Source organism: Eschrichtius robustus, chromosome 18 (genome assembly GCF_028021215.1).
Source record: "Eschrichtius robustus isolate mEscRob2 chromosome 18, mEscRob2.pri, whole genome shotgun sequence".
Classification (NCBI taxonomy): domain Eukaryota; kingdom Metazoa; phylum Chordata; class Mammalia; order Artiodactyla; family Eschrichtiidae; genus Eschrichtius; species Eschrichtius robustus.
Genome location: NC_090841.1, coordinates 16,079,925 through 16,224,103, shown reverse-complemented (window position 1 = coordinate 16,224,103; position 144,179 = coordinate 16,079,925). Strand labels below are relative to the sequence as shown.

At 40.5% G+C, this 144,179-nt stretch overlaps 2 protein-coding genes and 1 pseudogene across 5 annotated transcripts; 1 reads left to right on the top strand and 2 right to left on the bottom strand.

Moving 5' to 3' along the window:
* The first annotated feature begins 38,696 nt into the window (after window positions 1–38,696).
* Window positions 38,697–91,195, top strand: LOC137752247 (phosphatidylinositol 3,4,5-trisphosphate 3-phosphatase TPTE2-like). 3 transcript variants are annotated; one of them, XM_068527020.1, is made up of 17 exons: window positions 38,697–38,705; window positions 41,190–41,242; window positions 42,417–42,578; window positions 44,099–44,218; window positions 45,712–45,811; window positions 45,956–46,019; window positions 46,792–46,856; window positions 52,948–53,008; window positions 53,779–53,860; window positions 53,965–54,053; window positions 61,464–61,525; window positions 63,221–63,301; window positions 66,588–66,693; window positions 72,889–72,980; window positions 85,683–85,778; window positions 87,077–87,147; window positions 90,886–90,994. In XM_068527020.1, exons 3-17 carry the CDS (start codon window positions 42,490–42,492, stop codon window positions 90,992–90,994), a joined length of 1,287 nt encoding a protein of 428 aa, XP_068383121.1. In that variant the 5' UTR covers window positions 38,697–38,705; window positions 41,190–41,242; window positions 42,417–42,489. The 3 variants fall into 3 exon arrangements, with proteins under 3 accessions (XP_068383121.1, XP_068383119.1, XP_068383120.1); XM_068527018.1 differs by lacking the exons at window positions 38,697–38,705; window positions 41,190–41,242 and having other exon boundaries at window positions 42,532–42,578; window positions 72,901–72,980; window positions 90,886–91,195; XM_068527019.1 differs by lacking the exons at window positions 38,697–38,705; window positions 41,190–41,242; window positions 44,099–44,218 and having other exon boundaries at window positions 42,532–42,578; window positions 72,901–72,980; window positions 90,886–91,195.
* LOC137752251 (serine/threonine-protein phosphatase 4 regulatory subunit 2 pseudogene) lies at window positions 50,227–50,931 on the bottom strand (annotated as a pseudogene).
* Window positions 91,196–92,703: 1,508 nt separating the features above from the next.
* SLC25A15 (solute carrier family 25 member 15) lies at window positions 92,704–123,545 on the bottom strand. 2 transcript variants are annotated; one of them, XM_068527016.1, is made up of 7 exons: window positions 123,428–123,545; window positions 120,345–120,517; window positions 117,104–117,362; window positions 107,583–107,720; window positions 105,229–105,398; window positions 96,984–97,142; window positions 92,704–95,281 (listed from the first exon to the last, which is right to left on the bottom strand). In XM_068527016.1, exons 2-7 carry the CDS (start codon window positions 120,445–120,447, stop codon window positions 95,157–95,159), a joined length of 954 nt encoding a protein of 317 aa, XP_068383117.1. In that variant the 5' UTR covers window positions 120,448–120,517; window positions 123,428–123,545; the 3' UTR covers window positions 92,704–95,156. The 2 variants fall into 2 exon arrangements, with proteins under 2 accessions (XP_068383117.1, XP_068383118.1); XM_068527017.1 differs by having other exon boundaries at window positions 120,393–120,517.
* Between the last annotated feature and the right edge of the window lie 20,634 nt (window positions 123,546–144,179).

Genomic DNA, 144,179 nt, shown 5'->3' with positions numbered 1-144,179 from the left:
TGCAGAAATGTCAGTCAGATGATTTCCTTTAGCTTCCAGAAAGTCAAGTTTAGAATGCCCTGGAATCTTAATGATAGCCAAAGCAAGCAAGTAAAATTATTGCACCCAATAATTCCTAAACATAGGGGGCTTTTATTTGCACTGGAATTAAGGAAGTCACATTGCTTATACAACATTCCAAAATCATGAGCTGTTCTGAAAGCATATTTACTATCAGTATAAATATTGGCAGTTTTGCTCTTGGCTAAAGTGCAGGCCTGTGTAAGAGCAAATAGTTCAGCCTGTTGGGTCAAAGTAGCCATAGGTAAGTATGCTGCCTCAACAGTATCAAAAGGAGTTGCAATAGCATACTCAGCACAGTATTTGCCATTGTCACCGTTTAAATAAGAACCATCAGTGAGCCATGAGAAGTCAGTGTTACCCAAAGGAATTGCCTGCAGATCATCACGAGGAGTCAGGAGGTGATCCATCAGCGTTAAGCAGTCAGGAGGGACTTTGTCGGGGACAGAGGGGAGAACAGCAGCAGGGTTAAGGTTATTGCAGTGTAAAGGTGTCATGTGAGGAGAGTTCACTTCATAGGAAGTGAGCGACTGACTGAGAAATGTTGAGTATGATGAGAATTCAGGAGGGCTTTTACCGCATGAGGTGCAAAAGTGGTTAAAGGGGATCCCACAATGATATTCTCAGTGGTCTTAACCAAAAGGGCAGTGGCTATAAGGCAAGAGGGGGTATCCCAGTGTCACAGGGTCCAGTTGCTGGCTATAATAGCCTATGGGTCAATGGTGGGCCCTGGGTTTTTGAGTGAGTACCCCAAGGGCATTACATTACTTTTCTTATACGAAAAAGGAAAAAGGGAATCTGAAAATTGGGATGCCCAAGGGCAGATGGGTTCATCAAACTCTCCTATAAGGCCTTAAAGGCTATGTTATATGGTTTTTCCCATAAAATTGGGTCAGGGTTGTTATTATTTAGTAAAACATACTAAAGAGGTTAGGCTATAAGAAGGAAATTCAGAATCTAATTTTAGCAATAACCAACTAGCTTTGGTGCTTTTAGTTTGGGGTTTTAGGAAACTTAGGACATCATGAAATCTATCTGGATCTGGGTGTAGCCCTTGTTCTGATAGCAGATGCCCTAAATATCTAAACTGGGTTTGGGCAAACTGTAATTTTTCCTTGCTGACCTTATGTCCCTTTAAGGCTAAAAGCTTTAGCAGGTGGCTGCTATCTTCCTGTGAAGGGGCTTGAGAAGGAGAGCAGAGAAGCAGATCATCCACATATTGCAACAAAGTGGAACCTCTAGGGAATTTTTTATCCTCAAGATCAGCCTTCAGGATTTGTAAGAAGTAAGTAGAGCTCTCAGTAAACTCTGAAATACTACTGTGCAGGTGAATTTTTTTTCTTCCCAAGTGAGGGGAAAAAGGTATTGGCTAGTTTCATCAATACTGGAATACTAAAGAATGCATTGCATAAATCAATTTCAGTAAAGAATGTGCTTCCTGTAGGAATGGATGTTAGCAATATATGAGGGTTAAGAACAACAGGATGTTTAGGCATAACAATGTTGTTTCTTGTTCAGAAGTCCTAGACAAACTCTCACCCTGGCCCTTAGGTTTTCTCACAGGGGCAATAGGAGTATTACAGGGATTAGTAAAAGGGATAATGAGACCTTGAGCCTGTAATCTTCTATTATGGGCTTTATGCCTTGAAGGGCTTCTTATAGGCTCTTGATTAATTCTGGGAAGAGGTTTTGAGGGATCTATCTGAATCTTGATGGGAGATGCACTGTGAATTTTGCCAGTATCAGTGGAGATTTTGCCTGTAAGGAGGGTGGTAGCTGATTCAATAGGGACAAATGATTAGTGTTTCCAGGATCAGCTCTAGACAGAGCAAATAAAAGATGTCACAGGGTCATTTAATTCATTTGATTGGCTGCTTTGATGACTACTGTTAAATTCTAGAATTATTCCCCCCAGAATTCCCTGGTGGTCCTGTGGTTAAGACTCGGGCTTTCCCTGCTGTGGACCTGGGTTTGATCCCTGGTTGGGGAACTCAGATCCCATCAGCCGCAGTGTGGCCAAAAAAAAAAAGAATTATTCCCCCCTTTTGAGAGAAGGAAATTCTGGTATGATACTTCTTTAAGGAGTTACAGCCTTACAAATGCATAGGGGTGAAGGAACTAAGGAGAAAAAGGTGTGTGTCTCTCAAAGGGCCTAAACAAAAGGAAATAGGTTCAGAGACAGAAGCATCTTGAGGTTCAATAGAGGTCCCTACTGTTTGAACTGTTCTAGTACTCCAAGGCAGGGACTGCTTTATAGTAGTGGGGTTGATAACCAAGAGTGTGAATCTGATGTCAGTCAGGACTGGAAGAGATTCAGCCCCAATCTGGAGAAATGTTTCTCCAAGCCAGTTAGAGAGAGGATTGGGAAAAGCCCCTGTAGTTCCTCAGAGCCCCCTCATTGAGAATTGAGAGTCTGTTCAAAGGCTGGTTAGAGGGCTGCTGGTGCCCGAAGAGCTTAAATTTGTAAGTCTCTTTTCCAATGTTTCTGCAATAATAGCAGAAACTAGGAGGGTTTTGCTTTTCAATTGCTGGAGCTGCAGATTAAGCATTTCGGTGGTCTTCCTTTTAGGCGACTCATCTAGCATTCAAGAGAGCTGGTTTGCCAGATTAACTAATTTTGGAGTGGACATAGTTTCCCATTTCATCCTGGTCCTTTTTACTAGAAGGGAAAGGTCCTGGTTTAGCCTGTAAATAAATATAGAGTTAAAAGCTACGTGAGTGGAATCAACATCTGAAGGAAGATCAGAATTTTCATTTAAAATAATCTGAAATTGACCGTAATAGTCATGAACAGGCTTATCAGATTTTTGTGTGCAAGGCTGAATTGTGTTCCAATCAACAGGCTTTGGAAAAGCCCTAGAAATTGCCCTATGAAGCCACCTAGCGATTGTTGAGCCTGATCAAATAAATTATCAGGCTGGTTTTGAAACTGAAGGTAATCATCAGTTAGATCCATTACACCTGTAATGATCAAGCTCCCTTTAATTGATTTTACAAAAACGTGCAGGTCCTCGAGTAGCCTAAACAATAAGAGGTTTGCCTGGGTTGTTTTTCAGGAGCTTGGAGTCAGCTGTGTCCAGTTTGAGCTCCAGCTGGTTAAGACTGGTTAAGACTGGTTAAGACCACCGACCCTCCAACTGAGCATGCTCGGTGTCCTTTTGACATCAGAAGGCAGGAAAACTCCATCCTCAGAGATGCTAATACCACTATTTTCTGAGCATGCGTACTGGGAAGAAGCTGGTAGCTTAGGTGTATCTACGCAGAAAGAAGATCACCTCACCTTTTTCTTATCTCCAATTAGCTTTGCCCATGCTCCCCACACCTTAGTTTTATCCCATAAATACCCCTAGCTCCCGGGTCTTTGGGGAGGTGGATTTCGGACCTGGTCTCCTGTCTTCTTGCTTTGGCTGCCTTGCGAATAAACCCCTTCGCTGCTGCAAACTTTGGCGTCTCAGCATTTGGCTTGCTGCGTGTTGGGCAAACAAACCTGGTTCGGTAACGCTTTTCCAGTTGTATTTCTAGGTACCTTTCAGGATTTTCCCAGTTAGCGGTCTTTATTCAGTGTTGGGACTGGCCTTTGCCGACCAGCATATAGACTAGCTGATACAAGTCAGAGTAAAGCAGGCTGATAAGTTGAGTAACAATATTAAATTCCTCAGCAAATCTGTGAGGCTCTTCGATTACTTTGGGAAAAATCTATGACTATGGCTCAAAGTTCAGAGAATATCTTTAGCTCCGAGACTAGAAGAAATGAAGGGTTTAGTCTCTGGATCTTCAGTAGGCTTAATTTTAAAGGGACAGGTTCTGAAATGTTCAGAGGAAAAGGGGAGGGGGGAGAGTTTAAGAGAAAAAGGGAAGTTAGCCAAGAGAGTTAGTGTGGGGGAAGTGAGGGTATAGAGGAGGGGTAGATGGCAGAGAAGGGAAAAGAGGGCAGCGGAGGCCTGAGCACGAGGAGACAATGGAGAGAGACGAGACGGCGCCAGAAGCCATTTTCTCTTTCTTGCATGGTAACCCCTGGGCGACTTACTGGTTCCGGGCACCTGAGCGACTCTCTAATTACTAGCTGACCCTTACGCTGACCAAGCTGACTTCAGTAGTCATGCTGTACAAAGAATAGAGTTCAGAAAGGTCACTTAACAAACAAAAAACAACAGTAGACCCTGGAGAAAGGGTAAAATCTGATGTCTAGTTGTTACATTATTTTCAAAGTCCAGTTTTCAACAAAAATTTAAAACATATAAAGAAACAAGGGCTGTGATCTTCTGAAGAGTTTCTTAGTCTTTTTTCCGTCCTCTTATCTGAGACAGGAAGGCTGGAAGGGGCTGGGGTTATCTTACTGCCCTTCCCCAAGGTCAGAAAAGGCTCTGGTAAACTAGGTTTCTTTAGGGCAGGTCTTTCTCACAGAAAGTAGGATGCTCTGGGCATATCTCAGAATGGTCTGGCCTTGAGGTCATCAACCTGACACTGAAGTCAGTGACCATGTTTTATTCATTTTTGTAACTTGCAAAGTGCATTACAGACATAATACTAAGTAAATATAGCTTTAATCTCTTTTTTCCATGTCTTCACCTGACCATTTATTCAGCTTCATAACATGTACCAACACAGACGTCAAACTGATATTTTATTCCTCTTTTGGGGGTAATTTTTATATTGTAGTTTCCATATAAAAATTCTAGTGTTTCACTTATGTTTTAAAAACTTTTTTGGGGGAATTCCCCAATGGTCCAGTGGTTAGGACTCAGCGCTTCAATGCCGTGGCCGGGGTTCAATCCTTGGTCGGGGAACTAAGATCCCACAAGCCACGGTGCGGCAAAAAAAAAAAAAAAGTTGAAATTTAAAAACTTTTTTTTCCATATTTGTTTTCATTTGTTTGGTATTAGTTTACACCTTTCAGGTTTACTCAGGAAAACGGGTGTATTTTTAATTTACAACTAATACTTGATTATTTCTTGCTCAATCCTATGACTTGATACCTTGAGTAAAATGATTTTCTTTCCTCCTCGTTCCTGTATCAACCTTGCTTATTTTACTTAAAGTTAATATTAGCCAGAAAATATTCAGCCCTCTGGGTCATTCTCTCCAGCCTATAGGGGAAGCCAAAAGCTCAGTGTAACCTTTTTTAGAATCAGAATATGTAACAAGCATCCCCTCCATTAGATGCAAAAGAAAAAGTAACAAGGGAGACAGTCTGCCCTGGGATGATTATCCTGGGCTCTTTGATCTTCATACCCTACCCCTGTCCTTTAGGAGAACAGCGTCTGTTTTTAAGTCCCTGCAGCCTGGAACCAAGTTCATTGTACTCCCCACTCTGGCACATCTCAGGACCACCTGGAATCTGTTGTTTAGTGTTGCTATGGACACGGAGTTCTTATTCTAATACTGGCTTGTTAGCAGCACCAGGTAAAGGCCTAGGGTGGAGGCCTCTGGCCAAGGACGTCCCATCCCATCCTCTGCCCTTTATGTCGGCCCATGTTGCCCTTTCACCCTCACAGAGTGAGAAGAGGATAACGTTTTAGAGGGACAGCCGGAGGGTGTGGGGAGGAGGAAGGATGGGGAGAAGGGACAGGAAGGGGGTCTTCGGACCCCGTAGACAGGAAGGTTGCCTTGTGCCCAGCTGTGGGGAGCCCTAATTAACGCTCCTCTCCCCTCCCGCTGATTCTGCAGAGCCCCGTCACCATCAGGGCATGGGGACATGGGACATGGAGGGGGAGGGGGCACTAGGCCGAGGTAGGACCAACTAGCGGTAACTTTGTGGCTGGCCAGGAACTGGGCCGAGATTTCACTTAACGGACTTGATTTGGGGAAATTAAAAATAAGAAAGAATGGAAAAGAAAGAAGGAAAAAGGCATTATCCTGAAAGGCAGCGGCAGAGAAAATGGCTGCCAGGATCTTGAGGACAGTTTGCTCCCGCTTAGGAAAGGTTGTACCCGAGTCACAAAATGCGCCCCACTGCCCCGCAATCCCCTTCCGAGAGGCAGCGCCTCTGCCTCTGCTAAAGCAGCCTTGCCTGCAGATAAGTGGGTCCAGGGCTTGCAGGGAGGGGGCCCAAGAACCCGGCTGTGCCGTGGCCGCCCTGGGTCTCGGGTCCACCTCGCCTCTGGAACACAGGCGGTACCTCCGAGCTTTGGGCTTCCTACTCCCACTGTGCATGAGCTGGTATGCCTCAAAGGTATGGAATTCACAGGTGACTGGGCCCCACGCCCTAAACTCAGAATCAACATTTATGCCCAAATTGGTCTGTTTTTGAAAAAAAAAAAATTGTTTTCTATTTCTTTTCAAATTTCTCTCCTTGCCCGGAATTTAGGGGCTGGTGGCACATTTCTGCCTGCCTCATGTGGACGTAGTATTACCGCTTGTTAACTTGGCAATCTACTTGGCAATGTGTTACTCTCCAGTGACTTCCAGTTTTCGTCCACGAAATCTGCTCTATGAAATGCTGAGGGTCACATCTCTTAGCTTTCCCAATTCTTTGATTTATTCTGCAGAGAATACTTCAGGATGGAAATATCATGTCACTATGATGATGTAAAATTGGTTTGAAACGGGTTTTATTTCACTACCTGGGTCCTGTCCAGCAAGTGGGTAATCTTTAGAGAGTCCTGTGCTTGAGCTAAACTAAAATTTTATTGAACACACAAAAAATGTTTTTCTCTATTTCTTGAGCTAACATGCATGTTTCACAGGCTTGATAAAATTGCACAGTATTGCAGATTTTATGTTTGTGGATTCGAGACTTTGGAAATACTGATCCATATGTGTGACTTTCTCATTGGGGGGATATCATATGTGTTTTAAACATATCGAATACATAATGCATACATGCTTTTCCTTTTCTTAGATTAATTGTAGATTAAATTCGACCACAAAACAAACCATGCAGAGATTAAAGAAGAATTCTTTATATGCCTGGTTCATGCATCAAAAAAATAAGTAAGTGATAAGATTCAAATTTACTGAATTTTAAGCATAATTCTCAGCCTTGGTTAATAGAATGGGGAATACATGTGTACCTTCTTTCATAATAAATGTAAGCTGTATGCAAAGGAAATGAGCAAACTCAAAATTTAAAGACCTTGCTTTATGCCTGTAATTTCCTTAAATACCACGGGTTAGGCAGTATGTCAGTAATAGTATGCATGTGCCAGTCATGGTCTCTTTAAACTTGTCCTTTAGCTGTGGCTGGTTGCCCTAATGGAGGATGTGCTGTCCATGGGTGGTGACCATTTTCCAGGGACGGCCACTACAAGGGCTTCAGTTGTCACATCTCCGTCAACACCTGAAATGTTGCTAATTACCACAGTGAAGGTCACAAATGCATTTTTATTAGTGAGATTAGTGGTTTACAAATCGGCATGATGGATATTAGAAATACACAAATATTCAAGATCTGTGAACTGGTGAAAATAAATAATAGTAACTATCTCAAGGAATGTAATGAGGACCAATTGAAGTAGTATCTGTGAAGCATCAGCACAATGCCTGGCCCTTAGTAAAGACCATTTAAATATTTATAAGGTGAAAGATCACTTTGTGATATTTCTTTAATTTTAGAAAATTTATCCTTATTTTTTTTCAGCTTTTTCTTTTCCATTTTTTTCTCATTTATTCTCAGATGTCTATAATCCAGATGTTAGATATGATTTTATGCTCCATATCAATTGGCTTTTCTTTTGTATGTTCTCCCTCTATATTCTTTTTTTTAATAAATTTAGTTTTGGCTGTGTTGGGTCTTCGTTGCTGCACGCGGGCTTTCTCTAGTTGTGGCGACCAGGGGCTACTCTTTGTTGCGGTGTGTGGGCTTCTCATTGTGGTGGCGTCTCTTGTTGCGGAGCACAGGCTCTAGGCGCGTGGGCTTCAGTAGTTGTGGCACGTGGGCTCAGTAGTTGTGGCTCATGGGCTCTAGAGTGCAGGCTCAGTAGTTGTGGCACACAGGCTTAGTTGCTCTGCAACATGTGGGATCTTCCTGGACCAGGGCTCGACCCGTGTCCCCTGCATTGGCAGGCGGATTCTTAACCTCTGTGCCACCAGGGAAGCCCTCTCTATTCTTCTCTACTATTTTCTGGGAGAGTTTCTCAATCTCATCTTCCAACTCTAATTTGCTTTTCACATGTACCCAAACTACTCTTTATCCCATGAATGGATTCTTTATTTCAACAATTATACATTTACACTTAAGATTTCCTCTTGGGTTTTTTCCTTATGGTTTCTTATTCTCTTTTCATGTTACTAACATCTTCTCATGTATCATTAAGTGTGCTTCTCATGTGTATTTAAAAATCTTACTACAGTAATCAAGACAGTATGGTACTGACACAAAAACAGAAATATAGATCAATGGAACAGGATAGAAAGCCCAGAGATAAACCCATGCACCTATGGTCAACTAATCTATGACAAAGGAGGCTAGAATATACAATGGAGCAAAGACAGCCTCTTCAATAAGTGGTGCTGGGAAAACTGGACAGCTACATGTAAAAGAATGAAATTAGAACACTCCCTAACACCATACACAAAAAAACCCTCAAAATGGATTAGAGACCTTAAATGTAAGGCCAGGCACTATAAAACTCTTAGAGGAAAACATAGGAAGAACACACTTTGACATAAATCACAGCAAGATCCTTTTTGACTCACCTCCTAAAGTAATGAGCATAAAAACCAAAATAAACAAATGGGACCTAATGAAACTTCAAAGCTTTTGCACAGCAAAGAAAACCATAAACAGAACAAAAAGACAACCCTCAGAATGGGAGAAAATATTGCAAATGAAGCAAACAACAAAGGATTAATCTCCAAAATATACAAGCGACTCATGAAGCTCAATATCAAAAACAAACAAACAACCCAATCCAAAAATGGGCAGAAGACCTAAACAGACATTTCTCTAAAGAAGACATACAGATGTTTTGTTCATCTCTGTTTGTTTGTTCTTTATTCTTCTAGGTGTTTGTTCTTTAATTCTTCTTGGTCTTTGTTAAACGTTTCTTGCACCTTCTCGATCTTTGCCTCCATTCTTTTTCCGAGGTCCTGGATCATCTTCACTATCATTATTCTGAATTCTTTTTCTGGGAGGTTGCCTATCTCCACTTCATTTACTTGTTTTGCTGGGTTTTATCTTGTTCCTTCATCTGGTACACAGTCGTCTGCCTTTTCATTTTGTCTATCTTTCTGTGAACGTGGTTTTCATTCCTCAGGCTGCAGGACTGTAGTTCTTCTTGCTTCTGCTGTCTGCCTTCTAGTGGATGAGGCTATCTAAGAGACTTGTGCAAGCTTCCTAATGGGAGGGACTGGTGGTGGGTAGAGCTGGGTGTTGCTCTGGTGGGTAGAGCTCAGTAAAACTTTACTCTGCTTGTCTGCTGATAGGTGGGGCTGAGTTCCCTCCCTGTTGATTGTTTGGCCTGAGGCGATCCAGCACTGGAGGCTACAGGCTCTTTGGTGGGGCTAATGGTGGGCTCCAGGAGGGCTCATGCTAAGGAGTGCTTCCCAGAACTTCTGCTGCCAGTGTCCTTGTCCCCGCGGTGAGCCACAGCCACCCCCTGCCTCTGCAGGAGACCCTCCAACACTAGCAGGTAGGTCTGGTTCTGTCTCTATGGGGTCACTGTTCCTTCCCCTGGGTCCCGACGTGCACACTACTTTGTGTGTGGCTTCCAAGAGTGGAGTCTCTGTTTCCCTCAGTCCTGTCGAAGTCCTGCAGTCAAATCCCACTAGCCTTCAAAGTCTGATTCTCTAGGAATTCCTCTTCCCATTGCCGGACCCCCAGGTTTGGAAGCCTGAGGTGGGGCTCAGAACCTTCACTCCAGTGGGTGGACTTCTGTGGTGTAAGTGTTCTCCAGTTTGTGAGTCACCCACCCAGCAGTTATGGGATTTCATTTTATTGTGATTGCACCCTTCCTACCATCTCATTGTGGCTTCTCCTTTGTCTTTGGATGTGGGGTATCTTTTTTGGTGAGTTCCAGTGTCTTCCTGTGGATGATTGTTCAGCAGTTAGTTGTGATTCTGGTGTTCTCGCAAGAGGGAGTCATTTTGTTTACTTTTGATTCAGTGATTAGTCAGGAATCGACATTTCTCTAAAGAAGACATAGATGGCCAAGAGGCACATGAAAAGCTACTCAACATCACTAATTATTAGAGAAATGCAAATCAAAACCACAGTGAGGTATCACACCGGTCAGAATGGCCATCATCAAAAAATCTACAAACAATAAATGCTGGAGAGGGTGTGGAGAAAAGGGAACCCTCTCGCACTGTTGGTGGGAATGTAAATTGATACAGCCACTATGGAGAACAGTATGGAGATTCCTTAAAAAACTAAAAATAGAACTACCATATGACCCAGCAATTCCACTACTGGGCATATACCCTGAGAGAACCATAATTCAGAAAGACACATGCACCCCAATGTTCATTGCAGCACTATTTATAATAGCCAGGATATGGAAGCAACCTAAATGTCCATCAGCAGAGTAATGGATAAAGAAGATGTGGAACATATATGCAGTGGAATATTACTCAGCCATGAAAAGGAATGAAATTGGGCCATTTGTAGAGACATAGATGGACCTAGAAACTGTCATACAGATTGAAGTAAGTCAGAAGGAGAAAAACAAATATTGTATATTAACACATACATGTGAAATCTGAAAAAATTGGTGTAGACAATCTTATTACAAAGCAGAAATAGAGACACAGACGTAGAGAAAAACGTATGGATACCAAGGGGGAAAGCGGGGATGGGATGAATTGGGAGATTGGATTGACATATATACACTATTGATACTATGTACAAAGAAGATAACTAACAAGAACCTACTGTATAGCCCTGGGAACTCTACTCAGTGCTCTGTGGTGACCTAAATGAGAAGGAAATCCAAAAAAGAGGGGCTATATGTATACATATAGCTGATTCACTTTGCTGTACAGTAGAAACTAACACAATATTGTAAAGCAACTATACTCCAATAAAAATTTTTTTTTAATTAGAAAAAAAATCTTAGTCATTATGTTGCAGTGGTTCTGGTTCAGACGGTATATGATGTTCAGTTTGTTGTATTTTTCAGGAGTCGTACTCCTCAGGTATCTATTTTGACTTGTGAGTTCACATTCCTTGTGCCCATTGGCCCCTCTGTCTGGTAACTTGTATTAGGAAAGGGCTGAAGGTTGGGGACCGTCTCAGCATAATTATTAATAGCGCATTCTTGTCACTTTCAGAAGTATCCTGGCTTGGATGACGTATTATAATGTCACTCTTGTTGAAAGCTAAGATCCAGGGTGTGTTTTCCTCAGTAAGTTTAACGTGAGTGGAGGTGATGAGCCTGGGCACAGAGAGTGTCAGGAACCATGAAACACTGTGACCAGGCAAATCCTCTGATCAGGGTATGTCACCTTTCAGCTCCTGGGCAAGGCAGCACTGGGGGAGGCAGTCACCCTAGGTTGTCACCTGGGGCTTTGGAGGTGGGGCGTGGATGAGTGAAGGCCCAAGGATTGTTCTTCAGCCCTTTCCTGTTTTCATCAGCTAACCTAATCCTACCCTAATTTTATCCTAACTACATTTGGGTAGTTTCTACTGGGTTCTACTGAGTGGGCGCTTATTGTCTCCAAACAACTCAAGGGAAGGCAAGAACCGAACTTAAAATTTCCCCTCCCACTGAGTCCCTCCAGGCTGCCCTTGGCAGCTCTTTTCCTCAGTCTGTCCACCAGTTAAGGGTGGACTCTTTAGAGTCTTCCAGTTTTGTGTTATTTCTTGGAATCCATACTTCCATTCGTCCTTTATAGTTTTGGGAGGAAGGCTATTTCTCATCTTGGGTAGGAACCCAAGATTTCCCAGGGAATTACTCTGAGAATCTTGAAGTGTTTTTGAAATTTAAAATATGTATCAGTTTATATTGTTTTCCTGTACTGATTTTTTGAGGCATAACATTTGATGAAGAAGGCAGGCTGCCTAAAAACCAATAATACTTGTGAAATGGTGAATATTCAGCGTGATCTTATGAAGTTGACAGATGCAATGTGCATTTTTATGTGTCTTATTTTACAGATGAGGAAATTGAGTTGTAGAGAGATTAAATTATCCAAGCCAGTGATTTGGTGGTGGGAAGTCTTGGTTTTAGATAATATAACCAAATATCTTTTTGAAATAAATTCAGAGAAAAATAAAAAGGAATCATTCTAAACATGTTTTACTTCTAGCTCAGAAAAAAAATTTAAAATATTGTATAGGCCATCCTTGATCTACCTACCTGTTTCTTCTCTATGGAATGATGACCAGTCACTAGTCCTTGGCACTGGAATATTCGTTGTTCTGGCATTTTCTTTTTTTTTTTTTTCCTGTAACCCTTCATTAGTTATTCCCTGGATCCACCTCCTCGTCCCTATACTCTCTGCTCTTTCATGTTTCCCAAATTGATTCCAGAGTGTGTGCATGGTTGGCAAAATACAAGGGAAAGGAGGTTTAATAATGAATGCTACACCTCCTTTGCTTCTTTCCCTCGCTTTCCAGTGGATTCACAAACACATGCACAGCCCAGAGGCCGTCTCAGAGAGCCCAGTGCTGTACTCTGAAACTGTTTGTTTAGTTTTTTCCATATTCATGATTTTACTTTTCATGTCTTGAAATTCTATCGGGAAAAAGAAACTAATTGCCTTCCAAACTGTCTGACGTATTTTTTGTATGATTTTTACTCTTTGGCAGAGTTATGGATGCCTCTTTAGGCTCCTCTGACAACGTTGACAAGGGGTGAGTTGACTGATGTGGGTGATGAAAGGTATTGGGAGTGCTGACCGCAAAGGGAGGTCTCTTTCCATAAGAGACTGGAAGCTTCTATAGGTAACTTTCTTTTGGGGTCTAGATGGAAAAAAGAAGAGGTCATAAGTGGGAGAATCCTTACTCATAGTCTCTTTGTGACCTTTAGTAACTAGTAGCCAAAACTCTTAGGAAACTGTCAGAATGTCTGTGTGTGTGTCTCTGCTAGCATGGGCCAGGAAAGGAGGAAGGATGGGGCAGAAAAGAGCAGCCCTACTCCATCTCGGCTCTGGCCCTCACCCTCCAGAGCTCTGCTACCATCTAAAGCTGGTGTCCCAACTGTAAACCCACCATCATATTGAAGAGAGCCCCTGCCTCGGGCTTGTTCTTTGAACCAAACTCAGGAACAGCAAAGGAGTACACGGTACAAGAAAAGTAGGGCTGCAGGGGAGGGAAGGATAATCAGGAAGTTAGAAGGGGCTGGAAGTTTGTAGATCTACAGGCTGAAGTTGAATTTTGAAGTAAATGCAACCTCAATGCAGTTACACATGAGAGTTAGGTGTAGAAATCAAGAATTGTACTTTTCTGGATTTGTCAGTCTTCTTGGACAGGCCTAAGGTCTTCATTACAACTAATAAAGCCCTATTTCTTGGGAAAATTGAAATACTGATTGCCAAATAAGTAACTTCCATGTAGATTTTTAGAGTTCAACCAGTTTACAAATTGAAGACTACTTGTAACTAATTAACTCTATGAAGTCATTTGGAGTTTGATCGTGTGTTTTTAATTCCTTAGAAATGACGCATATGAATTGACATCAGGAATCTATGATGGAGCCACCTATGAAAGGTGAGGTATATATTGAGGGGTGGGGGGCCAGGGGAAGTGAAGTGGAGAAATTTAGTCTCGGGATTATCCATGGCAATGCAGAATTTTCTGGACAATGATCTAAAATTCTTTCTAAAAACATAGGAATTGCAGTGAGTTGTTATGTTTACTATATTTTTTAGATTCAAGGAATCGTTATTGTTCAGATAAATTCATTATATCACTATTCCATATAGAATATCACTAATGATAAATTTCTGCATACTAGTGAAGTAAAATAGAACAATTCTTGAGGGTCGATGATGGTAATAAAGATGTTAACTTTGGTAATTCATATGAATAAGTCAGTGTGAAGTTTGAAAGGAGGGAACTGTTGGTGGATCTCTTATCATCGGGAAGATAGGGTTTATACTGACGCATGAAGAAAAGGGAAAACTATGGAAAGTAAAGATATAGTGGCACTGAACAGCACCTTCAATCAACTGGACCTAATTGACATTTATAGAAGAGCTCATTTAACAAGAGTGGAATATATATCCTTCTCAAGCTCACATGAAACATTCACCAGTATAGATCACATTCTGGGACATAAAACACATCTTAGCAAATTTAAAAGAATAGAAATCATACAAAATTTGCTGTCAGACCACAATGGAGTTAAACTAGAAGTCCGTAACAGAAAGATAGCTCCAAAGTCCCCAAATACTTGAAGGTTAAATGGTGTACTTCTCAATAACACATGGGTCAAAGTAGAAGTCTCAAGAGAAATTTTAAAGTCTTTTGAACTAAATGAGAATGGAAATACAAACTATCAAAATTTGTAGGATGCAGCAAAAGCAGTGCTTAGAGGGGAATTTACAGCCTTGAATGCATATATTAAAGAAAGATCTAAAATCAATAAGCTTCCAGCTTAGGAAACAAAAGGGAAAAAAGACCAATATAAACCTAAAAAAAGCAGAAGAAAAGAGATAATAAAAGTTAGAGCAGAAATCAATGAAATTGAAGGCAAGAAAACAATAGAGAAAATCAACAAAGCCAAAAGCTTGTTCTTTGAAAAGATCAATAAAATTGATATCTCTTTGGCCAGGCTAACAGGAACAAGAGACAGAGGACACAAATTGCTAATGTCAGAAATGAAATGGGGGTTATCATGACTGATCATATGGACATTGAAAGGATAATAAAGGAATTTTATGAACAACTCCAAGCCCACAAAGTTGATAGCTTACATGAAATGGAGTAATGCTTTAAAAGATACTACCAAAACTCATACAAGGAGGAATAGATCATCTGAATAGACCATTATCTGTTAAAGAAATGGAATCAATAATTAAACCTTCCAAAACAGACACTAGGCGTAGATGGTTTCACTGGTCAATGGTCAACGTTCCACCAAACATTTAAGGAAGAAATGATGTCAGTTTTCTAAACTGTTCCAGAGAATAAAAGCAGAGAGAACACTTTCTAACTCATTCTCTGAAGTCAGCATTACCATAAACCAGACAAAAACGTTACAAAAAAAAATTAAAAGCACAGAACATAGAGGCAAACATTCTAAACAAAATATTGGCAAATTGAATCCTACAATGTATGTAAAAAATCATATACCCAGACCAAGTGGGATTTATCTCAGATAGGCAAGGCCAGTTCAATATTTGAAAATCAGTCAGTGTAATCCATCACATCAACAGGCTAAAGAAGAAAAATTGATTGATGCAGAAAAAGCATTTGGCAAAATCTAACATTCATTCGTGATTAAAAAAAAAAAAAAAAACTCTTAGCAAACTAGGAATAGAGGGCAACGTTCTCAACTTGATAAAGAACAGCCATAAAACCCATCTAGCATCATACTTGATGGTGAGGAACTTGAAGCTCTTCTGTGAAGACCAGGTACAAGGCAAGGATGTCCCCCCAATATCACTCCTTTTCAACATCATACAGTAAATCCTAAGAAGGATTATAGTAATGAGCAATGAGAAGGAAATAAAAGTATGCAGATTGGAATGGAAACAATTAAATGTCTTTGTTCATATATGACATGATTGTCTATGAAGAAAATCCAAAAGAATCAATTAAAAAAAAAAACTGGGCCTAATAAGCTTATGTCCTGTAACCTTGTATAACTGCTTAATATACAAAAGCTGATCACTTTCCCATACACCAATAATGAACAGGAGGAATTTGAAATTAGAAGGACAACACCATTTAAATTAGGACCCCCAAAATAGATTTATACCTAAGTATTTATCCAACAAAATGTACAAGATCTATATGAGGAAAACTAAAAAATTCTTATGAATGAAATTAATGAACTAAATAAATGGCAGAGACTTTGTGTTCATGTGTAGGAAACCTCAATATTGTAAATATGTTGATTCTTTCAAATTGTAGATTCAATGCAATCTGAATCAAAATCCCAGAAAATTATGTTTGGGATATTGACAAACTGATTCTAAAGTTTATATGGGAAGGCAAAAGACCCAGAATAGCCAACACACTGTTGAGGAAGAGTAAAATCAGAGGACTGACAATACCCAACTTAAGTCTTAGTGTAAAGCTACAGTAATCAAGACGTGGTGATGGTTAAAGAATAAACAAATAGATCAAAGGAATAGAATAGAGAGCCCAGAAACTGGCCCACACAAATATAGACAACTGGTCTTTGATGAAGGAGCAAAGGTACGACAGTGGAGAAAGGATAGTTTTTCAACAAATCATGCTGGAACAACTGGACATACACATGCAAAAAATAATCTAGACACAGATCTTACATGCTTCACAAAAATTAAATCATATCACAGACCTAAACATAAAATGCAAATCTCTGAAACTCCTAGAAGGTAACACAGGAGAAAAGCTGGATGACCTTTAGTTTAGTAATGACTTTTAGATACAACACCAAAATCAAGATTATGAAAGAAAAAATGTGATCACTTGAACTTCATTTGAATTAAAAACTTCTGCTTTGTGAAAGACCTTGTTAAGAGAATGAGAAGACAAGTCAGCCACAGACTAGTAGAAATTATTTGCGAAAGACACATCTGATAAAGGACTGCTATCCAAATTAAAGAACTCTTAAAAGTCATCAGGAAATGAATTATCCAATTAAAAAAAATGGGCAAAAGATTTGAACAAACACCTCACCAAAGAAAATACACAGGTGGCAAATAAGCATATGAGAAGATGCTCAACATCACGTCACTCAGGAATTGCAAATTAAAACAAATTTCGTTGCATGCCTCTTAAAATGGTCAAAATCTGGGACACTGACCACACCAAATGATGGTCAGGATGTGGAGCAACAGGAAATTTCATTCATTGCTGGTGGCAATGCAAAATGGTGTAGCCACTTTGGAAGGCGGTTTGGCAATTTCTTACAAAGCAAAATATAGTCTTGCTATATGATTCAGAAATTATGCTCCAAATGCGTTGGAAACTTTTGTCTACACAAAAACCTGCACACAAATATTTTAGCAGCTTTACTGATAATTGCCAAAAACTGGAAGCAACCAAGATGTCATAGATGAATAGAAAAACAAACTGTGATAGCTATATATAGTGGAAAATTATTCCACAATTAAAAGAAATGAGCTATCAAGCCATACAGAGAAACAGAGGAACCTTAAATGCATAAGTGCTAAGTGAAAGAAATCAGTCTGAAAAGACTACATACTATGTGATTCCAACTATATGACACTGTGGCAAAGGTAAAACTATAGAGACAGTAAAAATATCAGGAGTCGGGATTGGGGGGGCAGAGGGATGAATAGGCAGAGCACAGGCGATGTTTAGGGCAGTGCAACAATTCAGTATGGTGCTGTAATGGTGGATACATGGCATTATGCATTTGGCAAAATCAGTAGACCTGTACAACACAAAGGGTGAACACCAGTTTCAACTATGGACATTAGTTAACAATAACGTATCAATATTGGTTCATCAGTTGTAACAGATGTACCAGACGAATGCAAGATATTAGTAATAGGAGAAACCGTTAGGGAGAAGGAGGTATATGGAACTCTCTCTATTTCCTGCTTAATTTTTCTATAAACCTAAACTTGTTCTAAAAAATAAATTATTTTAAAAAATTTACAACCACAAAGGAATATCACCTCATGCCTGTTAGAATGGCATCGTTGGGCTTCCCTGGTGGCACAGTGGTTAAGAAATCCGCCTGCCAATGCAGGGGACACAGGTTCAAGCCCTGGTCCAGGACGATCCCACATGCTGTGGAGCAACTAAGCCCATGCGCCACAACTACTGAGCCCGTGTGCCACAACTACTGAAGCCCACATGCCTAGAGCCCGTGCTCCTCAACAAGAGAAGCCACTGCAATGAGAAGCCCGTGCACTGCAACAAAGAGTAGCCCCCGCTCACCGCAACTAGAGAAAACCCGAGTGCAGCAACAAAGACCTAACACGGCCAAAAAAATAAATATAAATAAAATAAATTAAAAAAATATGTATGTATAGAATGGCATTGTCAGAAAGATAAAAAATAACAAGTGTTGACAAGGATGTGGAGAAAAGGGAACGCTTGTGCACTGTTGGTAGGAATGTAAATTGTTACAGCCACTATGAAAAACACTATGGAAGTTTCTCAAAAAATTAAAAATAGAATTGTCATATGATCCAGCAATTCCACTTCTGGGTATTTATCTGAAAAAAATGAGAACACTAACTTGAAAAGACATTTGCACCCTCGTGTTCATTGCATTATTTACAGTAGCCAAGACATGGCAACAACGTGTCCGTTGACCAATGAATGGATAAAGAAGTTGTGGTATATATGTATACAATGGAACATATTCAGCCATAAAAAAAAGAATGAAATCTTGCTATTTGCAACAGCATGGGTAGAACTTGTGGACATTTACGCTAAATGAAATAAGTTAGAGAAAGATAAATATCATATGATCTCACTTGTATGTGGAATCTTAAAAGAAAAAAAAGCTCATAAATAAGAGAAAAGATTGGTGGTTTCCAGAAATGGGGGGTGAGGGCTGCGTAGGGGGTGGGTGAAATGGGTGAGGGAAGTCAAAAGGTACAAACTTCCAGTTATAAAATAAGTCACCCTGGGGATGTAATGTACAGCATGGTGACTATAGTGAATAACACTAATAATACTGTACGAGGGATGGTACCTGCAAACTACAGTTGAATTTGAAATAATTGCAAACACAAAAACCGGTTACACCTTGGGATTAGGTTCAGAAGTAAAGAAATGGTTTTAAATCTTGATCCATTAAGGATTCTTTTACAGGCCTAGGAATTTCATTGCCACCATGTAAAGCCGCATTTCTAGGGTAAAATGAAATACTTATTTCCAAATAACCAAATTACACATGAATTTGTAATTTTCAATTCATAATTGAAAATTTGTTTATCTCTCTACAACTTAGCTAATTTGAATGAAAAAGTAAGTCTGTGAAATCACATGATGTTTCTGTACATTTTAATCCTTAAGCTATGAGCAGAATGAATTGATATCTGTAACCAATAAGGAAGCCATCACTGAAAGGTGAGATTATATATAGATAGATAGATATGTAAAGATGCACACACAGAGATATGTAATACCAAGTTTCTTGTATGCTTTTTCTAAAATGTTGGCATGTTCTGTATGTAACATTCTGTTTCTGATCTAGTTGGATAAAAGAGAAACAGATCAGAAGAGGGAGATTTACTCCCATCTGAGTGACTAGTAGCCAAAACTCTTAGAAACCTGTCACATTGCCTGTGTGAGACTCTGCTAGAATGGGTTGTATTAGTTTGCTAGGGCTGCTGTAACAAAATATCGCAAATCGAGTGGTTTAAACAACAAAAATTTGTCTCAATCCTCAAGGCTAGAAGCTGGTATCAGTATGTTGGCAGGGTTGGTTTCTTCTGAGAGCTGTGAGGAAGAATCTCTTCCATGCCTCTCTCCTAGCTTCTGGCGGCTGCTGTCAATCGCTCCAATCTCTGCCTTCATCTTCACATGGCATTCTTTCCTTTTGTATAAGGACATCAGTCATATTGGATTAGGAACCCACCCTAACCAGTAGGACCACATCTTGACTAATTACTTCTGCAACAGTGCTACTTTCAATAAGGTCACATTCTGAGTTAAAGGGGATAAGACTTCAACATACGAATTTTAGTGGGACAGTATTCAGCCTACAATGTGGGACAAATGAGGAGAGATTCATATTTGGAAACAAGGGGAAGGCTAGCAGTGGCCTGGGAAGAGATGAGCCCTCAGCAGAAGAGAATGGGGCTAACAGACCCTAGATCTGTCCCACACCCTCCAGAGCTCTGCCACTACATAAGGGTCCTCAAACCCAAACCCGTGATGGCAGTGGAAGTGGCTGGAGCCATCACTGCCTCAGGCCTGCAGTTGTTGACCCTGTGTGAGGGGCAGGAAAGATGACCAGGAGGGGTGAAAATAAGGAAGTGATGGAACTTGAGAGTCAGGAATTTAGATGCAGTAAGAGGGATGCGTACCTACAAACTGAAGTTAAATTGAAATAAATGCCATCACAAAAGGCTGTGACCATTGGGATTAAAGGAATAGAAAAGAACTTGAGGCATTACTATTTTTACAGGCCTAAGATATCAATTAGTGCCTTGTAAAGTCTCATGTTTAATGAAAATGACATACCAGGTTCAATTTAGTGTTATATACATGAGTTTTTTAAAGATCAAGTTCATAAGTATATAGTAATTGTAGCCATTTAAATGACAAAAATCAAGTCATTCAATTACATGTGATGTCTGACCATGTACCTTTTAAACTCTTTAGCCCATACCTGAATGAATTGATTGATATCAGAAACATGAGGAAGCCACCAGCAAAATATGAGATATAAAAGAATAAAGATATATATATATATAATTAATATATTATACATATGCATATACATATTTCTGTCAACACAAGCACACACATGCTCACACACAGACAATATAAAGAGAGAGAGATTGAAATTTGTGAAATTTACTCTAAGGAGTATTCATGGCAATAAGAGTGTTTGACACTGTTTCTAAGTCGAGTCACAGTAGGATCTGTAGATAACTGTCTGCTATGGGTCCAGTTGGAAAAAAGAGGAGCAAGTCATAAAAGGGATGCTTCTTTCTCTAAGTGTGCTACCACTACTTACAGGCCTAAGATAATCATTACCACCTTATATAAGGCCTCATTTCTAGTAAAAATGACATAGCAGGCTCAGTTTTGTGATATATACATGAATTTTTAAAGATCAACCAGATCAAAAGTTGTAGAGTAACTGTAGCTATTTGAATGAAAAAAAGTAAGTCTAGAATTACGTGTGGTGTGTGAACCATGTATCTTCTCAATCTTTTAGCACTGCCCTGAATGAATTGACATCAGAAACCTATAAGGATGGCAACAATGAAACGTGAGATATAAATATTAAAGATAAATATGTTTTATATGTACATGTATGCACATATATTTATATACTCTTATCAATATGAACTCTTATCAATATGAACACACAAACACATACATAAACATAAATACCATGGAAGAAAAAGAGGTGCAATTTTCAAATTCATTCTTAGGAGTATCCATGACAATACAGTGTCTTTGACATTCTTATTAAATCTTCTCACTGTAACACCTGTTAGTAACTTTCTATCTTTTTTGGATCTAGTTGGATTAAAGAGGAACAGGTCATGAGAGGAATCCTTCCTCCTCCTAATAACTACTGGCCAGTTCCTGAGTCATGAACTTTTCTGATAGGTCAAAACATTTATTACAAATGTATATAGAATCATTTCTGGGAAAAATGAGATATCAGATTCCAAATAACTGATTTACATGTGAATTTTCTAAGAGCCAACCAGTTTATAAGTTCAAGGGTAATTATAGCCCACCTGAACTAAAAAAGTAAAAGTCTAGAAGTCTTGTGGTATCTTATTTTGTCTGTTTTTAATCCTTTAGCACTGCCCCGAGTGAATGGACAGCAGCGTCCTCTGAAGGACTGTCCAATGCAAAGTGAGCTATGATGAATAAATATGTATGTAATATGTACACACACACATATGTGCATAATATACATATACAGAGAGATTGAGATTTGGATGTTCACCTTTAGGAACAGCCATGGGAATACAGAATTCCCTCGATACTGTTTCTAAAGTCCTCTCCTGGTAAGGTTTCTATATGTAACATTCTTTGTCTTTTGAACTGAGGTAGAAAAAGGATGAACAGGCCATAAAGGAGGTCTTCTTAATCCTAGTATTTGTCACCTTTGGTTGCTGTGAGTGACACTCTGCTAGGCTGGGTAAGGGAGGAGAGAAGCTTTTTTGGAGCAAGGAGGAATTGGCCATGGGCAGGGAGCAGAGGAGGCTTCAGCCAAAGGATGGAGCTCGTAGAACCCAGATCATCCATGACCCTCCAGAGCTTTTCACCATGTGAAGCTGGTACCACAAACCCTCATCACATGGAGGGGCCCTGACTCAGGCCTGCAGTTACTCTACAGTGTCTGAGGGTCAGGAAAGACAACCATGATAGGGTGGGAGTCCGAGGATGATGAAGGGACTTGAGAAGCAGGAAGTTATGTGGGGGAAGAGGGATGTATACTTGCAAATTGAAGTTGAACTTGAAATGAATGCCACGCCAGAAGGCTGCTCTACATTGGGTCAGATTCAGTAGTAAAGAACTGTACTTAACTCTTGAGTCATTAACTTTTTTTTTAAAATTTAATTTTATTTATTTTTTTACACAACAGGTTCTTATTAGTCATCCATTTTATACGCATCAGTGTATACATGTCAATCCCAATCGCCCAGTTCATCACACCACCATCCCCACACCCCCCGGCCACTTTGCCCCCTTGGTGTCCATACGTTTGTTCTCTACATACATCTGTGTCTCTATTTCTGCCCTGCAAACCGGTTCATCTGTACCATTTCTCTAGGTTCCACATATATGCGTTAATATACGATATTTGTTTTTCTCTTTCTGACTTACTTCACTCTGTATGACAGTCTCTAGATTCATCCACGTCTCTACAAGTGACCCAATTTCGTTCCTTTTTATGGCTGAGTAATATTCCATTGTATATATGTACCACAACTTCTTTATCCATTCATCTGTCGATGGGCATTTAGGTTGCTTCCATGACCTGGATATTGTAAATAGTGCTGCAGTGAACATTGGGGTGCATGTGTCTTTTTGAATTATGGTTTTCTCTGGGTATATGCCCAGTAGTGGGATTGCTGGGTCATATGGTAATTCTATTTTTAGTTTTTTCAGGAACCTCCATACTGTTCTCCATAGTGGCTGTATCAATTTACATTCCCACCAACAGTGCAAGAGGGTTCCCTTTTCTCCACACCCTCTCCAGCATTTGTTGTTTGTAGATTTTCTGATGATGCCCATTCTAACCAGTGTGAGGTGATACCTCATTGTAGTTTTGATTTGCATTTCTCTAATAACTAGTGATGTTGAGCAGCTTTTCATGTGCTTCTTGCCCATCTGTATGTCCTCTTTGGAGAAATGTCTATTTAGGTCTTCTGCCCATTTTTGGATTGGGTTGTTTGTTTTTTTAGTATTGAGCTGCATGAGCTGTTTATATATTTTGGAGATTTAATCCTTTGTCCACTGATTCATTTGCACATATTTTTTTCCCATTCTGAGGGTTGTCTTTTCCTCTTGTTTGTAGTTTCCTTTGCTTTGCAAAAGATTTTAAGTTTCATTAGGTCCCATTTGTTTATTTTTGTTTTTATTTCCATTACTCTAGGAGGTGGATCAAAAAAGGTCTTGCTGTGATTTATGTCTAAGAGTGTTCTTCCTCTGTTTTCCTCTAAGAGTTTTATAGTGTCTGGTCTTACATTTAGGTCTCTAATCCATTTTGAGTTTATTTTTGTGTGTGGTGTTAGGGAGTGTTCTAATTTCATTCTTTTACATGTAGCTGTCCAGTTCTCCTAGCACCACTTATTGAAGAGACTGTCTTTTCTCCATTGTATATCCTTGCCTCCTTTGTCATAGATTAGTTGACCATAGGTGCATGGGTTTATCTCTGGGCTTTCTATCTTGTTCCATTTATCTATGTTTCTGTTTTTGTGCCAGTACCATGTTGTCTTGATTACTGTAGCTTTGTAGTATAGTCTGAAGTTAGAGAATCTGATTCCTCCAGCTCCGTTTATTTCCCTCAAGACTGCTTTGGCTATTCGGGGTCTTTTGTGTCTCCATACAAATTTTAAGATTTTTTTGTTCTAGTTCTGTAAAAAATGCCATTGGTAATTTGATAGGGATTTCATTGAATCTGTAGATTGCTTTGGGTATTATAGTCATTTTCACAATATTCATTCTTCCAATCCAAGAACATTGTATATCTCTCCACCTGTTGGTATCATCTTTAATGTCTTTCATCAGTGTCTTATAGTTTTCTGCATACAGGTCTTTTGTCTCCCTAGGTATTTTATTCTTTTTGTTGCAGTGGTAAATGGGAGTGTTTCCTTAATTTCTCCTTCAGATTTTTCATCATTAGTGTATAGGAATGCAAGAGATTTCTGTGCATTAATTTTGTATCCTGCAACTTTGCCAAATTCATTGTTTAGCTCTAGTAGTTTTCTGGTGGCATCTTTAGGATTCTCTATGTATAGTATCATGTCATCTGCAAACAGTGACAGTTTTACTTCTTCTTTTCCAATTTGGATTCCTTTTATTTCTTTTTCTTCTCTGATGGCTGTGGCTAGGACTTCCAAAACTATGTTGAATTATAGTGGCGAGAGTGGACATCCTTGTCTTATTCCTGATCTGAGAGGAAATGCTTTCAGTTTTTCACCATTGAGCATGATGTTTGCTGTGGGTTTGTCATATATGGCCCTTATTATGTTGAGGTAGGTTCCCTCTATGCCCACTTTCTGGAGAGTTTTTATCATAAATGGGTGTGGAATTTTGTCAAAAGCTTTTTCTGCATCTATTTAGATTATCATATGGTTTTTATCCTTCAGTTTGTTAATATGGTGTATCACATTGATTGATTTGCGTATATTGAAGAATCCTTGCATCCCTGGGATAAATCCCACTTGATCATGGTGTATGATCCTTTTAATGTGTTGTTGGATTCTGTTTGCTAGTATTTTGTTGAGGAGTTTTGCATCTATATTCATCAGTGATATGGTCTGTAATTTTCTTTTTTTGTAGTATCTTTGTCTGGTTTTGGTATCAGGGTGATGGTGGCCTCATAGAATGAGTTTGGGAGTGTTCCTTCCTCTGCAATTTTTTGGAAGAGTTTGAGAAGGATAGGTGTTAGCTCTTCTCTAAATGTTTGATAGAATTCACCTGTGAAGCCATCTGGTCCTGGACTTTTGTTTGTTGGAAGATTTTTAATCACAGTTTCAATTTCATTGCTTGTGATTGGTCTGTTCATATTTTCTGTTTCTTCCTGGTTCAGTCTTGGAAGGTTATACCTTTCTAAGAATTTGTCCATTTCTTCCAGGTTGTCCATTTTATTGGCATAGAGTTGCTTGTAGTAGTCTCTTAGGATGCTTTTGTATTTCTGCGTTGTCTGTTGTAACTTCTCCTTTTTCATTTCTAATTTTATTGATTTGAGTCCTCTCCCTCTTTTTCTTGATGAGTCTGGCTAATGTTTTATCAATTTTGTTTATCTTCTCAAAGAACCATCTTTTAGTTTTATTGATCTTTGCTATTGTTTTCTTTGTTTCTATTTCTGCTCTGATCTTTATGATTTCTTTCCTTCTGCTAACTTTGGGTTTTGTTTGTTCTTCTTTCTCTAGTTCCTTTAGGTGTAAGGTTAGATTGTTTATTTGAGATTTTTCTTGTTTCTTGAGGTAGGCTTGTATAGCTATAAACTTCCCTCTTAGAACTGCTTTTGCTGCATCCCATAGGTTTTGGATCATCGTGTTTTCATTGTCATTTGTCTCTAGGTATTTTTTGATTTCCTCTTTGATTTCTTCAGTGATCTCTTGGTTATTTAGTAACATATTGTTTAGCCTCCATGTGTTTGTGCTTTTTACGTTTTTCTCCCCCATAATTAATTTCTAATCTCCTAGCGTTATGGTCAGGAAAGATGCTTGATATGATTTCAATTTTCTTAAATTTACTGAGGCTTGATTTGTGACCCAAGATGTGATGTATCCTGGAGAATGTTCCGTGCGCACTTGAGAAGAAAGTGTAATTTGCTGTTTTTGGATGGAATGTCCTATAAATATCGATTAAATCTGTCTGGTCTGTTGTGTCATTGAAAGCTTGTGTTTCCTTGCTAATTTTCTGTTTGGATGATCTGTCCATTGGTGTAAGTGAGGTGTTAAGGTCCCCCACTATTACTGTGTTCCTGTCAATTTCCTCTTTTATAGCTGTTAGTAGTTGCCTTATGTATTGAGGTGCTCCTGTGTTGGGTGCATATATATTTATAATTGCTATATCTTACTCTTGGATTGATCCCTTGATCATTATGTAGTGTCCTTCCTTGTCTCTTGTAATATTCTTTATTTTAAAGTCTATTTTATCTGATATGAGTATAGCTACTCCAGCTTTCTTTTGATTCCCATTTGCATGGAATATCTTTTTCCGTCCCCTCACTTTCAGTCTGAATGTGTCCCTAGGTCTGAAGTGGATCTCTTGTAGACAGCATATATATGGATCTTGTTTTTGTATCCATTCAGCGAGACTGTGTCTTTTGGTTGGAGCATTTAATCCATTCACGCTTAAGGTAATTATCGATATGTATGTTCCTATGACCATTTTCTTAATTGTTTTGGGTTTGTTTTTGTAGATCCTTTTCTTCTCTTGTTTTTTCCCAGTTAGAGAAGTTCCTTTAGCATTTGTTGTAGAGCTGGTTTGCTGGTGCTGAATTCTCTTAGCTTTTGCTTGTCTGTAAAGCTTTGGATTTCTCCATTGAATCTGAATGAGATCCTTGCTGGGTAGAGTAATCTTGGTTGTAGGTTCTTCCGTTTCATCACTTTAAGTATATCATGCCACTCCCTTCTGGCTTGTAGAGTTTCTTCTGAGAAAACAGCTGTTAACCTTATGGGAGTTCCCTTGTATGTTATTTGTCGTTTTTCCCTTGCTGCTTTCAGTAAATTTTCTTTGTCTTTAATTTTTGTCAATTTGATTACTACATGTCTCAGCGTGTTTCTCCTTGGGTTTATCCTGTATGGGACTCTCTGCGCTTCCTGGACTTGGGTGGCTATTTCCTTTCCCATGTTAGGGAAGTTTTCGACTATAATCTCTTCAAATATTTTCTCGGGTCCTTTCTCTCTCTCTTCTTCTTCTGGGACCTCTATAATGCTAATGTTGTTGTGTTTATTGTTGTCCCAGAGGTCTCTTAGGCTGTCTTCATTTTTTTTTCATTCTTTTTTCTTTATTCTGTTCTGCAGCAGTGAATTCCACCATTCTGTCTTCCAGGTCACTTATCCGTTCTTCTGCCTCAGTTATTCTGCTATTGATTCCTTCTAGTGTAGTTTTCATTTCAGTTATTGTGTTGTTCATCTCTGTTTGTTTGTTCTTTAATTCTTCTAGATCTTTGTTAAACATTTCTTGCATCTTCTCGATCTTTGCCTCCATTCTTTTTCCGAGGTCCTGGATCATCTTCACTATCATTATTCTGAATTCTTTTTCTGGGAGGTTGCCTATCTCCACTTCATTTAGTTGTTTTTCTGGGGTTTTATCTTGTTCCTTCATCTGGTACGTAGCCCTCTGCCTTTTCATCTTGTCTATCTTTCTGTGAATGTGGTTTTTGTCCACAGGCTGCAGTATTGTCGTTCTTCTTACTTCTGCTGTCTGCCCTCTGGTGGATGAGGCTATCTAAGAGGCTTGTGCAAGTTTCCTGATGGGAGGGACTGGTGGTAGGTAGAGCTGGCTTTTGCTTTCTGGGCAGAGCTCAGTAAAACTTTAATCCACTTGTCTGCTGATGGGTGGGGCTGGGTGGGGCTGGGTTCTCTCCCTGTTGGTTGTTTGGCCTCAGGCGACCCAAAACTGGAACCTACCTGGGCTCTTTGATGGGGCTAATGGCAGACTCTGGGAGGGCTTATGCCTAGGAGTGCTTCCCAGAACTTCTGCTGCCAGTGTCCTTGTCCTCACGGTGACACACAGCCACCCACCACCTCTGCAGGAGACCCTCCAACACTAGCAGGTATGTCTGCTTCAGTCTCCTATGGGGTCACTGCTCCTTCTCCTGAGTCCCAATGAGCACACTACTTTGTGTGTGCCCTCCAAGAGTGGAGTCTCTGTTTCCCCGAATCCTGTCAAAGTCCTGCAATCAAATCCCGGTAGCCTTCAAAGTCTGATTCTCTAGGAATTCCTCTTCCCGTTGCCAGACCCCCAGATTGGGAAGCCTGACGTGGGGCTCAGAACCTTCACTCCAGTGGGTGGACTTCTCTGATATAAGTGTTCTCCAGTTTGTGAGTCACCCACCCAGCAGTTATGGGATTTGATTTTATTGTGATTGCACCCCTCCTACCATCTCATTGTGGCTTCTCCTTTGTCTTTGGATGTGGGGTATCTTTTTTGGTGAGTTCCAGTGTCTTCCTTTCGAAGAAGTTAGTTAGTTAGTTCAGCAGTTAGTTGTGATTCTGGTGTTCAGCAGTTAGTTGTGATTCTGGTGTTCTCGCAAGAGGGAGTGAGAGCACATCCTTCTACTCCACCATCTTGAACCAATCTTGAGTCATTAACTTTTTTGGTGGGTCAAAAATATTCATTACAATGTATGTAGAATCATTTCTAGGAAAAATGAGATATCAGGTTCCAGATAACTGATTTACATGTGAATTTCCTAAGAGCCAACCAGTTTATAAGCTTAAGCGTAATAGTAACAGGGAATTCTCTGGCGGTCCAGTGGTTACGACAGCACGCTCTCACTGCTGAGGGCCTGGGTTCAATCCCTGTTTGGGGAACTAAGATCCCACAGGATGCGCAGTGCAGCCAAAAAAAAAAAAAAGAGTAATTATAGCTAATTTGAACTAAAAATGTAAAAGTCTAGCAGTCATGTGGTAACTTAATATGTCTATCTTTAATACCATAGCACTGCCCTGAGTGAATTGGCAGGAGGATTCTTCATGGCAAAGTGAGATATGATAACTAAATACATGTATAATATGTACACACGTACAAACATACATACAAAACATACATAGAGAAATTAAGATTTGGGATGTTCACCCTTAGGGGCACCCATGGGAATATAGAGTTCCCTTGATACTGTTTCTAACGTCCTCTCGTGGTAAGATTCTATGTGGAATAGTTTTTGTCTTATGAATTGAGGTAGAAAAAGAGGCACAAGACATAGAGGGAGTCTTCTTACTCCCAGTCTTGACTCTCAGTTACTGGCAGCCAAACTCTCGGGAAACTGTCAGATTGCCTGTGTATGAGACTCTCCTGGAGTGGATGTGCGGAAGATGAAAGCCGTCTGGAGCAAGGAGAATAATAATAAATTGTATCAGCTACCATGTGAGGCCAATAACCCAAATCCAGACCCATGTTCACATCAGATGGAGCCCCTGACTCAGGCTTGAGTTACTTGACCCTATGTCAGGGGCAGGAAAGACGAGCATGCTTCCTGTGGAGCACAGACGTGGTCCGGAAGTTAGATTGGTCAAGAAAGTTGGGTACCTACAACCTGAAGTTGAATTTGAAATAAATTCTACCCCAAAAGGTTGTTACACATTGGCTCAGATTCAGTAGTAAAGAACTGTACGTCAATCTTGAGTCATTACCTTTTTGACAAGTGTAAGATATTCACTACAAATACATAAAGCCTCATTTCTGGGGAAAATGACCTACCAGGTTTCAAGCAATCGATTTACATGTCAGTTTTTAAAGGGTCATCTAGTTTATAAGTGAAAGCATTAATTTAAACTAATTTGAACCAAAAAGTTTAACTGAGAAAATTATAGGGTGTCTGACTCTGTGCCTTTTTAATCCTTTAGCACTGCTTTGAGTGAATTGACAACAGGAAGACCTGATGGACCCACCACTAATACGTGAGATAGAAATAAAGATAGAGAGATGTCAACAACGACAAAATATATGTATATAAATGCAGAGAGAGAGAGCATGCGAGAGTGAGAGAGAGAGAGGAAAGGGGAGAGAGGTTGATTATATTTGGGAGGGTCATTTTTAGGAGTATTCATGACATAACAGAGTGTCTTTGACATTGTTTCTAAATCTTTTTACTGTAGCCTATGTAAGTATGTTTCTTTCTTTCTTTCTTTTTGTATCTAGGTGGATAGAACAGAAACAGGTCATAAGAGGGAGGGACGCTTCTTACTCATCTGTTTATCACTCTTAGATGCAGCCGAAACCCCTAGGGAAACTATCCAAATGGTTGTGGATGAGGCTCTACTAAAATGGGCCAAGAAAGGAGAGAAACTTATTTTGCAAGGAGAAAGTTGTACTCCTGAAGGGGTTCAGGAGTCAAGAAATGTCTATAAACTTGATTCATGACTTTTTTCCACCCCCAGGACTAAGATTTTCATTACAAATGTATAAAGCCTCACTTACAGGGGAAAATGAAATACCGGGTTTTAAATAACTGATTAGAATGTTATTTTTAGGACAACTAGGTTATAAATTGTAGAGCAATTGTAGCTAATGTGCATTTAAAAATAAGTCTAGGGAGATGTGAAGTCTTACCATGCGCATTTATAATCCTTTAGCTATGACCAGAGCCAGGTGGAAAAAGTAACTTGTATTGAACCCTTCGATGAAAGGTGAGATATAAATATATATAGATAGTGTAAGGGGGGATATTGAGATTTGTGAAATTTATTCTGGGGAACATCTATGGCAATACAGAGTTTCTTTGATGCTTTATCTAAGGGTTTTGTTTGTTTGTTTGTTTTGCCAGCCTCAATATGTTACTTTCTTTCTTTTTTGGATCTATTTGGGGGAAAAAAAAGAACAGGTCATAAAAGGGAGTGTTCTTACCCCTAGTCTGTTTGTTACCCTTAGTTAGGAGCAGCCACTATCTGATACTTTCCCTTAGGAAGGTATCAGATTGCCCATGCATGGGCCAAGAGAGGACAGAATCATATTAGGAGTTAAGAGAAGGTCTCAGTGGCTAGAGAGCAGAGGGGAACCCTCAGCAGAAAAAAATGGATCTGATAGACCCTGGATGTGTCCCTCACCTTCCAGAGCTCTGCCACCATGTGAGGCTGGTGCCCCAAACCCAAACCCACTATCACATTGGAGGGAGCCCCTGCCTTGTCTTGACCCTGTCTGAAGGGCAGGAAAGACATCTATGATTCGTGAAGGGTTACTAGGTGGTGTAGGGACTTGAGAAGGCAGAAAATTATAGGACAAGTGAGATGAGTACCTACAAACTCAAGCTGAATTTGAAGTAAATTTTATCACAAAATGGTGTTACACTTGGGGATTAGGTTCAGGAGTAAAGAAATGTACATAAATTTGATTTATTAAGTTTTCCCACAGGACTAAGATTTTTATTACCAACATATAAAGTTCATTTCTACAGAAAAATTAAATACCAGGTTTTAAATAACTGATTAGAATGTTATTTTTAGGGCAACTAAATTATAAATTGCAGAATAATTATAGCTAAATTGCATTGTAAAATAAATCTGTAGGACATATGGAGTCTTACTATGTACATTTTACTCCTTTAGCCCTGACTCATGTGAATTGAGAGGCAGAGATGAAAGGTGAGATATAAATAGAGAGAGAAGGGAAAAGGGAGGATTATTGATATTTGTGAAATCCAATTAGTTATGGAGTCCTTGTCTCAGGCTGTTATTTGAAACCTATTCAAGGAGAAAACAAGATATCCATAATATGTGAAAAGTAGGTGGTGCAGGGACCCAGGTTCCAAATAACTAATTGACGTATAATTTTTTTTAGAGTTCAACCAGTTTGTAAGTTCTAGAGCAAGTGTATCCAATTTCAGCCAAAAAAAGTGAAGTCATTTCGTGCTATGTACATTTTTAATCCTTCACAATGACCCAAATAAATTGACATCAAAGGTCTTTGACTACTTTGATATATCTTGCCTTTTAATTATGGTGCCTTCCAAGGCTGCTGATATAATTTACTTGCATCAGTGCTATCTGTGTATTATTAATCTCTATCTTTATAGAGAGAGTGAGGCAGAGAGAGAGAAGCAGACACAGAGACAGAGACATAGGGAGAAACACAGAGAGAGAAAGATTTGCAAAATTCAGTCTTGGAAGTATCCATAGGAATACAGAGTTTTCTAGACAATGATTCTAAATTTCTTTCTATAAGATTGGGTCATCCAGTGAGCTAAGTCGTGGTTCCTTTAGATTTAAGGAATTCTTTTTCTTCAAATAAGTTTTTCACATCACTGTTCCATGTAGCAAATCTCTAATATATTTTTGCATTTGTTGGTGGTTAAAGTATGATGGAACAGCTGTCCAAGATCGATGATGGTGATGAAGACATTGACTCTCTCAATTCACATTAGTAAGTCAGTTTGAAGTTCGGAGGGAGGGAGCTGTTGATGGATTTCTTATCTTTTAGAAGATGGGGCTCATGCTGAGGTGAAAAAAAAGAGCTATGGAAAGATAGCAAAATGTTTGGGAGGGAGGGTATACAATGATTCTATTTGAATTTGCATATAAGTACCATACTTGAAAAAATATTTCCACATATTCACAAGTAAATGTTCTTCTAGTTTGAAAATGTGAAAATATCCTTAGTAGAGACTAATTTTATTACAAAGTTTCTTTCTAAACAGAGGATTGCAGAATGCTGCTTGCTCTTCTCTTGTGTTCCTTTCTCATTTTTCTTGCATATGTTCCGATTCCTAGTTTTGTTGATTTTATCTATGAGCAAATGGGACTGAGAGCAAAAGCAAACATGTTTTGCTGATTAAAGACCTCTTAATGTCTGTTGGGATTTTATTAATTTTGACTTGTTTCTGAGTAATCTCACGAGAGTACTTCCTATTGCACTGATCTGAAGGCATTTTTACCTGTACTCAATGACAAGGACACGATACATTCTTAAAATCACACACGTCTGACTCTCCCTCCCCCAAACTACTATGTATAAAATAAGCATCAAGGATATATTGTACAGCACAGGGAAATATAGCCATTATTTTGTAATAACTTTAAATAGAATATAATCTATAAAATTATTGAATTGCTATGTTGTACACCCGAAACTAATATAATATTGTAAATCAATTGTACTTCAAAAAAAATCCCATGTGTCTGGACTGCAGAATTATTCATGCAATTTTTCTTCTGCTACTCTCTTGGCCAGTTACTTAACCATTCACCAACTTGAATTAACGTTGGGGAGTGAGTATTGCTAAAGAGGCAATGAATTGGTTACTGTTGTAATCTGTTGGTGTCTAGACAAAAACAACATGAAAAATAAAGGGGCGACTAATGAATACAAATAGCTCTTCAAATTACCCATGAATTTCCATTTTCTGTTTTTTCATCATGGGCCATCAATGAAGAGTTCACTCTGCTACTTCATTAAATGATATGTCTGCATATTAACTATATATTTTCTGCAATGAGGCTGCCCAGGGCAGGGGCAAAATTTGAATAGACTGAGCAAGGCAAGAATTTCCTTCTTACAAAGAAGAAGTGTTAGTTTAGTTTTGTTTTTTAAATTACAAATGCTTATGGTATAGATTTGGGTGGCATTTCAGTAGTCCCTGTGTGAGAGACACTGGTGTTTCGGACCAGGGGATGGTATTAGATTTGGAGTAAGACCTGGAATCAGTGCTTGGCTTTGGCATCTAATATGCACTAGACACTTGGCAAAATACTAAACTACTTTAAATTTTAGGTCTTTTATCTGTAAACTGGTAATAATGCTATCTACAATATCTATCTACTGGGTGCTGGGTGTAGTATAATGAAAAACTAAAAATAAATGTGGAGTAATATGTACACACATATTAGTGTGATTTTAAAACTCTAAAGCACCATAAATAAAATTTGTACTTAAAACCAAAAATAAAGCAACAAAATTTCACTATTAGGAGAATCAGAAAATACAAACAAGCAATAAATCCTCCCATTAATAGGCATTCCTAATGTTTAATAGATGCCCTTCAAGGTTCTTTAGGCTTATACATTTTTTGTTTATGGATATGGTATCATACATTGTTTAAAAAATAACCTTATTACTTAGTGACATATCATGACTATATTTCCATGCATTTACATTTGCATTTACAACATTATATATTTTTTAATTTCAGATTTTTTATTGTTGCCTGAAGTTCTGCCTATATTTGACTTTATTGATTTTAAAATTTGCAACATTCCTTTTGACAGCTGTATAATATTTCATGGTATAGATGTTTAAATTGTCATTCATTTAAATTGTCAGATATTTCTGGACATTTAAGCTGTGACTTATTACAAAAAATGATGAATAACTTTGAGACCAAACCTCTGTATATTTTATTTCTTTATAATAAAAATTCTCAGAGGTGTAAATTCTGTGTCAAAAGGAACGTTTGTGAGGCTATTGATTTTGATACTCTCCACACCAAGATGCAGTGTACATTTCTTCCCCTTTCGCTCTAGCCATTGCTCATCTTTTCAATGTTAGTAAATGTTTGTTCTAATGCACATTTGACATTGTTTTTGTTTATACTTTTTTCCATAGAACTTGTATTTCATTGTTTGCAAACTACCTTTGCCCGTTTAAAATTGGGGTGTTTATCACTGCCACTGGATAGAAAAGTTAAATATATCCTTTTTATATCATAGATAGGGCAAGTATTTTTTCCCAGGTTGCCTAGCTTTTCACTATATAGAAGTTTATAATCCTCATACAGTTGAGTACATCTGTCCTTTTCTTTATCATTTATGCCTTTAGTGTCAGAAAGTCTTTCTCTACCTAAGATTTTAATATATTCACCAAAATTCATCTATGTTTTGAATATATTTTCTACATTTAAATAAAACATCAGGATTTATTTTGTATTAAGATATAAAATGCAGGACTCTACTTTTCTCGCAGGTGACTACTTAGTTTTCCCAGCATCAAAGTTGCATCCCCCTCCATTGTCCTTACCCTAATTTAATGATCCTTATTGCATTTATCACCTTATAACTTACTACCTTATTTACTTATTTATTATATTTATGGTCTGCACGAGACAGAATTTAAACATCATGACGGAAGAAAATTTTGTCCATTTTTTTAACTGCTGTATCTCCAGTGCCTCAAACAGTGCCATGGCACATAGTAGGCACTCAGTGAGTTTGGTTGAATGAATGAACCCATTATTGAAAACATTTATATCTTGTTCAAAGATTTTAAAATCCACTTCTGTTATGTTATGAATCTTTATAGACTGGGTCTTTCCAGAATCTATTTTATTTAATAATTTTTCTAGCCTTTTGATTTCAGCATGCTTTTCACCCATTATGATATAATTTATAGTGAACTAAAACATTTTTTAAAAACATAAGTTCCATCCTTTTCCTCTTCCCCTTTTGTTTTTGTAGTCTCAAATTACCCGTTTTTGTTTAGTGAGTTTGTTACCAAACTATAGATAGCTATAGTTATTTTTCTGCTTTCTTTTTTTCTCTCCCTTTAACCTTTGTACTATAATAAAGTATTTAAAAACCTATCTTGGTAAAGAGTGGTAATTTTCTGGTTCTATTTATCACCTTGCTCAAAGTTTTGTGTATTTTTGTCCTTTTGTTTCTGATAGAAGAGTTCCTTTCAACATCTCTTGTAAGGCAGGTCTAGTGTTGATGAACTCCAGCTTTTGTTTGTCTGGGAAAGCATTTATTTCTCCTTCATATCTGAATGATAACTGTGTTATATAGAGTATTCTTGGGTGACAGTTTTTATCTTTCAGTATTTTGAGAATGTCATTCCACTCCCTCTTGGCCTGTAGGGTTTCTGCTGAGAAATCTACTGATAGCCTAAAAGTGGGGGTTCCCTGGTAGGTTACCATCTTTTTTGCCCTAGCTGATTTTAAAATTCTTTGTCATTCACTTTTAACAATTTTAATATTATGTGTCTTGGAGAAGGTCTTTTTGCATTGACGTAATTAGGTGTTCTCTTAGCGTAATGGACTTGTATCTCCAGTTCCTTCCCCAAGTTTGGGATGTTCTCAGCTATTGTTTCTTTAACTAAACTCTCTGCTCTCTTTTCCCTCTCTTCTCCTTCTGGGATATGCACTATCCTAATGTTGCCCTTCCTGAAAGAGTCAGATAACTCTCTCAGGATTTCTTCCTTTTAAAACTCTTATTTCTCTTTCCTCTTCTACTTGTATCATTTCTAGATTGCTATCTTCCAGCTTGCTAATTCTCTCTTCCATATTGTCTGCTCTGTTTCCAGTGCTTCTAATGTGTGTTCTTCATCTCATTTATTAAGTTCTTCAGCTCCAGAGTTTCTTTTTGTTTCCTTTTTATTTATTTTAATTATTTTTTATTGATGTATAGTTGATTTACAATATTGTGTTAGTTTCTGCTGTACAGCAAAATGAATCAGTTATACCTATACATATATAACCACTCTATTGAGTAGAGTTCCCTGTACTACACAGTAGGTTCTTATTAGTTATCTATTTTATATATAGTAGTGTGTATATGTCAATCCCAATCTCTCAATTGTTTCTTTTTAGAGTTTTAGTCTCTTTGGTAAAATATTCTTTCTGTTCATTCATCTTTATTCCTGGGCTCATTAAACTGCCTTTCTGAGTTTTCTTGTATCTCATTGAGTTCATGGGCTGTGCCACTGCAGGTGGGGGAGTGGCAGTGAGGTTGTGGTCACCTCGGTGGCTGGAGGGACAGGATCCCAGGCCCCACTGTTGGTCAGTTACATGTAGCCATGGGTGCTGGTGTGGTCTGGAGCCTGGAGTCATGTGTGCTGCTTCCCCTGCTGCTACTGTGTTCTCTGAAGCTGTGGGCACAGCTGCTGTGGTCAGAGGGCCAGGATTGCAGGCACTGATTCCAGTGTTCCCTCGTTCCATCTCTTCTAAGTGTTCCAATCCACCTGCCTTTAGATGTACAGATGTGTGGAGTCCTCTGGCAAACTGTTGTGGTGGACAGTGGCACCTTTGTTGAGTTGTGGATGTTTTATTGGTTGTAGATTGAAGGGGAGAGACAAAGGTAGTTTTTCACTCTGTCATGTTTCTGACATCACTGTGAATGTACCATATTTTCTTATCCATTCACCCATTGATGGACATTTGGATTATTTCCAGTTTTGGCCTGTTATGAGTAATGTGGCTATGAACATTTGTGTACAAGTTTTTTGTGTGGACACAACTTTCATTTATCTTTGGTTAGTGCCAAGGAATAGGATTGCTGATACTTATGGTAAAGTGTATGTTTAATTGTATAAGAAATAGTTTCCAAAATGGCAGTACAATTTCACATCTCTTCTTATCTTTAGGTTTTCATTTTCTTTCATCAAGTTTTGTAATTTTCAGCATACAGATCCTGCACATATTTTGTTACTTTATAAAAAAGTATTTCATGGGTTTTGGTGCTAATATAAATGGTTCAGTTGCTTAAATTTCTACTTTTCAATCATTCATTGCTAGTATATAGAAATATAATTGAATTTTGTATATTGACCTTTTATACAATAACTATTAAACTCACTTATTAGTTCTGTTAGCTTTTTTGTAGATTCCTTGGGATTTTCTAGGTAGGCAAGCATCTCATCTACAAATAGAGGGGTTTTTTTTGTTTTTTTTTTAAAAATGTGTTTAAGATTTATTTATTTTTTATTTTTTTATTTTTTTAATTAATTAATTTATTTATTTTTGGCTGTGTTGGGTCTTCGTTTCTGTGCAAGGGCTTTCTCTAGTTGTGGCAAGCGGGGGCCACTCTTCATCGCGGTGCACGGGCCTCAATAGTGAGAGTTTTATTTCTTCCTTTTCAATCTATAGGCCTTTTATTTCCATTTCTTGCTTTATTACATTGACTCCAATATAATTTTGAGTGGAAGAAGTGTGAACTGACATCCTAGATGCCTAATCATTGGAAGAAAACATTCAGTCTCACCATTAAGATTGATATCAGCCATAGGTTTTTTTGTTTGTTTGTTTGTTTTGGGGGGGTGTAAATGCCCCTTGTCAGGTTAAGGAAGTTCCCTTTTTTCCTAGTTCACTGAAAGTTTTTATCATAAATGGATGTTAAATTCTGTTTAAAAAATTTTTTGACTCTATTGAGATTATCATATGTTTTATTTTCCTTAGTTTATTGACATGGCGAATTACGTTATTTTTAGAATGTTGAACCATCCTTGAATTCCTGGAACAAACACTAAGTGGTCATGAATTTAAAATATATATATATACTGCTGGATTCAATTTATTAATGTTTTGTTAAGGATTTTTGTAAATATATTTATGAGGGATATTGGTAATTTTCTTGTCAGGTAATGTCTTTACTGGTTTTGGTATCAGGGTAATGCTAATCTGCTAAAATGAGTTTGGAAGTAGTCCCTATTCTTCTGTTTTATGGAAGAATTTGTTTAGATTTATATCTTCCTTGAAGAATTAAGTAGAATTCTCCAGTGAAGTCACTTGGGCTTGGACTTTTTTGTTGTTGTTGGAAAGTTTTAAACTACAAGTTCAATTTCTCTACAAGATATATTACCTTTTCAACTATTCAGGTTATCTATTTTTTGTTGAGCACATTTTAGTAGTTTGTGTCTTTCAAACAATATCTCCATTTAATCTAAGTTGTCATATGTGGCACCTTTAAAATTTCTATAGTGATGAAATGCAATTAAATATCTTGTATATTAGTACTCTCCCACTTCACTGGTTTTATTAAATCATGGTCAGAAAATGTTGTCTGAATAATTTTTATATTTTAGAGTACCATTAAAGTTTTTTTATCTTCTTGTAGGATAAATTTCTTTTAAAATTTCATAGAAATGCTTTAAATATGTTTTCTCTGCACAATAGAAACTATATATATATATATATATATATATGTAGTTTTAAAATATATATATATATATTTTTAAATGGATAGTATTTGACCAGGGACACTCAGATCTTATCCTTGCTACCAACACCCCACTCCAAAGGGAAGTATATCCCTGAGGACCAAGCCGGGCAAAGGACACTCCTGGGTACTTTGGAGGTTTCTCTCTAAGTCCCAGTAGAGAATCCTAATGAGCGAACTTAGGTTGGATTCAGATCTAAAGCCTGACTCTGCTCTCTTCATCCTGAGTTTAATCTAGGAATATAGCCTTGTCTGTTATGGATAGTTTGGTTGGGGGGACCCAGAGCCCTGGAGTGAGAGTAGGAAAACCAAAGAATCATCCCAGTGCCTTTAATGCTTTGAGTATGACCACATGCCTCCCTCCACCATCTGTGCAGATAAATAAGTGTCCAACGGGAAAGATAGGACCTGCCCCCAATGCAGATCCCACCGCTGTTCAACATGGTCTTAATAGTATCTTATAGAGTCTGCCTTCTATCAGTATAAAATAAGTCTTGGTCATAGTTAATATTTTTGCTTTGAATTCAACTTTGATATTAATATTACAACTTTTAATGTTTTGAGATTTCACATTTGCATCTGATATCTTTGTCCATCTCTTTATTTTCAAACTATCATTTTAACTTAGTTTTTGTTCTTGTATACAGCATATAGTGCATTTAGTTTTTAAACTTATCTAAAAGTATTTGTCAGTATTTGATATGAGAGTAATGTGTTTGTATTTATTATCATTTCAGGTATGTTCGGTTTTATTTGCTATCATTTTACTTTGTTTTCTGTATTAAACACTTCCTTGATATTTTTTCTTTAAATTTTTTTAACATTATGCTATTAGTTGATTTGTTTTTATTCAAGTTTTAATAATATGAAAGTTATAAACCTATTTTTAGAAAACATAATTGTACCTTTGTTTCTCCATCAGTATCCAGTTTAAAACTGGACTTGTACCTGGGAAGATAGAAATGCAACATGCTTTTACTTCTCTCTTCTGAGAAACCTAAATTAATGTGGAAAAAACCTGCAAATTTAAATCCATACTATTATCGAGAATTTTGTTATTTATCTTTGCTTTTAGAATCACTTGTTTACATTTCCACGTGCTACATTAACAATGATGATTTGGACTTAGTTCTGAATTTTAAGATTTTGTTTCTTGACACCTTTTCTCTATAAGCTGTCTTCCTTATTCCTGCCTTCTTCAGTTTTATTCCTTGCTCAGTTGGCTCAAGCACTTCTCTGAGTAATCATTTTTAGGAAGGTTACATGGTCGCACTGGGTGTTGGAGAGTGTATGTCTGTTGCTCCCACATATGAATAGTACTTTTTCTAAATGTATAATTATTGAGTTACTGTCCTTTCCCAGCAAACTCCACACACATTGTTTGAAGCTGCATTTATATAGCACACTCTTTGTTAAAAAAAATCTCAATTCTAAATTTACTTGGGGTAGTTTTGGGAGGCACTGAAAGTGATAGTAGAGCCTAAAGCCACCCCCAAGCCATCCTTTTGTGCCCCAATGATTCTGTCGGGCATGGTTCTGGAAATTCACTTTGTCAAGTAAGTTCTGATTTGTTGTAACATTTCTTTGCTACCCAGAGATCTGATAGTCTGTCTGGGATCAGAAAGGGCTTGTATTAAGAGAATGGCAACCTCAGGGGAGGTTCACCTCTTTTGGCCAATCAGTTCCCCATCCGCATCAACCTTTGCTCACTAAGCCTGGGCATAGGTAGTGGGTGCAGATGGAGAAGGGAGAAATTAGAGGGGGTGGGGAGCTCTTATAGCTCAGCTTAGCCCAACAGTATCCATCTGTGGCCTGTTCCATTTGGCAGTGCCCCAGTTCTATTAGGCATCTGTCCTCCCTCTTCTCCAGTCTTGGGCACAGTCTGTGAGCATTGCTTTGGGATCAAATCCCACTTGGGGTGGAATTTGGGTCACGTGTTGGAGGCTTCAGCAGGGCAAGAAATTGCTCCTCAATGACTACCTTGTCTCCAGCCATAGGGTAAAATGAGGCACAACTGCTGGCGCTATAAAACCGTCTCCTCCTACTACTAATGGGAGGAGCCCAGCCTCCAGGGTGTTTCTCCTTTGAAATGTATCTTACTAACATTCCTCACCCCCAAAGTGCACTTCCCACCCCAGCTGTGAGTCTCATTAATGTTTAACTGTCTTATTCATGGGGTGACTTGTTTCAAGAAATGAATATTACAAGACAAGAGCTTCCCTGAAGGTCCCTTATTCTATTGTTGTAGAACAGGTTTGGCCATAGTTTGATGACTTGCCCAGGACCCCACAGCTCACTCATGGGAGAGCTGGAACACACATCTCTTCTACCATTCCCTTCTGTCTCCACGCTCTGTTGCTTTAGTTGATGACCCCAAGCTTAATCTTACCATTAAGTTGGGATTAGGGCTTTACAGTCAAGGGAAAGGTTAGTGTTTTTTTCACATATATTCTACATAGGAAAGAAAGAAAGAAAAAAGAATCAGGTGAAATTTTTACAGTTATTAGTAAAAAGCATTTTGTTAGGCAACTTCTGGAGACTTTAAAAATTATATTTATAAAGGCCTTTGTTGGTTAAATTCATACTATATGTTAGGAAAAATCTGATACACTTGAAAGCTCTGAAGTTTTATTTTTACTTCTTTTTGCAGCAGCAAGATTAAGAGAATTGTGTACTTGATTGTATCATCCTTCACTTTCAGGTATGTGAGACTCTAGAAAAGGAGGTAATTAAGTATGTATTAATTTAATATCAATATTTTTTAATGGCAAAGGATCTGGGAGGGAACAAAAAGCATTTCCACTGTCAGTATGTCGCTAAATAACCTTTGTACCCTGTTTAATGCAATCTAATTTATCTTGGAATTTTAATTGAAGCTGAACATTAAGAATTGCAAAGAAATGGCATGTACCGAGTCTAATAGCAACATATTAACATGCTTTTTTTTTTTACCTGTAAAAGTAAAAATAATGAAACATGCATTTCAAAATTCTATAGCTATAAGGAAAGTGTTTTAGTAAATACCTTATTCACCTAGAATTATTCCTTAATTCTGGAAACATTTTACTTAGATCTTTCTTCTCTACATGATAGTAAGATTTCATACTATGTTACAGATTCACATAATATACTTGCTTCCTTTTAAATTGATAATATTTTAATTTGCATTGCAATTGTGAAAAAGTGCTTTAAGATTAATTTATCTTCATAGATTATACAAATAGTATAATCAACTTATAGAGAATGTGTTTAGCATATATAGGAAGACGGCTTAAGAGTTACTTTAGAGTTCAATTATGTATGTATTCATGGAATTGAATTCCTTCTTATGTGCCCAGAACTGTGCCAGAACCATCCATTGATATGTAATCTTATATTTGTTGATAATCTCACTGATAAGAAGCCTTACTGGTCAAAGTAGTCTTTTAAGGGCTTATGTTAGTCATGCTTTCACTTGGTTTTTATTACTAAATTCTTTAAAAATATCAAGATTAATGAGGTTTAATTTATTGTGGGAAATTGATAGAAGACCCTTCTAAAATTCTTAAATTTTAAGAAGAGTTTACAAGTGGAAACATGTAATTTTAATGTAGTTTGCCTATTCTGTCTTGGAGCGTTGGTCTGATGTGTCTTAATATAAAAGGGCATGATATCATGAAGTGGTTTAGTCGGAAATTTATTTCCCTAACAACTGCTTCTATTGGGTGAAAGCAGAGTAATTTATGTTCAGATTCTAAGAGCAGTTCTCCCTACCACTGAACAGTTTAATCCAAAATAATGACATTTTGATATCAGATCATTGGGCTGAAGTTAGTCTACCTATAGGGGTGAAAACCACTTTATCCTTATTTGGTTTATTTATTTGTTTGTTGTAGAATATTTGGAATTTTGCTGATCTTTGTGGATGTGTCCCTCATCATTACAGACATAGTTGTCTCTGATAGCACGATGTATATTCCTTTGGAATATCATTCAGTTTCTTTAGCTATTGCTTTATTTTTTTTCATGGATGTTTTTCTTCGAGTATTTATAGAAGGGTAAGTTTGATTAATTTTTTAAAAGCACATAGAACTATTTCGTACTGCTATGAGAAGCATCCCAAGTAATTACCAGGTCAACCCAACTAAATATGCCCCTCTTTATCAGAATAATTCTCCTCGAAGGCATACTCCACAAGAGAAACAACAATCCAAATCCCAATTTCTATCAGATTGAGCTTTAGTATTACTATTGCAACTGGCACTCTAGCCTCCAAACCATGTATTCTAGATGGTTCCTTCAACAGATAAAGCTTAAAGGGTTTGCAAAATGGGGCCAGGCAGCTAATATGTCTACATGCACATTATTAAGAGGAATATGTATGTGAAGTATAAATATTGATATTTTTATTGAGTTCAATGTAAATAAAAGCTGACAGTATATTAAATACTAGATAATAGGTCATGAGCAAACCCTACCTCAGTTAAAATAAAAATTTGTGGTACTTCCCTGGTGGTCCAATGGTTAGGACTCCATGCCTCCACTGCAGGGGGCGTGGGTTCGATCCCTGGTTGGGGAACTAAAATCCTGCAAGCTGCAAGGCCAAAAAATTTTTTAAAAATGAGAAATTTAAAAATAAATGAACAAAAACTTGTGTTAAGCTCTATGGGAGAGCGAGTCAGGGACTAAATTCCCCAGCCTCACTTCATCCAGAGCATTTCGGAACATGCTTGTCTCCTTTCTGGCTGAATCTCTGTCCTCATGCCTCCGAGCTAAGGACAGTTGTCCACTCCCAGGTTACTCAGAGCCTAAAGGGACTACCCCAGGATTAGAAGAAGTTTTCCCCGGAGCCCCAGTGCCCGTGGCTGAAGGAGCTAGTGTTGAGGAGGAGGTGCCGGGGCTGAAAGTTCAGCTTTGCACAGAGGAGGCCACACCAGGTCACTGGGGTTCCACTGTGGGTGCAAAACCAGGTGATGAGTTTGCAGGCCAAAGTAGTGGACCCGTCTTGCTCTCACAAGCTCCTTTCATGCACTTCTCACAGCCCGTTTCTCTAGGGCTGTGACATGTTCAGCTTCCATTGTCTGATAGCATGGCTCACCATCCCATCTCTCTCTCCCACCTGTGTGAAGGCAATGCTTGCCTCTTGTTCAATGGTTTGGTTATACCTCTTACTATACTTGTGGTTATACTTGCCATATTGATGCTTTTGTCCTATATAAGTATAAAATGAGTATGTATATTTTTTTCCTTAATCTAGTCTAGTAAATGCACTTTAAATCATTCATCAAAGCAGAATTCCTTTTTTAAAAAAATATTTATTTATTTTGGCTGCGCTGGTTCTTAGTTGCGGCATGCGGACTCTTAGTTGCGGCATGCACGCGGGATCTAGTTCCCCGACCAGGGATCTAACCCCGGGCTCCCTACATCGGGAGCGCAGAGTCTTACCCACTGGACCACCAGGGAAGTCCCAAACCAGAAATCTTAAGGGGGATGAGTCAAATAATTTGTGCTCTTAAAATATCCCTATCTCTTCTTTGGGGAAGCATAAACTTATATATTTTTTTGTTTTTTATTACAGGGTACGACCGTATTTTTCTGATATAGTTAACTCCTTAGATGCTGCCATTATTGTGGTGACTCTACTGGTCAATATCGCTTATATTTTCTATGACTTTAAGGTTCTTAAAGATTTCCCCGAGTAAGAAACATATGCTTCCCTTCTCTTAAAGTTTTTCTTTCTTAAAAAATATTTTCTGTGGCTTTCATTTTGTGTAATCTTTTTAACTCTGAATGTGCTAATTCTGTGCTAAATAAGCTGCTTGAAAATGAAACGTTGAGATAAATTTCCACATATCTGGAAACTAAAGGATGGTGGTGTTTAGAGACCAGTGAAGGGTGTCCACGCTGAGTACCTTTAGTTGAATGAAGAAGATGGCGCCCCCAAAGAAGAAACTGGGGACTTGCCTCTTGTCCTAACTTGAACTTCTCTACATTTTGAAATTCCCACTAAATTCCCACTTGCGCTTCAACCACAAATTTCTTACACGTGAAATTCCTGGGTTTTTCCTATAACCAAGAGAGTACTGGTTTGAGTTGATGAAAAATTTGAGTGACTCCAATGATGATTCTCTAAAAAGGAACAAATGGAAGAGAAAACGAGGTGACATGGGTAGAAACACAGAGGTAGAATTTTTGCAGTATAGTTAACATGATGAAAGCTGAGGCAAAGTTAGAACTGTTAGGGATCAAACAAAAATGTGTATGAGAGACCGATGGCTTCTTTTCTTTCTCCTCCTCTTTCTACTGTGGCAGTGAGAAAAAGAAGAGCGGAAGTGTTCTAGGATGTAGCTGCTGGGTGGCTCACTAGGCTTATTCCTTAGTCAGACAGCTTGCCGCTTCCTGCACCCCAGCTTCTCAGGACTTTCACTCAGGTCCCAACAAAACTTGATGTGATAAGCTTTTGGAGTTTTTGAAAATAACCAGAACCAGTATGGTCTTCAGACAGGCAACCTTAGCATCACCGAAGAGCTTGTCAGAAATACAAGAAGAAAAGGTAGAAGTAGGTCTAGGCCCACTCTAGACCTACTGAATCGGTATGCACACTCAAGCTAGAGAAGCACTAGCCCAAACCATCAGTTCTTTGCCATCGTGTTTCTTCCTGATGGTAGGAGACACACTTGGGAAGAAACTCATATGCTACCTGCCTGATGTGTGTTCACAGCTCTAGTGAACCCCTGTTACTCACGGGAGTTAACAGAGGGGAATAAGAATTCTGTTTTGATGAGAAGAAGATTGAAAAATGCTTGTCTTAAACCACAGAAGTTAAATCCACAAATTCTGAGAGTCTACCATATGACTTTTTCTTTAAACCAGAGTTTCTCAACACCAGCGCTACTGATATTTTGGACCAGATAGATTTTTAGTAAGGGAGCTGTCCTGTGCATCGGTACTGAGCAGCACCCCTCTACCCACTAGATGCAAGTAGCAGCCCCTCACAGGCAGTTGTGACAACCAAAAATGTCCCTGGACATTGCCAAGTATGCCCGGGGTGGGTGGGGTGGGTGGGAGGCTTGGGCCAGGGGGGCGTGTACAAAATTGCCCCTGGTTAAGAACCACTGCTCTAAACTTAGTCCATACTGACAAAATCCTCTGTTTCTAAAGCAAAAATGAATCTTTTAAATTTATTGTTAGATTGACAATGATTTTACGACCTCTACGACTTATCATTCTGATAAGAGTTTTTCATCTGGCTCATCAAAAAAGACATCTTGAAATGCTGACCAGGAGGATGGTAAGTGGGCAAAATATGTTTTATGATTCAGAAAAAAATGTTTGTGTTTCAGGAAATAATGGCAAGGGTTGTAGATATCTATATATTGTTCTTTTTTTATGTTGATTTATGTTTTACAAATGAATGACTGTTTTAAACCCTCAGGTTTCAGGAAACAAACGGCGATACAGGAAGGACGGATTTGACTTAGACCTCACTTACGTTACAGGTTTGTGAAGTTTATCTCTTGATTTGCCTATATTAACATCACATTTTTCTTGTGTGTGAGTAAGTAATTATATGCTGATTTTGTTCTTTCCCTGTCTGAGGCATGTTCTTTCAAAGCATTTTTTATCCATGAAGACATATGCCACTATGATAGTGTGACATATTTGGAGTTTAACCCTGAAAATGGAAAAATCTTAATTTTCATCTCAATTCAGGGCTACTTGCTTATAGTATAGGAAGTTGAATGGATTTTCAGCCGACTCCATTCGTTTGGTTTAGAATTTATTGAGTTCTAGTAGGTATCCTCGGTCCCAAGGATTTCAGAGAGACCTGTTCTCTTCCTAGAACCCTAGAGATGAGGTCATTGCTTTGTAGGTCTCAGGTTTCTGAGTCAGGGGTGACACTGGAAAGCACCCTAGGAGTTCCCAACATTGCTGGAGCCCAGATCTCTCATTTTTCTTTGGTGTTTAAATAAGAAATAAATTCCCACCACAGGGGGCCCTCCAGATTAAAGTCAACGCAAATCTGTTGCATAAGGCTGGAACCAGTTGAGACTTGGGAACACTGAATGTAATGGTCAAAATAGTGGATACTTTAATATCCAGTATTGGATATTAAAGTTGATTATCCTGAGGGTTAGTTAGCTTTTTTCCTGTCATTCTCAATCCTGAAAGTTCTTTTCTATGAAAACAGTCTGATTATATGTAAGTCGAGTTCTCATATATTGTTTCACATCTGTAACATTTGTTAATAGTGGTTGTTTTGACTTCCAGAGCGTATTATTGCCATGTCATTCCCATCTTCTGGAAAGCAGTCTTTCTATAGGAATCCCATTAAGGTAAGAGTTTTTATCTAACAAATGCTCACATTTCTCAGTAAACATAGACTGTGGAATTGTACGATAATGTTGGCCCAGAGATGACAGTGTTCTCCTAAAAATTTACTCTTTCAGGTAAAAAATTATCATGGATTGCTGTAATTAGCTTTCGCTCTCTGATGAACCACCCGCACACTTAAATGACTTGTAACAGCAGACATTTACTTTGCTCGTGATAATGTGGTTTGTGAATTTGAATTGGGCTTAACTGATCAGGGACACGCTTAGCTAATTTCAGCAGAGGTAACTCATGCATCTGTGGGCAGCAACTGGGCATCTGAGGGTTGGCTAGTCTAAAATGGCATTGCTGGATGGCTCCAAGTGATGTCTCATTCTGTAACAGGCTAGCTCAGGCTTGTTCACATAAGGCAGTGGCAGGGACCTCACTAGCATCAAGCAGAAGAATGCAGAGGCCCTGGCTCTCAACTAGTATAATGTGGCTTCTACCTCATTCTATTGGACAAGCAAACTACAAACCCAGTTCAGATTCAAGCAGACAACAGATGCCGTCTCTGGAAGGCAGGAATTGTGGTGAATTGTGGCTGTTTTTCATGGTCTATCATAGGGAAGAAGATTGAGAATTCTTTAACTAAAATGTGTATTCTTAGATTGAGATCCTAAATTACAGTTGATACATACTGCTTTAGGTTCCGTAGATTAAATAAAGTTCAAACATCAAGTGATGCTACTATGAAATGCCGGTTAAAAGTCATTGTTTAAGAAGTTTGCATATGTGTGCGGGTGTGTATACATTAGTGCAATTTACAGTATTTGTTCTATCTCAATAAAACTGTAATTATGTATGTATATGTGTGTGTGTCTATATATAAGTATGTGTATATATAATTATACTTTGAGGCATAAAAATTACTGTACATTGTGCTAATCTCACGTATATCTTGATAAAATTATATATAGGTATATATACAGCCAACACCCCTATCAAAATATAGAACATTTCTTGCTCTTTTTCAGTCAATACCCCAACACACTGGAGGTAATTACTATTCTCACTTGTGTCACAACAGATTAGTTCTACTTTTTCTTGAATTTCACATAAATGGAATCATAGACTACATCTTCTGTGTCCAGCTTTTTATGCTTAAAATGAATTCTGTGGGATTTATACAATATTGTTGGGTGTACAGTAGTTCTTTCTAAATAGTATAAAATAATATTTACTGCTTCTAGAATACTGATTGAAAGCTCAAGCATTCAGTTTACTTACAGAAATTATACAATTATACATTGCTTCACAAAGGCAGCAAACACATTACACTCTAAAAAGTCTACTTTACAGAAAATTAAAAATTCTAAATATCAAAAGGTACATCTGAAGAAACAAGTATAAATTTGGCAGCCAGTAATTTTGACAGGAAGTTGTACAGCTTGCATGACTTTAATCTGTGAATATGACCTTCAGTCATTTAGCTCAAGTTCATCATTAATTTATTAATTTTTCCACTATAATTGCGTTTCATACCATTGACATTTGCATACTCTAGAATATGTTAGAAAGAAATGTGTAGTATTCACAAATGTTCAGAAAAGCAAGCAAAAGTTCTGTGAATCTGCCCAGTTCTTCTGAGGTGGTCTCACATCAGCTTCATAAGCATATTCAATCCTACAAAATAGTAAGCTAATGTTTGAACACAATTTCCAAGATAAAGCACATTTTCTCACAAATGTGGAGTCTTTTTCTCAAGCACCACAAAAGTATACAAAAGAATTTTAGTTTGAACAGATCTCTCAGAACGTGTTTAACCTGATATTTCAACAGACTTAAAGTTTCCATGGTTTCACAAGGACCAGATTTTTAATTACTTAGAGGAGAAAGAAATGGCCTTGAAAGATGCGGACTCGATCATTACCAATAGAAAAAGTATCCAATGCATATCTTATAGAAACAGAAAAATAGAACATTTCCCCTCTCAGAATAATGTGTATATAATTACATGTAATATATATTATATATACTATACTATATAGCATATATTAGATAATATATAGTTGTGCATGTAATTATATAATAATACATTTCCCTCTTAAAATAGTGTATATTTAAATTGTATATTATAGTATATATTAAATATATATTAATATATAATGTATACTATATAAAATTAGTATATAGTAAATGTAATATATATCATATGTTATATATAATTATATGTTATATATAACTGCATATAAATTTTATATAGTATAACTATATATTATTCTATTTATAAATATATATTACATATATATCTATCTCTTATAGAAACAGAAAAATATAACATTTCCACCTTAGAATAATACATGTATACTTATATATAATATATATTATACAGAATAATATATAATTACATGTATAAATTATATATTATATGTATATGTCTTATATAACATGTAAATATATTATTCCATTTATAAATATATAATATAAACTCATCTCTTATAGAAACAGAAAAATATAACATTTCCCCCTTTATAATATATTTACATATAATTATGTTATTATATATAATTATATAATGTATAAATTATATAACTATATTACATATCATATAATTTTATAACAATATATAAGTATGCATATATTATGAATATATTAACATCATAAATATATAATACTGTAAGTATATAGATATGTAACATATAAATTTATAATTTATATATTATATAATTATATAATTTATATTTTGTATGAATGATATGTAAATTACAATTTATATATCATTTATACAGTATATAATTCTGTTATATTATTTGTATATAATGTTATATATGTTATATTACTTTATTTTATATTATATGATATGTATTATATTACATATGTTATATCATATAACATATATAACATATTATAAAATATGTTACACATAAATATACAAATATTATTCTAAGGGAGCAAATTTTTAATTTTTCTGTTCCTGTAAAAGATGAACATATATGTAATTTATATTTATAAATATAAATAATATAACTACCATGAAACCCTTTAATTCATATGGTAAATGTTGAAACTATGACCAAAATATGAAAACTGCCAGAGCTGTTAGAAAAAGACTAGAAGCCTTTTCACATATGTATAATCTAAGCATGATACTCTCCAAAAAAAGAAAAGGAATTGTCATTATTACCTTCCAGTTTGAAAACTTTAATTCTAAATTAAAAAAAAAAATCTATACACAAGCCACTGATTTAACCAGATCCTCCCCCGCCCCCCCAAAAAAGTGTTTAGTAAGCAGGACCCAGAAGAGCTGATATTCACAGTTCCTACAAGAAAAACTCTTTCAGGGTTTATCCCATGAAGTACTTTATTTTACAACCTTCTTCTCGTGCAAAACTAAAGGTCCATTTGATTACACAGAAATTTCATACAGTGTAAAACTAGAACTGAGTGTGAAATACTGCATGTAAGTATTTCTAAATAGTCTTGTTCCATCGGTTCATCATTGACTTCTGTGGCTTTATAGTCATTTTCTGTGGAAGATTCTGAGAGAATCTCTCCAGTTCTACTGGAATTGGAGCCTCCTAATTCTTCTGTTTCATGGCAGTCGGAATCCTACTTGCAGGGCCTCTGTTTTCACTATCTTCAGAATGTAAATCTTTTTCATCCAGAGACAGATGAGATTCCTCTATTTGATTATTTTCCACAGAATTCTCTTCATTTATAGTTAAGGCATCATCAGATTCTTTCTCTTGAATTTTTTTTTTCTGGAATCATTTCTGTTGTTAAAGACACTTTTCCTCTTCATTCTCTTCTCTTTGTCTTTATTCTTAGATGAAGCTGGTTCTTCTGTTTCTTCTGTCATAACTGAAGAAATGTGACTAGAAGTTGTTTGGTCATCTCTGACTTCACCTTCTTTGTCAAACTTGAGTTTTTTAACCTCATGTCCCTCAGCTCCCAGAGCATATTCATTTGGATGTTTATTTTCTATACGGCTCACTGAGGAACTCCTGATCCAGATGTCAGAGTCACTGTGAATTTTGTCCTCATCATGCTGTAAGTTTGTAAAGACTCTTTGCTCACTGTGCTCTGAGGCAAACCATTCCTTCCTTCCTTCCTTCCTTCCTTCCTTCCTTCCTTCCTTCCTTCCTTCCTTCCTTCCTCCCTCCCTCCCTCCCTCCCTTCCTCCCTCCCTCCCTCCCTTCTTTTCTTCTTTCCTTCCTTGTTCTCTCCCTTCCTCACTCTCTCCCACCCCCCCATTCTCTCTCTCTCTTTCTTATTGTATAAGTTGCAGGAGTACAGCATTAAAATTCAACAAATGTATACACTACAAAGTGATCACCAGCACAAGTCTAGCTGCCGTCTATCACCATACAGTTGACCCTCTACCTATTTCAGCCACACCCCAAACCCCTTCCCCTCTGGTAACCAGTAATCTGTTCTCTGTATCTGTGTTTGGTTTTGTTCGCTTTTGTTTGTTCATTTATATTTTTAGATTTCACATATGAGTGAAATTGTACGGTGTTTGTCTTTCTCTGCCTGACAATTTCACTTAGCATAATATTCTCAAGGTCCATCCATGTTGTTGCAAATGGCAGGACTTCATTCTTTTATGGTTGAGTAGTATTCATTGTGTGTGTGTGTGTGTGTGTGTGTGTGCATGTGTGTGCATGTGTGTGCACGCATATTTATCACATCTTTATTCATTCATCAGTGGACATTTGGGTTGTTTCCATATCTTGGCTGTTGTTAATAATGCTGCAGTGAATATAGGGGTGCATATATCTTTTGGAATTGTAGTGTTTTTTTGTGTTCTTTGGCTAAATAGCCAGAAGTGGAATAGCTGGGATCATATGGTAGTTCTAGTCTTAATTTTGGGGGTAATTTCCATGCTGTTTTCCATAGTGGCTGCTCCAATTTACAGTCTCACCAACAGTGTTTGAGGGTTCCCTTTTCTCCACATCCTCTCCAACATTTGTTATTTCTTACCTTTTTGATAATAGCCATTCTAATAGGCGTGAAGTGATATCTTACTGTGGTTTTGATGTGCATTTTTCCTTAATGATTAGTGTTGCTGAACATCTTTTCTTGTGCCCATTTGCCATCTGTGTATCTTCTTTGGAAAGTTGTCTATTCAGGTCCTCTACCCATTTTTTAATTGGGTTGTTTTTAAGTTGTATAGTTCATGTATTTTGGATATTAACCCCTTATTGGATATATAAATTGCAAATATTTTCACCCATTCACTAGGTTGCCTTTTCGTTTTGATCATGGTTTTTATCACCATGCAGAAGCTTTTTAGTTTGATGTAGTCCCATTTGTTTACATTGGCTTTTGTTTCCCTTGCCTTTGGAGTCAGATCCACAAAAACATCGCTAAGACCAATGTCAATGAAATTACCAGCTATGTTTTCTTCTAGGAATTTTATGTTTTCACATCTTACATTCAAGTCTTTAATCCTTTTTGAGTTAATTTTTGTGTATGGAGTGACATAGTGGTATAGTTTCATTCTTTTGCATGTGGCTGTCCAGTTTTCCCAATACCATATATTAAAGAGACTATCCTTTCTGTATGTTCTTTTCTCCTTTATCATAAATTAATTATCCATATATGTGTGGGTTTTTTTCTGGGCCCTCAGTTCTGTTCCATTGATCTATGTGTTTGTTTTTGTGCCCGTACCCTACTGTTCTGATGACTTCAGCTTTGTATCAATAGTATAGTTTAAAATCAGGGAGCATGATAACTCCAGCTTTGTTCTTTCTGAAGATTGGCTATTCAGGATCTTTTGTGGTTCCATGCAAATTTTAGAACAAATTACAATTTTCTTAAAGCTTGTTAACCACCTAACTTCCTTCTCTGGTAGCTTTAAACAATGTGTATTTACAGTAGAGGATAATCAGAGTAGTCATTCACAACTTTTGTGTGCTATTTGAAAACCATCAGTGGGTTAGTTATGACTTGGAATGTATGTACCTTTTTATTCCCTGAATCTCCCCTAAAAGGTGCTAAGTGACGGACCAGTGAATAAAAGGGTGATAATCATTTTAGGTTAGTCCTAGGAAAAGGCTTATGTTGGTGCCATGTGGAATATGTAAGGTATGTGTCCATCTTTTTTAGGAAGTTGTACGGTTCCTGGATACCAAGCATCAAAACCACTACAGAGTCTACAATCTCTGCAGTATGTACATGACTCGATATTTTGCTAGTATAGATAGAAAACAGGTCACTCACTGCATGTAAGAAGATGATTCAGTTTTTACATTTCATTTAATCATAGGTATTTGGTGGTGGTGGGAAGTGAGTTTTAAAAAGTCTCCATCTTGTGCTGGCTCTATTTGGTAGGAAAAGAAAGTGCAACAGCACACAGTGCCCTGTGAGGGAGGCAAGAGACTAGGGGCAGAGCCATTTTAGGAGAGTCAGGTCTAGTGGTAGTAAGTTTTGGAAAATATTTGTTTTTTCCTGCCAGCTTGTGTTTTGAAGACAATTCAACAAATGCACGCTCTAACCCACTAGGAATGAGGTGTGAGGAGACCAGGGCCCTGCATGGGAAAAAACCCCAAAACCCTATAGCAAACAAATTATAGCCCAGCTGACCCTCTTCCTGTATATTAAATGGACATTTTCAGGAGGCAGGTATTTTGGTTGGCCGCATTGGCTTCTGGTCTGTGTAACCTTCCGATAACGTAGTGAGTAGCCTGCTAGAAAAGTACAAGTAAGGCCTATTAAACCAAAATAACTTGGGCTTATGTTACTCAAGATGGACAAAACACTACTCTACTTTTATTTTTGAGACCCTTACGTTTGTTTTAGAGCAGCAGGAGCCAGACAGAAAGCTCCTTTTAAAGGTAGAGGAGGAATTTCTAATAGAAAAGTATAACTTATTTACACCTTGACCGTTTACTGTGTTTATTAGGGTTAGAGATATGACCCGTGCATCATTTATTTCAGGTGAAAGAGCTTATGATGCTAAGTACTTCCATGATAGGGTCCGTCGATACATGATTGACGATCACAATGTCCCCTCTTTGAGGTAAGTTTGATGCCACGCTGGCTGTCAGAAGAGGGCTAAATACACAGGGCTTGATTTTTTGGGAAGTATTTTCATTCAACTAAAAATCTTTCACTTGGAATTAGTGAGATGGTGGCGTTCTCCAAGGAAGTAAAAGAGTGGATGGCTCAAGACGAGGAAAACATCGCAGTGATTCACTGTAAGGGGGGCAAAGGTAAAAAACGTTTTTCTTTTTCGTTCTCTTTTTCTAAAGAAATTTGAAAAATATATTAAAGTACACCAACAAGATACGTTCTGCTATTAACCGGTATTAATCATTGTTAACATTTTTTAATATTAGCTTCAAGACTGAAGGAAGGGAAGGAAAGAGGGAGGAAGGGGAGAGGAAAGGAAGAAAGAGTAAAGAAGAGAAGAAAGCAGGAATAGAAGAACTGAGGAAGGTTAAGTGTGTTTTCCCTTGTTTATTGACTATTTGGGTTTCTTCATTTTTGATTTGCCAAAATATCTGTCAAAATACAAACACTGTTTAACTTTAGAAACCATCAGAGCACTTTTCATTTTATTTAAGGTTGTTCTTAAACTTTGTGAGGATGTTTTAAAGTTAAGAGTGTCAACAGCCATGCCATTTCAAAGACCAAAAATTATACTGGAATTTTTATAGTGTAATGATACATAGAAGTTGATTTTGGTGGGGGGAAAATGGGGGTGGTGGGAAAGCCAGTTGTAAATTCAACCAATTTAACTTGAGTCAGATTTTCTCTCATTCAGATTTAGGCTTTTAATAATCATCTAGGCATATTTCACAGTTTTTGACAAATAAGGAATTACGGTTTCGTTGGGCTGTGAAACAGTTTTTTATATTAAATTCCAGGAAAACACACTTTAAAACTGCCTTCTGTAATTGAGTAGAATAAAGTTTTAGTCTTATTTGAAAAGTAGTTTCAAGCTCATGAGTTAGTAGGTAAGTTCTATCTTTAGTTCCACAGGTCGAAATATTCTGTATGTATGGCAATTTACAATATTGTGCCTAAATGAAGAATACAGAGGTTGAACCACATGGAATTGCCTTTCTTTGGACCATCTTTTACTTTAAAAAAAGGCCATTTAATATGGCTCAACCAAAATATTATAATCTAAGAGTTGGCTTTAGTTTTCTTTTAATCAGGTTAATTCCCTGCTTAAAGGAAAACCTTCATTTCAAATTTAATTTTTTTTTCTGAGAGCAGACTTACATTATTCTGTGTTCATGTGTGTTTCATTGCTTTCCCTTTAGGATTGTTTCGAAGGCTAGTATTCAGTTGGTCTGTACCAGAGCAGCACCTTTTTTCAAATTTTCATTCATCTTGGTTTTGCTTCTTTTTGTTGGTTGATGCCTGCACATTACCAGTAATATCATGATAGCCCAAATACTTTGTGATTGATCTATAGGACTTCTTTAAATAATCTGGGTGCTAATTTTTTGTTAGCAGTTTATATTGCAAATATCTTCTTCCACTGTGTTGTCTTTTAAGTTTGATTGTGATTTATTTTGTCATATAGAAGTTTTAAATGTTTAATGTAGTGAAGTTTATCAGTCTTTTGTGTGTGTGTGGTTCGTGCATTTTGGTCACGTTTAAGAAATCCACCCATACACTGAGGTGGTGAAGATATTCTCCTTATAAAATAGTAAAGCTTTGCTTTTTATATTTAGGTCTTTAATCTAATTGGAATTTGGGGAGGGAGATTTCTTTTCCATATGGATGGACAATCGTTCTAAAACCATCTATGACATGCTCATGTAGTCCCCATCAACATGTAGTCCCTTCTCAGTCATATACCAAGTTTCCATACGTATTTGGGACTGTCTGTGAATTTTCTATACCACACTATTGTAATTTTTATAGCTTTATAATATATATTGATAAAGACAGAAATCTCTTGACTCTTCTTACATTTAATTTTAGAATTATTTTATCAAGTTCTACAAGAAAATATATTTGGGATTTTTATTGGAACTGCATTGAATCTATAGATTAATTCAGAAGCATTGAGAACTTTGCAATATTGAGCTGTACATGAATAGTTTTCTATTTATTTGAATCATCTGATCTTTCAATAATATTTTATACTTCTCTTCATGATGGTCTCGTATATCTTTTGTTAAATTCATCCCAAGACATATTGCTACTGCAAAAGGAAGCTTTTTTCTATTACATTTGGATTGGTTCCAATTTTTGCTATTGTAATACTGCTATGAAATACATTTTTCTTGTTGCACATGTGCCCACATTTCTGTTGAGTGTACACCTTGGACTAAAATTGTTTTGTCTTAGGATAATGAATCTCAAACTTTAATAGATGATGTCATCTGTTTTCCAAAACAGTTGACAATTTACACTCCACTGGCATTGCATGAAAGTTCCAAGTGTTCCACGTCCTTACCAACACTTGGATTTCTCAGTCATTTTATTTTTAGCTATTGGGTGGGTGTGTAGTTGTATCTCGTTATGGCTTTCATTTGCATTTCTATGGTTACTAATAAGATGGAGAAAGTTTTCATAGGTGTATTATGATATCCTTGGATATTCTTTTTTGTGAAGTATCCGTTTAATTTCCTTGTCTATTTTTATCCTGGATTGTTTGTTTTTTTCCAATTGACTTGTAGGAATTCATTATATATTCTCAATTTCAACTCTGTTGTTTGTTATATGTATTATACAGTATTACAAGATACCTTTTCTGCTCTGTGATTTGCCATTTCTCTCTGAGTATCTTTTGGTTAACAGCACTTCTTTTCTAACATAGTGTACATTGTTCTTTCTCTTCTTTTTTTTTTTTTTTATTATTTTATTTATTTATCTATTTTTTAGAATTTTATTTATTTTTTTATACAGCAGGTTCTTATTAGTCATCCATTTTATACATATTAGTGTATAAATATCAATCCCAATCTCCCAATTCATCACACCACCACCATCCCCCTGTGGCTTTCCCCCCCTTGGTGTCCATACATTTGTTCTCTACATCTGTGTCTCTATTTCTGCCCTGAAAACTGGTTCATCTCTACCATTTTTCTAGGTTCCACATATACACATTAATATACGATATTTGTTTTTCTCTTTCTGACTTCACTCTGTATGACAGTCTCTAGATCCAGCCACGTCTCTACAAATGACCCAATTTCGTTCCTTTTTATGGCTGAGTAATGTTCTTTCTCTTCTTAAGGTTAGTGTTCTGTGTCCTAATTAAGAAATCTTTCCCTGAGTTTAAAAAGACATAGTCCTATATTATCTTATGTAAGTTTTATTTCGTTTGGAATTGATTTATGTGTGTGGTGTGAGGAAGGGGTCAAGTTTTATCATTTTCCATATGGCTGTCTAATTGTTTCAGCACACTGATTTCATTTCCTTGCTGTTCTGCAGGACATGGGTCTGTTTCTGAACTTTCTAATCTGTTCGTTGCTTTTTCATCTATCTGTGTGCTAGTAGCACAACTCACTTACTTGCCTTAGCTTTCTAATAAGTCCTGATTTCCTTTCAAGGGAGTCCACTCATCTTGTTCTTCACAATTGTTTGGGTTTTTTAGGCCATCTACATTTCCATATACATTTTGGAATCAGCTAGTCAAGTTACACACACACACACACAGCACACAGCCCTGATGGAACTTTGGAATTTCATTGAATCTGTAGATAGAGGGGAATTGAAATGTTTACAATACTGAGTTTTCCAATCCATGAATGGAAATATCCACTCATCTAGTTAAGTCTTCTTCAATCTCTCTTTATAATGCCTTTTCATTTTCTGCATAGAAAGCTTGTATATGTGTGGTTAGATTTATTCCTAGATATTTGATATTTTGGTACTATTATAAATTATATCCATTGGAAATTTTTATGTCCTAAATTTTTTTTTGTTGATGCTCTAAATGCAGTTGATTTTACTAACCTTGCAATCAGCAAACTTAACTAAATTCATTCATTAATTCTATTAACTTGTCTGTAAATTCTTTTGGATTTTATGGCACATGATTATATCGTATGAAATAATGAACTAAATTTTTCCTTTCCAATCCTTTTTTCCCCTAGCACTCGCTAGAACCTTTGGTACAGTGTTGAATTATACGTGATGATTGCAGGAATCCTTGTTCTCCTGCTCTCAAAGGAAAAGCTTTCAGCATCTCATCAATTAGGGTGTGTGTGTGTGTGTGTGTGTGTGTGTGTGTGTTAGATATTCTTTATCAGATTACGACATTCCTTTAATTTGCTAAGAGTTTTTATAATGAATGAATGTTGAATTTTATCGGAAGCTTTTTCTATGTCTTTAAAATAATATGATTTCTTACCTTTATTCTATTAATCTGGTTGATTACATTGATTACAAAGTAGTAAACTAACCTTGAATTCCTGGAGTAAACACAATTTTGTTGTGCTGTATTATTTTTTAATAAATTGCTGGATTCTGTTTGCTAATATTTTCTTAAGGATTTTTGTATCTATGTCATGAGTAAGAGTGGCTACAGTTTTCAAATTTTGGTTTCATAAACCAAAATTAAGTTGTACTTTTTTTTTTAAAGTCTCTGGATGAGTTTGTATAAGTTGACATTTTTTTCCCTTACATGTAAAGTATAATTCAGTAGTAAAGCCACATTGGCCTCAGTGGGGGAATTGGCCTTAGTTTCTCTGTGGGGGAAGTTTTTAAAGTATGGTTCAATTTCTTTATTAGATATGGGATTATTTATAATTTTATTTCTTCTGCGCATTTTGGGTATTTTTCCAAGCATTTGTTCATTTAATCTAAATTTTCAAATGCCTTGGCATCAAATTGTCTTAAAATATCTAATTCTAATGTCTACAGTGGTGTTGCCTTTTTCATTCCTTACATTGCTATTTTTGGTGCCTTCTCTCTTTTTTCTTTTGATTAGTCTCACCAGGAATTTATTAATTTTATTAGTCCTTTCAAAGTACCAAGTGTTTTGGCCTTACTGATCTTCCCTATTATTTGTTTTTTATTTCATCAATTACTTTAGTGTTTCCTTTCTTCCACTTTCTTTGGTTTAATTTGCTGTTTTTTTCCTAACTTCTTGAGATGGATGCTTAACTCATAGATTTTCAGCCTTTCTCTTTTCTAGTTAGTGTTTAAGTCTATAAATTTCCCTCTAAGAATAGATTTAGCTTCATCACACAAGTTTTTGTGTATATTCATTATTATTTAGTTCAGAATATTTTCTAATTTCCATTGTGCTTTTTTCTTAGACTCATGGGTTATTTAGAAATATACTGTCTTATTTTCAAACATGAGGATTTTGTAATTATCTTCTAGTTATTCATTTCTGGTTGTATTGCATTGTGGTCAGAGAACATATGTAGTTTTTTGGTTCTTTGAAACGTATTTAGACTTGCTTTATTGCCCAGAATTTGGTCAATTTTATCAAATGTTTTCTGTGCACTTGAAAATAAAGTGTATTATGCAATGTCCTGAACAGTGTTCTATATGTGCCCATTAGGTCGTTTGTTAATTGTTTTATTCAAATCTTCTATATCCTTAACTGATATTTTATTTTGGTTTGCTTGAATTCTTTGCAGCATAATTCCTTCCTCCCACCCCCACCATTTGCTTGGAAGTCATATACTCTTTTTATATTCCTTAGTAATTACTCTAAAGATTTCAACTGACATCCCTTATTTAGCTATCGGTTTTTGCTTTTATCTTAGTGTTGACCTTGTATCTTCCTGAACTCTTTCATTAGTTTTAGGGGTTAGCCTAGATTTACTTGGATTTTTCTTTTCTTTTTTTTTTTTAAAGAATAGCTATTAAATCTTTTTTTTTTTTTTAATTTTTATTTATTTATTTATTTATGGCTGTGTTAGGTCTTCGTTTCTGTGCGAGGGCTTTCTCTAGTTGTGGCAAGCGGGGGCCACTCTTCATCGCGGTGCGCGGGCCTCTCACTATCGTGGCCTCTCTTGTTGCGGAGCACAGGCTCCAGATGCGCAGGCTCAGTAATTGTGGCTCACGGGCCCAGCTGCTCCGCGGCATGTGGGATCTTCCCAGACCAGGGCTCGAACCCGTGTCCCCTGCATTGGCAGGCAGATTCTCAACCACTGCACCACCAGGGAAGCCCTACTTGGATTTTTCTAGTCTGCAAATAATGAGAGTTTGTTTCTTCTGTTTTTATCCCTATACATTTTGTTTCTTTTTCTTATCTTACAATACTGGCTAAGCCATGTAGTAAATAGAAGCAGTGAATAGTGGACATTTTGTTTAGTTCCTGGCTTTAAGAGGAATGTTATCATCATTTCATCATTAATATGATATACCTGGTAGGTATTTTGGTAGATTCCTTTCATCATAGTTAAAAACTTAAAACCTTTGTCCAATAGCAAAAGTTTAGTGAATGAATATACGTTTATGTTTTAAGTTAAAATACTGAAGACAAGTGTAAATCATTTTAATGATTCCTTGCATACCTGACTTGACTGGATGAGAGGGCATCTACTTTGTCTGTGGTTGTGCTTATCCATAGCCACTGGGACATGAATCTGCAAGTTTGTTTTCAAATGGGAATATATAAGGGCTGTAAAGACTCAGAGATGTCCTCCAGAATTGAAATGTTAACCATCCATGCTAGAGAGCTAGAGAGCTAGATTGTTAATGGTCAGTAGCCTCCTTTAGCAAGAAGCTTTTACTTACCAGAGCACAGGGCGGTACAAAGTCCTCTTTGGAAGTACTTGGCTTAGAATATTGTTTTTCAAACTATGGGTTGCAAAATAAATTTAGTGGTTCATTTTTTCAAAAGGATAGAATAGAAAATAGAGTGCATCTTAAGGTAAAAGGATAAGTTTGGAATTACATAAAATAAGTTCAGCATATACTGGCTAAGACAAAAGTTACAGATCACTGTAGAAAGAATAGATGCAATGTACTTTTTAACTCACATTTTGTATGGCAGGACAAAAATATAAATTGGAAAGAAAAACATGAGACTTTGAGGATAAAATGACATGAAATCAAGGATTTGCTTTAACATGCTGGTGGGGGGGCGGCTGGGGCACGTGTACAGAGGGGGAGGGAAAGAAGGATGAGGGAAGAAAAGGAAAAAACAAGTATAACAATATGATAATTATCGAATCTGGGGAACAGGTATATGGGGGCTCATTATTCTGTTTCTACTTTAATATATGTCTTGTAACACACAAAAAACTCTAACTGAAATGGAAGGAATGATAGGTATGGCAAATGCTAGGTGGTGTTTTGGGTTCTGTCCACATTTTATCTTTTATAGTTTCTTTTATTTACATTAGTAGAAAAACAGGGTGTGTAATTAGCTCTTAATTGGTAGGCATCTCTTTAGCTTTAGAGTCCTAGAGCAGAGCTCATTGCCCCTGCCTGTTACTGCAGTCTCCAGGGGTCATGATTCAAGAACAACATACACATGCACATTCATGCACACAATTAGCACAGAACTCCAGGTAGAACCTCAGAGCAAGCAGTGTAAGGGCTTTGTCTATCTCTGAATTGAAATATTTTGAACCAGCACTTTCAGAGTGGAAGAAAATCAATCCAAAATGAACTCTAAATACTTCTGAGAGTAGTTTTATACCAAGTGCTGCCATGAGCAATGGTTCATGAACTAACTTCTTTTCTAGGAAGAACTGGAACCATGATCTGTGCCTACCTTCTTGCCAGTGAAATATTTGCAACTGCAGAGGTATGAAAGATGCTCCTACCAACGCTGTCTTAGGCTGATTGAATTTGCTAGCTCTGAAACCCCACTGGTGGGAATGTTAACATGATTCCTGAGTCATGGTACTTAATGGAGTTGTGATTGGAGAGGTGATTATTAGAAAGCCTGGTTTGGATACTTTCTCATTTAACTGGCACTAGTTAGTAACTGACCTCAGGGCCTCTTTCTTTGGGACGGGATGAGGGTGAGGTCAGTGAGACGCTCACCTTGGACACGAAATTTAAGGGAATGCCAAAAATCTCAGTAATTAAGATAAATAATATTCTAGTGCAGCATTTAAAAAATCTAAGTTAATGCCAAAAAATCCATCGTGGATACAATATGAATATTTTAAATAAAGACAAGACACAATAGAGTCCAGATTAATGTGAAATGAGTAAGTTCAAGTTGTGAAAGTGCAAAAAACCCTCAGCAATACAGAAGCTTGACTTGCCTCCCCCAGACCCAGAACTGCTCTGACATAATCCCACCAGCTCCAGGCCTTCCTCCTTTCTCACGAGAATAATAAGAAGATGGGTTAGGGAAATTTTCTAAAGGACCTTGAACATCCTTGCAAGTGCTAGGTAGGTAAAAGGCACCGTTTTCCAACTCAGAACAAAGTCTCTCCTGGACGTTATTATCTTTGCACGTCTGTGGGGCCTGTGCCCTCTGGAAATTTCTGAGAAGACAGGATGGGCTGTTGCTATGTCTAAAGCAGGGTTCCCACTCTTTTCCTGCCATGATCTTGCTGAAAAGTCACCTCTTACAGGGCATGCTCCCAGCAGCTCTGCTTCTCTCTCAGCCTGCAGCCCAGATAAGAGAAGCTGGGGGTTATGATCGGGGCCCAGCACCCTGATTCCACCGTCTTCTTTATTTCAAGTTTGAGACACACAGGTTAAGAAAATGGATGCTCTAGGACAGTGTTTTTCACAGTGTGGCTCACAGTTTATCAGTGAGTTGTGAAATCAACTTATTGGGTTGTCACTCGCATTTTTTAAATAAAATGGAATCGATTAGAATAGGAAATATCAAAAGGTAAGTATTGTTTGTGAAACTTTTGTTACAGTTCTGTGTGTGTGTGAGAGAGAGAGTGCGTGTGTATGTGTGTGTGTGTGTATCTCCCAGGTTTATGAATGTGGATTGTAGCTTTAAAAATAAAAAGTTTGAGGGACTTCTCTGGAGGTCCAGTGGTTAGGACTCCACGCTTTCACTGCCGAGGGTTGAGTCCCTGGTCAGGGAACTAAGATCCCATAAGCCGCGTGGCGTGGCCAAAATAAGTAAATAAATAAATACAGAGTTTGAAAGCTGTTGGTCTGGAGCCCTAGACAGAGCCAGAGGCCGGTGCTCAGGCCTGTGCTGTCTCTGACTGGCTGCATGCATCTCCATGGCAGGTCACTTGGTTTTCTTTTGGTCCTAATCCTCTCCATTTGTAAAACAGAAAGATAGGAAGAAGGACCAGATTATCTCTGAAGTCTTCCAGCTCTAAAATTGCCTATCTTTATGAATCTTTGAGTGAGAGTAGGCCTTGATGTGGCTTTGTTAATTCTGTTGTTTCGGGTATAGCCTCTGCCCAAACACCGCTGGCTTAAGGAAATCATGTGCCCTTAGAAACTTCAGAATGCCTTATACAGGAAAGGACGTGCAGATGACTCATGATTGGACTGTTCCCCTTTTTTATAGGACAGCCTTTATTATTTTGGAGAACGACGAACAGATAAATCCACCAGCAGTAAATTTCAGGGAATAGAAACTCCTTCTCAGGTAAGTGTTCTTTCTTTAAAAGGGATCACTCTGGGTAATTAGGTTAAGATTGGCATCTATTACCTGGTTTCATTTTAGACTCTCTTCCTTGGGTGATTCCTTAGGTCATCTTCTCCTTGGGTGATCTTTTCTCCTTGGGTGATCTTCTCCTTGGGTGCCCCGTGGCAGGCCTTGACCCCTTCCAAAGGCCAGGAGCCCTGCCTCAGGTGTTGCTTGGCTTTGCGAGCACTGAGTTCTCCCCAGAGCACCCTGCTTTCCATTTTAATTGGTTATTGTTTACAGAGTTCAGGAGTTGATTCCCTTCCCAAAGTAGGAAGGTCCAATTCCTAAGGTTTCAGAACCCTGAAGATTATCTTAAGTCACTAGCCTTTTATTTCCATGTAAAGAGGAACTGAGTCTTTCACAAACCCCTATTAGGGCAATTCAGCCCTAGAACATTGTGTGTGTGTGTGTGCACGCATGGGCGTGCACATGTGTAAGGGAGAGAGACAGACAGTGACAGGAAAAGACAGAGACAGAGTCGGTGGGAGGGGGGCTGCACTTCAAAAGAGAAAGGAAAGGGAACAGTAACATTTTTCAAAAACCTATTTTATACTAGACACTACTGTACTTTTACATATATTGTCTCATTTAATACTCAGACAACCCATGTGACCCATATGTTATTATCTTATATTTTTTTCCTTTTAAAACGTTTTATCATGGACTTTTTCATAAAAAGTCAAGACAGTCATACAGTAAATCCCCTTATATTCATCACACTGCTTCAGCAATCATTTTGTCACGTGGCCAACCATTCATTCCCTCCCCACTCTACACACACACACACACACACGCTTGACTTTCACACTAATCTTGGATTATTTTGAAGGAAATCCCAGACATCAGATCATCTTATCCCCTAAGCATTTTAGTATGACATCTAACATAAAGACTCTTAAAAAAAACCAAAAACCTTAAAACCATTGACATATCTAACAATATTATACCTTAATAGTATCAAATGTCTAGTCCTCGTTTAAATTTCCATAATTATCTTAAAATCTTTTTAAAACTTTGAATCGGGATCCAAACAAGGGCACACATTTCATTTGGTTGCTATGTCTCCTTAAGTCTCTTTTAGTTTATAGGTTTCCCACCTCTCTTTTTTTTCCTTGTAAATTGTTTATTGCAGAAACCAGGACGTTTATCCTATAGAGTTTACAACATTCTGGACTTTGTTGAATCCTGCTAAGGGTTTTGCATTCATTATCTAGTATAATATTCTCAATAACTCAATGAGTGGGCACCATTATGATTCCCATTTTATAGACTGGGAAATCGAGGTTCAGGGAAACTAACTTTTTGAAGTACGAACTCAAATCCAGATCTTTCAGACTCCAAAGCCTATTATTTCCCATCCTGTGTACAGCTTCTCATCTGGATTGCCTTTTCTATATGGCCCCTGAAACCCAAGTGAGAGATGGTTGGGAATTCTTAAGTAAATGCGGATGTGGCCATGAAGGAGACTTTTCTTTGAGTGAAGTGATGAAAACTGATACCCTTGGCCTAGTTAGCAGAACACTGTAACTGCTGGCTCTAGACATTTCATTTGGGATCAAAGAGCTCACCCTTATCCATTCATACTTTTCTGCCAAACTCAAGCAACACAAGAAAAAAAAAAAAAGATAGCCATAGGCTATAAGTAATACATCAACTTATTGAAGCCCAGCTCGAATCATGCCATTTCACGCTCAAAATCCATAATGGCTTCTGACTGCCAATGGCAACAAATATGTTTTAACCTGGCACTCCCAATCTAGATTTGATTTTTCCAACCGCTTCTTCCACTATGTGCATTCACACGCTCTAACGCGTTTGGATTGTTTGCCGTTTCCCAGCCTGCTTATACTTTACACCCACGTGCTCACGAGGGCCCCTTGTCCTGGAGTCCCTTTGCCCTCCCAGCCTGAAGTAGTCTCCTGGTTTTTCAGGAGTTCTTATAGCCCTTTGTGTTCCTTTTAGGGACTAAGTTGCTTTACATTATTTTCCAGCTATTCGAAGTTGTGTCTTCTCTACCCTTTTTGCAGGCCCATGTCTTGCCCATCTTTCCACCCTGGCAGCCCGAAGTGCCTCATATAGTATCTCCTTTGTCTGTAGTGAGTGCTTACTAAATATATGTTGGTTTTATTAACTTCTGCTACATGCGCCTGTTGTTTTGGGCTGTAGGGGAAAGAAGAGTGAGAGCAAAACCAGCTACAGGGCCATGGTAGGTTACAAGCCTTCAGTGGAAGGTCAAGGATCTGGTGGCAGGAGCCAAGGGGATGGTAGATGTAGCTCCTTCAGGCACATCTTCCCTTCCTCATTTCCTCTGCAGTCACGTGCAGTGTCTCTAACTTACTCCAGAACTGGCACACCCTAGGCTGCAGCTGAGTCTCTTCTGATTCACTGGGCTAGCAGTGCAGGGACCCGGCCTCAGGCTTGAGGGCTGTGTTGGCAAGGCCCCAGGACAGAGTTCCCTGTGTGCGGCAGTAATTCTCAGACACCATCCCCTCCTGACCCTGCAGTGTGGCCATTCAATGCACTGCATACATTTCATCCACCCCGGAGTGAAGAGCTTGACTGGTCCTTTCCAATGCAGAGGATGGTGGTTAATTTTATTAACACTTCCCAACGGGTGGGGAAGAGTCTATGAACTTTTCAGTCTGGTTGATTCTGTACCAGAACTGTTCCTAACTTCTAGAAGAAAGGAGAGCCCTTGTGAACGGCTTGCCACAGGAGATGGGACTAGGCTAAGAGAATCCCCAGGCTTCCTTGCAGAAATGGCGCTGGGGACATGGGAAGTGGAGAGATGCTCACTGGCTGGGACTGGAGAAGGATGTGAATGTGCTGCTGGCCCATGGAGCTCTCCCCCTGAGCTTTTACCTCTTCCCTGCTCTCATGCCAAGGAGGCTGCTCCTCCCCAAAGCACAGACCTTCCTTTAACTCAGACACAATGAAGCTTCTACCCCAGACCCGCCTCTCCCACATTTGCAGTTGATGGCATCTTGCTGTGATGTTGTCCTAGCTGTCCTGTTGGCTCTGGTCTCAGTCCCAGCAGCCCCTAAGCAACACCTGGCTCCTTTCCTGTTCCTTCCCTGTTGCTCTTCATTCAGTATTTTTTTCTAAGGTAGATATTTAGTCATGAGGCAACAAATGCCTAGTTACATAATGGCACCCGATCAATGTTTCCTTCATCTATTATTTTCCTTAAAAAAATCAGGACTTTTTTACCTCCACTTAAATCGAGACTTCTGTTGTTTTGCAGAACAGATTTGTTGGATATTTTGCAATGGTGAAAAATACCTACAACTTGACTCTTCCTCCAATGAAAAAACTCACGATTAAAAATATCGTTATTTATTCAATTCATGGTAAGTGCTTTATGTATAATTGGAGAATTGGCGGGAGGGCCAATGTTCTTACTATTCGGGAGGGTTTTCTCATGGTTATATACAGAGACAGTCCCAACGTATAGCTGTCTTTTTGTGTAGCCTCAGGTATAAACCCCTCCCCCTGGAATTGCCCATCAGTCCAGCGCTGCTGTGGCCACATTACCACTGCTTAGGTGTCCTGTCCTTTCCTTTCCCATCACCAATTTGGGGGGCTCCATCTCCCCTTCCCTTTCTCCTGTTCTCATTGCTGCTCTGGCCTCAGCCCAGGGTGTCCTTTTCAGAGTAGAACCTCTGAGATTAAAGGGAGGAAGGTCCCATGAGACCTGGAGACCACTTCTTTCTCACGCCCATCTCTGGTTCAGCGTTTGTCTTGGGAGATGCATCCCTGTATCATTTTCTCTCCTACTCCTCTCAGAAACCTTTTTCTTTTGTCTTATCCCCTGGTCTCTCCCTTTCCCCGCCCTCCTCCCCCATAGCCCCCTCTCCCCCAGCAACTCCCATCAGGATGTCTTAAATACCCGAACAGCAAATGAATTTTGTTGCCACAAATTCTTTTTGCAAGTGACTGCTGAGAACTGCTTTGGGCCAGGCCCCCTGCTCGTGTTTCTTTGCCCTTCAGGAGCCCCTGAGCGTAAGCAGAGGAGAGGAAGGTACACAGATGACGAGCTGACCACAGTGTTGGACAGCTTCCTAGGGGAACAGCACTTAGGTCTTCCCTGCCTGAACCTACGGGAACACAAAAAAGGGTTGGGAGAAACCTGGCCTCTGGGAGGGCTCTCTCAGCCCCCTAGCTGTTACCAGTTCTTACCAAGAGTAAAAATCCTTATAAACTTCAAAAGAGCTGACGATGCCTGCTTCAGGAGTGTAAGGAGAGAGAGGGGACCTGCCATCGCCCCGAGAGGCAGAGATATTGGTCAGATCGTCCACCTCTGGGACTTGAAAGAAAAGGAAGGAGGGGAGAGGAATGGGCCTCAAGGCCATGTCTTTATTTCTCTGTCACCCGCCTAGCTTCCCTGTACAGCTCACCCTCAGGGAGGTGGAAACAGGGACCCCTCAGTGTGGAGGGGATGGGGCCTCACTCACTGCCAGAGGTGCAGCAGGAGGTGATGCTTCTGACCCCCTAAAGCAACAGCCAGCTTGTGCAGCACGAGGCGGCGCTGAGTGCCGGGCCTCTCCCGGGCCCGGCTGTGGGGCGAGGGCGCTGGTGTCCACCCAGGCAGCCCATTGTTTTTAGCCCTCTGGGGAGTCACACAAAATAAGATCTAGACGTGTATTTTTTAACGCTTCGTCCAATTATTCAGAAATAAGAGAACCCTTTAGAATATATGTAAACACTGCAGAGTCAAAAAAAAATTACAATTGTTAGTTAAAATATAAAATGCTTTTTCCAAATTATTTACATATTTCTCCCTTCTTCTCCACACGCCCGCATGGCCGCCACTTCTTGGCAGGGGTGAGGAATTGTGAAAGTTACCACGAGCAGATTGCATGGGTTTCTGGCTTCTGGAAACGAACTTCAGCCCAGCAGCATGGTTTCTGCGGGAGATTTTGGTCTAGATTTCCAAACAAGCGTTGTGCAGGCAGACCCTGGAAACACAGCCCGTCCCAGCAGGAGGCTGCCTGTGTGTATAAAGGAGCGACTGTTTGTGCGGAGGCTTCGTGGGCTGCAGAGCTCTCTATGAGGTCCATTCTCACTGTGATGTGCGTGTGTCACGTATGAGGGACGGGGCTGGAGTGGAGCGTCGCTCAGAACACCACCTGCCTTCAGACGGCCCCGGGGCAGAGCCAGGCTTGTCCGTCAGCTGGTGGGTGGGAAATGACAGCAGTGCCTTGCTCCCCATCCTTTCCTGCAGGAAGTGCGGTGTGAGAGGCAACCCAGGTGGCTGTCAGAGCAGTGTCTTTCTCTAGGAAATTGAAACTCAGCTCTAAAACCAAGTTGGTGGCGTGAGAGCCTGTTTCGTACCTGAGTGTATCCTCTCCCTCAGGGTCCTCTTGGTTAACAGTGGGAATCCAGGCATCCCTCGTTTTATTGCTCTTGGCTTTATTGCGCTTCACAGATGTTGCACTTGTTCAAAAAATTAAAGGTTTGTGACAATTCTGAGTTGTCAGATGATGGTGAGCAATTTTTTTTTTTTCAGCAATGTGGCAATCAAGTTTTTTTATTTAATGGTTTGTGTTAGAATTTTATGTATCTATTTATTGGCTGCATTGGGTTTTCGTTGCTGCTCGCAGGCTTTCTCTAGTTGCTACTCTTTGTTGCGGTGCGCGGGCTTCTCATTGCAGTGGCTTCTCTTGTTGCGGAGCACGGGCTCTAGGTGCGCAGGCTCAGTAGTTGTGGCACGTGGGCTCAGTAGTTGTGGCTCGCGGGCTCTAGGTGCGCAGGCTCAGTAGTTGCGGCGCATGGGCTTAGTTGCTCCGTGGCATGTGGGCTCTTCCTGGGCCAGGGGTCGAACTCGTGTCCCCTGCACTGGCAGGTGGATTCTTAACCACTGCACCACCAGGGAAGTCCCAATCAAGTATTTTTTAATGAAGGTATGTACATTGTTTTTTTTAGACATAATGCTATTGCACACTAAATAGACTACAGTATAGTGTAAACATAACTTTTTATATGCACTGGGAAACCAAAAAAGTTCGTGTGACTCACTTTATTGCGATATTCGCTGTATTGCAGTGGCATGGAACTGAACCCACAGTATCTCCGAGGTAACCCTATAACAGTATCTATACAAACCTCTGTATTAAACTATTCCAAACAGGCAAATAGGCATTTAGTCTGAGGGAGTTTTGATGCATTTCTCTAACATGAACGATGAAAACAGGAATAGTTTCTCAAACTTCTAAGCTTAAAAATGGTCTTAATAAGTTCTAGCATTTCATATATTGTCCCAGTCTGATATCATATCCTAAGACTGTGACTTCTCTCTTCATATTTTGAATTTTACTTAACCTCTGTGGAGATATTGTTTAGTTAAAACTGTAAAGTGCAGATGTAGAGAACAGAGGAACTAACACAAATTTATAAGTACTGCAGGTGAAAACTGGTGGAGAGTTTTATGGGTTTGATTTCCTCGTCTCAGGCTAACATAAAACAGAGGATTTTAAAAGTCTAATTTGAGATCCCTCATAAAGGCTTCCAGACAGAAAGTTGTGCCCTTTGCAGCTGTTCTTACGGTGTGGGCCTCGGCTGGCAGAACCAACTTACGAAGGCCTGCCTGGTACGCTAAAATTCTTGCTGCACCCGCGTAAATAAGCAGGCCAAACCCAATGACAGCAGCCTTCTTTTGGAATAAGAATTATCCCCTTTGAGGGAGATCAAGGTGGTGGAGTAGGAGAACGCTGAGCTTACCTCCCCCCACGAACACATCAAAAATACAACTACTTGTGGAGCTACCTGGAGGCTGGCGGAAAGGCCCCTCTAAGGCCGAGGCTGTAAAGAAAAATCCACATGGAGGCTGGTAGGAAGGGAGGAGAAGTGATCTGGTCGAGACCTGCACCCTTGGTGGGGGACAGAGACGTGGAGGGGGGTGTCGCGGGCTTGGGGAGCCTCCCTGGGGAGCAAGGGGCTTGAGCCACACATTTGGCACTCCAGCCCTGGGGTCTGACACCAGAAGGATGAGTCCCCTTAGCTGCGTTGAAAGCCAGTGGGGCTCATGGGAGGCTGTGAAACACTGAGACCTCACTCAGCGGTTGCTTATACCCCCGTCCTGGCAGACGCAGCAGCCTGAGAACTCTGACCAGGGGGAAAGCAGCCTTGGCCGGTGCTCGGTCACTGCCCACATGTAGGAGGAGTGAAACTACGCCAGGGCAGGGGCTGACATTGCCAGCAGGAAAGAAAGCAGCTCGGTAGTGAGGCACCAACCCCTCCGGCCCTGACCCAGCCTCTAACCAAGGGTGCGCAGCGGGGAAAATGTAAAACCAGCACAGAAGTGCAGCCCCAAACCCTTGAGCCCCTGCTGCATCCCAAACCCAGGTGGAGACTGCCGTCTCTCTCACACACAGGGTCGCACCTGGCTCCGGCTCTAGCCCCTCCATCTCTAGCCCCGCTTCCCACCAGGGTGGCGGCTGCCACCGCACCCCAGGGGCAGATGGGACCTGTGCTCACTTCTCCCACCAAAGCCGCTGAGCATACGCGGAGCGCATAGTCCTGCACAAGGGCACGCCTTCACGACTGGGATGGGTGACTGATCCACTTAACTTCACAGAGACAGAGAAAGGTCAACAAAATGAGAAGACAAAGGAGTATGTTTCAAATGAAAGAACAGCAAAGAAAAAAAAAAAACCCCTAAAGAACAATCTTCCTTTGAGATTATGATCACAACAGACTGTCAGGAAAAAGCGTGATAGATTCTGAAATGGGCAGTATCTTCTCTAGGCCCACCTCCAGGGTTACCTTCACCTCTCACGGTCTTTAAGCTATTTTACAACTCTAAGTTGTAGAAAACTGATAATAATGCAAATAATTTTTGTACATAAAAATGCAAATTAGCTGTCTAGCAGAATGCAACTGATTATTGACCTGTTTTGTATTTATGTGTAAATTCATTTCATCATTCCTTATCTGCCCATAAATGTGCAGTACTTTGAAACAGCTGTAGCATTTTACTGGTTCCTTAGTAATAAGTTAACATTTTTGACGTGTTAAAAAATGCATGTACAGGACAGTGCTATGGCATGCAACAATTTCTGTAAAACAGAAGGAGAATATATTTGTTCATGTGTATATACATATATAAAACCTCTGGGAGAATATATATTCATATTTGACTATACATGCATAAAGAACTAACTAGTAATAGGGGTTATCTGGGGCTGGAGAACTGAACAGGTGGGAGATAAGGAAAATGGAGACTTCACTTCATGCCTTTTATACCTTTTATTTATTTTTTTTAAAAGATTTTTTATTTTATTTATTTATTTATTTATTTATTTATTTATTTATTTATTTATTTTACGGCTGTGTTGGGTCTTCATTTCTGTGCGAGGGCTTTCTCCAGTTGCGGCAAGTGGGGGCCACTCTTCATCACGGTGCACGGGCCTCTCACTATCGTGGCCTCTCTTGTTGCGGAGCACAGGCTCCAGACGCGCAGGCTCAGTAGTTGTGGCTCACGGGCCTAGCCTCTCCGCGGCATGTGGGATCTTCCCAGACCAGGGCTCGAACCCGTGTCCCCTGCATTGGCAGGCAGACTCTCAACCACTGCGCCACCAGGGAAGCCCCCTTTTATTTTTAAATCATGCAGATATACTTAAATTATTTTTAAAAATTTTAAATTGTGTGGGAATTAATTTAAGCTCATAAAGCAATGCCCTTTTCCTGTCATGTGGTAAGTGTTTGACTTCGTTTAGCTCTACATTTCACTGACTTCTGGTTGACATCAGTAGAAGGAAGTTCTGCAGGTGGATGGGACAGAGGGAACTGAGGCAAAGAAACCATGATTCCTCATGACAAATTAATTGTGTTAGTGAGAACAAAATTAAATGAACACAAAACAAACTTAATATAACAATTAAGAATGATGGATATATGACTTTATTAGAGTATTTGTTTTAGTTCTGTACCTTTAGTTCTGTGCATATTTAAGTGAAACATGCAGGGTGGAAAGGAAAGCCGGAAAAATTAATTGGAGGCTTGAGAAACCAGCCCTTTGATGAAATGCTGAAGTAAGTGGGTCAATTAAATTGAAAAAAAAAAAGGGGGAAGAAACCATTTGTCTGTAAATATATGCTGAACATAGCAGGAATGTTTGGGTATAGCTCTCCTGTATTTTCCATAAACTGGATTTAAACTAGGGCAAGAGGAATTTAGACTATTTATTATTAAGAAACATCACAATTAGAAGTCTGAAGAAAGCAACACATCAACAAGAAAGGTTGCACGTCCCCTTCCCTAATTTTTTTTTTTTTTTCTATGAAGGTGAAGTGATGAGATTCTAAACCTTAGATGAACAATGTCTGTTTTTTTTTTTTTTCCTCCAGCCTTATAAATTCTGCCTTAGGGGACAGAACTGAACTTGAAGCCTTGTCTCTCAAAGACAAAATCCATGCAAGAGCCAAATGATTCAATATTGACACATTGTTAGCTGGGATAATTTTTTCTCTTTTTAATCCGTATTGTTAATTGGTGAGACATTTTGATCTTTGCTCTAACCAGCCTAACTTTTTAATTTCATTCAGGTGTCGGAAAAGGCAATGGAAATGATCTAAAAGTACAAATAATAATGCAGCGAAAGCCTGTCTTTTTCTGTTCTGCTTCCAAAAACTGTGGGGTAAGAGAAAGCATGGAAACTGAAAATTCTAGTGTTTGTTTTAAATCTCAGTGTCAAATCAGCATGTTGCCCTCCCCACACCATCACTCACCACAGGGAGAGGCTGTGTTGCTTTCTGGTTGCCATCCAACTTGGTGTCCCTGGGTTTGGATTTGAGTCAAGAGTTAAATTTATTTGTTCAAAATAGTTTTCAGGGGAAATAGTTTTCCAGAATATATTTTCAGTTCAGAGTGGTGCTTTGCCTTTCACTTTTCCACAAATGCCAAGCATGTTCCCAGGAATCTATCAGAGTTTTAAATTCATGTATCTGGTCACTTTTAGCCATATTCTCTTCTTCTTGGTCATTTTTATTATATGGCACTGATTCGGAAATTTTAACGTGCATGAAAATCACCTAGAGACCGGTAAAGATGCAGATTCCTAAGTTATACCCCTAAAGTGTGATTCAGGAAATCTGGAAAGGGGCCCAGGAATCTCTAGACTTCGCAATGTCTCAGGTGATTCTAACTCAGATATCCTGTGGGACTGCACTGTGAGAGACAACGCAGGGGTGTATGGATTGGGGAGGAATCTCTTTGGGACCAAATAGTCAGTTTTCTTAAATGCTGAAGAAATGGTTAACACTACAAACCTTTCCTGGAGCAACAGGAAAGCTTCCTTCATGGGTGTAAGAAATATAAACTTTTAAGATTCTTTCTCAGGCTTTGGTCTCTAGTTCTCCTATTACCTCTCCTCTTCCTTCTTTTTACTCCCCTGACCCCCAGGAGGGGGCACTCCCCCCAGGCCTCATCCCTGGCTTTCTGTTCTTATCTCCACACATACTCTATTCTTGGTTCTGCACATCCATTCCCCTACTTTAAACTATAATATCTTCTTTCATTCACTTGACACATATTTATGAGCCCCATACACGTGGTAGACGCAGGAGCTGCAATGTGGGCATTCCTTTTACCCCAGCAATTCAAGCACAGTTGTCAATCCAATTTTATCCAATGAACTTTTCATCTGCTTCTGCAAATGGCACCAGCATTCTCTTACTCAGGCTTTCAAATTTGGTATCATCTTTCTCTCTTTGCCCGTGGCCCCCTAAATCCAGTTAGTCACCAATTCCTGCTGATGATAGCACTGGAATCTCTCTTCACTCGCTCCCTTCCTGTCTGTTCCCATTGCCACTACCTGGTCCAGGACCTCATTTGCTCATGCCTAGACTTCTACAATGGTCTCCTTACCTCTTCTGTCTCCTTATACAGGGCAGTATATAGGGTCCTGCAATATGCATCCTGAAATACTGCTCTCATTGTAAAAAGCTGTAGCTAGACCAGAAGACACACTGTGTACCCACGGTCAAAGCTAGTTAATATCTCTGGCTCAATATTCTTTTTTTTTTCTGGCTGTGAGGCATGCGGGATCTTAGTTTCCCAACCAGGGATTGGACCCATGCCCCCTGCAGTGGAAGCGTGGAGTCTTAACCACTGGACTGCCAGGGAAGTCCTTTTGGCTCAATATTCTTATCTGTAAAATAAAGGTTACATCTCAAGTGTTGTGAGGATTGAATTAGATAATATATGTGAAGTTGCTTTGTGAGTTATACATCACTAAATAAATGTTAGATGTGATAATTACCAGGCCAACTTTATCACCTAGGAAATGCTCCACTATAATCTTCAACAACTTCCTTCTTATTTTCCTGGGTCTTGAATTCTCAAGATATAGCCCTATCATACCTGAGCTTATTCGCATTAGTAACACGGCCTGCTGTCTCCATGCCAGGTAGACTGGGTCCCCTGTGGCCCTTGGAACACAGCACTCTGATTTCTGCTTCCTGTTTTTGCTGGTCTTTCCCCTCCTCCAGCCCTGCCCTGTCAGTCCCCTGTCTGAACTGGATTCTCTTTACAGAGCTCCTCTTTTTTAAAAATTGAAGTATAATTGACATACAATATTATATTAGTTTCAGGTGTACAACATAGTGATTTGACGTTTATATACATTGTGAGATGATCACCGTAAGTTTAGTTACCATTTGTCACCATTTAAAGTTATTACAACGTTATTGACTATATTCCCTATTCTGTATATTACATCCCCATGACTTATTTATTTTATAACTGGAAGTTTGTGCCTCTTAATCCCCTTCACCTATTTCACCCATCCTCCTATCCCCTGCCAACCACCAGTTTGTTCTTTGTATCTATGAGTCTGCTTCTGTTTTGTTATGTTCATTTGTTTTTTAGATTCCACATGTAAGTGAAATCATGCAGTATTTGTCTTTCTTTGACTTAATTCACTTAGCATAATACCTTCTAAGTCCATCCATGTTGTCACAAATGAAAGATTTCATTCTTGTTATGGATAATATTCATATATACATACATGTGCATATATATATGTATACCTCACACTTTCTTTATTGATGGATACTTAGGTTGCTTCCATATCTTGGCTATTGTAAATAATGCTACAGTGAACATAGGCGTGCATATATCTTTTCGAATTAGTGTTGTTGTTGATTTTTTTTTTTTTTTTTTGATAAATACCCAGAAGTGGAATTGTTCAATCATGTGGTAGTTCTATTTTTAATTTTTTGAGGAACCTCCATACTGTTTTCCATAGTGGCTGCACCAATTTACATTCCCACCAACAGTGAAAGAGGGTTTCTTTTTTTCCACACCTTCACCAACGTTATTTTTTGTCCTTTTGATAATAGTCATTCCGACCAGTATGAGGTGATGTTCTGGTTTTGAATTGCATTTCCCTGATGATTAGTAATGTTGAGCATTTTTTCATGTGCCTGTTGGCCGTCTGTATGTCTTCTTTAGAAAAATGTCTGTTCTAGGTCCTCTGCCCATTTTTCAATTGGATTCTTTTTTTGATGTTTCTTTTTTAAGTTGTATGAGTTATTTTTATATTCTGGATATTAACCTCTATTGGATACATAATTTACAAGTATCTTCTCCCATTCAATAGATTATCTTTCCATTTTATTGCAGGATTCCTTCACTGTGCAAAAGCATTTTAGTTTGATGTAGTCCCACTTGTTTATTTTTGCTTTTGTTGTCCTTGCCTGAGGAGACGGATCCATAAAGGTATCATTAAGATCAAAGTCAAAGAGCTGACTGCCTATGCTTTCTTCTAGAAGTTTTATGGTTTCAGATCTTACATTCAAATTTTTAATCCATTTTAACTTTATTGTCATATATGGTATAAGGTAGATGTCCAGATTCATTCTTTTGCATGTAACTGTCCAGTTTTTCCAACATTGCTTATTGAAGAGACTGTCTTTTCCACTTTGTATATTCTTGTTTTCTCTGTTGTAGATTAATTGACCATAAGTGTGTGGATTTATTTCTGGCCTCTCTATTCTGTTCCATTGATCTATGTATCTGTTTTTGTTCCAGTAACATACTGTTTTGAATACTATAACTCTGTGATATAGTTTGAAGTCAGAAAAACTGATACCTCCAGTTTTGTTCTTTTAAAGATTACTTTGGCTATTTGGGGTCTTTTGTGGTTCCACACAAATTTTAGGATGCTAGTTCTGTGAAAAATGCTATTGGTATTTTGATAGGGATTACATTGAATTTGTATATTGCTTTGGGTAGTAGCATGGACATTTTAACAATATGAATTCTTCCAATCCCTGAGCACAGTATACCTTTCCATTTAATTGTGTCACATTTACCTCTTTCATCAATGTCTTATAGTTTTCAGAGTGCAGGTCTTTCACTTCCTTGGTTAAACTTATTCCTAAGTATTTTATTCTTTTTGATGCAATTTTAAATGGGAGTTTCTTAATTTATCTTTCTGATAGTTCATTATTAGTGTATTGAAATGCAACAGATTTCTATACATTAATTTTGTATCCTGCAACTTCACTGAATTCATTTATTTGAATAGTTTTTTGGTGGAGTCTTTAGCATTTCCTATATATAGTACCATGTCATCAGCAAATAGTGACAGTTTTACTTCTTCCTTTCCAATTTAGATGTGTTTTATTTCTTTTTACTGTCTAATTGCTGGGGCTAGGACTTCTAATACTTGGTTGAATAAAAGCAGCAAGAGTAGGCATCCTTGTCTTGTTCCTGATCTTAAGGAAAAGCTTTCAACTTTTCAACACTGAGTATGATATTAGCTGTGGGTTTATTACATATGGTCTTTTTATCTTGTTGAGGTACGTTCCCTCTATACCCACTTTGCTGGGAGGTTTTTTTTTTTATTATAAATGGGTGTTAAATTTTGTCAAATGCTTTTTCTGCATCTATGGAGATGATCATGATTTTTATCCTTTGTTAACATGGTGTATCACATTAATTTCATTTGCAGATGTTGAACCATCTTTGCATCCCCCAAATAAATCCCATTTGGTCTGGTGTGTGATTTTTTTAATGTATTGTTGAATTTGGTTTGTTAATGTTTCACTGAAGATTTTTGCATCTATGTTCATCCAGGATATTGGCCTGTAATTTTCTTTTTTTGCAGTGTCTTTGTCTGGTTTTGGTATCAAGGTAATGCTGGCCTCATGGAATGAGTTTGGAATGTTTTGATGAAGGATAGGTATTTACTTTTCTTTAAATGTTTGTTAGAATTCACCTGTGAACCTGTCTGGTCCTGGACTTTTGTTTATTGGGAGTTTTTTGATTACTGATTCAATATCATTATTAGAAATCTACCTATTTGGATTTTCTATTTCTTCCTGATTGTTTTGGAAGACTGTGTGTTTCTAGGAGTTTATCTGTTTCTCCTAAGTTTTCCAATCTGTTGCTGTAGTTTCATATGATCCTTTGTATTTCTATGGTATCAGTTGTAACTTCTCTTTCATTTCTGATTTTATTCATTTGGGCCCTCTCTCTTTTTTTTCTTGATGAGTCTGGATAAATGTTTGTCAGTTTTGTTTATCTTTTCAAAGAACCAGTTCTTAGTTTAATTGATCTTTTCTATGTTTAAAAAATCTCTATTTCTGTTCTGATCTTCACGATTTTTTCCATTCTACTAACTTTGGACTTTGTTTGTTCTTTTTCTACTTCCTTTAGTGCTAAGGTTAGATTGAGATTTTACTTGTTTCTTGAGTTTGGTCTGTATTGCTATGAACTTGCTTTTTAGAACTCCTTTTGCTGTGTCCCAGAGATTTTGGAATGATGTGTTTCCATTTTTATTTGTCTTAAGGTATTTTAAAAATTTTCTCTTTGATTTCTTCAGTGACCCATTGGATTGTTTAGTAGCATGTTGTTTAGTCTCCACTTGTTTGTGTTGTTTTTTTTTTCTAGTTTTCTTCTTATAGTCAATTTCAAGTTTGGTATTGTTGTGGTCAGAAAAGATGCTTGGTATGATTTTAATCTCAACTTTATTTAGACTTGTTTTGTGGCCTAACATGTGATCTATCCTGAAGAGTGTTCCATGTACACTTAAAAAGAATGTATATTCTGCTGTTTGGGGGTAGAATGTTTTTTATATATCTATTAAGTTCATTTGGCCTAACGTGTCATTTAAAGCCAGTTTCCTTATTGATTTTCTGCCTGGATGATCTGTTCATTGCTGTAAGTGGGGTGTTAAAGTCCATACTATTATTGTATTACTGTCAGTTTCTTTTATGTGTGTTAATATTAGCTTTACCTATTTAGGTATGCCTATGTTGAGTGCATAAATATCTACAAGTGTTATATACTCTTGTTGGATTGAACCCTTTATCATTATGTAATGTTTTTTTTTTTGGTCTCTTGTTACAGCCTTTGTTTTTTCTTTTTTTAATACATTTATTTATTTATTTTTGGCTGCATTGGGTCTTCGTTACTGTGCACGGGGTTTTCTCTAGTTGCAGCGAGTGGGAGCTACTCTTCGTTGCAGTGTGTGTGGGCTTCTCATTGTGGTGGCTTCTCTTGTTGTGGAGCACAGGCTCTAGGCACGTGGCTTCAGTAGCTGTGGCACGTGGGATCAGTAGTTGTGGCTTGTGGGCTCAGTAGTTGTGGCTTGTGGGCTCTAGAGCGCAAGCTCAGTAGTTGTGGCGCATGGGCTTAGCTGCTCCACGACATGTGGGATCTTCCCGGACCAGGGCTCGAACCTGTGTCCCCTGCATTGGCAGGCAGATTCTTAACCACTGTGCCACCAGGGAACTCCCACAGCCTTTGTTTTTAAAAATTGGTTTTATTTTGGGGGATTGTTAAAATTGAATTATAGTTGATGGACAATATTATATAAGTTACAGATGTACAACATAGTGATTCACAATTTTTAAAGGTTATACTACATTCACAGTTATTATAAAATATTGGCTATATTCCCCGTGTTATACAATATATCCTTGTAGCTTATTTATTTTATACATAATTTGTACCTCTTAGTCCCCTACCGCTATCTTGCCCCTCCCCCCTTCCATCTCCCCACTGGGAACCACTAGTTTGTTTTATATCTGTGAGTCTGTTTCTTTTGTTATATCCCCTAGTTTGTTTTATTTTTTATATTCCACATATAAAGGATACCATACAGTATTTGTCTTACTCTGACTTATTTCACTTAGCATAATACCCTCAAAGTCCATCCATGTTGTTGCAAATAGCAAATTGTTTTTTTTTATGGCTTAGTATTCCACTGTGATATATGTGTGTGTGTGTGTGTATATATATATATATATGTTTATGTATCACACAGTGGAATGCTACTCATATGCCACATCTTCTTTATCCATTCATCTGTTGATGGACATTTAGGTTGCTTCCATATCTTGGCAATTGTAAATAATGCTGCTGTAAACATTGGAGTGCATGTATCTTTTTGAATTAGTGGGTTTTTTTTCTGTATACATACCCAGGAGTGGATTGCTTGGTCACATGATAGTTCTATTTTTTGGTTTTTTGAGAAGCCTCCATACTGTTTGCCACAGTCACTGCACCAATTTACTTTCCCACCAACAGTGTATGAAGGGTCCCTTTTCTCCACATCCTTGCCAACATTGGTTGTCTTTTTTTTTTTCTTTTTAATCTTTATTGGAGTATAATTGCTTCACAATACTGTGTTTCTGTTGCACAACAAAGCGAATCAGCCATATGCATACACGTCCCCATATCCCCTCCCTCTTGAGCCTCCCTCCCACCCTCCCTATCCCACCCCTCTAGGTCATCGCAAAGTACCGAGCCGATCTCCCTGTGCTATGCTGCTCCTTCCCACCAGCCAACTATTTTACATTCAGTAGTGTATATATGTCGATGCTACTCTCACTTCGCCCCAGCTTTGCCCTCCCATCCCATGTTCTCAAGTCCATTTTCTATGTCTACCTCTTTATTCCTGCCCTGCAACTAGGTTCATCAGTACCATATATATATATATATATTTAGATTCCATATATATGTGTTAGCATACGGTATTTGTTTTTCTCTTTCTGACTTACTTCACTCTGTACGACAGACTCTAGGTCCATCCACCTCACTACAAATAACTCAATTTCATTTCTGTTTATGACTGAGTAATATTCCATTGTATATATGTGCCACATCTTCTTTATCCATTCATCTGTCAGTGGACATTTAGGTTGGTTCCATGTCCTGGCTATTGTAAATAGTGCTGCAATGAACATTGTGGTACATGTCTTTTTTTTTTTTTTTTTTGGCTGTGTTGGGTCTTTGTTGCTGCACATGGGCTTTCTCTAGTTGTGGTGAGCAGGGGCTACTCTTCGTTGTGGTGCACGGGCTCTCTTTGCAGTGGCTTCTCTTGTTGCAGAGCATGGGCTCTAGGCGCCTGGGCTTCAGGAGTTGTGGCTCGTGGGCTCTGGAGCACAGGCTCAGTAGTTGTGGCGCACGAACTTAGTTGCTCCGCGGCATGTGGGAACTTCCCGGACCAGGGCTCGAACCCATGTCCCCTGCATTGGCAGGCGGATTCTTAACCACTGCGCCACCAGGGAAGCCCCATGTCTCTTTTTGAATTATGGTTTTCTCAGGGTATATGCCCAGTAGTGGGATAGCTGGGTCATATGGTAGTTCTATTTTTAGTTTTTTAAGGAACCTCCATACTGTTTTCCATAGTGGTTGTATCAATTTACATTCCCACCAACAGAGCAGGAGGGTTCCCTTTTCACCACACCCTTTCCAGCATTTATTGTTTCTAGATTTTTTGATAATGGCCATTCTGACTGGCATGAGGTGATACCTAATTGTAGTTTTGATTTCCGTCTCTCTAATGATTAGTGATGTTGAGCATCTTTTCATATGCCTCTTGGCTATCTGTATGTCCTTCTTGTGAAATGTCTATTTAGGTCATCCACCCATTTTTTAACTGGATTGTTTGTTTTTTTGATATTGAGCTCCTTGAGCTGTTTGTATATTTTGGAGATTAATCCTTTGTCCGTTGTTTCATTTGCAAATATTTTCTCCCATTCTGAGGGTTGTCTTTTCATCTTGTTTATGGTTTCCTTTGCTGTGCAAAAGCTTTTAAGTTTAAGTCCCATTTGTTTCTTTTTGTTTTTATTTCCGTTACTCTAAGAGATGGGTCAAAAAAGATCTTGCTGTGGTTTATGTCAAAGAGTGTTTTTCCTATGTTTTCCTCTAAGAGTTTATAGTGTCTGGTCTTACCTTTAAGTCTTTAATCCATTTGGAGTTTATTTTTGTGTATGGTGTTAGGTAGTGTTCTAATTTCATTCTTTTATATGTAGCTGTCCAGTTTTCCCAGCACCACTTATTGAAGAGGCTTGTCTTCTTTTTGATGATAGCCATTCTGACAGGTTTGAGGTGATATCTCATTGTGGTTTTAATTTGCATTTATCTGATGATTAACAGTGTTAAGCATCTTTTCACGTGCCTGTTGGCCATCTGCACGTGCTCTCTGGAAAACTCTCTATTCAGGTCTTCTGCCCATTTTTTAATTGCCTTTTTTTTTTTTTTTTTAAATGTTGAGTTGTAGGAGCTGCTTATATATTTTGGATATTAACCCCTTATCAGTCATGTCATTTACAAATATTTTCCCCCATTCAGTAGGTTGTCTCTTCATTTTGTCAATGGTTTCCATTGCTATGCAAAAGCTTATACGCTTAATTAGGTCCCATTTATTTATTTTTGCTTTTGTTTCCTTTGATTTAGGAGACAGATCCAAAGAATTATTGCTATAATTTACATCAAGGAGTGTTCTGCCTATGTTTTCCTCTAGGAGTTTTATAGTATCCAGTCTTACATTTAGGTCTTTAATCCATTTTGAGTTTTTGTACATGGTGTTAGAGAATGTTCTTTTACATGTAGCTGTCCTACAGCCTTTGTTTTAAAGTCTATTTTGTATAATATAAGTATTGCTACCCCAAATTTTTGTTTCTATTTGCATGGAATATTTTTTTGTATACCTTCACTTTCAGTCTGTGTGTGTCTTTAGATCTGAAGTGAATCTCTTGTAGGCAGCATATAGATGGGTCTTGTTTTTTTTTTTTAATCCATCAGTCACCCTATGTCTTTTGATTGAAGAATTTACATTTAAAGTGATAATTGATAGGTTGTACTAAATACCATTTTGTTAATTATTTTCTGGTTGTTTTTGCAGTTCTTCTACGTTCCTTCTTCTCTTGCTCTCTTCTTTTGGAATTTGATGCCTTTCTTTAGCATTATGTTTGAATTCCTTTTTCTAATTTTTCTCAATATTAGGTTTTTGGTTTGTGGTTAATTTAAGGTTCGTGTATAGAAGCCTAGGTGTATAGCAGTCTATTTTAAGTTGATTACTTAAGTTCAAATCATTCTAAAAACACTACATTTTTACTCCCCCCACTCCACGTTTTATGTTTTTGATACATTTTACATCTTTTGATTTTGTATACCTACTAATTATTGTAGTTGTAGTTGATTTTACAACTTTTCTCTTTAAACCTTATATAACCTTTGTAAGTGGTTGATCCACTGCCTTTAGTATACGTTTGCTTTTACTAGGGAGATTTTTCCTTTTACATATTTTCTGATTTTTAGTAATGGCCTTTTCTTTTTTGCTTAAAGAAGTCCTTTTAACATTTCTTGTACGACTGGTTCAGTGGTGAACTCCTGTAGATTCTGCTTGTCAGGGAAACTTTATTGCTCCTTCAATTCTGAACGATAACCTTGCCAGATAGAGTATTCTTGTGGTTATAAGTTTTTCCCTCTCAGTACTTTGAATACATTGTGCCACTCACTTATGGCCTGTAAAGTTTCTGCTGAAAAATCAGCTGACAGTCTTACGGGGGTTCCCTTGTACATAACTAGTTGTTTTTCCATTCTTTTGCACCTAATATGCTCTTGATTCCATCTACTGTATTGTTCCTTTCAGTTATTGTATTCTTCAGCTCTGATTGGTTCTTTTTTATATCTCTTTGTTGAAGTTCTCACTGTGTTCATTCTTCTTCCAAGTTTGGTGAGTATCTTTATGGGTATTACTTTGAACACTTTACCAGGTTGATTACTTATGTCCATTTCGTTGGTTCTTTTCCTGAAGTTTTGTCTTGTTCTTTCATTTGGAGCATATTCCTGTCTCCTCATTTGTTTCTGTGTATTAGGTAGATTAGCTACATCTTCTGGTTTTGAAGAAGTGGCCTTATGTAGAAGGTTTCCTGTAGGGCCCAGAAGAGCAATCCCTGCTAGTCACCAGAGCCAGGGATGTTTTCTGTGTGGGCTGCACGTGCCCCTCCTGTTGTACGGTGCCACAGTTGCTGCAGTCACGCTAGTGGAAGGGGCTGGCTCCCAAGCCAGCTGCCTGTGTGGCCTGGCCACAGCTGCTGCGCATTCACTGGTGGGCAAGGCTGGCCCCAGTGTGGCTGGCTGTGGGGCCCAACCACAACAGTTGCAGGTACAATTGTGAGTGGGGTTGGCCCCCAGGGAGGGAGCTTCTTTGGGCTCCCACCCTGGGAGGAGGGAGACTATAACCAGCCAAGGACCCCCACTGGACATGGCAGGGTGGCTGCCAGCTGGGAGGAGCTGCTTTGGGCAGGGCAGGTCTGCAGGGGAATGCTGGGGTCGGGGTGAGCGGTGTTAGCAAGGTAGATGGCAAATGTTTTGAAATGGCACCTGCCAGTGCTGGGCCAGTCTAGGTAGAGGGAGAATTTTTTTAAATGATGCCCGCCAGCACTTTGTTCCCCAGAGGCAGCTTCTTCCCCCCTTTGGCACTCACCCTGAAGTTAGTTAATGAATGTACTTCACATATGGCCTGGGCACTTTGCAAAGTGCTGCCTCTGTCCTGGGACTCAAAGTGAGTGAATTTGTGCATGTGCCCTTTAAGAGCAGAGTCTTGGTTTCCTACAGCTCTCCTGCTCTCCTGGATACAAGCCCTGCTGGTTTTCAAAACCAGATGTTGTTATGGGGGCTCAACTTCCTGGTGCAGGTCCCCAGGGCTGGGGTGCCTGATGTGGGGCTCGAACCCCTCTCTCCTTAGGGAGAACCTCTGTGTTTGTGAGGTCCCCTCCCACTTGTGGGTAGCCGTGTTGGGGGTATGGGTCCTGATGAGACCACATCTCTGCCCTCCTACCTGTCTCAATGTGTTTTTTTCTTTATATCCTTAGTTGTAGGAGAGCTGTTCTGCTAGTCTTCAGGTCATTCTCAGAGAGAGTTGTTGCACATGTAGTTGTAGTTGTGGAGTGTCCATGAGAGCATCTTCCTACTTCACCATCTTGATCCCGCCTCAGTGCTCCTCTTCATTTATACAAATCCTTCCATGCCCATCTCAGTTTCTACCTCCTCGGTGACACTTCCTCATTCTATGCCTCCTGTTAGCCTCCCTGAAGCACACAACGGAACCTTAGTCTTCATCATACAGCTTAACACGTAGTTCTATGCTATTCTGCTATTGTTCCTGATGTGTTTTACTCCCTGAAGCATCAACGGAGTCTTCACTTTCTTTTGTATTTTTCACAGGGCCTAGCATAGACCTTTCTCACTGTTGGGTGTCATTATCATACAAGGGTGTATCAGTAACAAATAATCAGTATAGCTTCAAAGTCGTTCATTGCAGAAACTTGGCCTACCTTTGGTCACTCCATCCAGCAGTCTGCTACAGACAAGGCCTATGATCCCATCAGCAAACACATTTTTGATAAAATGTGAGCAACTAGGCATTGCGTTTTCTTTTTTTTTTTTAATTTATTTTTATTTATTTTTGGCTGTGTTGGGTCTTCGTTTCTGTGCGAGGGCTTTCTCTAGTTGCGGCAAGTGGGGGCCACTCTTCACCACGGTGTGCGGGCCTCTCACTATCACGGCCTCTCTTGTTGCGGAGCACAAGCTCCAGACGCACAGGCTCAGTAGTTGTGGCTCACGGGCCTAGCTGCTCCGCGGCATGTGGGATCTTCCCAGACCGGGGCTTGAACCCGTGTCCCCTGCATTCGCAGGCAGATTCTCAACCACTGCACCACCAGGGAAGCCCTTAGGCATTGCTTTTTAAACATGCATACTAGCTTTAAAATTGAGCTTATGTATTCCCAACATATGAAAATTAGGTGACACGCATGCAACACTAATGTTTACTTGGTTAAAGTCTACTAGAAAATTGAATACTTTGCTTTTCAAGTGTTCCACCATAACCCTCAACCATGATGGCCTGTTAAAAATGTTAACAACAGTATTGCAACTTTATAGAAATAAATATTAACATTTATACATGTAGTCATTGGGCTATGAGACCAAGAGTACTTGATTAAATATAAGAAGCCTCAATAAGTGAACACGAACTTCACTGTTGCCTCATTATCAGTTAGGTTTATAATTCTGAATTCCATGTGTTCATCCACAGATAGTTCATGATGCTGAAACAGACAGAGTAATAATTAATCTATCCAACTGTCCACCTCTGTATGATGAGGTGAAAGTGAAATTTCTCTCTTCTTCGGTGAGTAATCAAGAAACAATCTATGCTGCTAATCTTGTCTAGTCTTCTGAATGATTCTGGTTTGGGATTTCCTTTGCTACAATTCCCTACAAGGGAGATGATAGGAGATGTCAACCCCTAGTCAGGGATGGGGAGACAAAACGAGTCAGATTTCTATATCAAATTTTTTTAAAAAAAAGAAAATATGTAATTAAATATATTTTTGCTCATTTGTTTTCTAAATTGTATACAATTTGCATGTATTAGTTTTCAAATAAGAAAAAAATACAAAAACCCGGATGTTAAAAAAAAAAAAAAAAAAAACAAGGTATAAACTACATAGCAGTGATCATATTTTTGGTTTGTATCTTTAAAACACATTGCTCCCCATAACTTATATGTTAAAGTGAGGGAGATTTTGCTTTCCTCTCAATTGATGTATAATTCATTTAAAATAGTATATTTAATCCAATATTTATGAAAAATAAGAATATCTGCCATTATCACTGCAGTATAATTTATGCTGACCAGTTATCAAATGTATGTCTGATTATTCTGTATATAGCAAATTTCTAAACCCCAATAGTTTCAATTCACTTTCCTATTAAATCATCAACCAGAACTGGCAACACGTAACTGTGTTTGCTCAATTTAAAGCTTATTTCCTGTGCCCACCTGCATCCCCTGCTTGCTCCCTGTTGGCGGAGAATTTACTAAGTTTGAAATGGTACATGTGTCGAAGCAAGTGGCCGGGATAGCTCCCCGTGAATAACGGAGCCAGTCTGAATTCTCTTAATCAGTGGTCTCTAAGCAGAAGCACTGGGGTAGGGGCACTAGCCAAGGGCATGTTGGTGATATCTGGCCTTTGTGATTGTCAAGGGTCATGAGATGAAAGCACTTTCAGAAATCTTAGATATTTCTATCATCATCAATCATGGTTAATTATCCAATGTAGCTGCTCCTTGTAGGAACGGATGATATATTGGGGCAGAAATAGACATAGGTCCTTAGTAGATTCTGTTTAGCACTATCCAAACCAGATTAAAAGACCAGTGTCTAAATTTATAAATATCTATCATAGAGAAAATACATATCCTTGAAAATTTTGTTAGAAATGGCGAGAGAAAGGAACAGCAAGTCTCTGTCTTGGTGTCTTGAGTATAATGTTGACGGTAAGTGCTGCATATTCAATAGCTACAGTTATTTGATGAACGTACAGATGAATAAAGGAAGGAATTTTAATCCCTTTGGAAAGATTATTTTTCACAGTAAAATGGATACTAAGAACTAATTGGTTTTTTTTAACCATGTCTTCTTAGGATCTTCCTAAATACTATGATGACTGTCCATTTTTCTTTTGGTTCCATACATCTTTTATACAAAATAACAGGTATGGCTATGGTATAATCCAGTAGAAACAGCTTAGTCTCGAATGTCTATGTAAGAGGTAATGACAAGTCTTTTGCTAATTGCCGTAAGCCCAATTTATAGAAACCAAAAAATCCTTGAGTCACCGTTCTTCATTGCCTTCCTTATTGTGATCTGGTTATTTAAAAAATATGGCTCTTTTTTTTTTTTTAACATCTTTATTGGAGTATAATAGTTTTACAATGTTGTGTTAGTTTCTGTTGTACAACAAAGTGAATCAGCCACATACATACATATGTCCCCATATTCCCTCCCTCTTGAGCCTCCCTCCCACGCTCCCTATCCCACCCCTCTAGGTGGTCACAAAGCACCGAGCTGATCTCCCTGTGCTATGTGGCTGCTTCCCACTAGCTAGCTATTTTACATCTGGTAGTATATACAAGTCCATGCCGCTCTCTCACTTCTTCCCAGCTTACCCTTCCCCCTCCCCATGTCCCCCTCCCCATGTCCTCAAGTCCATTCTCTATGTCTGTGTCTTTATTCCTGCCCTGTCCCTAGGTTCTTCATGACCTTTTTTTTTTTTTTTCTTAGATTCCAAATCTATGTGTTAGCATACAGTATTTGTTTTTCTCTTTCTGACTTACTTCACTCTGTATGACAGACTCTAGGTCCATCCACCTCACTACAAATAACTCAATTTTGTTTCTTTTTATGGCTGAGTAATATTCCATTGTATACACGTGGCACATCTTCTTTATCCATTCATCTGTTGATGGACACTTAGGTTGGTTCATGTCCTGGCTATTGTAAATAGAGCTGCAATGAACATTGAGGTACATGTCTCTTTTTTAATTATGGTTTTCTCAGGGTATATGCTCAGTAGTGGGATTGCTGGGCCATAGAGTAGTTCTATTTTTAGTTTTTTAAGGAACCTCCATACTGTTCTCCATAGTGGCTGTATCAATTTACATTCCCACCAACAGTGCAAGAGGGTTCCCTTTTCACCACACCCTCTCCAGCATTTATTGTTTGTAGATTTTTTGATGATGGCCATTCTGACTGGTGTGAGGTGATACCTCATTGTAGTTTTGATTTGCATTTCTCTAATGATTAGTGATGCTAAGCATTCTTTCATGTGTTTGTTGGCAATCTGTATATCTTCTCTGGAGAAATCTCTTTTTAGGTCTTCTGCCCATTTTTGGATTGGGTTGTTTTTTTTGATATTGAGCTTCATTTTTCATATTGAGCTTGTATATTTTGGAGATTAATCGTTTGCCAGCTGCTTTGTTTGCAAATATTTTCTCCCATTCTGAGGGTTGTCTTTTCATCTTGTTTATGGTTTCCTTTGCTGTGCAAAAGCTTTAAAGTTTCATTAGGTTCCATTTGTTTATTTTTGTTTTTATTTCCCTTAGTCTAGGAGGTGGGTCAGAAAGGATCTTGATGTATGTGTTTTCCTCTAAGAGTTTTATAGTGTCTGGCCTTATATTTAGGTCTTTAATCCATTTTGAGTTTATTTTTGTTTATGGTGTTAGGAAGTGTTCTAACTGCATTCTTTTACATGTAGCTGTCCAGTTTTCCCACCACCACTTATTGAAGAGGCTGTCTTTTCTCCATTGTATATTCTTGCCTCCTTTATCAAAGGTAAGGTGACCATATGTGCGTGGGTTTATCTCTGAGCTTTCTATCCTGTTCCATTGATCTATATTTCTGTTTTTGTGCCAGTACCATACTGTATTGATTACTGTAGCTTTGTAGTATAGTCTGAAGTCAGGGAGCCTGATTCCTCCAGCTCCGTTTTTATTTCTCAAGATTGCTTTGGCTATTCGGTCTTTTGTGTTTCCATACAAATTGTGAAATTTTTTGTTCTAGTTTTGTGAAAAATGCCATTGGTAGTTTGATAATTGCATTGAATCTGTAGATGGCTTTGGGTAGTATACTCATTTTCACAATGTTGAGTCTTCCATTCCAAAAATATGGTATATATCTCTCCATCTGTTTGTATCCTCTTTAATTTCTTTCATCAGTGTCTTATATTTTTCTGCATACAGGTCTTTTGTCTCCTTATGTAGGTTTATCCCTAGGTATTTTATTCTTTTTGTTGCAGTGGTGAATGGGAGTGTTTCCTTAATTTCTCTTTCAGATTTTTCATCATTAGTGTGTAGGAATCAAGACATTGCTGTGCATTAATTCTGTATCCTGCTACTTTACCGAATTCATTGATTAGCTCTAGTAGTTTTCTGGTAGCATCTTTAGGATTCTCAGTGTATAGTATCATGTCATCTGCAAATAGTGACAGTTTTACTTCTTTTCCAATTTGGATTCCTTTTCTTCTCTGATTGTAAAAATATGGCTATTCTTGAGACCCACTGTTGCATTATCCTCAAGGTCCATGCCATAGGACTGCGTTATAAAACATACTATAGGCAGATCTTGAGTGTGGCAACAAATCCCTCCCATGAAAGTTTAATATCAGTTTGTTCAGTACCTTGAATATGGCAGGTCCTCAGTATGTGTTGATTTACTGATGACTGACCAACACCAAATTCTATGCCACAGGAAGGTGTCATCCAGGGAGGCTCCAGCTAGTTTAAAAGCTAGTTGACACACTTACATCTAGGGCAGAAGTTACAAGACACAGTAAGTATCAGTGAAGACAGCTTTTAAAAAATCATTAATAGTCTCCCATTTAAAACTGGTTTTCTTATAACTAAATTGGATAATCTATTTTTAAAAAGTAATTGATTTGAAGAGTATTCCAAAGAACCTCTATCATCATATCTGAAACTCATTCCTAAATCTAGAAGTTCTCCACGTCTTCTATTCTGTGGTGCTGAAAATTTGAGATTGGTATCACCATACCATTCAATACAAAAGGAAAGATAATATTCAAAAAATCATACAGAAGAGTTTTGAAGAAGTGGTTATGATTGTATGTGGCATGAATTGACAGTTCCCATGACATACAATCCTAGCCTTTTCTTCAAATGTAGACTGCATCTAGTCCCACCTCAAGTCCACTAAGGTGACAGTAAATAAAAACCTGGCCTAAACACCTACAATGCACACACATTTAGTGGATATTGATTGATAGAGTGAACTTTGGATTTGATGGAACATTTTTACCAATTTTTTCCCCTGGATGTATACAGAAAACTTTGACTTATGACATGAGCAAAGTCCCTCAAATAGACATCTAGGTGGAACTTCATTTGGTACTACTTCTCAAAAGTGGTTCTTGCTAAAGGGCACAGTTTTTTCCTTTAAAACACCATGTTCATATTAGAGAAGCAACAAGCTAGATCACTTTTCTCCTCACTTTTATAGTTTCTGAAGATTTAACGTGTGAATTTCCATACTCCTTGGTAAAGCTGTTTTTATTATGAGACTTAATTTACCCAAAATGCCAACTTCATCATTTAAAAGACACTCGTTATTACTGGGTTTTAATACACATCTAGTCTGATTGATCACATATAGAAATTTATTTTATTAAATGCAGATGTTAATTCCATAAAAGGCAGTATTAAAAGGATCAGTGACACGTTGTTACTGAAGGTCATGGTATTTTTGTGTCTTAAGAGAGAGAGTGGGAGAGCTGGTCTTTGAAAGCTAATCAGATGCAGAGGAGGGGTCGAGACTGATGGTGGCCAGCAAGGCTTTTTTTTTTTTTAAAAGCTCTAACAAGGGTGTCCTACAGCATGGCTTTTCTGTTAGCCCTACAATAAAATGTAATCTTTTTTTTTTTTTTTTTCTATTCTAGGCTTTATCTTTCAAGAAGTGAATTGGATAATCCCCACAAACCAAAAGCATGGAAAATTTACCGTCCAGAGTTTGCAGTCGAGGTATATTTTGATGACGTTAAGTTGTAGCTGGTCTCTGATTAAGTGTAGCTCCCCTTCTAGGCTAGAATCATGTTCTTCCCAATCCTTGCTACCTATTTATATCTTTTAAACCTATTTCCTTGCTGATATATTTACATATATATACACCATATATATACACATGTTCTTGAGAACTGTATTAAATATATACAAGGGAGAATGCCAATGGCAATAGTTTTTTTTTTTTGAAAGAATATATGTCACAGTTTTCGTTTGTATTGAGATCAATTTGAAACAGTACACGGGAACATTAGTTATCACTTAAGAACTCAGAAATAAAACTTTCCTATCAAAATAACATATTTAAAAATTGTGATTGTCCCCCAACACTGTGGGTTTATTTTATTTACTTATGTATTTTTGGACAAGTATTCATTCCCTGCTTTGTTTTACTTTTGTAATTTCAGATTTGTTAGAAAAGTAATTTCTAATTCCTTCTTCTACTTGATTTACAAACTATTAACAAGCATCAGAATGGCAGCAAAGATCGTTTTAAAACCCATCACCCCTGCTCACAACCAGCTTCACCTAAGCTTGGGGAACTCTGAAGTAAGGTCAAGTTTTCATTATAGACACTGGTTAGTCCACAGGGAATCATTTTCTCTTTGGTACCAGGTGCTACTTTATTCTAAGTACTTTCACTGCCACTATCTTAAGGCCATAACTGTCTTTGAAAACAGTTCTATGTTGGCTTTACTATTTGAATGATTTTCCTTTTATTGGCAAGGCTCTTAACAATCTAGCCCAAGCTGAACTGATCAGGAAATGAAAAGTAGCAAATGAGGAGAACCAGCGCCTCTGCTAAAACACAGACTACTCGTTCCTGAAAAACCTTGCACTTTGCAAAAAGCACACGATAAAAAAATAGGGTTTGGGGGGTTGGGACAGACCATTCCAACTAAGCAGTGTTGTTGTAACAGTGCACTAACCACTGGCCACTTGGGTTGGCAGCCCCAGGAGGTCTGGAGGTTGCCACAGTCAGTACTTTTTAAGGGCAACTAGAGCAACAGTTTATAGAGAAGGGTTGGTGGGTGCCGGCCTAGCAGGGACGGGAAGAGAGCCCCGAGCCGCCAGCGTGGTGGTGTGGAAGGCCACGCAGATGCTTCTCGCCCCCTCAAAATAGCCCCCCAAAAGCGCAGCTGCAAAGGTTATTCTACTCGCCTTAATCTGACTCCCCTTAGAGGAAGAGCTCTTGGAGACACAGCCTTTCAAACTCCTTCCATGTTATGACTACATTATTCCCTGTAATTTGGGTTACAGAAACGTACTGTGGCAGCCCAGGTTATTTCCTTTAAAATTCCTGCAGCTATAATCCGTGGAGGGCAGATCAGCGGGCAGGCCTAGGTGAATGGGAAAAAAAAGTGAGGAGTAAGAAAGATCTACCTTTAACACCGGCAAAAGTTGGGAAACCCCAGTTTTTCAGAATCTTGCTTTTTGAAATAAAGGAAATTACAGTTGGGGGTTTCTCTTCCCTAGCCCTCCAAAATGGATGAAAATTTCTGGCAATTATGAGCTGTCACACTATTCTGCTTTTGCTCATAAAGAGAACTTGTTCAGGGCCTCCAGCAGGGCTGCTTTCCTAGAACCCAGTGCAAATAATTTGTTAAACAACTTGAGAAACTTAGATCATAATATATCAGAACGATATTGGTTTTCTTGAATAGAATTTACTGACCTGGAACAGAACTATCCAAAACTTGATAGCAAGAAGTTTATTTTAAAAATAGAATGGCATCCTGCCAAATCAGTCACATCACATACACAGCCTGGTGGAGGGAGAGTAATTCTAGCGGGCCACGTTTCGTAACTGCAGTGTATATAGAATATGTATTTATATCAGTAGTTGTTATTTTACGTCAGGAATCTTGCTGACAAAAAAAACAATGCTTGTTGTAATAAAACCATCACCTTGAGATATCACCATACATAAACATTCCTGACAGTTGGTTCTTAGCACGTAAAGTACTTAAACAAATCATATAGTCAACTATTAGGCAAATAATTTAATGAGAGAACACGAGAATTTCTTTAAACACAGTATTTCAAGTTACTCTATTTTTGTCTGGAGTACAGATCTGAAATGGTACAAATTGTACCCACATACTGAACCATGAATTAAGCAAATAGAATGAAACGTAAAAAAAACCAACTCTGTCTTAAGTTTCCATTCATTACTCCCACTCACTCTTACTTGCCTCAGACAGTTTCTGTTGAAGATATTCAGTTAAATCTTTACAGGACAACACGTGAGAAGACTTACTGCCAACAGGGCTTAGACAACAGGGGCCTGGTGGGTTCTGGAGCAGGTCGCTTCCTGGGGGAAGCCAGTCCCATTTGCTATTTTTGCTTCAATCCAGGCCTGTTCAGAAGAAGCACCACTCAGTAGCTACTGACCATTTAAGTACGGACAAAAGTAAGCGAGAAAAATTGCTTTTCAAGAAAAGGCAAACGGAAGACCAGGCATAGCTCTGGAGCCCATCGGGCACAACACCGGGCATCCCCCCTCCGCTAAACTTCTGCCAGCAGCTGGCCTTCCCGACCCTCTCTGGCTTCTGGCTGGAGTCACCACCGAGGCTGCAGGGAGAACAAAAACTTGTGGAAACTGGAGGTCTCACACAACGCTTCCGTCCTGCTGACAGGGGCGGACATACCAGTGTGGATCATTATTAACACATCAGCCGCAGGGGCGGATTAACAACTCTTTATTGGAGGCCTGGGTGGTCTCGGAGCAGCACAGGATGAGGAGGCTTACTTCACTGGTGACGACAAGGGCTCCCGTAAACCAGACGGCCAGAGAACAGCTGCCCACCCCAAGTCTATGGGAATCAGATGAACTGGGGTTTGTTATTAGTGCATACATACGACATAGTTTAATAAAATTACCTTTGCTTCATTGATTTATTAAGTCACACCCCAGAGACCACATCACTGAAATTCACGACAGCCAGTACCCCATGTTAAAGGCTCCAGCATGGCAAGGAGTGAGGGATCCCGAGACAAACTTCAGCCTGGGTCAGCCCTGACACCACTCACGGGGCACGCAAGCACAACACTCTGGTTCCCTCTGAAAGGAGACCGCTTTGCCCACAAGCACCACCACTCTGTCCCCAGACGGGGAGCCAGGGCCGCTCTTGGCTTTGGCACTCTGCCAACCGGAAGCCCTTCCAGGGAGTAGAGGCAAGGAGGGCGTGGTCCAAAGTCGATCAGCAGCCCATAGATGGTCCGACAGACTTCTCTGGAATCCCGCCCAGGCCAGGACACAAAGGCAGAGGCTCAGGGCAGCTGTCAGCCAGTCTTCACAAAGCACTCCAGGCCCCTCCCCTCAGCCCCTTCCTTGAGCTCAAGCCCAGCAGAGAGGAGCTCCTCGGGAGAGGAGGAGGGGCTGGCACAGGCAAGGGCCCTGCTGCTTCCCAAAGGCTCTAGGCCACACCCAGCAATATGTCCGAGCGTAGAATGTGATCCCGCCTGGAAGAAGATGGATGGCACTGTTTCCACAGAGGAGCCTCTTGGGAAAATCCAGGATGCTTACTCTGAAACTTAAATCAAGAACACGGAAGCCACACCAGTATGCAGGTATATTCTCCTCTTTAGAATCGAGATGGACGTCTTAGTTTTCAAGCACCACAGGAAAACTTTTTAAAAACTTTAACCAATTATAGTGTACGTGCTAAGCAGATTTTAAAAGAGACCCACATCGAGAATGGATTAAGCATTTATAACCATCCTCATGAAACATGGTTACCTCTGGTTTTTTCTAGTGAGATCTGAGATGAAACATGGAACTAAACTGCGCTTCACTCACGACACAGAACCATCTAAACTGCATGTACACATACAGGTTTATGCAAAAGCCCTTGATATAAGCTCTACTTAGCCTTTCAGATTAGGTACCTAGGGCCAGCAGCCCACCCTGTATGTCCCACCAAGGACAAGAGCAGCAACTTTTCCATTTCAATACAATTATGGGCAGAAATTATATAGTATAAAAGAGAAGCTCTTCTATAAAGTTTAAGATATAAGGTAGAAAAATGGAAGACCAAAAAAAATTCCCACAAAATCAAACAATTCCACATTGGTCTTGTAGTCTTTGAAACCCTGAGAACCGCAGTCCTCAAACACCTTCGCTCGGGTCAAGGCTCGCCAGAGCGCTTCAGTGCGCTTCCAACTGGCTCATCATCGACCTCCGGCTGTACTCATAGGCCAGAAAGAGTGCCCCGTTGGCGGGGAACGCGCGAATCATGGTAGGTTTCAGTCCAGAATATAAGGCCGTTATTCCTAGAAAACAAAAGGGTGACCAAAGACTGAGCTCCCCCTCCTTGGAAATATCCCATGAACCCACACAGCACAGATATTTTTACAGTTACAAATCCAGACAATAGCGCTAAAAGCCAGCAGTGATGGGACAGGTTTCCCTGGACCACTGGAACTAGACAGACTAGTAGAAACAAGGGCAAGGGCAGGTCTCCCGGCAAAGCTGGCGAGGCTCAGGGAACAGTCACCAAGCCCGTGCCTGTTCACTCCTGGTAAATGGATCAGGCAGAGCAGGGGGCCTCACACGGGCAGACAGAAGGCAACCACAGGGCCACAGACAGCAGCAACGTTGCAGCTTCACCTGGCGGGTGAGGACCACGAGGCACTGGGCCAGAAGACAGAGCAATGACATTGACATAGAAGACCTGTTTCTGGTATTAGCACTGCCCAAGGCCGTTCTGAAGATCCAGGCAGATAAGGGAGGTGTAAGTACTTTGTAAAACTATAAAGTGTAATGCAAATTTAAAAGGGGTTACTATTAGTAATATACAAGATGTCTGTGCTCTATTTGGGGTTAAATCATTTTCTGCATACTGTTACTGTGCTCCCTTTCTCTCAAAATCAAGACAGAAAAGTGCACATCCAAGTTTTAAGACGTATAGTGGATGCTGGAAGGACAAGCCTTTACTCACTAGTGGCATAAAATTGGCTTTATACAAACACTACTTTAAAAGTCTTTATCCACCTGTATAACTAAACACTGATAGCAAATCACCTTCAGAAATTGCTTAGTGCCTTTCTCATTGCAGAAGTCTTATCATTAAGGATGTACATTCTTTTAAATGCCTTAGTGATATGCTGTTAGAGCTCATCTCCTGATGATATTGTTTAAAACAAGTGGTGCAGGACTTCCCCAGTGGTCCAGTGGTTAAGACTCCACACTTCCACTGCAGGGGGAATGGGTTGGATCCCTAGTTGGGGAAGTTTCACACGCCGCAGAGTGCAGCCAAAAAAAAAAAAAAAGTGGTGCTAACTCTGAAACATTTGTCCTCTTAGACAAAACACATACTTTAAAAATTCCCACCAGGCTATTTAGAAACAAAATCCTGGCCCAAAGGTTAGGAATCAGAGATTTAAACATTCTTGAGGGGACTTCCCTGGTGGTGCAGTGGTTAAGAATTTGCCTGCCAATGCAGGGGACCCAGGTTCGACCCCTGGTCCAGGAAGATCCCACATGCCGCGGAGCAACTAAGCCCATGCACCACAACTACTGAGCCTGCACTCTAGAGCCCGCAAGCCACAACTACTGAGCCCGCAAGCCACAACTACTGAAACCCATGTGCCTAGAGCCTGTGCTCCGCAACAAGAGAAGCCACCGCCATGAGAAGCCCGCGCACCGCAACGAAGAGTAGCCCCCGCTCACCGCAACTAGAGAAAGCCCACACGCAGCAACAAAGACTCAACACAGCAAAAAATAAAATAAATAAATAAATAAATAAATAAATAAACAAACAAACAAACAAACAAACAAACATTCTTGAGAATAATGAAGTAAGCTAAAGAAAGGGATCTGGAAACAAATCCACAAATGTGAATTACATACCCTGTTAGAAAAGTGAGGCGGCTGAAGAGAGCGATTACCCATCTGATCAACCTCGACGAGACTAGCAGCCAAATGACCACTCTCTATACATACCTCCTCTGTTTCAGCAATTGGCAGACTCACCTTCATTTTTCACGATGCTTATAAAAGTTCCAATAAATCCTGCCTGTTTTCCAGACATGGAGAGAACTTGAATTCTGGATTTGATACAATCCACTGGGTAAACAGCAAGCCAGAGGCAGATTCCACCAAATCCACCACTTAACATCAAAGGGACAGGGCCTAGAGAAGAAAATGAGCAAACAGTATTTTGTCTCAAGAACAGCTGATGGGGTATTTCCAGAGGTCAATGTAGTAGTGGCTGCAGGTAGGTGCAAATACAAACACTAAAGCTGTGGAACACAGTTCCCTGGGGCAACTGCCAAAATGTCTAATAGCACAGGTTCTGTGTGGTAGCCTGGGGCTGTCCCTCATGACTCCAGGACAAGAGACAGCCCTAGTGAGGGTCAGATTTAGGCTGGTCTCTGTGGCCCTCCTGCCCCGTCCTCCAGAGGCCTGACCCCCCAAGAACCAGCAGGCCTCCAGCACCATGGCAACGCCCTACCATGAGGAGTGAGAACAGAGGCCACTGAAACACAGGCTGCATCTTTTTCAACTTTCTCTTAAGTATTTTAATATATTAATGTCCCACAGCCCTGATTCTTCCTTTGCCATGAAAAAGCAAAGTTATTAAACATAATAGTTAAGCCTGGGAGCTTGACTATCCCCAGAATAGGTCCAAAACACTGAAGGGAGGTATTTAAGAAAAAAGTAATCACTCATGTGAGCCAAACATTGATACAGTTGTGTCAAGCAGTTAATTAGGATAACCTAGAAAGAAGTACACTTCTCACTGCTCTCAAAACACTATCAAGACTTATTACTAAGTTTAAGCTTATTGCAAGATGATTTATAGGTGATTTCCCCATTTGTTGGTGATATCCTACAGGGAAAATAATGTCTGTATTCTCCCCTAAAATGGACCCAGAGCAAAAGAACAAATGTTATTCCAGTAAAAAAGTTTGGGTTGGGGAACCTTCAAGACGGCAGAGGAGTAAGACGTGGAGATCACCTTCCTCCCCACAAATACATCAGAAATACATCTACATGTGGAACAACTCCTACAGAACACCTACTGAATGCTGGCAGATAACCTCAGTCTTCCCAAAAGGCAAGAAACTCCCTACCTACCTGGGTAGGGCAAAAGAAAAAAGAAAAAAGAGACAAAAGAATAGGGACGGGACCTGCACCTCTGGGAGGGAGCTGTGAAGGAGGAAAGGTTTCCACTCACTAGGAAGCACCTTCGCGGGCGGAGACTGCGGGGGGCGGTGGGGAAGCTTCGGAGCCACGGAGGAGAGCACAGCCACAGGGGTGCGGAGGGCAAAGCGGAGAGATTCCCGCACAGAGGATCGGTGCCGACCAGCACTCACCAGCCTGAGAGGCTTGTCTGCTCACCCGCTGGGGTGGGCGGGGGCTGGGAGCTGAGGCTCCGGCTTCAGAGGTCAGATCCCAGGGAGAGGACTGGGGTTGGCTGCGTGAACACAGCCTGAAGGGGCTAGTGCGCCGTGGCTAGCTGGGAGGGAGTCCAGGAAAACTCTGGAACTGCCTAAGAGTCAGGAGACCATTGTTTCGTGGTGTGCGAGGAGAGGGGATCCCTTCCCTCTCTGCCCACAGAAGGCAGAGCACGGCCTAAACAAGCTCCAGAGACAGGCACGAGCCATGGCTATCAGCTCAAACACCAGAGATGGGCATGAAACGCTAACGCTGCTGTTGCAGCCACAAGGAGTCCTGTGTGCAAGCACAGGTCACTATCCACACTCTCCAAGGAGCCTGTGCAGCCCGCCACTGCCAGGGTCCTGTGATCCAGGGACAAGTTCCCCGGAAGAACACACAGCACACCTCAGGCTGTTGCAACGTCACAATGGGCTCTGCCGCCACAGGCTCACCCCGCATTCCAATTATAACTACCGTACCCCTCCCTCCCCCCGGCATGAGTGAGCCAGAGCCCCCTAATCAACCCCTGCTTTAAACCTGTCCTGTCTGGGTGGGAACAGAAGCTTGAGGGCGACCGACACGCAGAGGCGGGGCCAAAACCAAAGCTGAACCCCAGGAGCTGTGCGAACAAAGAAGAGAAAGGGAAGTTCCTCCATGCACCCTCAGGAGCAGCGGATTAAATCTCCACAATCAACTTGATGTACCTGCATCTGTGGAATACCTAGGTAGACAACGAATCAACCCAAATTGAGGAGGTGGACTTTGGGAGCAACTGTGGACTTGGGGTTCGCTGTCTGACACTGACTTGTTTCTGATTTTTATCTTAGTATAGTTTTTAGTGCTTGTTATCATTGGTGGATTTGTTTATTGGTTTGGTTGCTCTCTTTTTATTACTTTTTAATTTTTTTATTTTAACTATTTTATTTTATTTATTTTTTATTTATTTATTTTTCTTTCTTTTTTTTCCTCTCTTTTCTTCTGAGCCATGTGGCTGACAGGGTCTTGGTGCTCTGGCCGGGTGTCAGGCCTTAGCCTCTGAGGTGTGGGAGAGCCGAGTTCAGAACACTGGTCCACCAGAGACCTTCCGGCCCCACGTAATACTGATCATCAAGAGCTCTCCCAGAGATCTCCATCTCAACACTAAGACCCAGCTCCACCCAACAGCCAGCAAGATCCAGTGCTGGACACCCAATGCCAAACAACTGGCAAGACAGGAACACTACCCCACCCATTAGCAAAGAGCCTGCCTAAAATCATAATAAGTTCACAGACACCACAAAACACACCATCTGACTCGGCCGTGCCCACCAGAAAGACAAGATCCAGCCCCACCCATCAGAACACAGGCACCAATGCCCTCCATCAGGAAGCCTACACAAGCCACTGAACCAACCTTACCCACTTGGGGCAGACACCAAAAACAATGGGAACTACGAACCTACAGCCTGCAAAAAGGATACCCCGAACACAAAAAGTTAAATGAAATGAGAAGACAGAGAAATATGCAGCAGATGAAGGAGCAAGGTAAAAAACCACCAGACCAAACAAATGAAGAGGAAATAGTCTACCTGAAAAAGAATTCAGAGTAATGATAGTAAAGATGATCCAAAATCTTGGAAACAGAATGGAGAAAATACAAGAAATGCTTAACAAGGACCTAGAAGAACTAAAAAGCAAACAAACAATGATGAACAACACAATAAATGAAAAGAAAAATTCTCTAGAAGGAATCAACAGCAGAATAACTGAGGCAGAACAGCAGCTAAGTGACCTGGAAGATAAAATAGCGGAAATAACTACTGCAGAGCAGAATAAAGAAAAAAGAATGAAAAGAATTGAGGACAGGCTCAGAGACCTCTGGGACAACATTAAACACAAGAACATTCGAATATAGGGGTCCCAGAAGAAGAGAAAAAGAAAGGGTCTGAGAAAATATTTGAAGAGATTATAGTTGAAAACTTCCCTAACATGGGAAAGGAAATAGTCAATCAAGTCCAGGAAGCACAAAGAGTCCCATACAGGATAAATCCAAGGAGAAACATTCCTAGACACATATTAATCAAACTATCAAAAATTAAATACAAAGAAAAAATATTAAAAGCAGCAAGGGAAAAACAACAAATAACATACAAGGGAATCCCCATAAGGTTAACAGCTGATCTTTTAGCAGAAACTCTGCAAGCCAGAAGGGAGTGGCAGGACATGTTTAAAGTGATGAAACGGAAACACTTACAACCAAGATTACTCTACCCAGCAAGGATCTCATTCAGATTCAACGGAGAAATTAAAACCTTTACAGACAAGCAAAAGTTAAGAGAATTCAGCACCACCAAACCAGCTCTACAACAAATGCTAAAGGAACTTCTCTAGGCAGGAAACACAAGAGAAGGAAAAATCCTACAAAAACAAACCCAAAACAATTAAGAAAATGGTAATAGGAACATACATATCAATAATTACCTTAAATGTAATAAATGCTCCCACCAAAAGACACAGACCAGCTGAATGGATACAAAAACAAGACCCATTTATATGCTGTCTACAAGAGACCCACTTCAGACCTAGAGACACATACAGACTGAAAGTGAGGGGATGGAAAAAGATATTCCATGCAAATGGAAATCAAAAGAAAGCTGGAGTAGCAATTCTCATATCAGACAAAATAGACTTTAAAATAAAGACTATTACAAGAGACAAAGAAGGACACTACATAATGATCAAGGGATCGATCCAAGAAGAAGATGTAACAATTGTAAATATTTATGCACCCAACATAGGAGCACCTCAATACATAAGGCAAATACTAACAGCCATAAAAGGGGAAATCAACAGTAACACAATCATAGTAGGGGAATTTAACACCCCACTTTCACCAATGGACAGATCATCCAAAATGAAAATAAATAAGGAAACACAAGCTTTAAATGATACATTAAACAAGATGGACTTAATTGATATTTATAAGACATTCCGTCCAAAAACAACAGAATACACATTCTTCTCAAGTGCTCATGGAACATTCTCCAGGATAGATCATATCTTGGGTCACAAATCAAGCCTTGGTAAATTTAAGAAAATTGAAAACGTATCAAGTATCTTTTCTGACCACAACACTATGAGACTAGATATCAATTACAGGAAAAGATCTATAAAAAATACAAACACATGGAGGCTAAACAATACACTACTTAATAACCAAGTGATCACTGAAGAAATTAAAGAGGAAATCAAAAAATACCGAGGAACAAATGACAATGGAGACACGACGACCCAAAACCTATGGGATGCAGCAAAAGCAGTTCTAAGAGGGAAGTTTATAGCAAACAATCCTACCTTAAGAAACAGGAAACATCTCAAATAAACAACCTAACCTTGCACCTAAAGCAATTAGAGAAAGAAGAACAAAAAAACCCAAAGTTAGCAGAAGGAAAGAAATCATAAAGATCAGATCAGATATAAATGAAAAAGAAATGAAGGAAACGATAGCAAAGATCAATAAAACTAAAAGCTGGTTCTCTGAGAAGATAAACAAAATTGATAATCCATTAGCCAGACTCATCAAGAAAAAAAGGGAGAGGACTCAAATCAACAGAGTTAGAAATGAAAAAGGAGAAGTAACAACTGACACTGCAGAAATACATAGGATCATGAGACATTACTACAAGCAACTATATGCCAATAAAATGGACAACGTGGAAGAAATGGACAAATTCTTAGAAAAGCACAACCTTCCGAGACTGAACCAGGAAGAAACAGAAAATATAAACAGACCAGTCACAAGCACTGAAATTCAAACTGTGATTACAAATCTTCCAACAAACAAAGCCCAGGACCAGATGGCTTCACAGGTGAATTCTATCAAATATTTAGAGAGGAGCTAACACCTATCCTTCTGAAACTCTTCCAAAATATAGCAGAGGGAGGAACACTCCCAAACTCATTCTATGAGGCCACAATCACCCTGATACCAAAACCAGACAAAGATGTCACAAAAAAAGAAAACTACAGACCAATATCACTGATGAACATAGATGCAAAAATCCTCAACAAAATACTAGCCAACAGAATCCAACAACACATTAAAAGGATCACACACCATGATCAAGTGGGGTTTATCCCAGGAATGCAAGGATTCTTCAATATACGCAAATCAATCAATGTGATACACCACATTAACAAATTGAAGGAGAAAAACCATATGATCATCTCAATAGATGCAGAGAAAGCTTTCGACAAAATTCAACACCCATTTATGATAAAAACTCTCCAGAAAGTAGGCATAGAGGGAACTTACCAAAGGTCATATATGACAAACCCACAGCCAACATCATTCTCAGTGGTGAATACCTGAACCTATTTCCTCTAAGATCAGGAACAAGACAAGGTTGCCCACTCTCACCACTATTACTGAACATAGTTTTGGAAGTTTTAGTCACAGTAATCAGAGAAGAAAAAGAAATAAAAGACATCCAAATCAGAAAAGAAGAAGTAAAACTGTCACTGTTTGCAGATGACATGATACTATACATCGAGAATCCTAAAGATGCTACCAGAAAACTACTAGAGCTAATCAATGAATTTGGTAAAGTACCAGGATACAAAATTAATGCACAGCAATCAATGTCTTGATTCCTATACACTAATGATGAAAAATCTGAAAGAGGAATTAAGGAAACACTCCCATTTACCACTGCAACAAAAAGAATAAAATACCTTGGAATAAACCTACCTAAGGAGACAAAAGACCTGTATGCAGAAAACTATAAGACACTGATGAAAGAAATTAAACAGGATTCAATCAGATGGAGAGATACACCATGTTTTTGGGTTGGAAAAATCAACATTGTGAAAATGAGTATACGACCCAAAACAATCTATAGATTCAATGCAATCCCTATCAAACTACCAATGGCATTTTTCACAGAACTAGAACAAAAAATTTCACAATTTGTATGGAAACACAAAAGACCCCGAATAGCCAAAGCAATCTTGAGAAAGAAAAATGGAGCTGGAGGAATCTGGCTCCCTGACTTCAGACTATACTACAAAGCTACAGTAATTAAGACAGTATGGTACTGGCACAAAAACAGAAATATATATCAATGGAACAGGATAGAAAGCCCAGAGATAAACCCATGCACATATGGTCACCTTATCTTTGATAACGGAGGCAAGAGTATACAATGGAGAAAAGACAGCCTCTTCAATAAGTGGTGGTGGGAAAACTGGACAGCTACATGTAAAAGAATGAAATTAGAACACTTCCTAACACCATACACAAAAATAAACTCAAAATGGATTAAAGACCTAAATATAAGGCCAGACACTATCAAACTCTTAGAGGAAAACATAGGCAGAACACTCTATGACATAAATCACAGCAAGCTCCTTTTTGACCCACCTCCTAGAGAAATGGAAATAAAAACAAAAATAAACAAATGGGACCTAATGAAACTTAAAAGCTTTTGCACAGCAAAGGAAACCATAACCAAGATGAAAAGACAACCCTCAGAATGGGAGAAAATATTTGCAAATGAAGCAACCGACAAAGGATTAATCTCCAAAATTTACAAGCAGCTCACGCAGCTCAATATCAAAAAAACAAACAACCCAATCCAAAAATGGGCAGAAGACCAAAATAGACATTTCTCCAAAGAAGGTAATACAGATTGCCAACAAACACATGAAAGGATGCTCAACATCACTAATCATTAGAGAAATGCAAATCAAAACTACAATGAGGTATCACCTCACACCAGTCAGAATGGCCACCATCAAAAAATCTACAGACAATAAATGCTGGAGAGGGTGTGGAGAAAAGGGAACACTCTTGCACTGTTGGTGGGAATGTATATGGATACAGCCACTATGGAGAACAGTATGGAGGTTCCTTAAAAAACTAAAACTAGAACTACCATATGACCCAGCAATCCCACTACTGCACATATACCCTGAGAAAACCATAATTCAAAAAGAATCATGTACCACAATGTTCATTGCAGCACTATTTACAATAGCCAGGACGCGGAAGCAACCTAAGTGTCCATCAACAGATGAATGGATAAAGAAGAGTGGTACATATATACAATGGAATATTACTCAGCTATAAAAAGAAATGAAATTGAGTTATTTGTAGTGAGGTGGATGGACCTAGAGTCTGTCATACAGAGTGAAGTAAGTCAGAAAGAGAAAAACAAATACTGTATGCTAACACACATATATATATGGAATCTAAAAAAAAAAAAAAAAATGGTTCTGAAGAACCTTGGTGCAGGACAGGAATAAAGACGCAGACCTACTAGAGAATGGACTTGAGGACACGGGGAGTGGGAAGGGTAAGCTGGGACGAAGTGAGAGAGTGGCATGGACATATATACACTACCAAATGTAAAACAGATAGCTAGTGGAAAGCAGCCACATAGCACAGGGAGATCAGCTCGGTGCTTTGTGACCACCTAGAGCCGTGGGATAGGGAGGGTGGGAAGGAGATGCAAGAGGGAGGAGATATGGGGACATATGTATACGTATAGCTGATTCACTTTTCTATACAGCAGAAACTAACACACCATTGTAAAGCAATTATACTCCAATAAAGATGTTAGAAAAACCCAAAAACGTTGTGGATGTCCGGCTCCAGCCTCTGCCCTGAGGAAGTTACCAAGGCTGGAGGACGGTGCTCGCTGTCACCTGCTGCACGGTACTCCCCGGCATCCAGAAACTCCCAGTGCCAGGCGGACCCCCCACAAGGGGGCGAAGTGCACAGAAGCCACCAAGACTACACCACTGGGAAGCAGACACCGTCAAATCCACCTGCTGTCCCTGCCAACACACTTACCTAGTTCATCTTTTGATCTCCCCGATGCAAAAAATGATCGGCTCAGCTCATAGCCACCGAAGAAGAAGAAGTAGCCCGGTACTTCTCGAAGTAAAGTGCTCGAGAGTCCGTGATAGAAGCCCAAGGGGCCGTCCTTCTTAAGGATACTCTTCACGACAGACCAAACTGTGCTGGGGGGACACATGGGGTGACAGTTAAGAACAGCGTTCACATCCAACTAGCAGACCTGATGGAGCTCTAACAAGGAAGTAGCTCATTTTATAAACAGAGGAACCAGAATTCCAGCAATAAAAGGTTTTTGTGGGAAGGAAATATCTCCAAGAAAGACAGGTATACAATTATTTTCTAACAAGTTTTATCACTTGAACTAGTCTGTGTAAAGATATTTTATTACAACGAAGGCATACATTTCTAGAAATCATTATCAAAGATCTAAAAGAGCCAATACCCATTTTTTTCAATAGTGAGTAAGTGAAATTACAATGAGATTGTCCAAACTCAGGGAGAATAAAATGGCAGTGTACGTGCCCAGTCCCTTACTGCCCTTGATTCCTATCTCCTCAGCCTTTCTTTTGAGCTTGTGTGTTTTGAGGGAATTGGTTCAGGTGTTTAGGGTTTGTTTTGTTTTGCATTCATCAAGTGAGCAACAAGCCTTAAATGTTACTTAAAAGCAAGACAAAAGAAATTCTAAGGGCTGAGCTATAGCTCCTGTAAGGCTCTAGATGCACCCAGGATTTAGTTCTTAGTGAGGTAGGTGTGTAAGAGTTTTCACGTGCAGCAGATCAGAGCCTGCAGAAGCCAGAACACGGGCACCTTCTGGGCAGACCCCTCTTCCTGGTGGTGCAGGGGGGCAGGCCCATCCCTGGAACAGCACCACAGACCACACCTGTCAGCTTAGCGAGCCCCGCACTCCTCACTCTGTTCTCAGCCGGTGACCTGGCTTGGATCAGGGAAGGATCAGGTCCCCAGGTAACAAAGGACCGCAGGTAACAAAGGCTGCTTTTATTGATGATCTTCCTTCCCAGGCATTACCCACTAGCCAGGGCCTGCCTGCAGTGCCCCCTCCTTCTATCAATACAATGAAGAAGTAACAAAGTCACCCCACTCAACACAATTCGCCTGCTTCCAATCCAGGTCTTAACCCCAAGCTACCAAATCCCAGGCTTGGGCACTGCTATACCTAAAATACAGTCAGCCAATATTTACTTTTGTACAGGGTGTCCGTCTACCTAAGTCCTTTGGATCTAACAATTACTTTCTTTAAAGATACTTTAAACGACTTTTAAGGGACACACGGGCAACTTTCTGGGTGCTGTTAATGATCTATTTCTTTATCTAGGTACCAGTTTACAAAGGCATGTTCATTTTGTCACTACTTGTGGAACTGCACACCTAGGATTTCCTGTGATTTCTGGGTGTTACTGTTATTGTGTGTACATTGTATTTCAATAAAAAAGCATTAACGACTTAAAGTTTTGAACTTCTAGGCTATGAATAATAGATTCGAATTGGTTGTAATGAATCTCACAGGTGCAGGAAATAGGGCGCTATGATGAACCCCATTCTCACTGGATGGAAAGTGATGACTCTAAAAACGGTCCGTTTACCTAATGGTTTTTCCCAGGAGATTTACTGGCTTTGAGTTCACTTCAGCAACAACCACGAGCAACCCTTTAGTTTAGATAAATAAGCAAGTTTTGAGATCGACAAGGATAATAAACTGATTTTCAATTCAAATATATAATGAATCATATTGTATATGAAACATACATTCACAGGGTAACTAGAATCTGTTTTCAAGACAGAGCTGGAGAGTGATTCGATCACTGAAGACTTGCTATGCTTATGAGGGTTTGCGTGAATGTTTTCAGAATCTGGCTTGTTTGTAGGTACACTTGAAGGATTCGGGAGGAGGTAAAGGAAGTCACTGCTAGGATCTGGGATGGTCAGCCTGAGCACCCGTGTGAAACTGGGGAGTGAGCAAATATTCAGCCCAGAATCCAAACTGGTGGTTAGGAAAGCTCAGCCCTCAGTTCCAAAGACACTGCTACGTGCCTCCCGGTACAGTTGGGGGTCATGCCTTATGCTCTCCACAGGCCAAAAGGGGTGTAAGCCCCTGCTTCTCCACTTTGGGGATATTAAATACTTGCCTACAACATTCTGTGGGGTGGATGGTGATTCCAACCACCACAGACAGTGTGTTCAGAAAATCATCCTCAGAGTGGTGGTGGAGAGGGGTGTTTGGACTAGATAATCTGTTTCTCTGCCACTTAATTTTAGTACAACATAAAATTTAAAAATACTGGATACACCAAGGCAACAAGACCCCACATTTGTGCCCGAGCAGCACTTACTTCTGGCTTTTGGCTATCTTTCCCGACGTCTCCATTTCATACATGGTCTGCAGCCGGCACTTCACGAGCTCGGTGGGGCAGAGGACCAGAGCAGCAAAGGCAGAGGCAAAGGAACCAGCAGCTGCATTCTGCAGGTCACTGGAAGGACGCAAGCACAGGAGGCCGGTTACCTACCCATGATTCATGAGCTCGGTCTCAGTATGCCGAAACACCAGTGGTAAAGGAGAGCAAGCTTGAGGGGAGAGGAAGACTTCCTCAGTGCCCACCAGGCACCTGCTGCTTCCTCTGAGGAGCCCACGACCCTGTGACAGTGACAGCAGTACCCCAATTTTCACATGGGGAAAATGATGCTTCGAGATGCCACGAACTGTGCTCAGTCACACAGCTGCTAAGCGGCAACGCTAGGCTTCACACCCAGGTCTGCCTGACTGCAAGCCCGTGCTCCTTTCATTAGGCATAGCTCTGTGGGCTGGACGTTTGTGTCCCCCACCCCCGGATTCCTATGTTGAAGCCATAACCCCCAATGTGATGGTATTTGGAGGAAGGCCTTTGGGAGGTAGTCAGGTTTAGATGAGGTCATAAGGGTGAAATCCTCTTGATGAGATTAGTGTCCCTGTAAGAAGAGACCAGAGAGCTGGCTGGCACTCTCTCCACCATGTGAGAACACAGCCAGGTGTCCCTGTGCAAACCAGGAAGAGGGCCCTCACCAGACACCGAATCAGCCGGCATCTTGTTCTTGGACTTTCCAGCCTCCAGAGCTGTGAGAAACAAATTTTTGTTGTTTAAACCACCCAGCCTGGGGTATTTTGTTCTAGCAGAGCCAGAACTAAGACAGAAAGTGACACAGAAAAACCAAACCAAACCAAACAATGTGGGAGAAAAAATTCCCTATGGTCCCACCACCTCAACACACACACTATTAATACTTCAGTGTGTTTGCCAGTGAGTTTTAAATAAAAACAGGTTCTGAGGCCATCCCTACGTGCCTCTGGATTCAGCCCAGAGCAACAAGTGTAATGTAACTGCTACAGATGAAAACCCAGGATACATTTTTAACCAAAATGTTGCTCATTGAAAAAAGATTTCCCAGTTCAGCTGATGACCTCCTGGACCTCAGCTGCACAGAGGGCACGAGGTGGGCAAGTGGTGCTGCCAGCGTGAGTCAGCAAGCTCGATGGCTGTAGGGCAAGTGGCGAAGCTGGAAATATACATGGAAAATGAATGCACATAAGTACAAAAATGCAAGAATTCACTTCATCTCACATGGGTTTAGTACCACCAGCCTCAGTCACCAGCAGGGGAGTGAAACTGGAAAGAATATGGGGGAAAGTACAAGAAACAAATTGCCAGGAAGACTCCTGAGAGTTCTTGGGGGTCAGCAAAGGAGATCCTCTCCAAACCCTGGGAGGATGTTCTATCACGAGAGCACCGTTGGCACCTACGGGGACAATCTTTAGTTGCATGGAAAGGACTGAGCTGCTCACAGCAACAACTGGCTGTGACACTCACCTGTTAACTGCCAGCATCTGGCTGTCACTGGACGACCAGGACAACTCACAAACCTCCAGAAGCCCCCAGTGGTAACCCCCTAGGCAGCCTGCCCAGGTAGCGAGGTCCCCTCATGATTTCTCTTCCATCTGTGAGCAGAAGCCTAACAGACCTACCACATTCAATTGCCCTAAAGTTACAATAAACTATCTCACTTACATCAATGGGCAGATCATCCAGACAGAAAATCAATAAGGAAACACAGGCCTTACACGACACATTAGACCACATGGACTGAATTGGTATTTGTAGAACATTCCATCAGAAAGCAGCAGAATACACATTCTTCTCAAGTGCACATGGAACATTCTCCAGGATAGATCACATGCTAGGCCACAGAGCAAGCCTTGGTAAATTTAAGAAAATTGAAATAATATCAAGCATCTTTTCCAACCACAACACTATGAGATTGGAAATCAATCACAGGAAAAAAACTGTAAAAAACACAAACACGTGGAGGCTAAACAGTGTTACTAAACAACCAATGGATCACTGAAGAAATCAAAGAAGAAATAAAAAAATACCTAGACACAAATGACAACAGAAACACTACAATCCAAAACCTATGGGATGCAGCAAAAGCAGTTCTAAGAGGGAAGTTTATAGCAATACAATCTTACCTCAGGAAACAAAAAGAAAAATCTCAAACAACCTAACCTTACACCTAAAGCAATTAGAGAAGAACAAACTAAACCCAAAGTTAGCAGAAGGAAAGTAATCATAAACATCAGAGCAGAAATAAATGAAAAAGAAATGAAGGAAATACTAGCAAAGATCAATAAAACTAAAAGCTTTTTCTTTAAGAAGATAAACAAAATTCATAAACCTTTAGCCAGATTCATCAAGAAAAAAAAGGGAGAGGGCTCAAATCAATAAAACTAGAAATGCAAAAAGTTATAACCGACACCACAGAAATACAAAGGATCCTAAGAGACTACTACAAGCAACTATATGACAATACAATGGACAACCTAGAAGAAATGGACAAATTCTTAGAAAGGTATAACCTTCCAAGACTGAACCAGGAAGAAACAGAAAATATGAACAGACCAATCACAAGTAATGAAATTGAAACTGTGATTAAAAAACTCCCAACAAACAAAAGTCCAGGACCAGATGGCTTCACAGGAGAATTCTATCAAACATTTAGAGAAGAGCTAACATCTATCCTTCTGAAACTATTCCAAAAAATTTCAGAGGAGGGAACACTCCCAAACTCATTCTATGAGGCCACCATCACCCTGATACCAAAACCAGACAAAGATATAACAAAAAAGGAAAATTACAGGCCAATATCACTGATGAACACAGACACAAAAATCCTCAACAAAATACTAGCAAACTGAATCCAACAATACATTAAAAGGGTCATACACCATGATCAAGTGGGATTTATCCCAGGGAAGCAAGGATTCTTCAATATCCACAAATCAATCAGTGTGATAGACCACATTAACAAACTGAAGAATAAAAACGATATGATCATCAATAGATTCAGGAAAAGCTTTTGACAAAATTCAACACCCATTTATGATAAAAACTCTCCAGAAAGTGGGCACAGAGGGAACTTAGCTCAACATAATAAAGGCCATATAGGACAAACCCACAGTTAACATCATTCTCAATGGTGAAAAGCTGAAAGCATTTCCTCTAAGATGAGGAATGAGACAAGGATGTCCACTCTGGCCACTTTTATTCAACATAGTTTTGGAAGTCCTAGCCATGGCAATCAAAGAAGAAAAAGAAATAAAAGGAATAGAAATTGGAATAGAAGTAAAATCACCGCTGTTTGCAGATGGCATGATACTATTCATAGAAAATTCTGAACATGCTACTAGAAAACTACTAGAACTCATCAATGAATTTGGTAAAGTTGCAGGATACAAAATTACTACTCAGAAATCTCTTGCATTCCTATATACTAACAACGAAAGATCAAAAAGAGAAATTAAGAAAACAATCCCATTTACCATCACATCAAAAAGAATAAAATACCTAGGAATAAACCTACCTGAGTAGGCAGAAAACCTGTACTCTGAAAACTAGAAGACACTGATGAAAGAAATCAAAGATGACATAAACAGGGGAATTCCCCAGCAGTCCAGTGTTTAGGACTCCATGCTTTCACTGCAGAGGGCCTGGGTTCAATACCTTGTTGGGGAACTAAGATCCCACAAGCCGTGTGGCACGGTCACCAAAAAAAAAAAAAAAATACCATGCTCTTGGATTGGAAGAATCAATATTGTCAAAATGACATACTACCCAAGGCAATCTACAGATTCAATGCAGTCCCTAACAAACTACCAATGGCATTTTTCACAGAACTGGAACAAAAAATTTTTTCATTTGTCTGGAAACACGAAAGACCTCAAATAGCCAAAGCAATCCTGAGAAAGAAAAATGGAGCTGGAGGAATCAGCCTCCCTGACTTCAGACTATATTACAAAGCTACAGTAATCAAAACAGTATGGTACTGGCACAAAAACAGAAATATAGATCAATGGAACAGGATAGAAAGCCCAGAAATAAACCCATGCACCTATGGTCAGTTAATCCATGACAAAGGAGGCAAGAATAAACAATGGAGAAAAGAAAGGCTCTTCAATAAGTGGTGCTGGGAAAAGTGGACAACTACATGTGAAAGAATGAAATTAGAACATTCTCTAACACCATACACATAAATAAACTCAAAATGGATTAAAGACCTAAATGTAAGGCCGGATACCATAAATCTCTTAGAGGGGACTTCCGCGGTGGTCCAGTGGTAAAAAATCCACCTTACAATGCAAGGGACGTGGGTTCGACCCCTGGTCAGGGAAATAAGATCCCACACGCCATGGGGCAGCTAAGCCCACACGCCACAACTACTGAGCTTGTGTGCCTCAACTAGAACCTGTGTGCCACAAACTACAGAGCCCACATGCTCTGGAGCCTGCGCTCCACAACTAGAGAAGAGAAAACCTGCACACCACAACTAGAGAGAAGCCTGCGCACCACAAGGAAGAGCCCTTGCACTGCAACGAGAGATCCCACGTGCCACAACTAAGACCCAACACAGCCAAAAATAAAATAAATAATAAATAAATCTTTAAAAAATAATAAAACTCTTAGAGGCAGAACACTCTGACATAAATCACAGCAATATCTTTTTGGATCTATTCCTGGAGTAATGAAAATAAAAACAAAAATAAACAGATGGGACCTAATTAAACTTAAAAGCTCCTGCACAACAAAGGAAACCATAAACAAAAAGACAACCTACAAAATGGGAGAAAATATTTGTAAATGAAGTGACTGACAAGGATTAATCTCCAAAATATACAAACACCTCATGCAGCTCTATATCAAAAAAAACAACGACCCAATAAAAAAATGGACAGAAGATCTAAATAGACATTTTTCCGAAGAATACATACAGATGGCCAAAAAAGCACATGAAAAGATGCTTAACATCACTAATTACTAAACAAATGCAAATCAAAATTAAAATGAGGTATCACCTCACACCAGTCATAATGGCCATCACCAAAAAGCTTACAAACAATAAATGCTGTACAGGGTGTGGAGAAAAGGGAACCCTCCTGCACTGTTGGTGGGAATGTAAATTGATATAGCCACTATGGAGAACAGTATGGAGGTTCCTTAAAAAACTAAAAACAGAACTACCATATGATCCAGCAATCCCACTCCTGGGCATATATCCAGAGAAAACCAAATCAGAAAGATACATGCACCCCGATGCTCACAGCAGTACTATTTACAAAACCCAAGACATGGAAGCAACCTAAATATCCATCGACAGAGGAATGGATAAAGAAGATGTGGTACATATATACAATGGAATATTACTCAGCCATAAAAAAAAGAATGAAATAATGCCATTTGCAGCAACACAAAGGGACCTAGAGATTATCATACTAAGTGAAGTAAGTCAGACAAAGACAAATATCATATAATATCACTTATATGTGGAATCTTAAAAAAAAAATGATACAAATGAACTTATTTACAAAACAGAAAGAGACTCACAGACTTTGAGAACAAACTTATAGTTTCCAAAGGGGAAACATGTTGAGGGGGGGATAAATCAGGAGTTTGGGATTAATATATATAACATATATAACATATATATAAAATAGATAATCAACAAGGATGTACTGAATAGCACAGGGAACTCTACTCAATATGCTTTAATAACCTATATGGGAAAAGAATCTGAAAAAGAATGGATATATGTATAACTGAATCACTTAGCTGTACACCTGAAACACAACATTGTAAATAAACCATATTCCAATATAAAATAAAAAATTTTAAAATGTTTTTAAAAAAAGTGTTTTGAAACCATAAAAAAAGTTACAATAAACTAATAGTTATAGAAACTGAGGTCAAACATTACTACAGGCAAACCTTGTTTTATTGCACTTCGCTTTATTACTTTGAAGATACTGCATTAAAAAAAAATTTTTTTTCTTTTTATTTTTTTAACACCTTTATTGGAGTATAATTGCTTTACAATGGTGTTAGTTTCTGCTTTATAACAAAGTTGAAGGTTTGTGGCAACCCTGAGTTGTCAGAGGATGGTTAGCATTTTTTAGCAATAAAGTATTTTTAAATTAAGGTAGGTACATTCTTTTTGAGACATAACGCTATTGCACAGACTACAGTATAGTGTGAACATAGCTTTATATGCACTGGGAAACCAAAAAATTTGCAAGATGGTCTGGAACCGAACCTCAAAGATTTGACGTGTGCCTGCATAAAGCCAAGGGCTGCCTACCATCCCGGTCCCGATTTCCTATCCCTGGTGGTCTGGCCTTGGTGCCTCAGGTGGATGTGAAGTGGGTGCCCAGGGCTGAGCCGGCCTGTTACACACCCGGGTCTCAGAAGAGCTGGCTTGGAGCAGGCTTTCTTTCAGGAGGAAGACACTGCCTGCAGTGTAGCCTTCCTTTCGATTTTAAAGAATGGTATGTCAGACGGTCACCAGGAGAGCCAGCTCCACAACTGTACCGGCACACAGCTTTCTAGGGGTGGGAAGTGCCCGACGCCATCCCCTCCATCCTTCCCCCTTCAGTCCTACTTAAATTGTTTGTCAAAACCAAAGCTTAAAGGGTTTGACTCTTGGCCAGTCTGCAGATCCATACTTGGCCTCCCTCCGGGACTCTCTGTCTACCTGCTGACAGGCCGTAGTCAATCAGGGTCATTGACCAGAGTTTGCCAATCTTGCTGGAACAAAGGTGGCATCGATAAATGCAGATGGCTGTTTCATCCAAGAGGCAGTAACGCCTGAACGAACCCCAAACATGCTGATCCAGGGCAACACAGGGCCGAGTCAGATCTGCAGTGGACTTTGGCTTTCTAATAAATACTTTCACCTACCAGCGCATGAGATGAGGGACATGGGCCCCAGGCTGTGCCTACAGTAGAAACGTTTAGAACTGGATCTCAAATGGCAGTCGGCGTAGGATGGGATTTTGTTAAGAATCAACTGTTTTGTCACCCACTCAACAAACGTGTTCCTAAACACTCCTGCCGTGTCAGACCCCGTCCAGCCAAAGGTGAAAAGAGAGCACTACCCAGGGCGTGTTCAAACCGAGAATATTTACTGTATCGCTGCTGAAATTCACAACAGGTGCTCACAAGCAGTTCTTTCCTTTCCCTGCTTCTGTGTAATTATTAATCTTTTCTCTAGACCTGACCCCTACAGAGTACTCCAGAGCCCCGCCTGTGGTCTTGTGGGAAGAATGCTGGATTGGGGGTGCAGAAGACACGGGCTGGAGTCCGGCTCTGTCACTCATTAACCCAGTGATCTTCAGCGCATCAGTATCTGTACCAGAGTTTCCCCATCTGTAAAATGGATACCATCACCTGCCTGGATCCTCGCGCAGGACCACGGTGAGGGCGAAGAAAGCATGACATGCGTGTCAGGGCTTCGTAAGCTCTCAGGCAGCATTTGCTCACTGGTAATGAGCAACCACTGTTCTGCAGGATGAAAAAGCTGCAGCCCCCGTCCTGTCCCCCAAGTTCAAAAAAGACGAGGGTGCTGGGTTAGGCCGAGTGAAAGAGGAAGCTTTCTTCACTGCAGGACCTGCTCCAGAATCTCCTGTGGTTGCTCCATTTCCCTGTCCTTCTCCAAGGATGCTGAAGGAGACCTAAACTCCAGGTCTCCTCAGCTAGAAAGTCTCTCGCTCCAGTGGAAAGAGCTACAGTCACTGCAGTGTCCTTCCTGTCTGTCTCTACCATGGGACACCACATTCTCCTGGTTTATCTTCTGCTTATTTCTTTACTTCCTCTTTTTCCTGACCCCTCCCTGCTGGAGGGTCCTAGGATCTGTGCTCAGTCCTATAAACACTGTCTCCCTGGGGGATTTCATCCAGTCCCAAGCCTTTAAAAAACAAGTTCCATCTATCAAGATGGGATGCCTGCTATAAACGGGCACATCTCCAGGCATCCCAGAAGAAGACTTCTGTACAAAAGGAACCTACTTTAGCCATGTGGGACCTGTATTTGCAATAGGGTCTTGAATTCCCACCAAAACAACAGGCAAGACTGCCCTCTGCAACCACGAAGCTGATAACAATAATTTTAAATGATTTAAAATAAATCAATGGGGACCTCCCTGATGGTGCAGTGGTTAAGAATCCACCCGCCAATGCAGGGGACACGCGTTCGAGCCCTGGTCGGGGAAGAGCCCATATGCCACGGAGCAACTAAGCCCGTGCGCCACAACTACTGAGCCTGCGCACTAGACCCCGCGAGCCACGACTACTGAGCCCGCGTGCTACAACTACTGAAGCCCACGTGCCTAGAGCCTGTGCTCCGCAACGAGAAGCCACCACAATGAGAAGCCTGCGCACCGCAACGAAGAGTAGCCCCCGCTCGCAGCAACTAGAGAAAGCCCGCGCACAGCAACGAAGACCCAACGCAGCCAAAAATAAATAAATATTTTTTTAAAAAAGAGTGAAAACTTATAAAATAAATCAATGTTCAAAGGAGCAAAGGCTAAACATTCCAGTGGTTTCCGAATTCCTTTTAGTCTCGGTATAATAAATACCCAAGGGATGACCAAGTACACACCCAAGTCTGATGTTTGGGGCAGACTCGACCAATGAAACAGTAGGTTCACCTGCATCTTCTCAGATGCTCTGACCCTTCCTAAAATTCCAAGTTCTTCCTCAAACCTATTTGGCTCTTCCAATGCTCTGCATTCTGCTGATGACGTGGAACCCAAAACTCGGGTCACAAGTTGCACCTATGGTTTAAGTTCTGCACTTCTGCCCAGAGAAGTGGCACCAACAGCAGCATTTGAAAAGCATCTTCCCCAAATATCATATGATATCACTTATATGTGGAATTTAACTTTTAAAAATGGCACAAGTGAACTTATTTACAAAACAGAAACAGACTCACAGATCTCAAAATCAAATTTCGGGTTACCAAAGGGGAAACATGGGGGGAGGGGATAAATTAGGAGATTGGGATGAACATAAACACACTACTATAAATAAAATAGATAATCAACAAGGACCTACTGTATAGCACAGGGAACTCTACTCAATATTCTGTAATAACCTCTATGGGAAAAGAATCTGAAAGAGAATGGATATATATATGTATAACTGATTCACTTTGCTGTACACCTGAAACACAACATTGTAAATCAACTATACTCCAATTAAAAAAAAGAAAAATAATAATAAAAAAAAAAATAATTTTTAAAAAAAGAAAGAAAAGCATCTTCCCGAAGAATGGAAGGAACGTGAGGGTGGTTGTTTCTACGTGGTGGATTTTTGGGCAACTCTCCTTTTGCATAACACGTGCGTTTTCCCAGTTTTCTACGATGGCAATATATGACTTCTTAATCAAAGAAAGTAGTTATTGTAAAAAAGGAAATGTTCTTCTCCCTAAGGTCTCATAAAAATCACAAGTGTTGTTTTTCAAACAAACAAAGAGTCTCAGTGACCTCAACTCACCTCAGCTTCGCCTGCTTTTCCAATCCAGCCACTTTCCGTACCACCTGCTGGCAGAATCCGTAGCACATGAAGAGGACGGAGTTCTCGGCGATGTTGGCAATCAGCGCTGGGCTGGTCCCCTTGTAGAAGCCCCGGAAGCCCACCTGGTAGTAGGTCTTCAGGCAGCAGTCGGTGAGGCCCCTGTACAGGTCAGGGAACGTCTGCATCTTCACTTTCATGGTGTCGAAGGGCTGCCCGGTGAATACACATGCTGTGCCCCCTGCAACCAGGACAAGGGTCCTTGTGCAGCACCAGTCTACAGCCACGTGGTAGAGTGCGGCCTCGAGGACCCATGGAGATGATGGACAGGCAGCCCACCGCAGGGCTTACCTCTGGGTCACTTCATTTTGACCTCCTCCCCCCCATACCTTCTAGCTCAGTCCAATAAAACTTCTAGGGGGTCCTTCATGTGTCTGGCATCCCGCTCCAGCCCTGAAGGAGCTCACACTCGGTAGAGGAGAGGACGTGTGTTTGACAGTCAAAGCCACCGGACGTGAAGGTGTGACGTGTGTTCAGGAGCATCGGTCAGAGGGACCTGGGCTCAAAGCCTGACTCTGCTGTGCAATCCTGGCTAAGCGATGTGACCTCCGAGCCTCGATTCCCTATCGGGTTAGCGTGAGGATTAGGATAAGGCTCTCACGTACTGGCTGCTACACAACAAGTGGCTAATTTATAGCGGTTAACTGTGTCTGTGTGTGCGTCCACATAAAAGGAAGGGGAAGGGAAGAGTCTGGTGTTAATCACTCTTTTGCCTGATGCCCAGTGGTCCTAATGACTATCAGGGAAATAACAGAGGAATAGGCCACAGATAAAGAAAACAAAGAGTCTAATTAGTCCCTGAAGAGCTAAATGTTTGACCCTATGGGAAAACCTCTTATTTGGACTCTACCAATTAATGATTTGTATTCAGACAGGAAATGGATTGAAACTTACCTCTGCTGAGCATAAATCATATATTTATATGCTTTTATACGGTGAAAGTATTGAATTGCATTCAATTACTTTGATAAAAATTCTGAATGTAAGGAAAAGAATGAACTATAAACCCTGTAGTATCTCCAGACCCTGAACCGGGTCAGCATTTGGGGAACTGTCTGTCACTGGTGAATGCTTCCACCTCCCCATGGGCCTGAGACGTCCCCTGCTTGTGTCAGGAAACACAGCCATTGGATGAGGTTATTAAAACCTCAGCAAAACTGAAGAGAAGGCTTACATAAAATATTTCAGAAATGCAATTTCATAACTTAGACGTAATACACAGTTACTCCAATGAAGCTGTGGAAAGTAGAGATGGAGGGAGGGCTGTTAAGAATAACTTCCTATTAATTACTGGTAGATGGACATTTCCAAAGAGTCTGAAAACTGATCCCTTAAGCAAGCACAAGTGTGATCTCCATGATCCTATCACCACTGTCCCTTTTTTCTAGGACAGCAATGACACATTTCTGCTTTGTTTTGCGCCACACTATCCCCAGTTCTGAGTTAGTGGAATATAATTTAATAAGATGTTACCATAATTGGAGTTATTCTCTCCCAGGTACTGATGGGCCAGAATAAAATAAGATCCTACTTAGGTCAAAAATAATCATTCCAAAAGAAGAGGTGAATGTCAGAATTTTTAAAGCGGGTTCATAATTTTGACAACCTAGATGCATTTTAGTTCTATCACAACAGATCCTACAGTCTATCTTTGATAGACTGACTGAAGGATATAAAATTCCAAAAGCTGAGCATCCCTCATGGGGTGAAACGCCCTTCTATTGCAGAGACACAAACTTGAGCCCAGGCATTCATGGGAGGGTAAGAGGATGCCAATGGCAGGCAAGTGGGTCCACTGTTGCCAAAGTCAGCATCCTCTGCAGTATGGCATCGGGGGAGCGGGGACTGGTGAAGGGGTCGAGGATGGTGCACAGGGCCTGGGGGGCTTGATTCCACGGCAGGGTGAGAGGCTGACCCAAAGGCACTCAGCACGTAAGAGGCCATGGGGCGGAATCCCGGCAGCCCTTAGTTCCCCTGCTCCTTGTGGTCTCTGACCTGGGAGCACCCTTGCCTGAACGTCTTATCAGTGTCTGCAGACTTCCTCATGAGCCTACTTTGGCCAATTTCTGGTTCATGGCAAAATACTTCCCTGAACCCATGATTTCCTTTTTACAATTAAGACGATGACAGGGGACTTCCCAGGTGGCGCAGTGATTAAGACTCCACGCTCCCAATGCAGGGAGCCCGGGTTCGATCCCTGGTCCAGGAACTAGATCCCACATACATGCTGCAACTAAGAGTTCGCATGCCACAACTAAGGAGCCCGTGAGCTGCAACTAAGACCCGATGCAACCAAATAAATAAATATTAAAAAAAAAAAAAAAAAAGATGACAACAGGATGAGAGAAGGCGGCTCTGACTGTTCTTGATCTGTTGACCCAGGAGGTCCCACCAGATAAAAGGACAATGGGCAACCCACTCCCCTGGCCTCTCCACTCCAAGGAGCGGTGACCCAGTATAAGAATCGGTGATGGAGGCAAGGGCAAGCCAGGGTCTTCATCTGGGAAGTATGGGCATTCCAGTGCTCCTCCAGCCCTAGAATCATCCAGGAGTCTGGAGAGCCAAGTAACCACCCAGGCACTTCCAAGTCTGTCACTTGCCTCAGGCTGAATAAAGGTGACCGTTCTAAAGAGTGGCCTGCGGTGGCAGGTGCTGCCCAGAGCTCACCGGTGCCTGGTGGGGCCGGAGTCTGCCCCAGCAATCGCCCCGCCCACCACTCCCCGGCCAATCCTGGGGCCTCTCCTTTCAGGGCTTTAAGACACAGTCAAAAGTCAGCCTGATTTACCAAAGACATTCCTAAGGGGATCCTTTCTCTCCCCCAGCAGTAGTAAGGCCAGCAACTGGGATTTCCCTGGAGAGACGGCACAGTGTTATGTTTGCACCCTAAGGCCTCTGAAGACTGCCGGGCTTGGAGCGGAATCCTGTGTATCCCAGCCACATGGCAAGGCACGAGTGGCTTCAGCTCTGAGCTGTGATGTTTGCAGCTGTCACCCGGGGACACTCCCACGCCATACCCTGACTCATAGCTCTAATACAGCGGGAACTACTCTACCTTCTGCTGTGTTTGCATCACAGTATTACACTTCTATTAAGTGGATTCATTCCAAGGTTAAAGCATGTCACTTCTGGAGCTACAAAGGCAATGTCTTCACCACGAGCTCACCTGCAGAAGGTATTTGAGGAACAAAGGACAGGTTTTCTCTGGAATTACCTGCGGCCCCCGCCGTGAGGTCAATGGCAGCTTGGATGGCAGGATTGGATTTCATGTTTGCCCACTCCTCTGCTGGGCTCCGTGAAGGGCAACTCTCAGGAGCTTATGATGGGCACCACATATCCCTAGGAGGAAGCAAGAGTTCACCATCAGTCGGGCCTCTGCAGCCCCGCTTTCTCTAGGCCTGCTGCCTAGCTACTGGACTTGAACTTCAGGGAACCGGGAAACTGGCTCTACATTGCTCCAAAGGAGGGGGCTCGAGTTGTCAGAGCAGCTCAGAGATCAGCCTCCCCTTCTCCCTGCCCACCACCTCCCCATAAAAAGCACACAGATCAAAAACCTTGCTCACGTATCACTGCTACAGCCACAGGTGAGGGCACTTCAACCAACCTTTCTGAAACCCTCAAGAAACGAATGCCAAATAAGCAAGCCAACCGGACATCCCAAGCCCCATCAAACCAGTTTTTCAGAGGCCTAAGTTCAACCATCAATCCACTGGGCTCTGTTCCAAATTCAGACAGCGGCCTGAGACCCTAAGAGAAGGTCACAAAACAGTAGCTCTGGAAAGGAATGAGTTAGGAGCTCTGTCAAGTGACACACGCCTGGGTCTGAATGCCTGCTCTGCCACCGGCATGGTGGCCCTTTGGGCCCCTAAAGCTGGAGGTCCCCGTCTATACAAGGTGAATAATAAAAGTACGATCATTATAATACGAGGGCAATCACAAATAGCCACATCGGACAAATACGATGATGAACTGTGAACACGCACCAGGAGTTCTTAGAACAACTGCAAAGCACAGCACCAAACATTACTATCATCATAGGCCTCCCAGAGCTTCTCAACCATAAACGTGCACACGAATCACCTGGGGACCTTGTTAAAAGGCCGATTCTGATGCGATTGGCTTCAAGTGGGACCAGAAATGCTGCCTGCCTGACGTGCTCCCAGGTGAAGTTGATAATGCCTGGCTATTAACCATATTCTGAGAAGCAACACCTGGGTCCACTGCGCCCCAAATTTGCTTCATAAGAATCACCTGGGACACTTGTTAAACATTCCAATAACCAGGCTGCTCTCCTGGAAATGTTGATTCAGTAGGTTTGAGCTGGAGCCTAGAAGTCTGGGAAAACCAGAGTCTACTCCCTCTACCTTTAGACAAAAATCAACCATTGGCAAGGCATGGTCTTAATAAACATTGACTAGAAAAGGAGAGGTGCTTCATTCACATAGAATATTAAAATAACCAATACAGAAACCAATTCTGTATCATTTTCAAACTATGTCACTGACTTACACGCCTGAATAACGAGGAATGCTTTTTATCCTTCACACTGAAGACCTGTGTGATTCCAGTCAGGACACCTCTCAAGGAGGGGGTGGGCGGGCTGGATGACCAATGAATACCAACATCTTCCTAATCATCAGCAGCGGAGAATAATTTTAGCCACCAAGAAGTTTCTTAACCACTTGAAGCATGTTGTCAATGGCTAGACACCAAGAATCTTTACAAAAAATGTTAAAACCAGCAACAACAAAAGAACACCACTTAATAAAGCAACTAAATTAGACATACAATTAGATGTACAAAACACTGACTTTATGTTACTGATAGGCCTGGAGAGGCAGTACCAATTACTAAGGTTGATAAGACGGTGACCATCCAGTATCCAGAGAAGAATATCAGGGTCCTAACCCAATCTCTTCCTTTTCCAGATGGAAAACTGAGTCCAGAGGAAAACAAGGACTTGTCCAAGGTCATACAACAAGTCCGTGGCAGAGACAGGATTCAACTCAAGTCTTGCCTTTTGGGTCTGTTCCTATCAACCAGAGTATTCCCACCTGGCCAAAAAGAGAAAACAAAACACCCAACCCTGCATTTTAGAGGAAAATGGAGGCAAGTGGGGAAAGGAGTAACAGACAGGGCACATCCAATGCAGCTCATTCCGTTGGGGGTGGACATTTCTTTCTTAACTTAGAAGGAAAGAGGCACAGCAGATGGTACTGTGTCATCAATGCGAATTCAACCATTTTAGGCAAGTCAAACTTAAACACATCAACTCCTACAAATAACTACTTGTAGAATTATTAGAACAGTTAACAGTCCTAACAGGTTAACTAACAGATTTAACTCAGAAGGGGCATCTGTTTCAAATTACGCGTAGCTTTGGCTTGAAGAAGGCATGGGGCGTGGTGGCAGCCAGACTGATCAAGTTCAGTTAATTAAACTGATTCGTGAGCCTTCGGTACCAACTGGAATAGAAAAACGGAGTCCTTTCAGCGTCCCTTTACCCTTCCTTCAAACTACACCGGAGTCTGACTCCAGAAGAAACAAACAGCGCCGACCATGTATCTTTTTCATTCGTTAGGGAAATTAACTTCTCGTGTGGGAGAATCCGAGGATGCCGCATTCCCCACTAGGTAACACGAATTGCTCCGGGAAGATTCCAGCTTCAAGGCCGAAGCTGGCGCCCGCCATCCGAGCGCCCAGAGCTGGTGGGGCCCACGGGCGCTGGGATGCAAACCGGTCTCGCCGCTCAGCATCTGGCTCGGGAGCTCCTGCTCTGGGGCTCGGGATCCCGATCCGCACAAGGGGCAGCTTAGGGAGACGACTTGCAACTTTGTTGTCGTCCCGGCTCTAAACGTTCGCTGGCTCTGCCACAACAACCTGCGAGGGTCTCCCATTCATAAGCGCCTCCGCCCTCCCTGCCCGGCGCGGAGCCGGCGTGACACGACGACCGGGCAAATGAGTGCAACCTTTCCCGGGAGGCGACCACTCCGCGCAGGAGGCGGGTGGCCCAGAGTCTCCGGGGAACCCCAGGCAGAGCGCGGGAAGGCGGCGCCCGCGGGTCCCCGGGCACGTGTGCGGCGCAGCGGGCCCGGGACCCCATATTTTCCCCCCCGCCTCCCGGGAGGGTCACGCCGCCCGGGTGCGGAGGCCGGCCGGCCGGCCGGCCCGCCCGCCCGCTCCCGCTCCCGCTCCCTCCTCCCGGCCGGTTCCCTGCAGCCCACGAGCGCCCGGCTGGGCTGCGCTCACCGCCGCGCAGACTGGCCGCGTCCTACTCGCGCTCCGCCGCCCGCTCTGGACTCTGGCTCGGCGGCGGGGTCGGCCGCTTAACACCCACGTCGGCTACCGGCCGGCCCTCCGCCCCGCCTCCCGCGCCGGACTGCCGCCGGCCGGCGGCCCCGCGGGCTCAGGAGCGCCCCCTGCGGCCGGGACGGGCTGCGCTGGGGCCGGGGCCGGGGCGCCTCCCGCCCGCCCGCCGGGGAAGCGGAAGTCGGCGCGGTGCGGCGGCGCGCTCGGGCCGGGGGGCGCGCCGGGAGCGGGAGGGGTTGGCGGGGCCGGGGGGAAGGCTGGGAGCCGCGGCCTTCACGTCGCTTTCCTGCCGCTCGGTTCCCGGAGGCCCTCGGTGAGCTCGTCTCTAGTTCGACCTCAGGGCGGGGGCGGGGGCGGGGCCGGGGCCGGGGCCGGGGCCGGGGCCGGGGGCTCGTGGTGTCCGGAGTGAGGACGAGGGACTGAAGTCTTCAGGCTGGTTAGCTTTGCTGGGGCTCGGGGCTCAAGGCCTTCCTTTTATATTATAATTGAGTGCGAAAGTACTGGAAAGGTAGTGATGAAAAATAAATTTGCTTATTGCTGGTAAAAACAAAACCCCAAACATTTCCCATTCCGCCCTCCTCGAGGACATCCATCTCCACCGATGACATTTCGGAAAGCACACCCACCAATGAAAACTGTAACTCTAAATGTCCTTTTAGTTTCCAATGAATTTTAGGCTAGTTCTATGGCTCTCTGGCATTTTATTAGAAAGCACAATTCCAAGAGTCTGTTGTGCACCGGGAGTAAAGGAATTTTCTCTAGTGCCCCAGGCAAAGACCCGCACAGCTGGAAGGGTCTTGGTCTATTACTGACAGCTGCTCGATGTTAACAGTCACGGCCTTCGGAGTGCTTTGGTTCAAACCTCATGGATTTATTTTCCTTTTCTACACCGTGTTTTCTTCCTTAAACCGTGCTATCGTTTTCTTTTACAATTTTCTGTCCTGTTTGGATGTGGTGTTAGACTACTGCCAATGTAACTTAAGTGATTTTGGGTGAGGGCCAGTGACAAATATTTGAGGTGACTTGTGTTAGTCCTTAAACACGGGTGCCGAGCTGAATGGACCTTGGGGGAGGGGGGACAGGGGGAGGTGCTGTGAAGGTTCAGAGCTCCTGATAAACAAGGGCCCTCCTCAACCCAGCCCAAGACCGTCTTCTGCTGCGCTTTAGAACTCAAGCTTCCGGAACATAATTTAATTACAGAAGCAAACCAGGGCGTTTGAGTGACTTGCCCAAAGTGACATGTAACATAACAAGTGGGAAGCAGATCAGGACAGAACCTACGGTATAACGTCCTATAGGACTAGGACTTTCAGTATCACCTGGCCCAGTGGCTTCTGCAAACCAGAAAGATGAGGCCCAGAGGAGCTAATTAGGCCAGGCTTAGATCTCCTATTACAGATTAGAAAGAGCACTGGACTTGGAGCCAGGCCACTTGTGTTAAAATCTCTGTGAACTTTAGTGAGTCATTTAACCCTTTTAAACCCCAGCCTTCACATAACAGCATCTTGGCCTCCTCTGCACCCCCCTGCTGTGGGAGCCTTCGGGGGCAATCCAGCATGGGGGCAGGGGAGGGCACTGCTACTCCACATCTGGGTCTCCCTGAGTCATCAGCTCCCCCCTGATACTTTGTCCTTTCTGGCTTTAGCACCTTCCTCTCCTGCCCTCACAAGGGCTGTCCCAAACTCTCATCACTCTCCCCAAACCTTTTACATTTCTTCTCTCCCTCACCTCCCCTTAGCAACCCTCAGCCTCAGTTCTGTAAACTAAGAAGCAATCAGGAAGCTTCTGTGCAACTCTTTACCCCCTAATCTGCAAAGTTGCCTTTTTGCACAAACTTTCTTCTCTGCCTGCTGTCTTGCTTGCTGTACCCCCATGGCTGGCAACGATGCTGGTGAAGAAACTGAGGCTTAAAGAGGTCAAGTGACTTGCCCGATGTGCTAGTTAATGATACTAAAAGGAGAAATAATTTCGCCACTTGAAGCTTTTGGGCCCTTGATACCACGTGGGTGTGTTTTAACAAAGTGTTAATTGGAGTGGCAGATAATTCAAAAACATAAATTACTAAGGGGAGAGCTGGGACTCGACCAAGTTCATGTTGTTAACTGCTATACAGTACCTTAATACCTCCCAGAAGGCTTCCTCTTAAAAGCAAGAGGGTTGCAGGAACCAGAAGTTCTTTCTCCTGGAATAGATCTCCCTCCATAATATTTTATAAAATAACCTCAGCTGCTTAAAATCCCTCACAGCAGCGGCCCTATCTGCTATCTTTGCTTTAGGAATAGAGAACTATGTAGATGTAGAAAAGCTTAACATCTCACAGGAGCTCAGAGAAAGGATTGGAAAACCACCTGGTTGGCATTAAATCATGAAAGTGTCCATGCAATCTTTGTCCTAAGGGTAATTCCCCAGCAACCCAATGGCCTCTTGAGAACAGTTTTAGAGTCATGCATCACTACTCTCCATAGAGGTTAGTCAACCCAGTGGTATTTCAGATCCAGGTTCAAAACAGCAAATAAGTCAATGCACTGACCTCTTTGCTCCAGGCATCTGTTTGCTGAACTTGGGATTGCACAATCCAGGAACATCAGTGAGGCTGGCTCTGGGATGAGAGGGCAGGTATGACGCAGGTCAGAGGTGAGGGGACAGACAGAGTGGAAAAGGGACCTTTTGCTCTTTCAACAGAATTTCACAATGTGCTGGTTAATGATACTAAAAGGAGGAATAATTTCACCACTTGAAGGCTTTGGGCCCTGATACCATGTGGGTGTGTTTTAACAAAGTGTTAATTGGAGTCGCAAATAATTCAAAAATATAAATTATCTCTGATTCAAGGGTACTTTTAGTTAATGAGAAAAAAGAAAAAAGTGCTTTGATTACACAATTTCAACTCCCGTTGAATATTCTTGGCTGCTGATGTAACTTATTGAAAACTCCCTCAAATTGTTTTGGAATCAGGTAGAGTTTGTATTTGAAATAAACATGGGTTTGGATTTCTGTCTTCCAATGTGGAATAAGGGGGTAATTCGTGTCCCATGAAAGAGTTGTTAGGGCCATGTTTTAAAGGGGGACAATTTCTTTTATTTGTCTTTTCCTTGTCAGCTTTTTAATGGTACAAGCAAAAATAAGAAAAAGTCAGCAGAGGTGCATGTTTTATGAGCCTTAAGTTTGAATTTGTAAAATATGTGTTAAAAATAAAAGATAATTTATAACAGCAAAGAATTAGGAGAGATGTCCATAAATGGTTAAACTTTAATGGGTTATCAATAAGAGGAAATACTATGCCATAATTTAAAAAATCATATTCTCATATCATATGTTTTAGTACATATTTGTCTGCAAGTAATAGAATGTCCAACTGTCAGTATAGTTATTTTGAATATAAAAATATATCTAGAAGTAGGATGTTCCAGGGTTGATTAATTTAACAGCTCAAAAGTATCTGGGTCCCCTTCTCTGTGATTCTCTTCGCTTTTCCTCATGACCACAAAATGGCTGCCACAGCTCTACCGATCACATTCTCACGTGCGACATCCAAAGGCAGGAAGCATTCTCCCATAGTAACTTTTTATCAGAGAAAAATATTTTCCTAGAAGCCCTCTGTCAAACTTCTCCTTATATTTCATTGACCCAGAACTGGGTCTCATGCTCCCCCAAACGTAAACATTGGGAAGAGAATGAAGTTAACATGATTGGTTTAGAACAGGGGTCAGCAAACTTCTTCTGAAAAGGACCAGCTAGTAAATATTTTAGGTTTTGCAGGGCATACAATCTCTTGCCTCTATTCAACTCTGCTGTTGTAAAGCAACAGCCATAGACGCTGCCAACAGATAAGTGTGGTTGTGTTCTAATAAAACTTTATGAACACTGAAATTTGAATTTCATATACTTTTTACCTGTCACGAAATATTATTCTTCTTTTAACTTCTTTCAACCATTTAAAACTGTACAAATCAAAAACAGAAACAAACAATAAAAACCATTTTGTATGGTTCATGGCCATACAAAAATAAGTGGCAGTCCAGATTTGGCTACCAGGCCGTGATTTGTCAACCTCTGGTTTATCCTCTTGGGAATAAGGAGAGACCCACCTTCCCAGAGACATCACCACTGCAGACCTTAAAAAAATAAAATAAAACAGGGTTCTATTAGGCAATCAAGAAGGTCCCCTACCATATATTTAGGATATGGAAGAATGCTCAGGATATAAATTTTAGAAAGCAGATTACATGTCAATATGGACTGGATGATCCCAACTAATTCTGCCTGTTGAAATCCCTGCTGTTCACCAAGACCTATATTAGACATGGCTCCTCAAATGCCTTTCCTGGTCCCCGGTCCTCCTAAACAAATTAGATCACTGCTTCCTATCAAACTTGCCTAACAAATTTTTATTTAGCACCAATCATGTGCTAGGCTCTTTGTCAACCCAAACTGAGTGCTGGAAATACAGAATGAAAGAGACAATGGCTAGCCTTAAAGAGACCTCAGTCCAAGCAGAGGAGGAAGAAACAAATAATTATAATTCAGGGAGGGCATGCAGCAAGAGGGGTATGAGTAGTGTAGCATCTCGGAGAAGGGCATGAATAAAAGATGGAAAAGAGGGTTTCAGGGGAGGCCCCTAGGAGACCTCCATATCAGGGTGGGTTCTGAAAGACAAAGTGGCCCTTTTTTAAGAGGAGGAAAGTCTGTTGATGTACCACCCAGGGCTCTTAGCTGCAATCAACAGAAGCTAGCTCTGGCTGATAGAGCACAAAAGCATCTGGTTAAAAGGATGCTGGGTGACTCTCACCACCCCTGAGTGGGGAGATGGTACTTCCTGAAGAACTTGAAACAAGTCCTCAAACCCACTGCAGAGCTGGTCATCCATGGAACCCATGCTGCAGCTCCTTCCGAGCTCTAGATGTTATAGTTTGTACCACTGTCCCATTTGTGCCAGGGCCTCAGCTTTGTAGCTACTGCTCTTCCAAAGCTGGGCACCTTCGTTCCCAGCTCTGCCTAGTAAGTCAGTGCCACGCCATGTTCACTGCCTTGTGTTTCTCATTCCAAATTGATGTCTCCTGTAGATGCAGCTGATGGTTGGAGCCTGGGTCACGTGCCTGGACCCTGATCTGTAAAGGGGGGGCTGGGAGTGTGGGGTTTCTGGCTTCTGTCTTGGAGAGGCAGGACTCGCTTGTTAGGAAATTCCCTGAATGTAGGTAGGGTTTTCAGACAATTTTAAGCAGCCAGAAAACATGACACATGCCCACTCCAGATGGGCCAAGCATTCCTGTCTGGGGAAACGGCACGTCTGAAGGCACAGAGGTATGAAGCAGGACAGCATGTTTGGGGAACTATAGCAGTTTGGCTCTGCTGGAGTATAAAGCAGGGAGTGCTGGCAGGTGGGGCTCAGAGGTGGGAAGAGCCACCTGCAGAGTTCTCAGGGCCGCTGTTCTCTAATCTACTCAGTGTCCCCAGCTAAGGCACAGAAGCTGTGATTTACACCTTGCCTGGCCCAGGGCTTTGGCCATGGTGGGTTTTAGTCACTATCTGTTGATATGAATCATTATAATAAATCTGTTGGATTGCATCATTGTTGTAAAATTTACCAGTATGAAAGTTGCCGGTGTATACAGTTCTTTCTCTTGTGTGTGTGTGTGCTTGTGTACACATGTGTCTTTCCCCACAACTGGGCCTATCTCCAACGGATACTTTTCTAAAGGCTAATTTGCTTTCAGTACGAGAAGTATGCAATTACTAACTTTTAGAGCCGCGTCCATATTCTTTGATGATGCCTTCATTTGAATGTAAGATCAAAACCATTTTTAAAAAGTCATAAAATATGGTTTGAGTAATAGAATGAACAATAATCCATCTCATAGTAAAATAAATGGAAAACATTATCAAACTTGCAAATCGTTTACACTTACCAAATTAATAATCCAAAGTAAGCAGTGCAAGCATTTTATATTTTTTTTAAACAAAATAACTGTAAAGACCATTTCTTTTTGCCTTTGTTTTTTTTATTTCGATTATTAAAATCTGCAAAATCTACTTATCATTGGTTCTATTATCTTCAAAATACAAACATATCAAAAGTATCTTATGAATAAATTTTCTCCTGTAGGTTCCCCTTGTCCCTTCTCATCTTCACATCTACAGCAATCAGGTATATGCCTTCAAGTTTTCCGAGGCAACATGCATTAAATTCAGCTTGAACTATCAAAGAAGTGCTGCCATCAGCTCGGGAACTTAATATATAGTATCTTCACAGTCAGATCTGGGGGAACAGTTCCTAGTTTGGTCACTATTAACCAGAGCAGGCCAGGTGACACAAATGATGGCAGAACAGTTGCCTTGGTACACATCATGCTATGCATCAAGCCCACAGTTCTTAAATCTTTCTTCCTCTCTCACGTATTGGGTGGGCCAAAAGGTTCCTTCGTTTTTTTCCGTGAGATGACTCTAGTAGCACTTAGATGTCTTTAACTTCATTCAAAACAATTTTGTTAGATTGTATGTGACAGCTGTCATATCAGTGTGTATTTTTAAAAAGGCATCAAAATTGGTGAATTTTTGTGTAGCCATTTTAATATCGGACATGGAAGGGGAAAAAGCCACATTTTCGGCATATTATGCTTTATTATTTCAAGAAAGGTGAAAACGCGACTGAAACGCACAAAAAGATTGTGTGGTGTACGGAGAAGTTGCTGTGACTGATCGAACGTGTCAAAAGTGGTTTGCGAAGTTTCGTGCTGGAGATTTGTCGCTGGACGATGCTCTGTAGTTGGGTAGACCAATTGCAGTTGATGGCGATCAAACGGAAACAATAATTGAGAACAGTCAACGTTATACCACACAGGAGATAGCTGACATACTCAAAATATCCAAATCAAGCGTTGAAAATCATTTGCACCAGCTTGGTTATGTGAATCACTTTGATGTTTGGGTTCCAATAAGTTCAGCGAAAAACACCTTCTTAACCTTATTTCTGCATGTGATTCTCTACTCAAACGTAAGGAAAATGTTCCATTTTTAAAACAAATTGTGACGGGCGAGGAACAGTGGATACTGTACAACAATGTGGAATGGAAGAGATCATGGGGCAAGTGAAATGAACTACCACCAACCACACCAAAGGCTGGTTTTCATCCAAAGAAGGTGATGCTTTGTACATGGTGGGATTGGAAGGGAGTCCTCTGTTATGAGTTTCTTCCAGAAAACCAAACGATTAATTCCAACAAGTCCTGCTCCCTATTAGACCAATTGAGAGCAGCACTCGACGAAAAGCATCCGGAATTATTCAACAGAAAACGCGTGATCGTCCATCAGGATAACGCAAGAACGCATGTTTCTTTGATGACCAGGCAAAAACTGTTACAGCTTGGCTGGCTGGGAAGTTCTGATTCATCCACCGTATTCACCAGACGCTGCATCTTCAGATTTCCATTTATTTCAGCCTTTACAAAATTCTCTTAATGGGAAAAATTTCAATTCCCTGGAAGACTGTAAAAGGCACCTGGAACAGTTCTTTGCTCAAAAAGATAAAAAGTTTTCGGAAGATGGAATTATGAAGTTGCCTGAAGAATGGCAGAAGGTAGTGGAACAAAAGGGTGAATACGTTGTTCAATAAAGTTCTTGGTGAAAATGAAAAATGTGTCTTTTTACATAAAAAACCGAAGGCACTTTTTGGCCCACCCAATATTTTGTTCACTGTGGTCAGTGAGAGATTTGAAGTTTGTCTCTATTCTCTTGTGGACAATCTCCTTCTATGAGCCAAACAAGACAACCAAAGAAGGAAAGCTATATATTGTATGCCCAGAAGGTCGTGTATATTGATTACTTATTTATTTATTTTCATATATCCACTCTTTTTTATTTCTTTATTTTTTATTTTTAAAAAAGAATATTTATTTATTTGGCTGTGACAGGTCTGAGTTGCAGCACGCGGGATCTTCGTTGCCTCATGCGGGATCTTTAGTTGTGGGGTGTGGGATCTAGTTCCCTGACCAGGAATCAAACCTGGGCCCCCTGCATTGGGAGCACAGAGTCTTAACCACTGACCACCAGGGAAGTCCCTATCTACTCTTTTTTAGATTTCCTTCCCATTTAGGTCACCAGAGATCATTGAGTAGAGTTCCCTGTGCTACACAGCAGGTTCTCATGAGTTATCTATTTTATACATAGCGGTGTATATATGTCAATCCCAATCTCCCAATTCATCCGATCAAACCCCCTTGATCATTTAATACAGGGTTAAAAATTACACGTGTGATTTAACACCAAAAATATGACGGGGTGCCGGGTAGGATTTTTCTTGTCCAAACTGATGCTAAGATTCAATGCTTAGAGGAAGGGCATTCTACAGAGAGAGCCACCACAAGGGGCTAATAGCGCCTCCTTAAACATGAGGTGTCAGACCTGCTGCTTCCTCATCCATCAGCCCGACCCTCCTTGCCCAAGCTCTGCCATCCCAGCCTCCTCTTCCATCACTGGGAGAGGAATTGATTAAGTGGGTGAGGGGAGAGGTTAGTCATGAATCACAGGCCACCTGGGGGAGAGGGGGCAGGGAGGGTGCAGGGCTTGTGTCGAGAAGCCTATTCCTTCCTCCCCTTCACAAAATCATTTGGGTCACCAGGACATTGAAAGGAATCCACATAGCTCTCTCGCCAGCTGGCCACTAGTGCACTTCCTGTCCAAGCAGAGCTGAGCACGGTGAGGGCGTCTTGGAAGAGCTTGTCTTGGGACAGCTGGTGTACAGGGGTCTCATGAACAAGAGGACTGGTGTCTATTTCTCACAGAGAGATTCTGAAGGTGGGGAGGCTTGGCCAGCTGGTTTGAAGGAACAGTGGCCTGGTGAAGGGTAGCAGGGTTCTCAGTGGTTCCCGTGACTCCCCATGAAGGAGAATGGTACAGGAAGGGGAGGAGACGCAGGGCTGCCCAGGGAGCCAAAGGAGGTGGTACCCCACCAGAAGAGGGAATTTGGGGGTGAGCTAACAGCAGCAGCAGGAAGCGTGGCTGCCCTTCTCTGAGGAGGTGCTTCACCATGGAGAGGGCGGGGGTGACCCTGCACACCATCCCTTAGGAAGCATCCCTTTGCTTCATATACTAACTATATGTCTAAATAGTTAAATTTAAATAGAATCACAAATGAATTAGAATTAAGAACACCAACAACAAAAAAGGCAAGCCTGCCGTTTCTGTCCCCTTCCTGCCCCATCCTTGAGGAGCTTGAGAGGAAGGGGAGGAGGAGAGAAATTGGAGGTGAAATTGGATTGGACTGAATTATCATAACCAAAGGATCCAAAAGTTCTGAGATTAACCTGACCACCCTATTTTATTTTTTAAAATTTTTATTTATTTATTTTTTATTTTTGGCTGTGTTGGGTCTTTGTTGGTGTGCGCAGGCTTTCTCTAGTTGCCGCGAGCGGGGGCTACTCTTCATTGCGGTGCGTGGGCTTCTCATTGCGGTGGCTTCTCTTGTTGTGGAGCACGGGCTGTAGGTGCGTGGGCTTCTGTAGTTGTGGCACACGGGCTCAGTAGTTATGGCTCGTGGGCTCTAGAGCGCAGGCTCAGTAGTTGTGGCGCATGGGCTTGGTTGCTCTGCAGCATGTGGGGTCTTCCCGGACCAGGGCTTGAACCCGTGTCCCATGCATTGGCAGGCAGGTTCTTAACCACTGTGCCACCAGGGAAGTCCTGACCACCCTATCTTAAAATGCAACCCAGGCCCTCCTTCCTCTGCTGCACATTTCATTTTCTGTAGCACATTATGTGCTATATATTTTACTTATTTATTATGTTTTATTACTGTGTTTCTCTTCCTCTCTCACCTCTACCTTCATCCCCAAAATGTAAACTCCTCAAGAGCAAGAATCTTTGTTTCTAACTGATGTTTCCCTAGCATCTAGAATTATACTGTCCATTTTGGTAGCCCCTCGTTACATGTGACTACTTAATTACAATGAAGTAAAATTTAAAACTCAGTGCTTCAGTTGTGCTAGCCACATGGAGGTGCTCAAGAGCCACCTGTGGCTAGTGGCTACCATATTGGTCAGGACAGATATAGGCTATTTCATCACCACCAAAATTTTATTGAACATTGCTGACCTAGAACAATAGCTGGCATGTTGTAGAGCTCAATACATATTTGTAGAACAAATGATTGAATGGCTGAGTTGTTTTAAGACAAGATAGGCCAGTGGTTAAGAGAAGAGTATCTAGAGGCAAATTGCTCTACTATTAGTAGTTGTGTAAACTTGAGTAAATTAAGTCAGTGCACCCATCATTAGGCAATTAGCTATTTATGAACATTTTAAAAGTGCTTTTAGGGAATTCCCTGGCGCTCCAGTGGTTAGGACTTCGTGCTTCCACTGCAGCGGGCACAGGTTCAATCCCCATGGGAACTAAGATCCCACCAGCCGTGTGGTGCAGCCAAAAAAAAAAAAAAAATGTGCTTTTAGAAAATTGATTATTCTTTGCAAACACAGACAGATATAACCACTGAAAGGATACACAAATAAAGGGATACATCCATTCTTTGGAAGGCCCAGTATATTTGAGGCAACGTGGCCTAGAGATTAGCACAGGCTCTGGAGTCAGAGACCTGAGGGGGAAATCCCAGTATCTGTTCTTCCACTGGGGTGAGAATAAAGAGAGAGATTCAGTTCTACCAACTGTTGCGTTAAGTACCACGCCGCCCATGCCTGTGCCTCTCAGCCCGCCATTTTTACACTCCATGTGGTCTCACCAATGAAGACTTGCACGTGCCACATTCTAACCCTCTCTTTCTCATAGGATCCTTTCCTCACTGTGTGTAAAATACTAAAGCATGGCACTCAACTAATCCCCAAATAAAAATCCATTATTCAAAGCATTATTCAACACCTCCCTTCCAAGCTTTGTGCTAAGCTCTGGAAATCTGGAGATGAAAAGCAAAGCTTCATCTCCCAAGTGGCTTCTACTGCGGGGAGGGAAGACAGTTTACTGAGAATTATAGAGGCATGTCAAAGGTGCTGGCGAGCAACAGAGAAAGGGCACATAACCCAGCCCAGGAAACCAGGAAGGGCATCTGGAGAAAGTGATAGCTGAGTTTTGAAGTATTAGTAGGAGTTATGAGTAGGAGTTTCAAAGGAGGGAACAAACCATACAATTGCAAGGAGGGGAAAGCAGCACGGAAAAGTCTGGGAGCCTTGATGCTTCAGTGCAGAGTAGGAGGTGAGGGGAACAGGAGCAGGGCTGCTCTGTAAGGGTCCCACCTGCCCAGCTGAGAGTGTTGAGTTTATTCAGAGGGTGGGAGAGGGAGCCATTGAGTAAAGTAGGCATTCTTCATGTGAATGTGGATGTGTGGAGAGGTAGCACACAGAGGAGGTTGAAAGCATGGACTCTGGAATTGGACTGTCCTGTCCTCCCATTTGATGGCTTTGTGATAGTGGGCAACTTCTTTAAGCCTCAAATTCCTCATCTTAAAGAGGGGAGAATGGGGCTTCCCTAGTGGCACAGTGGTTAAGAACCTGCCTGCCAATGCAGGGGATACGGGTTTGAGCCCTGGTCCAGGAAGATCCCACATGCTGCAGAGCAACTAAGCCCATGCGCCACAACTACTGAGCTAGTGTGCCACAACTACTGAAGCCCGCGCACCTAGAGCCCGTGCTCCGCAACAAGAGAAGCCACCACAATGAGAAGCCCGCACACCGCAACGAAGAGTAGCCCCCGCTCTCCGCAACTAGAGAAAGCCCGCATGCAGCAACAAAGACCCAACGCAGCCTAAATAAATATATAAAATTAAAAAAAAAAAAACCCGGGGAGAATGGTGCTACCTGTGTCATGGAATTTTGTGAAGATGAGATAATACATATAAAGCACTTAGTACAGTGACTGACACATAGTAAGTGGTCCATAAATGCTAACTATTGTTATCAATCACTGGAATAATTGATAATTAGGTTTCTTGTTTGCCTCATTTTTACAGTAAATGAATTAATTTTATCACAATGATAGGAATTTAACATGTTGTTTTTTGTACCCTAATAAAAAATGGAAACGTTTGCTTATTCATTCAGCAAATAGTAATTGACCATAAACGGTGTACCAGGCACTGTTCTAGGCTCTGGGGATAAAGCAGTGAACAAGGCTGACCAAGGTCCCTGCTTCCATATCTTAGTCGGGGAGGCTAATGTAAATAAGTAAAAAACAGGATTGACAAGATCTGTAAACTCTACGAGGCAGGGAGCTGGTCTGTTTGTACTCTGATGTATCTCGAGTGCATGAGATAGCGCCCCCTGCAGGCATTCAATGAATGTGTTGAGTGAATGGAAAATCATTTCAGGTAGTGATGAGTGCCCAGGCCACGTGATGGAGCCGGCAGGTTGCCTTCACTAGATGTGAAAGTGACTGACAAAGGGACTGGTCAGCTAAGTCAAGAAGATGTGAAGGAACCAATCACGGAACAATCTTTGAGAAGAATATTCCAGGCACAAGAGTATTTCATGCCAAAGCTAACAGTACTGAAGCAAGGCTCTACAGAGAACAGGAAGAGGGCCCAAGTTACTGGGGTGCAGTGAGCAAGGGGTACAGAGAGGTAGGGAAGGAGGTCGGCGCAGTAGGCTAAGGCTGGTCATTTACCACATTTATGCCTATTTCCTTGCCCTGCACAGACCCCACCTGGTAAGATTTTCTCTTCCTTACTTCACAGTGTCTGTGGAATAGATTGCTTCTTATGTTGGCTGCTCTCACTCTTGTGTAATGGAAATATCTTTTGATTGGCACTTTATCTGCTCAGTGTTTCTGGCTGTGTTAGGTTTATTTTGTGAGATTTGATGTAGTGATAAAGTGAAATCTTGCCCTCTGGGGGAAAAAATTCTAAGTGCAAGGGGGAGACTTCAAGATTTTAAATGGGTGAAAAAAATGGCCTAAATTAAGTTATTAAGGATCACTTTGCTGGTTGGGTAGAGAAGAAATTGTAGGAGAGTGAGAATGAGGGGAAGGGGACCAGGCAGGTGACTAGTGAAGCAGTCAAGGCCCAAGACAATGAGGGCCTGGACTTGGGGTCTAGATGGTGGGAAGAGGGATGATGGGACCCCCAGCACAGGCTCTGATCACTGTAGTCTTCTGGTGGAAGTGTGCGCATGTGCGTGCACACAGACACACACCACACACACACACACACACACACACACACACACACACACACACGGTATACATGTTTTATGTAACATGAGATTATTCTCGCCACCAGAGGGCACCTGAACGTTACAAATGTCTCCAAGGGTCAGAGCACATTAACTCAGGCAGAGAAGCAGTTTCCCCGAGGGCACAAGTTGAGAGGGCCAGGAAAGCAAAGAGAAAACAATCTCAGCTGAAGCTACAGCCTTTGCTTATTGGAACTTGAAACGTCTTCTTTTAAAAATTATATTTTCTTGCGTAGCTCGCATAATAAGCCAGTAATTTGGGCTTTCATATATTACTGTTAGTTAGTTAAATGATACAGCCAGTCCTCCCAGTGGATGGATGGGAGAGAGGGAGTCAGACAGGAGCTGGGAAGGGAAGGCTCGTTTGCAGAGGAGCCTTTGGCCAGGGTGCCAGGCCCGGCTGAGGCCCAAAACAGGGCGGCTCGGAGAAGCCTGAGGGCAGCAGAGAGAAGGGCGCCTGGAGAGGATGAGTATGAAAAGGTGCGGGGATGGGGCGACCGGGGAACTGTCAGACACTTCAGAACATGGCCCGAGGACAGTTTTGCCTGGAAACATCTCTGTCATCTCCAGAGATCACTTGCTAAGCGCTGTTTCACCATAATTCTCTGTCTTCTGCTGGGCAATACACGTTAGCATATGATCCTGGTCTTTGATAAACTTAAAAGTCCAAAGCAATTTTATATATAAATATACTGAGAATGAGTCATTTTACACAAGAGAGGGAAAAAGCAAGCATCTAGACGTCTAATTTGAAGGGCACAAAACCACTTCCTTTTCCATCTCATCTTTCATAAACGCTGCCACGGCGTGTCTCAAAGCCCCCTCCCCCCTTACCTTGTCCTTGGCTTTGAGCACTGAAAAGACTTTTGAGTCTTGTGAAAAGACTCACGTCATCGGGGAGGCTTCTCCACCTGGGCCCGCCAGGAGCCTGTGCCTGTGTCACTTTGCACCGTTGCCTTCTGTGTCTTGTCACACCACCTGCTAACCTACCTGCGACCCCGCCCAGATCACCAGCCCCTTGAAGCAGGAATTAATTCTTACTCATTTTTGTATTCCAAGGGGACTGAAACCTTATTTTCACATAACAAGAACTACATGTTTATGCTGATCCCATATATCTCTATTTATTTTATATAGGTACACATATATATTCATCTATTTTAGGCTGTGTTTGATACTCTAGTTTGCCCTGGTTTATAAACTAGATTAGCTGGGAATATATGTATATACAGGGAGAAGATAAAAATTTCCCACTGTGGAAGGTGTGGAGACACTCTTACTCCACCTCTGAAAAAAGACAAATACTCCATCTAACGCTCTGCCCCACACAGCCATGGCCCACCCAGACCAGGAAACCTCGGGACAGGCTTCACCCCAGCTGAGCCGTCCAGCCTCATTCTCTACCTGCTTCTGTGCCTTTAGCTGGTACACTGCCTTTGAAAGATGCCCATAATAATTTAACACTTTTGCGAGTGGGGTCACAAGTATATTGAAATGGTTAGCTAAAACTGCTGGATAAGTGGGTTTATTCTGCAGGCTTATTTCACGAAGAACAAACCTCAGTGCCTCTGGCGACCTGGCTAGTTGGATTTTCAAATATTTCAAATTCTTGGACTCCTTGTTACATGATGTCATCATCTGCTGTGACACACAATTACCCTGCATCGGATCATCCTGATGTTATTCAGAAATTTGAGAGACATAGAGAACGGACTTGTGGTTTTCAAGGGGGAGGTAGGGATGAGGGAGGGATGGATTGGGAGTTTGGGATTAGTAGATGCAAACTGTATACAGGATGGATAAACAACAAGGTCCTACTGTATAGCACAGGAATCTATATTCAATATCCTGTGATAAACCATAATGGAAAAGAATATGAAAAAGAATGTATATAAACCTATAACTGAATCACTTTGCTGTACAGCAGAAATAAACACAACGTTGTAAATCAACTATATTTCAATAAAATAAATTTTTTAAAAAAGAAAATTAAGTGAGATAACAGATATAAATTGTTTAGTGCTCAATATGGCAGTTAATCTTGTTATTATCATTAATTACTACACTGCAGATATATATGGCACCTCCCAATTTTGTTGGAAAAGTTTTACTTTTTTGTACTCTTTTACATATATGCATTGAAAATTGATTTAAAGTTGATTTTAGGGAAGAAGGATTATTTTGCACATCACATAAAGTATACTGATTCTATGAAATGGAAATATTAAATCATAAATCCTGGATATTCAACAATGTCTACCTACATATAAAATAGGTAAACAACAAAGTCCTACTTTATAGCACAGGGAACTGTATTCAATATCTGTAATAAACCATAACGGAAAAAAAAACAATGTCTACCAACCCTGAAAATAAAATAGAAAATTGTATAGCTAAAAATAAATATATTGGTATCAATGTAAACTAGTATATAATAGACAACAAAGCAACATATTTATTGGAAAATGAAGTCACATATACAGGCGATACTAGTGATTGAAAAGCAATTCATAATGTAGATTAAATTTGATTGCATATGAAGTATATGCAGACAGAGCAAGTCTAATGTAAAGTAGAATAAGACAATTAGCAAGGGCTTCCCTGGTGGCGCAGTGGTTGAGAATCTGCCTGCCAATGCAGGGGATACGGGTTCGAGCCCTGGTCTGGGAAGATCCCACATGCTGCAGAGCAACTGGGCCCGTGAGCCACAACTACAGAGCCTGCGCGTCTGGAGCCTGTGCTCCGCAACAAGGGAGGCCGCGATAGTGAGAGGCCCGCGCATCGCGATGAAGAGTGGCCCCCGCTTGCTGCAACTAGAGGAAGCCCTCGCACAGAAACGAAGACCCAACACAGCCAAAAATAAATACTAAATAAATTTAAAAAAAAAAAGACAATTAGCAAACATTTTGATGGATGCATGAGCAAGTAGTCACAGTACATGTAAAACTCATCTGTGCTGTGACATTTGTGTTCCACTCTCCTGGCATTGGGGAGAAGTGGCTTCTCTATTTGTCCTATTGTGGTCCAATAGCATGAGCAGATTGGCAGCAAATGTCAGATTAGCAGAATAGTTCTAACTTTTCCTGTATCTTTCTAGGTGTGTTATTCATTTAGATATTTCCCAGATGTATTATTTACTCAGATGTAGGGTGTTTCATAGAATTAGCATAGTAATTTTTGTTTAAAACTTTTTTCTTTTGGCCGTGCTTTGCAGCTTGTGGGATCTTATTTCCCCTACCAGGGATCGAACCTGGGCCCCCTGCAGTGGAAGTGCGGAGTCCACTGGACCACTGGACCACCAGGGAAGTCCCTAGCATAGTAATTAAATAATGTAGGAAATGAAACTGGGATAGATTAGATAGTATGGGAAGGAAGTTCATGAAGATGAAGTGAAATTGCTTGTACCATTAAGCTAAACTGCTATTTTAATATCTTTGTTGCTCTTTGGTAACATTGTATAACTTAGCCTGTTTTCAATATTTCTATATAATTATTAATACTATGCATAACCGTTTTACAGTTTAGTGAACCACCAGTCATTGAATCCCACTTCTAACCCATTAGCTAACAAATTTCAAATGATCATTTATTCATGGAGTGCTTTGGAATTAGAGTAGTATATATCATTTGAGTGGATGTGTGTGTGTGTGTGTGTGTGTGTGTGTGTGTGTGTGTGTGTTACATGGCAATAATATAACTATCACACTGGACTCTAGGTGGCTATCAGCACAGGCTTCAACCACTGTATTCTGGCAGCTGGCCCAACCCTTTCCCTTTGTATCTGGTGACACCCGAGGGCAGGTCTAATTCTCAGAGCTGGTCCTTCCTGTCTGCCCATCCTGCTGCAGAGAGCCAAGAATGCCTATCTATGTGTCAGGATATGACCCCTCCTAAACTCTCAGGCTCGCCTCACCCAAGGATGTACTATAATCAGAACATTTGAAAAACTCTTCTCAATATCGAATGCTACGTGCACATATTGCTTTATAACACAATTGATGCAATATCAATATTCCTTTTACTTAGATTTCCGCCTTTGAATCATAGATTCCAGAGGTCTGCCGCACCATGAATTGACTGGAATCAATATTCTCCTGATTTTAAAAAATTCTTTCATTTCATTTTCTTTAGCACCTGCATGTAGAAATATATTACAGTTCTTAAAAACAAGAGCAATATATTCTCCCTGGACTATCTGATAAGGGTTGACTGACGAAAGTTCACTGTTAGGTCCAGGAGTAGTAATTGCTGAAGAAAGTTGGCTTTGGTGCTCTCCAGGTGTGTCCCATTTGAAATCTTATAAAGGACAGTGTTTACTAGCCTTCTCGATAATTTAGCATCAACCAAAATTGTTTTCTGCAGGAGCTTTGGAGTTGGCGAACACATCTATGTGCTGGGAGGGTGCAAAATTTTATATAAATCGAAATATGAACTTCTTAAAAGACCATCAAGATGGTTGGAAATGGAAAAAAAGAACCCCGGCAGAATAGACTGATAAAGTGAATGGGCTTAATTAAAAGTTTGCCAAGATGTGGTGGTAGCCCTCCTTCTCCTCTTTCACCTCCACCTCTACTTCCACCTCCTTCTTCTCCTTCTGCTTCCTTCTCTTCTTCCCTCTTTCTATTACTCCTTGTTCCTCTTCTTTTTAAATATTGTTTTCATTATGAAACATAACATGTGACCAGGAGAGTCCATGAAGCTGAAATTATGGTTTAAATAATTACTATAAACACAAATCTATGCAGTCATCACCAGCTCAAGGAAAAGACAGTTACCCGCTCTCCTGTGTGTCCCACCCCACTTATAACCTCTCCAACTCCCCAATTCTTTTCCTTTTTCTTTAGAATTTTACCACTATGTGTGCATATCTGAACAGTATTATTTGATCTTACCTGTTTTTGACTTTTATGTAAGTGTAATCATACTATAGGAATTTTAGTGGCTTGCTTATTTTCATTTACTGTAATGATTTATGTTACTGTGTATAACTGCAGTTTACTTATTCTCATTGCTATATAATACTCTATTGTGTATACCACATTTTATTTATCCATTCTACTGTTGGTGGACTTTTGGGTTGTTTCCAGTTTAGGCTATTAAGAACAATGCTGCTAAGAACATAAAAAAAAAAAAAAAAAGATGTGATGGTAGCAAGTCTCCAAAGATGGTCCCAATGAGCCACTCCTCCTGGAATTTGTTTTTTTTTTTAAGATTTATTTCTTATTTATTTATTTATGGCTGCATCGGGTCTTAGTTGCGGCATGTGCAATCTTCGTTGAGGCGCGTGGGATCTTCGTTGCAGCGTGCGGGCTTCTCTCTAGTTGTGGTGTGTGGGTTTTCTCTTCTCTAGTTGTGGCGCGCGGGGTCCAGAGCGCATGGGCTCTGTAGCTTGCGGCGGGTGGGCTCTAGGTGAGGTGCACGAGCTCAGTACTTGTGGCCCTGCAGCATGTGGGATCTTAGTTCACTGACCAGGGATCGAACCCAAGTCCCCTGCATTGTAAGGTGGATTCTTTACCACTGGACCACCAGGGAAGTCCCTACTCCTGGAATCTGAAGGGAAATGTAGTTCCCTCCCTTAGAATCTGGGCTGGCCCTGTGACTCATTTTTTTACCAATAGAATGTCATAGAAGTGATGTTATGTGACTTCCAATGCTAGGTCATAAAAAGCTGTGCAGCTTTAGCCTGCGTCTGTGGAATCCTCACGGCAAGGCAAGCCAGCTTTCATGTAAGAAATTCAAATACCCTAAGGTGCCATGCTGTGAGGAAGCCCAAGCTAGCCATGTAGAGAGGTGTAGGGAAGGAAAAGGATCTCTTTTCCATTTACCCATTGTAGGTTCATTGGCTGGGTCTCTGTAAATTAGACTGACAAAAGAGAGGTTATCAAGAGAAAAACAAATAGAAGTTTATTAACACATGCATCATGCATACACATGGGAGCACTCAGAGATGAGTAACTCAAATGAGTGGTTATAACTCAGGGTTATAGAGCATCTTAACAAAAAAGCAGTACATTTTTAGAGACGGATGAAACCAAAGCGAAAGACTTTGAGTTTATAGGGCAGCAGATTGTGAGAAGGCAAATATATGGGGGAACTAACAGAAGTTAGAGGTTAGTGAGTAAAGTTGGTTATGTGGATTCCTTTAGTGTCATCTCTGGGCTGACAAGCATCTAGAGTTGTTTTCCGTGATTAATTTTTGTTCTTCCTGGTAGAGGAGGGTGGGGACATCTTTACAAATTTATGTCCTGCTTTTGGGCAAACAGAGGGAAGGCAGAGAGGTTTTTTTGTGTTTGCTTCTTCTCAAATGCTTACAGCTCAAAATAATCTTTATACCAAAGAGGGATATTTTGGGCTGGCATATTCTGCTATCTCTCAGAGGCCATGTGGAAAGAGAGAGAGAGAGAGAGTTGCCCAGCCAGCCCGTTTCTTCCAGCCATTCCAGCTAAGCCATCAAATATGTGAATGAAAAAGCCGTGTTGGACGTCCAGTCCAGACTAGCTGCTATCTGACTGCAACCACATGAGAGACACCAAGCAGGAACCACCCAGCTGAGCCCAGTCAACCAGAGAGCCATGAGAGATAATAAATTGTTGTTTTAAGCCATTTAATTAAGTTTTGGGGGTGGTCTGTTATGTAGCAATCGATAACTGGGATGTAGAATGATTTTGTTTTTTTCATTTTCATGGCACGCTTATGGAGTCAGTTAGTGTAGAATTTCATGAGATATTTAGGACAAAGTCACTGATGTATGTCTGGACCTATTTCAGTTGATTTGCTGCCCCTTGCCCAAGGCACATTACTCTAGAAAGTGCACTTCAAGGGGGCACTGGGAAGAAAATGACTGGTGAACCAACGCCAGAAAAGAAAGAGGATGAAAAACATTTTCTTTTAGACTACGTTTTTGTCACTTTCATAAATGATTGCTCTGGACAATTGCACAAGTTACGGTTTTTCAAAGGACAGATCTATTCTTATTTTTCTCAGAATGTATTGAAGTTCTCTTGTGGTTTAATTTGTGGCCAGTTAGAGCTACTCTATTAATTATCCTTATTGTGGTAATCATTTCATGATGTATGCAAGTCAAATCATTATGCTGCACACCTTAAACTTACACAGTGCTCGTTGTCAGTTGTATCTCAACAAAACTGGAGGAAAAACAAACACCCCACCACTCCCAAATAGAGTGCATTTCTTGTAGGCAGAAAAAAAAAAAAAAAAAAAAGGAAAGCATCCTTGAGTATACCGTGTTTAGCATTGTCACAAAAGTTCTGCCAGGGCTAGTGGATCTTAGCAAGATCTGTTCAACGTAAGCTGTGTTTTCAGCATCACAAAAAATTCCCCACCAGGGCTTCTCTGGTGGCGCAGTGGTTAAGAATCCACCTGCCAAGGCAGGGGACACGGGTTTGAGCCCTGGTCCGGGAAGATCCCACATGCCGTGGAGCAACTAAGCCCGTGCACCACAACTACTGAGCCTGCGTTGTAGAGCCCGAGAGCCACAGTTGCTGAAGCCCATGCTCTGCAACGAGAAG

Excerpts from the sequence above, each read along its gene's own strand:
- SLC25A15 (XM_068527016.1), bottom strand. The coding sequence starts at position 120,447 with ATGAAATCCAATCCTGCCATCCAAGCTGCCATTGACCTCACGGCGGGG. Across the intron at positions 97,143-105,228 it reads GAGATCAAAAGATGAACTAG|GCCCTGTCCCTTTGATGTTA; the intron begins GTAAGTGTGTTG and ends TTTCTTCTCTAG. Across the intron at positions 95,282-96,983 it reads AAGCATCGTGAAAAATGAAG|GAATAACGGCCTTATATTCT; the intron begins GTGAGTCTGCCA and ends TTTGTTTTCTAG.
- LOC137752247 (XM_068527020.1), top strand. The coding sequence starts at position 42,490 with ATGTATATTCCTTTGGAATATCATTCAGTTTCTTTAGCTATTGCTTTA. Across the intron at positions 63,302-66,587 it reads GAATAGAAACTCCTTCTCAG|AACAGATTTGTTGGATATTT; the intron begins GTAAGTGTTCTT and ends GTTGTTTTGCAG. Across the intron at positions 66,694-72,888 it reads CGTTATTTATTCAATTCATG|GTGTCGGAAAAGGCAATGGA; the intron begins GTAAGTGCTTTA and ends AATTTCATTCAG.